A 143,362-nucleotide genomic window follows, 5' to 3' on the forward strand; every position below is an offset into this window, starting at 1 on the left:
TCTGTCATGATACAATTATCTGTGATGGGTAAAGTTACCTGTTAAGATACAGTTACCTGTGATGGGAATAGTTACCTGTGATGATACAGTTACCTGTGATGGGGAGAGTTATCTGTGATGAGACAATTATCTGTGATGATACAGTTACCTGTGATGGGGAGAGTTACCTGTGATGATACAGTTATCTGTCATGATACAATTATCTGTGATGGGGAAAGTTACCTGTTAAGATACAGTTACCTGTGATGGGAAAAGTTACCTGTGATGATACAGTTACCTGTGATGGGGAGAGTTATCTGTGATGAGACAATTATCTGTGATGATACAGTTATCTGTGATGGGGAAAGTTACCTGTGATGATACATTTATCTGTGATGATACAGTTATCTGTGATGATACAGATATCTGTGATGAGGAAAGTTACCTGAGATGATACGGTTATCTGTGATGGGGAATGTTACCTGTGGTGATAGAGTTATCTGTGATGATACAGTTCCCTGTGATGTGGACAGTTACTTGTTATGAGACAGTTAACTGTGATGATACCGTTATCTGTGATGGGTAAAGTTATCTTTGATGATACACTTACCTGTGATGATACAGTTATCTGTGATGATGCAGTTACCTTTAATTGTACAGTTACCTGTGAAGATACAGTTATCTGTGATGAGACAATTAACTGTGATGATAGTTATCTGTTATGATACAGTTAACTGTGATGATACAGTTAACACTGATGGGGAGAGTTATCTGTGATGATGCAGTTATGTCTTGATATAGTTATCTGTGATGGGGAAAGTTACCTGTGAAGATACAGTTACCTGTGATGGGGAAAGTTACCTGTGAAGATATAGTTAGCTGTGATGGGGAAAGTTACATATGATGACACAGTTATCTGTGATGGGGAAAGTTACCTGTGATGATGCAGTTATTTGTGATGATACAGATATCTGTGGTGGGGAAAGTTACCTGTGATGATACAGTTACCTGTGATGGGGAGAGTTATCTGTGATGATTCAGTTATCTATCATGATACAGTTATCTGTGATGTGGAAAGTTACTTGTGAAGATACAGTTACTTGTGATGGGGAAAGTTACCTGTGAAGATATAGTTAGCTGTGATGGGGAAAGTTACAAATGATGATACATTTATCTGTGATGGGGAAAGTTACCTGTGATGATGCAGTTATTTGTTATGATACAGTTATCTGTGATGGGGAAAGTTACTTGTGAAGATACAGTTACCTGTGATGGGGAAAGTTACCTGTGAAGATATAGATATCAGTGATGGGGAAAGTTACCTGTGATGATACAGTTATCTGTGATGGTGAGTTACCTGTGCAGATACTGTTATCTGTGATGGGCAAAGTTAACTGTGATGATACAATCAACTACGATGATATTTATCTGTTATTATACAGTTATCTGTGATCATACTGTTATCTGTGATGATACAGTTACCTGTGATGGGGAGAGTTATCTGTGATGATACAATTATCTGTGATGATAGTTATCTGTTATGATACAGTTATCTGTGATGATACAGTTATCTGTGATCATACTGTTATCTGTGATGATACAATTAACTCTGATGATACAATTCCTGTGATTGGATCAGTTATCTGTGATGATACAATTACTTGTGATGACACAGTTATCTGTGATGATACAGATACCTGTGACAGGGAGAGTTATCTGTGATGATACAGTTATCTATCATGATAAAGTTATCTGTGATGGGGAAAGTTACCTGTGAAGATACAGTTACCTGTGATGGAGAAAGTTATCTGTGAAGATATATTTATCATTGATGGGGAAAGTTACCTGTGATGATCGAGTTACCTGTGATGAGGAAAGTTACCTGTGGTGATACAGTTATCTGTGATGATACAGTTACATTTAATTATACAGTTACCTGTGATGAAACAGTTATCTGTGATGGGTAAAGTTACCTGTGATGATACAGTTACCTGTGATGGGGACCGTTACCTGAGATGGGGACAGTTACCTGTGATGATACATTTATCTGTGATGGGGAAAGTTACCTGAGATGATACAGTTATCTGTGATGGGGAAAGTTACTTGAGATGATACAGTTACGTGTGATAGGGAAAGTTACCTCTGATTATACAGTTGCCTGTGATTGGTAATGTTACATGTGATGATAGAGATAATTGTGATGAGGAAAGTTACCTGCGATGATACAGTTACCTGTGATGGGGAGAGTTATCTGTGATGAGACAATGATCTGTGATGATACAGTTATCTGTGATGGGGAAAGTTACCTGTGAAGATACAGTTACCTGTGATGGGGAAAGTTACCTGTGAAGATACAGTTATCTGTGATGGGCAAAGTAACCTGCGATGATATGCTTATCTGTGATGGGGAAAGTAACCTGTGAAGATATAGTTAACTGTGATGGGGACAGATACCTGTGATGATACACTTATCTTTGATGATACAGTTATCTGTGATGATACAGTTATCTGTGATGATACAGATATCTGTGGTGCGGAAAGTTACCTGTGATGATACGGTTATCTGTGATGGGGAACGTTACCTGTGGTGATCGAGTTACCTGTGATGATACAGTTACCTGTGATGGGGACAGTTACTTGTTAAGATACAGTTAACAGTGATGATACAGTTATCTGTGATGGGGAAAGTTACCTGAGATTATACAGTTATCTGTGATGGGGTAAATTACCTGTGATGATACAATTACATGTGATGGGGAGAGTTACCTATGATGATACAATTACCTGTGATGATACAATTATCTGTGATGATACAGTTACCTGTGATGGGGAGAGTTACCTGTGATGATACAGTTATCTGTCATGATACAATTATCTGTGATGGGGAAAGTTACCTGTGAAGATACAGTTACCTGTGATGGGGAAAGTTACCTGTGATGATACAGTTACCTGTGATGGGGAGAGTTATCTGTGATGAGACAATTATCTGTGATGATACAGTTATCTGTGATGGGGAAAGTTACCTGTGATGATACATTTATCTGTGATGATACAGTTATCTGTGATGATACAGATATCTATGATGAGGAAAGTTACCTGAGAGATACGGTTATCTATGATGGGGAATGTTACCTGTGGTGATAGAGTTATCTGTGATGATACAGTCCCTGTGATGTGGACAGTTACTTGTTATGATACAGTTAACTGTGATGATACCGTTATCTGTGATGGGTAAAGTTATCTTTGTTGATACACTTACCTGTGATGATACAGTTATCTGTGATGATGCAGTTACCTTTAATTGTACAGTTACCTGTGAATATACAGTTATCTGTGATGAGACAATTAACTGTGATGATAGTTATCTGTTATGATACAGTTAACTGTGATGATACAGTTAACAGTGATGGGGAGAGTTATCTGTGATGATGCAGTTATGTCGTGATATAGTTATCTGTGATGGGGAAAGTTACCTGTGAAGATACAGTTACCTGTGATGGGGAAAGTTACCTGTGAAGATATAGTTAGCTGTGATGGGGAAAGTTACCTGTGATGATGCAGTTATTTGTGATGATACAGATATCTGTGATGGGAAAAGTTACATGTGATGATACAGTTATCTGTGATGGGGAAAGTTACTTGTGATGATACAGCTACCTTTGATGGGGAAAGTTACCTGTGAAGATATAGTTAGCTGTAATGGGGAAACTTACCTGTGAAGATATAGTTAGCTATGATGGGGAAAGTTACCTGTGATGATGCAGTTATTTGTGATGATACAGTTATCTGTGATCGGGAAAGTCACCTGTGATGATACAGTTATCTAATGGTGAAAGTTACCTGTGATGACACAATTACCTGTGATGATACAGTTACCTGTGAAGGAGACAGCTACCTGTGATGATACAGTTACCTGTGATGATACAGTTATCTGTGATACAGTTACCTGTCATGGGGAGTGTTTTTTGTGATGATACAATTATCTGTGATGATAGTTTTCTGTTATGATGCAGTTATCTGTGATCATACTGTTAACTGTGATGATACAGTTACCTGTGTTTTGGAGAGTTATCTGTGATGATTCAGTTATCTGTCTTGATACAGTTACCTGTGATGGGGAAAGTTACCTGTGAAGATACAGTTACTTGTGATGGGGAAAGTTACCTGTGAAGATATAGTTAGCTGTGATGAGGAAAGTTACCTGTGATGGTAGAAATACCTGTGATGAGAAATGTTACCTGTGATGATACGATTATCTGTGATGATACAGTTACCTTTCATTATACAGTTACCTGTGACGATACAGTTACCTGTGATGGGGAGAGTTATCTGTGATGAGACAGTTGTCTGTGCTGATAGTTATCTGTGATGATACCGTTATCTGTGATGACACAGTTACCTGTGATGGGGAGAGTTATCTGTGATGATACAGTTATCTGTCATGATACAGTTATCTGTGATGGGAAAGTTACCTGTGATGATGCAGTTATCTGTGATGGGGAAAGTAACCTGTGAAGATACAGTTTCCAGTGATGGGGAAAGTTACCTGTGAAAATATAGTTAGCTGTTATGGGGAAGGTTACCAGTGGTGATAGAGTTATCTGTGATGATACAGTTACCTGTGCTGTGGACAGTTACTTGTTATGATACAGTTAACTGTGATGATACAGTTATCTGTGATGAGAAAAGTTACCTGTGATGATACGGTTATCTGTGATGATACAGTTACCTTTAATTATACAGTTACCTGTGATGATACAGTTACCTGTGATGGGGAAAGATACCTGTGATGATACAGTTATCTGTGAAGATACAGTTATCTGTGATGGGGAAAGTTACCTGTGATGATACAGTTATCTGTAATGATACATTTATCAGTGATAGGGAAAGCTATCTCTGATGGAGAGAGTTATCTGTGATGGGGATAGTTACCCTGTGATGAGGACAGTTGTGTGTGATGATGCAGTTCTCTGTGATGGGGACAATTACCTGAGATGATGCAGTTATCTGTGATGGGTAAAGTTACCTGTGATGATACAGTTAGCTGCGATGATACAGTTCCCTGTAATGATACAGTTTGCTTTGATGAAACTTTTATCTGTGAAGATACAGTTGTCTGTGATGGGGAGTTACCTGTGCAGATACAGTTATCTCTGATGGAGAAAGTTATTTGTGATGATACAGTTAATGTGATGATACAGTTCCCTGTGATGATACAGTAACTGTCCTCATCACAGATAATTGTCCCCATCACAGATAACTGTATCGTCACAGATAACCGTACCATCGCAGATACCTGTATCATCACAGGTAACTTTCCCCGTCAAAGGTAACTGAATCATCACAGAAAACTGTATCATTATAGGTAACTGTATCATGACAGGTAACTGTATCATAACAGATCACTGTCATCATCACGATAAATGTATCTTCACAAATAACTGTATCATCACACGTAAATATCCCCATCACAGTTAACTATGTCATCACAGATAACTGTCCGTGATGATACTGTTGTCTGTGATGGGGACAGTTATCTGTGATGACATAGTTAACTGTGATGGGGATATTTACGTGTGATGATACAGTTATCTGTGAAGATACATTTATCGGTGATGATGACAGTGATACAGTTACCTGTAATGATACAGTTTTCTGTGATGATTCAGTTACCTTTGATGGGGAAAGTTACCTGTGATGATACAGGTATCTGCGATGGTACGGTTATCTGTGATGATACAGTTATCTGTGACGATACAGTTATCTGTGATGGGGACAATTATCTGTGATGAGGACAGTTATCTGTGATTTATTGTTATCTTTGATGATATTGTTATCTGTGATGAGGAAAGCTATCTGTAATGATACAGTTATCTCTGATGATACAGATATCTGTGATGAGGAAAGTTACCTGTGATGATACAGTTATCTGTGATGGGGAGAGTTGTCTGAGATGGGGTCAATTATATGTGATGATACAGTTATCTGTGATGTCCAGTTATCTGTGATGAGGACAGTTATCTGTGATGATATTGTTATCTGTGATGAGGAATGTTATCTGTAATGATACAGTTATCTCTGATGATACAGGTAACTGTGATGGGGAAAGTTACCTGTGATGATTCAGTTATCTGTTATGATACAGTTACCTGTGATGATACAATTACCTGTGATGATACAGTTATCTGTGACGGGAAAGTTACCTGTGATGATACAGTTATCTGTGATGATACAGTTTATCTGTGATGATGCAGTTGTCTGTTATGATACAGTTACCTGTGATGATTCGGTTATCTGTGATGGTACACTTAACTGTGATGGGGACAGTTATCTGTGATGATACAGTTATCTGTGATGGGGCAAGTTACCTGTGATGATATAGCTATCTGTGATAGTACAGTTACCTCTAATGGGGTGAGTTATCTTTGAAGATCTAGTTATCTGTGATGGGAAAAGTTAACTGTGAGGATACGGTTTTTTGTGATGATACAGTTTTCTGTGATGTGCAAAGTTACCTGCGATTATACCGTTATCTGTGATGATACAGATATCTGTGGTGGGGAAAGTTACCTGTGATGATATGATTATCTGTGGTGGGGACAGTTACCAAAGATGATACATTTACCTGTGATGATACAGTTATCTGTGATGATACAGTTACCTGTGATGATACGGTTATCTGTGATGTGGAGAGTTATCTGTGATGATATAGTTATCTGTGATGGGGAAAGTTACTTGAGATGATACAGTTATCTGTGACGGGGAACGTTACCTGTGATGATACAGTGATCTGTGATGGGGAAAATTACCAGTGATGGTACAGTTATCTGTGTTGATACAGTTATCTGTGATGGGGACAGTTACCTGTGATGATACAGTTACCTGTGATGATAGTTATCTGTTTTGATACATTTATCTGTGATCATACTGTTATGTGTGATGAAACAGTTACCTGTGAAGATACAGTTACCTGTGATATGATTATCTGTGGTGGGGACAGTTACCAAAGGTGATACATTTACCTGTAATGATACAGTTATCTGTGATGATAGTTACCGTGATGATACGATTATATGTGATGGGGAGAGTTATCTGTAATGATACAGTTACCAGTGATGATACAGTTATCATTGATGTGGAAAGTTACCTGAGATGATACGGTTATTTGTGACGATACAGTTATCTGTGCTGCGGAAAGTTACTTGTGATGATACAGTTATCTGTGATGATACAGTTATCTGTGATGGGGACTGTTACCTGTGATGATACAGTTATCTGTGATGGGGATAGTTACCTGTGATGATACAGTTAACTGTGATGGGTAGTTATCTGTGATGATACAGTTACCTGTGATGATACAGATATCTGTGATGGGGAAAGTTACCTGTGATGATACAGTTGTCTGTGATGATACAGTTATCTGTGATGGGGAAAGTTACCTGTAATGATACAGTTACCAGTGATGATACAGTTATCACTGATGGCGAAAGTTACCTGAGATGATATGGTTATTTGTGATGATAGTTATCTGTGCAGGAGAAAGTTACCTGTGATGATACAGTTATCTGTGATGATACAGTTTATCTTTGATGATGCAGTTGTCTGTTATGTTACAGTTACCTGTGATGGTACAGTAAATTGTGATGGGGACAGTTATCTGTGATGATGCAGTTATCTGTGATGGGGAAATTACCTGTGATGATACAGTTATCTGTGATAGTGCAGTTACCTCTAATGGGGTGAGTTATCTGTGAAGATCTAGTTATCTGTGATGGGGAAAGTTACCTGTGAGGATACGGTTTTTTGTGATGATACAGTTATCTGTGATGTGCAAAGTTACCTGCGATGATACCGTTATCTCTGATGATACAGATATCTGTGGTGGGGAAAGTTACCTGTGATGATATGTTTATCTGTGGTGGGGACAGTTACTTGTAATGATACAGGTACCAGTGATGATACAGTTATCACTGATGGGGAAAGTTATCTGAGATGATATGGTTATTTGTGATGATGCAGTTATCTGTGCCGGGGAAAGTTACTTGTGATGATACAGTTATCTGTGATGATACAGTTATCTGTGATGGGGACTGTTATCTGTGATTGTTCAGGTACCTGTGATGGGGACCGTTACCTGTTATGGGGACAGTTACCTGTGATGATACAGTTATCTGTGATGATACAGTTACCTGTGGTGATACAGTTAGCTGTGAAGGGGAAAGTTCTCTGTGACGATACTGTTATCTGTGATGGGGAAAGTTACCTGTGATGATACAGTTATCTGTGATGAGGACAGTTGCCTGTGATGATACGTTTAACTGTGATGACAGTTATCTGTGATGACACAGTTACCTGTGATGATACAGTTATCTGTGATGGGGAAAGTTACCTGTAATGATGCAGTTACCTGTGATGGGGAGAGTTATCTGTGATGACACTGTTATCTGTGATGGGGAAAGTTACCTGTGATGATACAGTTATCTGTGATGATACAGTTACCTGTGATGGGGAGAGTCAGCTGTGATGATACAGTTATCTGTCATGATACAGTTACCTGTGATGGGGAAAGTTACCTGTGATGATTCAGTTACCTGTGATGGGGAGAGTTATCTGTGATGACACTGTTATCTGTGATGGGGAAAGTTACCTGTGATGATACAGTTATCTGTGATGATACAGTTATCTGTGATGATACAGTTACCTGTGATGCGGAAAGTTACCTGTGATGATGCAGTTATCTGTGATGATACAGTTACCTGTGATGGGGAAAGTTACTTGAGATGATACGGGTATCTGTGACGCGGAACGTTACCTGTGATGATACAGTTATCTGTGATGGGGAATATTACCTGTGATGATACAGTTATCTGTGTTGATACAGTTATCTGTGATGGGGACAGTTACCTGTGATGATACAGTTACCTGTGATCATACAGTTATCTTTGTTGATACAGTTATCTGTGATGGGGAGAGTTATCTGTGATGATACAGTTATCTGTGATGGGGAAAGTTACTTGTGATGATACAGCTACCTTTGATGGGGAAAGTTACCTGTGAAGATATAGTTAGCTGTAATGGGGAAACTTACCTGTGAAGATATAGTTAGCTATGATGGGGAAAGTTACCTGTGATGATGCAGTTATTTGTGATGATACAGTTATCTGTGATCGGGAAAGTCACCTGTGATGATACAGTTATCTAATGGTGAAAGTTACCTGTGATGACACAATTACCTGTGATGATACAGTTACCTGTGAAGGAGACAGCTACCTGTGATGATACAGTTACCTGTGATGATACAGTTATCTGTGATACAGTTACCTGTCATGGGGAGTGTTTTTTGTGATGATACAATTATCTGTGATGATAGTTTTCTGTTATGATGCAGTTATCTGTGATCATACTGTTAACTGTGATGATACAGTTACCTGTGTTTTGGAGAGTTATCTGTGATGATTCAGTTATCTGTCTTGATAAAGTTACCTGTGATGGGGAAAGTTACCTGTGAAGATACAGTTACTTGTGATGGGGAAAGTTACCTGTGAAGATATAGTTAGCTGTGATGAGGAAAGTTACCTGTGATGGTAGAAATACCTGTGATGAGAAATGTTACCTGTGATGATACGATTATCTGTGATGATACAGTTACCTTTCATTATACAGTTACCTGTGACGATACAGTTACCTGTGATGGGGAGAGTTATCTGTGATGAGACAGTTGTCTGTGCTGATAGTTATCTGTGATGATACCGTTATCTGTGATGACACAGTTACCTGTGATGGGGAGAGTTATCTGTGATGATACAGTTATCTGTCATGATACAGTTATCTGTGATGGGAAAGTTACCTGTGATGATGCAGTTATCTGTGATGGGGAAAGTAACCTGTGAAGATACAGTTTCCAGTGATGGGGAAAGTTACCTGTGAAAATATAGTTAGCTGTTATGGGGAAGGTTACCAGTGGTGATAGAGTTATCTGTGATGATACAGTTACCTGTGCTGTGGACAGTTACTTGTTATGATACAGTTAACTGTGATGATACAGTTATCTGTGATGAGAAAAGTTACCTGTGATGATACGGTTATCTGTGATGATACAGTTACCTTTAATTATACAGTTACCTGTGATGATACAGTTACCTGTGATGGGGAAAGATACCTGTGATGATACAGTTATCTGTGAAGATACAGTTATCTGTGATGGGGAAAGTTACCTGTGATGATACAGTTATCTGTAATGATACATTTATCAGTGATAGGGAAAGCTATCTCTGATGGAGAGAGTTATCTGTGATGGGGATAGTTACCCTGTGATGAGGACAGTTGTGTGTGATGATGCAGTTCTCTGTGATGGGGACAATTACCTGAGATGATGCAGTTATCTGTGATGGGTAAAGTTACCTGTGATGATACAGTTAGCTGCGATGATACAGTTCCCTGTAATGATACAGTTTGCTTTGATGAAACTTTTATCTGTGAAGATACAGTTGTCTGTGATGGGGAGTTACCTGTGCAGATACAGTTATCTCTGATGGAGAAAGTTATTTGTGATGATACAGTTAATGTGATGATACAGTTCCCTGTGATGATACAGTAACTGTCCTCATCACAGATAATTGTCCCCATCACAGATAACTGTATCGTCACAGATAACCGTACCATCGCAGATACCTGTATCATCACAGGTAACTTTCCCCGTCAAAGGTAACTGAATCATCACAGAAAACTGTATCATTATAGGTAACTGTATCATGACAGGTAACTGTATCATAACAGATCACTGTCATCATCACGATAAATGTATCTTCACAAATAACTGTATCATCACACGTAAATATCCCCATCACAGTTAACTATGTCATCACAGATAACTGTCCGTGATGATACTGTTGTCTGTGATGGGGACAGTTATCTGTGATGACATAGTTAACTGTGATGGGGATATTTACGTGTGATGATACAGTTATCTGTGAAGATACATTTATCGGTGATGATGACAGTGATACAGTTACCTGTAATGATACAGTTTTCTGTGATGATTCAGTTACCTTTGATGGGGAAAGTTACCTGTGATGATACAGGTATCTGCGATGGTACGGTTATCTGTGATGATACAGTTATCTGTGACGATACAGTTATCTGTGATGGGGACAATTATCTGTGATGAGGACAGTTATCTGTGATTTATTGTTATCTTTGATGATATTGTTATCTGTGATGAGGAAAGCTATCTGTAATGATACAGTTATCTCTGATGATACAGATATCTGTGATGAGGAAAGTTACCTGTGATGATACAGTTATCTGTGATGGGGAGAGTTGTCTGAGATGGGGTCAATTATATGTGATGATACAGTTATCTGTGATGTCCAGTTATCTGTGATGAGGACAGTTATCTGTGATGATATTGTTATCTGTGATGAGGAATGTTATCTGTAATGATACAGTTATCTCTGATGATACAGGTAACTGTGATGGGGAAAGTTACCTGTGATGATTCAGTTATCTGTTATGATACAGTTACCTGTGATGATACAATTACCTGTGATGATACAGTTATCTGTGACGGGAAAGTTACCTGTGATGATACAGTTATCTGTGATGATACAGTTTATCTGTGATGATGCAGTTGTCTGTTATGATACAGTTACCTGTGATGATTCGGTTATCTGTGATGGTACAGTTAACTGTGATGGGGACAGTTATCTGTGATGATACAGTTATCTGTGATGGGGCAAGTTACCTGTGATGATATAGCTATCTGTGATAGTACAGTTACCTCTAATGGGGTGAGTTATCTTTGAAGATCTAGTTATCTGTGATGGGAAAAGTTAACTGTGAGGATACGGTTTTTTGTGATGATACAGTTTTCTGTGATGTGCAAAGTTACCTGCGATTATACCGTTATCTGTGATGATACAGATATCTGTGGTGGGGAAAGTTACCTGTGATGATATGATTATCTGTGGTGGGGACAGTTACCAAAGATGATACATTTACCTGTGATGATACAGTTATCTGTGATGATACAGTTACCTGTGATGATACGGTTATCTGTGATGGGGAGAGTTATCTGTGATGATATAGTTATCTGTGATGGGGAAAGTTACTTGAGATGATACAGTTATCTGTGACGGGGAACGTTACCTGTGATGATACAGTGATCTGTGATGGGGAAAATTACCAGTGATGGTACAGTTATCTGTGTTGATACAGTTATCTGTGATGGGGACAGTTACCTGTGATGATACAGTTACCTGTGATGATAGTTATCTGTTTTGATACATTTATCTGTGATCATACTGTTATGTGTGATGAAACAGTTACCTGTGAAGATACAGTTACCTGTGATATGATTATCTGTGGTGGGGACAGTTACCAAAGGTGATACATTTACCTGTGATGATACAGTTATCTGTGATGATACAGTTACCGTGATGATACGATTATATGTGATGGGGAGAGTTATCTGTAATGATACAGTTACCAGTGATGATACAGTTATCATTGATGTGGAAAGTTACCTGAGATGATACGGTTATTTGTGACGATACAGTTATCTGTGCTGCGGAAAGTTACTTGTGATGATACAGTTATCTGTGATGATACAGTTATCTGTGATGGGGACTGTTACCTGTGATGATACAGTTATCTGTGATGGGGATAGTTACCTGTGATGATACAGTTAACTGTGATGGGTAGTTATCTGTGATGATACAGTTACCTGTGATGATACAGATATCTGTGATGGGGAAAGTTACCTGTGATGATACAGTTGTCTGTGATGATACAGTTATCTGTGATGGGGAAAGTTACCTGTAATGATACAGTTACCAGTGATGATACAGTTATCACTGATGGCGAAAGTTACCTGAGATGATATGGTTATTTGTGATGATAGTTATCTGTGCAGGAGAAAGTTACCTGTGATGATACAGTTATCTGTGATGATACAGTTTATCTTTGATGATGCAGTTGTCTGTTATGTTACAGTTACCTGTGATGGTACAGTAAATTGTGATGGGGACAGTTATCTGTGATGATGCAGTTATCTGTGATGGGGAAATTACCTGTGATGATACAGTTATCTGTGATAGTGCAGTTACCTCTAATGGGGTGAGTTATCTGTGAAGATCTAGTTATCTGTGATGGGGAAAGTTACCTGTGAGGATACGGTTTTTTGTGATGATACAGTTATCTGTGATGTGCAAAGTTACCTGCGATGATACCGTTATCTCTGATGATACAGATATCTGTGGTGGGGAAAGTTACCTGTGATGATATGTTTATCTGTGGTGGGGACAGTTACTTGTAATGATACAGGTACCAGTGATGATACAGTTATCACTGATGGGGAAAGTTATCTGAGATGATATGGTTATTTGTGATGATGCAGTTATCTGTGCCGGGGAAAGTTACTTGTGATGATACAGTTATCACTGATGGGGAAAGTTATCTGAGATGATATGGTTATTTGTGATGATGCAGTTATCTGTGCCGGGGAAAGTTACTTGTGATGATACAGTTACCTGTGATGATACAGTTATCTGTGATGATACAGTTACCTGTGGTGATACAGTTAGCTGTGAAGGGGAAAGTAACCTGTGATGATGCAGTTATCTGTGAAGATACAGGTACTTGTGATGATACAGTTATCTGTGATGATACGATTATCTGTGATGGGGAGAGTTATCTGTGATGATATAGTTATCTGTGATGGGGAAAGTTACCTGTAATGATACAGTTACCAGTGATGATACAGTTATCACTGATGCGGAAGGTTATCTGACATGATACAGTTATTTGTGAGGATACAGTTATCTGTGCTGGGGAAAGTTACTTGTGATGATACAGTTATCTGTGATGATACATTTATCTGTGATGGGGACTGTTACCTGTGATGATACAGTTATCTGTGATGGGGATAGTTACCTGTGATGATACAGTTAACTGTGATGGGGAGTTATCTGTGATGATACAGTTATCTGTGATGGGGAGAGTTCTCTGTGATGATACAGTTATCTGTGATGGGGAAAGTTGCCTGTGATGATACGTTTAACTGTGATGACAGTTATCTGTGATGACACAGTTACCTGTGATGATACAGTTATCTGTGATGGGGAAAGTTACCTGTAATGATGCAGTTACCTGTGATGGGGAGAGTTATCTGTGATGACACTGTTATCTGTGATGGGGAAAGTTACCTGTGATGATACAGTTATCTATGATGATACAGTTACCTGTGATGGGGAGAGTCAGCTGTGATGATACAGTTATCTGTCATGATACAGTTACCTGTGATGGGGAAAGTTACCTGTGATGATTCAGTTACCTGTGATGAGGAGAGCTATCTGTGATGCGGAAAGTTACCTGTGATGATGCAGTTATCTGTGATGATACAGTTACCTGTGATGGGGAAAGTTACTTGGGATGATACGGGTATCTGTGACGCGGAACGTTACCTGTGATGATACAGTTATCTGTGATGGGGAATATTACCTGTGATGATACAGTTATCTGTGTTGATACAGTTATCTGTGATGGGGACAGTTACCTGTGATGATACAGTTACCTGTGATCATACAGTTATCTTTGTTGATACAGTTATCTGTGATGGGGAGAGTTATCTGTGATGATACAGTTATATGTGATGATAGTTATCTGTTTTGATACATTTATCTGTGATCATACTGTTATCTGTGATGAAACAGTTCCCTGTGAAGATACAGTTACCTGTGATGATATGATTATCTGTAGTGGGGACAGTTACCAAAGATGATACATTTACCTGTGATGATACAGTTATCTGTGATGATACAGTTACCTGTGATGATACGATTATCTGTGATAGGGAGAGTTATCTGTGATGATATAGTTTTCTTGTGATGGGGAAAGTTACCTGTAATGATACAGTTACCAGTGATGATACAGTTATCACTGATGCGGAAGGTTATCTGACATGATACAGTTATTTGTGAGGATACAGTTATCTGTGCTGGGGAAAGTTACTTGTGATGATACAGTTATCTGTGATGATACAGTTATCTGTAATGGGGACTGTTACCTGTGATGATACAGTTATCTGTGATGGGGATAGTTACCTGTGATGATACAGTTAACTGTGATGGGGAGTTATCTGTGATGATACAGTTATCTGTGATGGGGAGAGTTATCTGTGACGATACAGTTATCTGTGATGGGGAAAGTTACCTGTGATGATACAGTTATCTGTGATGAGGACAGTTGCCTGTGATGATACATTTAACTGTGATGACAGTTATCTGTGATGACACAGTTACCTGTGATGATGCAGATATCTGTGATGGGGAATATTACCTGAGATGATACAGTTGTCTGTGATGGGGAAAGTTACCTTTGATGATACAGTTACCTGTGATGACATGGTTGCCTGTGATGATACAGTTACCTGTGATGGGGAGTGTTATCTGTTACGATACAGTTATCCGTGATGGTACAGTTACCTGTGATGGGGAAAGTTACCTGTGATGATACAGTTACCTGTGATGATGCAGATATCTGTGATGGGGAATATTACCTGAGATGATACAGTTGTCTGTGATGGGGAAAGTTACCTGTGATGATACAGTTATCTGTGATGTCACGGTTGCCTGTGGTGATCCAGTTACCTGTGATGGGGAAAGTTACCTTTGATGATACAGTTACCTGTGATGACATGGTTGCCTGTGATGATACAGTTCCCTGAGATGGGGAGTGTTATCTGTTACGATCCAGTTATCCGTGATGGTACAGTTACCTGTGATGGGGAAAGTTACCTGTGATGATACAGTTACCTGTGATGGGGAGAGTTATCTCTGATGATACAGTTATCTGTGAGGGTATAGTTACCTGTGATGGGGAAAGTTACCTGTGATGATACTGTTACCTGTGATGGGGAGAGTTATCTGTGATGATACAGTTATCTGTCATGGGGAGAGTTGCCTGTGATGATACAGTTACCTGTGATGGGGAATCTTACCTGTGATGATGCGATTACCTGTGATGGGGAATGTTACCTGTGATGATACGGTTGCCTGTGTTGATGCGGTTATCTGTGATGGTACGGTTATTTGTGATGGGGAATGTTATGTGATGGGGAATGTTATCTGTGATAGGGAACATTAATTTCACATGGTACAGTTATGTAATGACTGCAGTTATCTCTGAGGACTGGAAATGCAGTATCGGAGTTTTGTGAACTTTTATTCAATGAAGTTTATTGGACCGCCTCAGAAAGCGACAGACGACTTTCGGCTTTTGGGTCCGCGGCAACTTACAGTTGTTGTGGCCGCCGACCCCAGGATTGAACTCTGCCTCTGCATGCTGTTGAACTGAGATCATTTTCTCAGAGGCTGACTATTTCCTGTCAACATTTTCACCAGCAGACTATTTACAGAATAATACAGATATCAGTTTAAATACATTCTAATAAAAACATACTAAAGTCACTTAAATATACTATTACTTACCGCTGTTTTTTGTGATGTTGTCCTATAGCTGACAGTTTAAGATTCGTTTTAAAAGCACCTTATTTATTATTCGAGCCCCTCTTTGCATATCACTCGGAACGTCTGCTGGGCCAGTGTGAAATTTTACACAGTGAAAATTAATATCAAGACACTTGCAATAAAAATATAGCCCTGGGCGCACATCCCGCTATTATACATACGCTTCAATTATCTCCAACAAAACCTCTTTACTGGGCTTTTGTTTGCTGTGTTATTTCGGTGCTCCGATGGCAGGAGCCGGAGCCTGGGGCTGGGTTAGGGGACTCTCTGATGGCTGGGACACCGGCTGCTTGCGGCAGGTTGCTGGTATGCTGACTATCGAATTAGCTGCGGCCCCAGTAACTGAACACTAATGATCCGGCACTTCACACGCCCCAGGCAAGCGTGGCGGGGAGGGAATGGAACTCGCCCGGGGTACAATACCCCACCGCCCCTCCACTCCGGGCCACGTCTGACACAGGGCGAGGGTTCACACACACTGACTATCCGCCTCTCCCCCAATGTCGCCTTTGGCCCATCCGCCCTGAGTGCTCTCAGCAACATTCTCCAGCTATTAACAAACATATTTTTAAATATATAATCTGATAGTTTTACGCTCACAAAACAAATAATTGTTTCCGTCCGGTTATAATGTTACAGGAATCTCGCGGAAAGTGCATTTCAATAAGTGGAAGCAGAGAGGTACAAAGCCAGATTAATAGTGAGGAAGGGCCTGTGTCCGGGAACAGCTCAGATTCTCATGAATCGCTACTCGGGGAGTGAAAGCGAGGGGTGGGAAGGGGGAATCACTCACTCACTCATCTGCACTCCCTCACACTTAGTCTGACTCTCACCACTTCACTTAGAAACACCTTCATTCATGTTTTCACTCTCAACCTTCATCTCCTCGTTCTTTTACACCAGCACAAACTCAATCACACTGTCCCTCACTCGCTCACTGCTTTACTCACTCAGTCACGGTCTCCCTCACCCTCACTCACTCTCTCGCTCACTCTCTCTCTTTCACTCAGTAATTCGCCACCTTTCCACTTCCTCTCACACTTCCGTCATTCTCATGCATTTCACTCACTCATTCTCTCTCGTTCTTTCTCATCCATTCACTCACCCACACTCTCTCTCACTCACTCAGTGACTCAAGGGGAGAGGAAACTGTGCCCCACTCCAGGGTGAAGGAGCTGTGCCCCACCCCAAGGGGAGAGGGAGCTGTACCCCACCCCAAGGTGACGGAACTGTGACCCACCCCAAGGTCACGGAATCGTGCCTCACCCCAGGGGGAGGGAACCGTGCCCACCCTGGGGGAGAGGGAGTGTGATTGACCCCAGGGTGAGAGGGCAGTGACCGACCCAAGGGTGAGATGGTAGTGTGACTGACCCCAGGGTGAGAGGGCAGTGACTGAGCCCAGGGTGAGAGGGCAGTGTGACGGTCGCCAGGGTGAGGGAGAATGTGACTGACCCCAGGGTGAGAGGGCAGTGTGACTGACCCCAGGATAAGAGGGCAGTGTGACTGACCCCAGAGTGAGAGAGAATGTGACTGACCCCAGGGTGAGAGGGCAGTGTGACTGACCCCAGGGTGAGAGGGCAGTGTCACTGACCCCAGGGTGAGAGGGCAGTGTGACTGACCCCAGGGTGAGTGAGAATGTGACTGATCTCAGGGTGAGAGGACAGTGTGACTGACCCCAGGGTGATAGAGAGTGTGACTGACCCCAGAGTGAGAGGACAGTGACCGATCCCAGGGTGAGAGGGCACTATGACTGACCCCAGGGTGAGAGGGAATGTGACTGACCCCACCGTGAGAGGACAGTGACTGACCCCAGGGTGAGAGGGCCGTGTGACTGACCCCAGGTTGAGGGCAGTGACTGACCCAATGGAGAGAGGGCAGTGTGACTGACCCCAGGGTGAGAGGGCAGTGACGGACCCAAGGGTAAGAGGGCAGTGACGAACCCCAGGTTGAGAGGGCAGTGACTGATCCCGGAGTGAGAGGGCAGTGACTGACCCCAGGTTGAGAGGGCAGTGACTGACCCCAGGATGAGAGGGCAGTGACTGACCCAAGGGTGAGAGGGCAGTGTCTGCGCCCAGGGTGAGAGGGCAGTGACTGCCCAGGGTGAGAGGGCAGTGACTGACCCAGGGCGAGAGAGAATGTGACTGACCCCAGGGTGAGGGAGTAGTGACTGACCCCAGGGTGAGAGGGCAGTGACTGACCCCAGGGTGAGAGGGCAGTAACTGACCCCAGGGTGAGAGGGCAGTGACTGACCCCAGAGTGAGAGGGCAGTGACTGAACCCACAGTGTGGGGACAGTGTGACAGACCCCAGGGTGAGAGGGCAGTGTGACTGACTCCAGGGTGAGAGGGCAGTGACTGACCCCAGGTTGAGAGGGCAGTGATTGACCCCAGAGTGAGAGGGCATTGTGAGTGACCCCAGGGTGAGAGGGTAGTGACTGACCCCAGGTTGAGAGGGCAGTGACTGACTTAAGGGTGAGAGGGCAGTGACTGAGCCCAGGATGAGTGGGCAGTGTGACTGACCCAAGGGTGAGAGGGCAGTGATTGACCCCAGGGTGCGAGGGCAGTGTGACTGACCCCAGGGTGAGAGGGCAGTGTGACTGACCTCAGGGTGAGAGGACAGTGATTGACCCCAGGTTGAGAGGGCAGTGTCTGCGCCCAGGGTGAGAGTGCAGTGACTGACCCCAGGGTGAAAGGATAGTGTGACTGACCCCAGGATGAAAGGTCAGTGTGACTGATCCCAGGGTGAGAGGGAATGATACTGACCCAAGGGTGAGAGGGCAGTGATTGACCCCAGGGTGGGAGGGCAGTGACTGACACCAGAGTGAGAGGGCAGTGTGACTGACTCCAGTGTGAGAGGGCAGTGATTGACCCCAGGGTGAGAGGGCAGTGACTGACCCCAGTGTGCGAGGGCAGTGTGACTGACCCAAGGGTGAGAGGGCAGTGATTGACCCCAGGGTGCGAGGGCAGTGTGACTGACCCCAGGGTGAGAGGGCAGTGATTGACCCCAGGGTGCGAGGGCAGTGTGACTGACCCCAGGGTGAGAGGGCAGTGTGACTGACCCCAGGGTGAGAGGGCAGTGATGGACCCAAGGGTGAGAGAGCAGTGATTGACCCCAGATTGAGAGGGCAGTGTCTGCGCCCAGGGTGAGATTGCAGTAACTGACCCCAGGGTGAAAGGGATGTGTGACTGACCCCAGGATAAAAGGTCAGTGTGACTGATCACAGGGTGAGAGGGCAGTGACTGACCCCAGGGTGAAACCATAGTGTGACTGACCCCAGGGTGAAAGGTCAGTGTGACTGACCCCAGGGTGAGAATGCAGTGACTGACCCCAGGGTGAGAGGGCAGTGTGATTGACCCCAGGGTGAGAGTGCAGTGTGACAGACCGCAGGGTGAGAGAGCAGTGACTGACCCCGGAGTGAGAGGGCAGTGACTGACCCCAGGTTGAGAGGGCAGTGACTGACCCAAGGGTGAGAGGGCAGTGTCTGCGCCCAGGGTGAGAGGGCAGTGACTGCCCAGGGTGAGAGGGCAGTGACTGACCCAGGGCAAGAGAGAATGTGACTGACCCCAGGGTGAGGGAGTAGTGACTGACCCCAGGGTGAGAGGGAAGTGACTGACCCCAGGGTGAGAGGGCAGTAACTGACCCCAGGGTGAGAGGGCAGTGACTGACCCCAGAGTGAGATGGCAGTGACTGAACCCACAGTGTGGGGACAGTATGACAGACCCCAGGGTGAGAGGGCAGTGTGACTGACTCCAGGGTGAGAGGGCAGTGACTGACCCCAGGTTGAGAGGCAGTGATTGTCCCCAGAGTGAGAGGGCAGTGTGAGTGACCCCAGGGTGAGAGGGTAGTGACTGACCCCAGGTTGAGAGGGCAGTGACTGACCTAAGGGTGAGAGGGCAGTGACTGAGCCCAGGATGAGTGGGCAGTGTGACTGACCCAAGGGTGAGAGGACAGTGATGGACCCAAGGTTGAGAGGGCAGTGTCTGCGCCCAGGGTGAGAGTGCAGTGACTGACCCCAGGGTGAAAGGATAGTGTGACTGACCCCAGGATGAAAGGTCAGTGTGACTGATCCCAGGGTGAGAGGGAATGATACTGACCCAAGGGTGAGAGGGCAGTGATTGACCCCAGGGTGGGAGGGCAGTGACTGACACCAGAGTGAGAGGACAGTGTGACTGACTCCAGTGTGAGAGGGCAGTGATTGACCCCAGGGTGAGAGGGCAGTGACTGACCCCAGTGTGCGAGGCAGTGTGACTGACCCAAGGGTGAGAGGGCAGTGATTGACACCAGGGTGCGAGGGCAGTGTGACTGACCCCAGGGTGAGAGGGCAGTGATTGACCCCAGGGTGCGAGGGCAGTGTGACTGACCCCAGGGTGAGAGGGCAGTGTGACTGACCCCAGGGTGAGAGGGCAGTGATGGACCCAAGGGTGAGAGAGCAGTGATTGACCCCAGGTTGAGAGGGCAGTGTCTGCGCCCAGGGTGAGATTGCAGTAACTGACCCCAGGGTGAAAGGGTAGTGTGACTGACCCCAGGATAAAAGGTCAGTGTGACTGATCCCAGGGTGAGAGGGCAGTGACTGACCCCAGGGTGAGAGCATAGTGTGACTGACCCCAGGGTGAGAGGATGGTGTGACTGACCCCAGGGTGAAAGGTCAGTGTGACTGACCTCAGGGTGAGAATGCAGTAACTGACCCCAGGGCGAGAGGGTAGTGTTATTGACCCCAGGATCAAAGGTCAGTGTGACTGACCCCAGGGTGAGAGTGCAGTGACTGACCCCAGGGTGAATGGGCAGTTTGACTGACCGAACCGTGAGATGATAGTGACTGACCTCATGGTGAGAGGGCAGTGTGACTGACCCCGGGGTGAGAGGGCAGTGTAACTGACACCAGAGTGAGAGGGCAGTGTGACTGACTCCAGGGTGAGAGGGCAGTGATTTACGCCAGGGTGAGAGGGCAGTGACTGACCCCAGGGTGCGAGGGCAGTGTGACTGACCCCAGGGTGAGAGGGCAGTGTGACTGACCCCAGGGTGAGAGGGCAGTGTGACTGACCCCATGGTGAGAGAGCAGTGACTGACCCCAGGTTGAGAGGGCAGTGATTGACCCCAGAGTGAGAGGGCAGTGTGAGTGACCCCTGGGTGAGAGGGCAGTGACTGACCCCTGGTTGAGAGGTCAGTGACTGACCTAAGGGTGAGAGGGCAGTGACTGAGCCCAGGGTGAGTGGGCAGTGTGACTGACCCAAGGGTGAGAGGGCAGTGATTGACCCCAGGGTGCGAGTGCAGTGTGACTGAGCCCAGGGTGAGTGGTCAGTGTGACTGACCCAAGGGTGAGAGGGCAGTGATTGACCCCAGGGTGTGAGGGCAGTGTGACAGACCCCAGGGTGAGAGGGCAGTGTGACTGACCCCATCGTGAGAGGGCAGTGTGATTGACCCAAGGGTGAGAGAGCAGTGATTAAACCCAGGTTGAGAGGGCAGTGATTGACCTCAGGGTGAGAGGGCAGTGTGACTGACCCCAGGGAGGGGGCAGTGACTGACCCCAGGTTGAGAGGGCAGTGACTGACCTAAGGGTGAGAGGGCAGTGACTGAGCCCAGGGTGACTGGGCAGTGTGACTGACCCAAGGGTGAGAGGGCAGTGACTGCCCAGTGGTGAGAGGGCAGTGACTGACCCAGGGCGAGAGAGAATGTGACTGACCCCAGGGTGAGGGAGTGGTGACTGACCCCTGGGTGAGAGGGCAGTGACTGACCCCAGGGTGAGAGGGCAGTAACTGACCCCAGGGTGAGAGGGCAGTGACTGACCCCAGGGTGAGAGGGCAGTGACTGACCCCACGGTGAGAGGACAGTGTGACTGACCCCAGGGTGAGAGGGCAGTGTGACTGACTCCAAGGTGAGAGGGCAGTGACTGACCCCAGGGTGAAAGGGCAGTTTGACTGACCACACCATGAGAGGACAGTGACTGACCCCAGGATGAGAGGGTAGTGTGACTGACCCCAAGTGAGATGGTAGTGACTAAGCCCATGGTATTTGCGCAGTGTGACTGACCCCCGCATGAGAGGGAAGTGACTGACCCCAGGGTGAGAGGGCCGTGTAACTGACCCCTGCGTGAGAGGGAATGATACTGACCCAAGTGTGAGAGAGCAGTGATTGACCCCAGGGTGTGAGGGCAGAGGAAATGACCCCATGGTGAGAGGGAATGTGATTGACCCCAGGGTGAGAGGGCAGTGTGACTGACCCTAGGTTAAGAGGGCAGTGGGAATGATCCCAGGGTGAGAGTGAATGTGATTGACCCCAGGGTGAGAGTGCAGTGATTGACCCCAGTGTGAGAGGGCAGTGACTGACCCCAGGGTGCGAGGTCAGTGTGACTGACCCAATGGTGAGAGGGCAGTGATTGACCCCAGGGTGATAGGGCAATGTGACTGACCCCAGGTTGAGAGGGCAGTGACTGACCTAAGGGTGAGAGGGCAGTGACTGAGTCCATGGTGAGAGGGCACTGTGACTGACCCAAGGGTGAGAGGGCAGTGATTGACCCCAGGGTGAGAGAGCAGTGTGACTGACCCCAGGGTGACAAGTCAGTGACTGAGCCCATGATGAGTGGGCAGTGTGACTGACACAAGGGTGAGAGGGCAGTGATTGACCCCAGGGTGAGATTGCAGTGTGACTGACCCCAGGGTGAGAGGGCAGTGTGACTGACCCCAGGGTGAGAGGGAATGTGACTGACCCCATGGTGAGAGGGCAGTGTGACCGACCACATGGTGGGAGGGCAGTGACTGACACCAGAGTGAGAGGGCAGTGACTGACCCCAGGGTGCGAGGTCAGTGTGACTGACCCCAGGGTGACAGGTCAGTGACTGAGCCCATGATGAGTGGGCAGTGTGACTGACCCGAGGTTGAGAAGGCAGTGACTGACCCCAAGGTGAGAATGCAGTGTCACTGACCCCAGGGTGAAAGGGAATGTGACTGACCCCATGGTGAGAGGGCAGTGTGACCGACCCCATGGTGGGAGGGCAGTGACTGACACCAGAGTGAGAGGGCAGTGACTGACCCCAGGGTGCGAGGTCAGTGTGACTGACCCAATGGTGAGAGGGCAGTGATTGACCCCAGGGTGAGAGGGCAATGTGACTGACCCCAGGTTGAGAGGGCAGTGACTGACCTAAGGGTCAGAGGGCAGTGACTGAGTCCATGGTGAGAGGGAACTGTGACTGACACAAGGGTGAGAGGGCAGTGATTGACCCCAGGGTGAGAGAGCAGTGTGACTGACCCCAGGGTGACAGGTCAGTGACTGAGCCCATGATGAGTGGGCAGTGTGACTGACACAAGGGTGAGAGGGCAGTGATTGACCCCAGGGTGAGAGTGCAGTGTGACTGACCCCAGGGTGAGAGGGCAGTGTGACTGACCCCAGGGTGAGAGAGCAGTGACGGGCCCAAGGGTGAGAGGGCAGTGTGACTGACGCCAGGGTGAGAGGGAAGTGACTGACCCCATGGTGAGAGTGCAGTATGACTGACCCCATGGTGAGAGGGAATGTGACTGGCACCAGGGTGAGAGGGCAGTGTGACTGACCCTATGGTGAGAGGGCAGCGACTGACCACAGAGTGAGAGGGCAGTGACCGACCCCAGGGTGAAAAGTCAGTGTGACTGACCCCAGGGTGAGAGTGCAGTGACTGACCACAGGGTGAGAGGGTCGTGTTATTGACCCCAGGATGAAAGGTCAGTGTGACTGACCCCAAGGTGAGAGGGCTGCGACTGACCTCAGGGTGAAAGGGCAGTTTGACTGACCGCACCGTGAGAGTATAGTGACTGACCCCATGGTGAGAGGGCAGTGTGACCGACCCCGGGGTGAGAGGGCAGTGTAACTGACACCAGAGTGAGAGGGCAGTGTGACTGACCCCAGGGTGAGAGGGCAGTGTGACTGACCCCAGGGTGAGAGGGCAGTGACTGCCCAGAGTGAGAGGGCAGTGACTGACCCAGGGCAAGAGAGAATGTGACTGACCCCAGGGTGAGGGAGTAGTGACTGACCCCTGGGTGATACTGCAGTGACTGACCCCAGGGTGAGAGGATAGTGTGACTGACCCCAGGGTGAAAGGTCAGTGTGACTGACCCCAGTGTGAGAATGCAGTGACTGACCCCAGGGTGAGAGGGCAGTGTGACTGACCCCAGGGTGAGAGTGCAGTGTGACTGACCCCAGGGTGAGAGAGCAGTGACTGAGCCCAGGTTGAGAGGGCAGTGATTGACCCCAGGGTGAGAGGGCAGTGTGACTGAACACAGGGTGAGAGGCCAGTGACTGACCCCAGGTTGAGAGGGCAGTGACTGACCTAAGGGTGAGAGGGCCGTGACTGAGCCCCAGGTGAGTGGGCAGTGTGACTGACCCAAGTGTGAGAGGGCAGTGATTGACCCCAGGTTGAGAGGGCAGTGACTGACTCCAGGGTGAAAGGGTAGTGTGACTGACCCCAGGATGAAAGGTCAGTGTGACTGACCCCAGGGTGAGATGATAGTGACTGACCCCATGGTGAGAGGGCAGTGTGACCGACCCCGGGGTGAGAGGGCAGTGTAACTGACACCAGAGTGAGAGGGCAGTGTGACTGACTCCAGGGTGAGAGGGCAGTGATTGACGCCAGGGTGAGAGGGCAGTGACTGACCTCTGGGTGCGAGGGCAGTGTGACTGACCCCAGGGTGAGAGGGCAGTGTGACTGACCCCATCGTGAGAGGGCAGTGTGACTGACCCAAGGGTGAGAGAGCAGTGATTAAACCCAGGTTGAGAGGGCAGTGATTGACCCCAGGGTGAGAGGGCAGCGTGACTGACCCCAGGGAGGGGGCAGTGACTGACCCCAGGTTGAGAGGGCAGTGACTGACCTAAGGGTGAGAGGGCAGTGACTGAGCCCAGGGTGAGTGGGCAGTGTGACTGACCCAAGGGTGAGAGGGCAGTGACTGCCCAGTGGTGAGAGGGCAGTGACTGACCCAGGGCGAGAGAGAATGTGACTGACCCCAGGGTGAGGGAGTAGTGACTGACCCCTGGGTGAGAGGGCAGTGACTGACCCCAGGGTGAGAGGGCAGTAACTGACCCCAGGGTGAGAGGGCAGTGACTGACCCCAGGGTGAGAGGGCAGTGACTGACCCCACGGTGAGAGGACAGTGTGACTGACCCCAGGTTGAGAGGGCAGTGTGACTGACTCCAAGATGAGAGGTCAGTAACTGACCCCAGGGTGAAAGGGCAGTTTGACTGACCACACCATGAGAGGACAGTGACTGACCCCAGGGTGAGAGGGCAGTGTGACTGACCCCAAGTGAGATGGTAGTGACTAAGCCCATGGTGTTTGCGCAGGTGACTGACACCCGCATGAGAGGGAAGTGACTGACCCCAGGGTGAGAGGGCAGTGTGACTGACCCCTGCGTGAGAGGGAATGATACTGACCCAAGGGTGAGAGAGCAGTGATTGACCCCAGGTTGTGAGGGGAGAGGAAATGACCCCATGGTGAGAGGGAATGTGATTGACCCCAGGATGAGAGGGCAGTGTGACTGACCCTAGGTTAAGAGGGCAGTGGGAATGATCCCAGGGTGAGAGTGAATGTGATTGACCCCAGGGTGAGAGGGCAGTGATTGACCCCAGCGTGAGAGGGCAGTGTGACTGACCCGAGGTTGAGAAGGCAGTGACTGACCCCAGGGTGAGAATGCAGTGTCACTGACCCCAGGGTGAGAGGGAATGTGACCGACCCCATGGTGGGAGGGCAGTGAGTGAGTCCAGGGTGAGAGGGCACTGTGACTGACCCAAGGGTGAGAGGGCAGTGATTGACCCCAGGGTGAGAGAGCAGTGTGACTGACCCCAGGGTGAGAGGTCAGTGACTGAGCCCATGATGAGTGGGCAGTGTGACTGACACAAGGGTGAGAGAGCAGTGATTGACCCCAGGGTAAGAGTGCATGTGACTGACCCCAGGGTGAGAGGGCAGTGTGACTGACCCCAGGGTGAGAGAGCAGTGATGGGCCCAAGGGTGAGAGGGCAGTGTGACTGACGCCAGGGTGAGAGGGAAGTGACTGACCCCATGGTGAGAGTGCAGTATGACTGACCCCACGGTGAGAGGGAATGTGACTGGCACCAGGGTGAGAGGGCAGTGTGACTGACTCTATGGTGAGAGGGCAGCGACTGACCACAGAGTGAGAGCGCAGTGTGACTGACCCCATGGTGAGAGGGCAGTGACCGACCACAGGGTGAAAAGTCAGTGTGACTGACCCCAGGGTGAGAGTGCAGTGACCGACCCCAGGGTGAGAGGGTGGTGTTATTGACCCCAGGATGAAAGGTCAGTGTGACTGACCCCAAGGTGAGAGGTCAGCGACTGACCTCTGGGTGAAAGGGCAGTTTGACTGACCGCACCGTGAGAGGATAGTGACTGACCCCATGGTGAGAGGGCAGTGTGACCGACCCCGGGGTGAGAGGGCAATGTAACTGACACCAGAGTGAGAGGGCAGTGTGACTGACCCCAGGGTGAGAGGGCAGTGTGACTGACCCCAGGGTGAGAGGGCAGTGTGACTGACCCCAGAGTGAGAGAGCAGTGACTGACCCCAGGTTAAGCGGGCAGTGATTGACCCCAGGGTGAGAGGGCAGTGTGACTGACCCCAGGGTGAGAGGGCAGTGACTGACCCCAGGTTGAGAGGGCAGTGACTGACCTAAGGGTGAGAGGGCAGTGACTGAGCCAAGGGTGAATGGGCAGTGTGACTGACCCAAGGGTGAGAGGGCAGTGATTGACCCCAGAGTGCGAGGGCAGTGTGACTGACCCCAGGGTGAGAGGGCAGTGTGACTGACCCCAGGATGAGAGGGCAGTGTGACTGACCCCAGGGTGAGAGAGCAGTGACGGGCCCAAGGGTGAGAGGGCAGTGTGACTGACCCCAGGGTGAGAGGGCAGTGACTGACCCCAGGGTGAAAGGTCAGTGTGACTGACCCCAGGGTGAGAGTGCAGTGACTGACCCCAGGGTGAGAGTGTAGTGTTATTGACCCCAGGATGAAAGGTCAGTGTGACTGACCCCAGGGTGAGAGGGCAGTGACTGACCCCAGGGTGAAAGGGCAGTTTGACTGACCGCACCGTGAGATGATAGTGACTGACCCCATGGTGAGAGGGCAGTGTGACCGACCCCGGGGTGAGACGACAGTGTAACTGACACCAGAGTGAGAGGGCAGTGTGACTGACCCGAGGGTGAGATCGCAGTGTGACTGACCCCAGGGTGAGATCGCAGTGTGACTGACCCCAGGGTGAGAGGGCAGTGTGACTGACCCCAGGGTGAGAGAGCAGTGACTGACCCCAGGTTGAGAGGGCAGTGACTGACCTAAGGATGAGAGGGCAGTGACTGAGCCCAGGGTGAGTGGTCAGTGTGACTGACCCAAGGGTGAGAGGGCAGTGATTGACCCTAGGGTGCGAGGGCAGTGTGACTGACCCCAGGGTGAGAGGGCAGTGTGACTGATCCCAGGGTGAGAGGGCAGTGTCTGCGCCCAGGGTGAGAGGACAATGACTGCCCAGGGTGAGAGGGCAGTGACTGACCCAGTGCGAGAGAGAACGTGACTGACCCCAGCGTGAGGGAATATTGACTGACCCCAGGTTGAGAGGGCAGTGACTGACCCCAGGGTGAGTGGGCAGTCACTGACCCCAGGGTGAGAGGCAGTGACTGACCCCAGGGTGAGAGGGCAGTGACTGACCCAGTGCGAGAGAGAATGTGACTGACCCCAGTGTGAGGGAGTAGTGACTGACCCCAGGGTGGGAGGGCAGTGACTGACCCCAGGGTGAGTGGGCAGTAACTGACCCCAGGGTGAGAGGGCAGTGACTGACCCCAGGGTGAGAGGGCAGTGCGACTGACCCCAGGGTGAGAGAGCAGTGTGACTGACCCCAAGTTAAGAGGGCAATGTCACTCACCCCAGGTTGAGAGGGCAGTGTGATTGACCCCAAGTTAAGAGAGCAGTGTGACCGACACGAGGTTGAGAGGGCAGTGACTGACCCCAGGGTGAGAGGAAATGTGACCCAACCAGAGTCGGAGGAAATGTGACTGACCCCAGGGTGAGAGGGCAGTATGACTGACCCAAGGGTGAGAGGGCAGTGACTGAGCCCAGGGTGAGAGGGCAGTGTGACTGACGCCAGGGTGAGAGAGAATGTAACTGAACCCAGGGTGAGAGGGCAGTGTGACTGACCCCAGGATGAGAGGCAGTGTCACTGACCCCAGGGTGAGAGAGAATGTGACTGACCCCAAGGTGAGAGGGCAGTGACTAACCTCAGCGTGAGAGTGCAGTGTGACTGACCCCAGGGTGAGAGGGCAGTGTCGCTGACCCCAGGGTGAGAGGGCAGTGTGACTGACCCCAGGTTGAAGGGTCAGTGTGAATGACCCCAGGGTGCGAGGGCAGTGTGACTGACCCCAGGGTGATAGGGCAATGTGACTGACCCCAGAGTGAGAGGGGCAGTGTGACTGACCCCAGGGTGAAAGGTCAGTGTGACTGACTCCAGGGTGAGAGGGCAGTGACTGACCCCAGGGTGAGAGGGTAGTGTGACTGACTCCAGGGTGAAAGGTCAGTGTGACTGACTCCAGGGTGAGAGGGCAGTGACTGACCCCAGGGTGAGAGGGCAGTGTGAATGTCTCCAGGGTGAGAGGGCAGTGACTGACCCCAGGGTGAAAGGGGAGTTTGACTGACCGCACCGTGAGAGGATAGTGACTGACGCCAGGGTGAGAGGGCAGTGTGACTGACCCCGGGGTGAGAGGGCAGTGTAACTGACACCAGGGTGAGAGCGCAGTGTGACTGACCCCGGCGTGAGAGGTCAGTGACTGACCCCAGGGTGAGAGAGCAGTGTGACTGACCCCAAGTTAAGAGGGCAATGTCACTCACCCCAGGTTGAGAGGGCAGTGTGATTGACCCCAAGTTAAGAGAGCAGTGTGACCGACACGAGGTTGAGAAGGCAGTGACTGACCCCAGGGTGAGAGGAAATGTGACCTACCCAGTGTCGGAGGAAATGTGACTGAACCCAGGGTGAGAGGGCAGTATGACTGACCCAAGGGTGAGAGGGCAGTGACTGAGCCCAGGGTGAGAGGGCAGTGTGACTGACGCCAGGGTGAGAGAGAATGTAACTGAACCCAGGGTGAGAGGGCAGTGTGACTGACCCCAGGATGAGAGGCAGTGTCACTGACCCCAGGGTGAGAGAGAATGTGACTGACCCCAAGGTGAGAGGGCAGTGACTAACCTCAGCGTGAGAGTGCAGTGTCGCTGACCCCGGGGTGAGAGGGCAGTGTGACTGACCCCAGGGTGAGAGAGAATGTGACTGACCCCAGGGTGAGAGAGAATGTGACTGACCCCTGGGTGAGAGTGCAGTGTGACTGACCCCAGGGTGATAGGGCAATGTGACTGACCCCAGAGTGAGAGGGGCAGTGTGACTGACCCCAGGGTGAAAGGTCAGTGTGACTGACTCCAGGGTGAGAGGGCAGTGACTGACCCCAGGGTGAGAGGGTAGTGTGACTGACTCCAGGGTGAAAGGTCAGTGTGACTGACTCCAGGGTGAGAGGGCAGTGACTGACCCCAGGGTGAGAGGGCAGTGTGAATGTCTCCAGGGTGAGAGGGCAGTGACTGACCCCAGGGTGAAAGGGGAGTTTGACTGACCGCACCGTGAGAGGATAGTGACTGACGCCAGGGTGAGAGGGCAGTGTGACTGACCCCGGGGTGAGAGGGCAGTGTAACTGACACCAGGGTGAGAGCGCAGTGTGACTGACCCCCGCGTGAGAGGTCAGTGACTGACCCCAGGGTGAGAGAGCAGTGTGACTGACCCCAAGTTAAGAGGGCAATGTCACTCACCCCAGGTTGAGAGGGCAGTGTGATTGACCCCAAGTTAAGAGAGCAGTGTGACCGACACGAGGTTGAGAGGGCAGTGACTGACCCCAGGGTGAGAGGAAATGTGACCTACCCAGAGTCGGAGGAAATGTGACTGAACCCAGGGTGAGAGGGCAGTATGACTGACCCAAGGGTGAGAGGGCAGTGACTGAGCCCAGGGTGAGAGGGCAGTGTGACTGACGCCAGGGTGAGAGAGAATGTAACTGAACCCAGGGTGAGAGGGCAGTGTGACTGACCCCAGGATGAGAGGCAGTGTCACTGACCCCAGGGTGAGAGAGAATGTGACTGACCCCAAGGTGAGAGGGCAGTGACTAACCTCAGCGTGAGAGTGCAGTGTCGCTGACCCCGGGGTGAGAGGGCAGTGTGACTGACCCCAGGGTGAGAGAGAATGTGACTGACCCCAGGGTGAGAGAGAATGTGACTGACCCCTGGGTGAGAGTGCAGTGTGACTGACCCCAGGGTGATAGGGCAATGTGACTGACCCCAGAGTGAGAGGGGCAGTGTGACTGACCCCAGGGTGAAAGGTCAGTGTGACTGACTCCAGGGTGAGAGGGCAGTGACTGACCCCAGGGTGAGAGGGTAGTGTGACTGACTCCAGGGTGAAAGGTCAGTGTGACTGACTCCAGGGTGAGAGGGCAGTGACTGACCCCAGGGTGAGAGGGCAGTGTGAATGTCTCCAGGGTGAGAGGGCAGTGACTGACCCCAGGGTGAAAGGGGAGTTTGACTGACCGCACCGTGAGAGGATAGTGACTGACGCCAGGGTGAGAGGGCAGTGTGACTGACCCCGGGGTGAGAGGGCAGTGTAACTGACACCAGGGTGAGAGCGCAGTGTGACTGACCCCGGCGTGAGAGGTCAGTGACTGACCCCAGGGTGAGAGAGCAGTGTGACTGACCCCAAGTTAAGAGGGCAATGTCACTCACCCCAGGTTGAGAGGGCAGTGTGATTGACCCCAAGTTAAGAGAGCAGTGTGACCGACACGAGGTTGAGAGGGCAGTGACTGACCCCAGGGTGAGAGGAAATGTGACCTACCCAGTGTCGGAGGAAATGTGACTGAACCCAGGGTGAGAGGGCAGTATGACTGACCCAAGGGTGAGAGGGCAGTGACTGAGCCCAGGGTGAGAGGGCAGTGTGACTGACGCCAGGGTGAGAGAGAATGTAACTGAACCCAGGGTGAGAGGGCAGTGTGACTGACCCCAGGGTGAGAGGCAGTGTCACTGACCCCAGGGTGCGAGGGCAGTATGACTGACCCAAGGGTGAGAGGGCAGTGACTGAGCCCAGGGTGAGAGGGCAGTGTGACTGACGCCAGGGTGAGAGAGAATGTAACTGAACCCAGGGTGAGAGGGCAGTGTGACTGACCCCAGGATGAGAGGCAGTGTCACTGACCCCAGGGTGAGAGAGAATGTGACTGACCCCAAGGTGAGAGGGCAGTGACTAACCTCAGCGTGAGAGTGCAGGGTGACTGACCCCAGGGTGAGTGGGCAGTGTCGCTGACCCCAGGGTGAGAGGGCAGTGTGACTGACCCCAGGTTGAAGGGTCAGTGTGAATGACCCCAGGGTGCGAGGGCAGTGTGACTGTCCCAAGGGTGAAAGTGCAGTGTCGCTGACCCCGGGGTGAGAGGGCAGTGTGACTGACCCCAGGGTGAGAGAGAATGTGACTGACCCCAGGGTGAGAGAGAATGTGACTGACCCCTGGGTGAGAGTGCAGTGTGACTGACCCCAGGGTGATAGGGCAATGTGACTGACCCCAGAGTGAGAGGGGCAGTGTGACTGACCCCAGGGTGAAAGGTCAGTGTGACTGACTCCAGGGTGAGAGGGCAGTGACTGACCCCAGGGTGAGAGGGTAGTGTGACTGACTCCAGGGTGAAAGGTCAGTGTGACTGACTCCAGGGTGAGAGGGCAGTGACTGACCCCAGGGTGAGAGGGTAGTGTGACTGACTCCAGGGTGAAAGGTCAGTGTGACTGATCCCAGGGTGAGACGGCAGTGACTGATCCCAGGGTGAGAGGGAACAATGACTGACCCCAGTGTGAGAGGAAATGTGACTGACCCCAGAGTAGGAGGAAATGTGACTAACCCAAGAGTGAGAGGGCAGTGATTGACCCCAGGTTGAGAAGGCAGTGACTGATCCCAGGGTGAGAGGGCAGTGACTGACTCCAGGGTGAGAGGGCAGTGTGAATGACCCCAGGGTGAGAGGGCAGTGACTGACCCCAGGATGAGAGGGCATTGACTGACCCCAGGGTGAGAGGCAGTGTGACTGACCCCAGGGTGAGAGGGCAGTGTGACTGACCCCGGGGTGAGAGGGCAGTGTAACTGACACCAGGGTGAGAGCGCAGTGTGACTGACCCCGGCGTGAGAGGTCAGTGACTGACCCCAGGGTGAGAGAGCAGTGTGACTGACCCCAAGTTAAGAGGGCAATGTCACTCACCCCAGGTTGAGAGGGCAGTGTGATTGACCCCAAGTTAAGAGAGCAGTGTGACCGACACGAGGTTGAGAGGGCAGTGACTGACCCCAGGGTGAGAGGAAATGTGACCTACCCAGTGTCGGAGGAAATGTGACTGAACCCAGGGTGAGAGGGCAGTATGACTGACCCAAGGGTGAGAGGGCAGTGACTGAGCCCAGGGTGAGAGGGCAGTGTGACTGACGCCAGGGTGAGAGAGAATGTAACTGAACCCAGGGTGCGAGGGCAGTGTGACTGACCCCAGGGGGAGAGAGAATGTCACTGACCCCAGGTTGAGAGGGCAGTGACTGATCCAAGGGTGAGAGGGCACTGACTGAGCCCAGGCTGAGAGGGCAGTGTGACTGACCCCAGGGTGAGAGGCAGTGTGACTGACCCCAGGGTGCGAGGGCAGTGTGACTGACCCCAGGGTGAGAGAGAATGTGACTGACCCCAAGGTGAGAGGGCAGTGTCGCTGACCCCAGGGTGAGAGGGCAGTGTGACTGACCCCAGGGTGAGAGAGAATGTGACTGACCCCAGGGTGAGAGAGAATGTGACTGACCCCAGGGTGAAACGGCAGAGTGACCGACCCCAGGTTGAAGGGTCAGTGTGAATGACCCCAGGGTGCGAGGGCAGTGTGACTGTCCCAAGGGTGAGAGGGCAGTGTCGCTGACCCCAGGGTGAGAGAGAATGTGACTGACCCCAGGGTGAGAGAGAATGTGACTGACCCCTGGGTGAGAGTGCAGTGTGACTGACCCCAGGGTGATAGGGCAGTGTGACTGACCCCGGGGTGAGAGGGCAGTGTAACTGACACCAGGGTGAGAGCGCAGTGTGACTGACCCCCGCGTGAGAGGTCAGTGACTGACCCCAGGGTGAGAGAGCAGTGTGACTGACCCCAAGTTAAGAGGACAATGTCACTCACCCCAGGTTGAGAGGGCAGTGTGATTGACCCCAAGTTAAGAGAGCAGTGTGACCGACACGAGGTTGAGAGGGCAGTGACTGACCCCAGGGTGACAGGAAATGTGACCTACCCAGAGTCGGAGGAAATGTGACTGACCCCAGGGTGAGAGGGCAGTATGACTGACCCAAGGGTGAGAGGGCAGTGACTGAGCCCAGGGTGAGAGGGCAGTGTGACTGACGCCAGGGTGAGAGAGAATGTAACTGAACCCAGGGTGAGAGGGCAGTGTGACTGACTCCAGGATGAGAGGCAGTGTCACTGACCCCAGGGTGCGAGGGCAGTGAGACTGACCCCAGGGGGAGAGAGAATGTGACTGACCCCAGGTTGAGAGGGCAGTGACTGACCCAAGGGTGAGAGGGCACTGACTGAGCCCAGGGTGAGAGGGCAGTGTGACTGACGCCAGGGTGAGAGAGAATATAACTGAACCCAGGGTGAGAGGGCAGTGTGACTGACCCCAGGGTGAGAGGCAGTGTCACTGACCCCAGGGTGCGAGGGCAGTGTGACTGACCCCTGGGTGAGAGTGCAGTGTGACTGACCCCAGGGTGATAGGGCAGTGTGACTGACCCCAGAGTGAGAGGGGCAGTGTGACTGACCCCAGGGTGATAGGGCAGTGTGACTGACCCCAGAGTGAGAGGACAGTGACCGACCCCAGGGTGAGAAGGCAGTGTGACTGACCCCAGGGTGAGAGGGCAGTGACGGATCCAAGTGTAAGAGGGCAGTGACTGACCCCAAGTTGAGAGGGCAGTGACTGACAACAGGGTGAGAGGGCAATGACTGACCCCAGGGTGAGAGGGCAGTGACTGACCCCAGGGTGAGAGGGGAGTGACTGAGCCCAGGTTGAGAGGGCAGTGACTAACCCCAGGGCAAGAGAGAATGTGACTGACCCCAGGTTGAGATTAAATGTGTCTGACCCCAGGGTGAGACGGCAGAGTGACTGACCCCAGGGTGAAGGGTCAGTGTGAATGACCCCAGGGTGCGAGGGCAGTGTGACTGGCCCCAGGGTGAGAGGGCAGAGGAATGACCCACGGTGAGAGGGAATGTGATGGACGACAGGGTTAGAGGGAATGTGTCTGGCCCCAGAGTGAGAGTGCAGTATGTCTGACCCCAGTGTGAGAGGGCAGTGTGACTGGCCCCAGGGTGAGAGGACAGTATGTCTGACCCAAGGCTGAGAGGGCATTGTGACTGACCCTAGGGTGAGAGGGCATTGTGAATGACCCCAGGGTGAGAGTATATGTGATTGACCCCAGGGTGAGAGGCAGTGACTGACCCCAGGGTGAGAGTGCAGTGACTGACCCCAGGGTGAGAGGCAGTGTGACTGACCCCAGGGTGAGAGAGAATGTGATTGACCCCAGGGTGAGAGGGCATTGTGAATGACCCCATGGTGAGAGTATATGTGAATGACCCCAGGGTGAGAGCATATGTGATTCACCCCAGGGTGAGAGGCAGTGACTGACCCTAGGTGAGAGTGCAGTGACTGACCCCAGAGTGAGAGGGCAGTGTGACTGACCCCAGGGTGAGAAGGCAGTGACTGACCCCAGGGTGAAAGGTCAGTGTGACTGACTCCAGGGTGAGAGGGCATTGACTGACCCCAGGGTGAGAGGGTAGTGTGACTGACTCCAGGGTGAAAGGTCAGTGTGACTGATCCCAGGGTGAGAGGGCAGTGACTGACCCCAGGGTGAGAGGGAACAATGACTGACCCCAGTGTGAGAGGAAATATGACTGACCCCAGAGTAGGAGGAAATGTGACTAACCCAAGAGTGAGAGGGCAGTGATTGACCCCAGGTTGAGAAGGCAGTGACTGACCCCAGGGTGAGAGGGCAGTGACTGACTCCAGGGTGAGAGGGCAGTGTGAATGACCCCAGATTGAGAGGGCAGTGACTGACCCCAGGATGAGAGGGCATTGACTGACCCCAGGGTGAGAGGCAGTGTGACTGACCCCAGGGTGAGAGGGCAGTGTGAATGTCTCCAGGGTGAGAGGGCAGTGACTGACCCCAGGGTGAAAGGGGAGTTTGACTGACCGCACCGTGAGAGGATAGTGACTGACCCCAGGGTGAGAGGGCAGTGTGACTGACCCCGGGGTGAGAGGGCAGTGTAACTGACACCAGGGTGAGAGCGCAGTGTGACTGACCCCCGCGTGAGAGGTCAGTGACTGACCCCAGGGTGAGAGGCTAGTGTGACTGACCCCAGGTTGAGAACGCAGTGTGACTAACCCCAGGGGAAGAGAGAATGTGACTGACCCCAGGGTGAGAGGGCAGTGTGACTGACCCCAGGGTGCGAGGACAGTGACTGACACCAGGGTGAGAAGGCAGTGTGACTGACCTCAGGGTGAGAGGGCAGTGACTGACCCCAGGATGAGAGGGCAGTGTGACTGACCCCAGACTGAGGGGACAGTGTGACTGACCTCAAGGGTGAGAGGGCAGTGACTGACCCCAGGTTGAGAGGGCTGTGACTGACCCAAGGGTGAGAGGGCAGTGTGACTGACCCCAGGGTGAGAGAGCAGTGACTGACCCCAGGTTAAGCGGGCAGTGATTGACCCCAGGTTGAGAGGGCAGTGTGACTGACCCCAGGGTGAGAGGGCAGTGACTGACCCCAGGTTGAGAGGGCAGTGACTGACCTAAGGGTGAGAGGGCAGTGACTGAGCCCAGGGTGAATGGGCAGTGTGACTGACCCAAGGGTGAGAGGGCAGTGATTGACCCCAGAGTGCGAGGGCAGTGTGACTGACCCCAGGGTGAGAGGGCATTGACTGACCCCAGGGTGAGAGGCAGTGTGACTGACCCCAGGGTGAGAGGGCAGTGTGAATGTCTCCAGGGTGAGAGGGCAGTGACTGACCCCAGGGTGAAAGGGGAGTTTGACTGACCGCACCGTGAGAGGATAGTGACTGACCCCAGGGTGAGAGGGCAGTGTGACTGACCCCGGGGTGAGAGGGCAATGTAACTGACACCAGGGTGAGAGCGCAGTGTGACTGACCCCCGCGTGAGAGGTCAGTGACTGACCCCAGAGTGAGAAGACAGTGTGACTGACCTCAGGGTGAGAGGGCAGTGACTGACCCCAAGATGAGAGGGCAGTGTGACTGACCCCAGACTGAGGGGACAGTGTGACTGACCTCAGGGTGAGGGGGCAGTGACTGACCCCAGGTTGAGAGGGCTGTGACTGACCCAAGGGTGAGAGGGCAGTGTGACTGACCCCAGGGTGAGAGAGCAGTGACTGACCCCAGGTTAAGCGGGCAGTGATTGACCCCAGGGTGAGAGGGCAGTGTGACTGACCCCAGGGTGAGAGGGCAGTGACTGACCCCAGGTTGAGAGGGCAGTGACTGACCTAAGGGTGAGAGGGCAGTGTGACTGACCCAAGGGTGAGAGGGCAGTGATTGACCCCAGAGTGCGAGGGCAGTGTGACTGACCCCCACGTGAGAGGTCAGTGACTGACCCCAGGGTGAGAAGACAGTGTGACTGACCTCAGGGTGAGAGGGCAGTGACTGACCCCAAGATGAGAGGGCAGTGTGACTGACCCCAGACTGAGGGGACAGTGTGACTGACCTCAGGGTGAGGGGGCAGTGACTGACCCCAGGTTGAGAGGGCTGTGACTGACCCAAGGGTGAGAGGGCAGTGTGACTGACCCCAGGGTGAGAGAGCAGTGACTGACCCCAGGTTAAGCGGGCAGTGATTGACCCCAGGGTGAGAGGGCAGTGTGACTGACCCCAGGGTGAGAGGGCAGTGACTGACCCCAGGTTGAGAGGGCAGTGACTGACCTAAGGGTGAGAGGGCAGTGTGACTGACCCAAGGGTGAGAGGGCAGTGATTGACCCCAGAGTGCGAGGGCAGTGTGACTGACCCCAGGGTGAGAGGGCAGTGTGACTGACCCCAGGGTGAGAGGGCAGTGTGACTGACCCCAGGGTGAGAGAGCAGTGAGGTCCCAAGGGTGAGAGGGCAGTGTGACTGACCCCAGGGTGAGAGGGCAGTGACTGACCCCAGGGTGAGAGGGCAGTGTGACTGACCCCAGGGTGAGAGAGCAGTGAGGTCCCAAGGGTGAGAGGGCAGTGTGACTGACCCCAGGGTGAGAGGGCAGTGACTGACCCCAGTGTGAGAGGATAGTGTGACTGACCCCAGGGTGAAACGTCAGTGTGACTGACCCCAGGGTGAGAGTGCAATGACTGACCCCAGGGTGAGAGTGTAGTGTTATTGACCCCAGGATGAAAGGTCAGTGTGACTGACCCCAGGGTGAGAGGGCAGTGACTGACCCCAGGGTGAAAGGGCAGTTTGACTGACCGCACCGTGAGATGATAGTGACTGACCCCATGGTGAGAGGGCAGTGTGACCGACCCCGGGGTGAGAGGACAGTGTAACTGACACCAGAGTGAGAGGCAGTGTGACTGACCCCAGGGTGAGATCACAGTGTGACAGACTCCAGGGAGAGATCGCAGTGTGACTGACCCCAGGATGAGAGGGCAGTGTGACTGACCCCAGGGTGAGAGAGCAGTGACTGACCCCAGGTTGAGAGGGCAGTGACTGACCCCAGGTTGAGAGGGCAGTGACTGACCTAAGTGTGAGAGTGCAGTGACTGAGCCCAGGGTGAGTGGTCAGTGTGACTGACCCAATGGTGAGAGGGCAGTGATTGACCCCAGGGTGCGAGGGCAGTGTGACTGACCCCAGGGTGAGATTAAATGTGTCTGACCCCAGGATGAGACGGCAGAGTGACTGACCCCAGGCTGAAGGGTCAGTGTGAATGACCCCAGGGTTCGAGGGCAGTGTTACTGGCCCCAGGGTGAGAGGGTAGAGGAATGACCCCACGGTGAGAGAGAATGTGACTGACCCCAGGGTGAGAGAGAATGTGACTGACCCCAGGGTGGGACGGCAGAGTGACTGACCCCAGGTTGAATGGTCAGTGTGAATGACCCCAGGGTGCGAGGGCAGTGTGACTGTCCCAAGGGTGAGAGGGCAGTGTCGCTGACCCCAGGGTGAGAGGGCAGTGTGACTGACCCCAGGGTGAGAGGGAATGTGATTGACCCCAGAGTGAGAGGGCAGTGTGACTGACCCCAGGGTGAGAGGGCAGTGACTGACCCCAGGGTGAAAGGTCAGTGTGACTGACTCCAGGGTGAGAGGGCAGTGACTGACCCCAGTGTGAGAGGAAATGTGACTGACCCCAGAGAAGGAGGAAATGTGACTAACCCAAGAGTGAGAGGGCAGTGATTGACCCCAGGTTGAGAGGGCAGTGACTGATCCCAGGGTGAGAGGGCAGTGACTGACTCCAGGGTGAGAGGGCAGTGTGAATGACCCCAGAGTGAGAGGGCAGTGACTGACCCCAGGATGAGAGGGCATTGACTGACCCCAGGGTGAGAGGCAGTGTGACTGACCCCAGGGTGAGAGGGCAGTGTGACTGATCCCAGGGTGAGAGGGCAGTGTCTGCGCCCAGGGTGAGAGGACAGTGACTGCCCAGGGTGAGAGGGCAGTGACTGACCCAGTGCGAGAGAGAATGTGACTGACCCCAGCGTGAGGGAGTAGTGACTGACCCCAGGTTGAGAGGGCAGTGACTGACCCCAGGGTGAGTGGGCAGTAACTGACCCCAGGGTGAGAGGGCATTGACTGACCCCAGGGTGAGAGGGCAGTGCGACTGACCCCAGGGTGAGAGAGCAGTGTGACTGACCCCAAGTTAAGAGGGCAATGTCACTCAGTCCAGGTTGAGAGGGCAGTGTGATTGACCCCAAGTTAAGAGAGCAGTGTGACCGACCCGAGGTTGAGAGGGCAGTGACTGACCCCAGGGTGAGAGGAAATGTGACCTACCCAGAGTCGGAGGAAATGTGACTGACCCCAGGGTGAGAGGGCAGTATGACTGACCCAAGGGTGAGAGAAAATGGAACTGAACCCAGGGTGAGAGGGCAGTGTGACTGACCTCAGGATGAGAGGCAGTGTAACTGACCCCAGGGTGCGAGGGCAGTGTGACTGACCCCAGGGTGAGAGAGAATGTGACTGACCCCAGGTTGAGAGGGCAGTGACTGACCCAAGGGTGAGAGGGCACTGACTGAGCCCAGGGTGAGAGGGCAGTGTGACTGATGCCAGGGTGAGAGAGAATGTAACTGAACCCAGGGTGAGAGGGCAGTGTGAATGACCCCAGGGTTCGAGGGCAGTGTTACTGGCCCCAGGGTGAGAGGGCAGAGGAATGACCCCACGGTGAGAGAGAATGTGACTGACCCCAGGTAGAGAGAGAATGTGACTGACCCCAGGGTGGGACGGCAGAGTGACTGACCCCAGGTTGAATGATCAGTGTGAATGACCCCAGGGTGCGAGGGCAGTGTGACTGTCCCAAGGGTGAGAGGGCAGTGTCGCTGACCCCAGGGTGAGAGGGCAGTGTGACTGACCCCAGGGTGAGAGAGAATGTGACTGACCCCAGGGTGAGAGAGAATGTGACTGACCCCTGGGTGAGAGTGCAGTGTGACTGACCCCAGGGTGATAGGGCAGTGTGACTGACCCCAGAGTGAGAGGGGCAGTGTGACTGACCCCAGGGTGATAGGGCAGTGTGACTGACCCCAGAGTGAGAGGACAGTGACCGACCCCAGGGTGAGAGGGCAGTGTGACTGACCCCAGGGTGAGAGGGCAGTGACTGACAACAGGGTGAGAGGGCAATGACTGACCGCACCGTGAGATGATCGTGTGACTGACCCCAGAGTGAGAGGGGCAGTGTGACTGACCCCAGGGTGATAGGGCAGTGTGACTGACCCCAGAGTGAGAGGACAGTGACCGACCACAGGGTGAGAGGGCAGTGTGACTGACCCCAGGGTGAGAGGGCAGTGACGGATCCAAGTGTAAGAGGGCAGTGACTGACCCCAGGTTCAGAGGGCAGTGACTGACAACAGGGTGAGAGGGCAATGACTGACCCCAGGTTGAGAGGGCAGTGACTGACCCCAGGGTGAGAGGGCAGTGACTGACCCCAGGGTGAGAGGGCAGTGACTGAGCCCAGGTTGAGAGGGCAATGTGAATGACCCCAGGGTGCGAGGGCAGTGTGACTGGCCCCAGGGTGAGAGGGCAGAGGAATGACCCACGGTGAGAGGGAATGTGATGGACGACAGGGTTAGAGGGAATGTGTCTGGCCCCAGAGTGAGAGGGCAGTGACTGACCCCAGGTTGAGAGGGCAGTGACTGACCTAAGGGTGAGAGGGCAGTGACTGAGCCCAGGGTGAATGGGCAGTGTGACTGACCCAAGGGTGAGAGGGCAGTGATTGACCCCAGAGTGCGAGGGCAATGTGACTGACCCCAGGGTGAGAGGGCAGTATGACTGACCCCAGGGTGAGAGGGCAGTGTGACTGACCCCAGGGTGAGAGAGCAGTGAGGTCCCAAGGGTGAGAGGGTAGTGTGACTGACCCCAGGGTGAGAGGGCAGTGACTGACCCCAGGGTGAGAGGATAGTGTGACTGACCCCAGGGTGAAAGGTCAGTGTGACTGACCCCAGGGTGAGAGTGCAGTGACTGACCCCAGGGTGAGAGTGTAGTGTTATTGACCCCAGGATGAAAGGTCAGTGTGACTGACCCCAGGGCGAGAAGGCAGTGACTGACCCCAGGGTGAAAGGGCAGTTTGACTGACACCAGAGTGAGAGGGCAGTGTGACTGACCCCAGGGTGAGATCGCAGTGTGACTGACCCCAGGGTGAGATCGCAGTGTGACTGACCCCAGGGTGAGAGGGCATGTGACTGACCCCAGGGTGAGAGAGCAGTGACTGACCCCAGGTTGAGAGGGCAGTGACTGACCTAAGGGTGAGAGTGCAGTGACTGAGCCCAGGGTGAGTGGTCAATGTGACTGACCCAATGGTGAGAGGGCAGTGATTGACCCCAGGGTGCGAGGGCAGTGTGACTGACCCCAGGGTGAGATTAAATGTGTCTGACCCCAGGGTGAGACGGCAGAGTGACTGACCCCAGGCTGAAGGGTCGGTGTGAATGACCCCAGGGTGCGAGGGCAGTTTGAATGGCCCCAGGGTGAGAGGGCAGAGGAATGACCCCACGGTGAGAGGGAATGTGATGGATGACAGGGTTAGAGGGAATGTGTCTGGCCCCAGAGTGAGAGGGCAATATGTCTGACCCCAGTGTGAGAGGGCATTGTGACTGACCCCAGGGTGAGAGGGCATTGTGAATGACCCCAGGGTGAGAGTATATGTGATTGACCCCAGGGTGAGAGGCAGTGACTGACCCCAGGGTGAGAGTGCAGTGACTGACCCCAGGGTGAGAGGGCAGTGTGACTGACCCCAGGGTGAGAGGGAATGTGATTGACCCCAGAGTGAGAGGGCATTGTGAATGACCCCAGGGTGAGAGTATATGTGAATGACCCCAGGGTGAGAGTATATGTGATTGACCCCAGGGTGAGAAGCAGTGACTGACCTCGGGGTGAGAGTGCAGTGACTGACCCCAGAGTGAGAGGGCAGTGTGACTGACCCCAGGGTGAGAGGGCAGTGACTGACCCCAGTGTGAGAGGAAATGTGACTGACCCCAGAGTAGGAGGAAATGTGACTAACCCAAGAGTGAGAGGGCAGTGATTGACCCCAGGTTGAGAGGGCAGTGACTGACCTCAGGGTGAGAGGGCAGTGTGAATGACCCCAGGATGAGAGGGCAGTGACTGACCCCAGGATGAGAGGGCATTGACTGACCCCAGGGTGAGAGGCAGTGTGACTGACCCCAGGGTGAGAGGGCAGTGTGACTGATCCCAGGGTGAGAGGGCAGTGTCTGCGCCCAGGGTGAGAGGACAGTGACTGCCCAGGGTGAGAGGGCAGTGACTGACCCAGTGCGAGAGAGAATGTGACTGACCCCAGCGTGAGGGAGTAGTGACTGACCCCAGGTTGAGAGGGCAGTGACTGACCCCAGGGTGAGTGGGCAGTAACTGACCCCAGGGTGAGAGGGCAGTGACTGACCCCAGGGTGAGAGGGCAGTGACTGACCCCAGGGTGAGAGGGCAGTGTGATTGACCCCAAGTTAAGAGAGCAGTGTGACCGACCCGAGGTTGAGAGGGCAGTGACTGACCCCAGGCTGAGAGGAAATGTGACCTACCCAGAGTCGGAGGAAATGTGACTGATCCCAGGGTGAGAGGGGCAGTGTGACTGACCCCAGGGTGATAGGGCAGTGTGACTGACCCCAGAGTGAGAGGACAGTGACCGACCCCAGGGTGAGAGGGCAGTGTGACTGACCCCAGGGTGAGAGGGCAGTGACGGATCCAAGTGTAAGAGGGCAGTGACTGACCCCAGGTTGAGAGGGCAGTGACTGACAACAGGGTGAGAGGGCAGTGACTGACCCCAGGTTGAGAGGGCAGTGACTGACCCCAGGGTGAGAGGGCAGTGACTGACCCCAGGGTGAGAGGGCAGTGACTGACCCCAGGTTGAGAGGGCAGTGACTAACCCCAGGGCAAGAGAGAATGTGACTGACCCCAGGTTGAGAGAGCAGTGACTGACCCAAGGGTGAGAAGGCAGTGACTGACCCCAGGGTGAGAGGACAGTGACTGACCCCAAGCTGAGAGGGCAGTGACTGACCTCAGCGTGAGAGGGCAGTGTGACTGACCCCAGGGTGAGATTTAATGTGTCTGACCCCAGGGTGAGACGGCAGAGTGACTGACCCCAGGGTGAAGGGTCAGTGTGAATGACCCCAGGGTGCGAGGGCAGTGTGACTGGCCCCAGGGTGAGAGGGCAGAGGAATGACCCACGGTGAGAGGGAATGTGATGGACGACAGGGTTAGAGGTAATGTGTCCGGCCCCAGAGTGAGAGGGCAGTATGTCTGACCCCAGTGTGAGAGGGCAATGTGACTGGCCCCAGGGTGAGAGGACAGTATGTCTGACCCAAGGCTGAGAGGGCATTGTGACTGACCCCAGGGTGAGAGGGCATTGTGAATGACCCCAGGGTGAGAGTATATGTGATTGACCCCAGGGTGAGAGGCAGTGACTGACCCCAGGGTGAGAGTGCAGTGACTGACCCCAGGGTGAGAGGCAGTGTGACTGACCGCAGGGTGAGAGAGAATGTGATTGACCCCAGGGTGAAAGGTCAGTGTGACTGACTCCAGGTTGAGAAGGCAGTGACTGACCCCAGGGTGAGAGGGCAGTGACTGACTCCAGGGTGAGAGGGCAGTGTGAATGACCCCAGGGTGAGAGGGCAGTGACTGACCCCAGGATGAGAGGGCATTGACTGACCCCAGGGTGAGAGGCAGTGTGACTGACCCCAGGGTGAGAGGGCAGTGTGAATGTCTCCAGGGTGAGAGGGCAGTGACTGACCCCAGGGTGAAAGGGGAGTTTGACTGACTGCACCGTGAGAGGATAGTGACTGACCCCAGGGTGAGAGGCAGTGTGACTGACCCCGGGGTGAGAGGGCAATGTAACTGACACCAGGGTGAGAGCGCAGTGTGACTGACCCCCGCGTGAGAGATCAGTGACTGACCCCAGGGTGAGAAGGCAGTGTGACTGACCTCAGGGTGAGAGGGCAGTGACTGACCCCAAGATGAGAGGGCAGTGTGACTGACCCCTGACTGAGGGGACAGTGTGACTGACCTCAGGGTGAGAGGGCAGTGACTGACCCCAGGTTGAGAGGGCTGTGACTGAGCCAAGGGTGAGAGGGCAGTGTGACTGACCCCAGGGTGAGAGAGCAGTGACTGACCCCAGGTTAAGCGGGCAGTGATTGACCCCAGGGTGAGAGGGCAGTGTGACTGACCCCAGGGTGAGAGGGCAGTGACTGACCCCAGGTTGAGAGGGCAGTGACTGACCTAAGGGTGAGAGGGCAGTGACTGAGCCCAGGGTGAATGGGCAGTGTGATTGACCCAAGGGTGAGAGGGCAGTGATTGACCCCAGAGTGCGAGGGCAGTGTGACTGACCCCAGGGTGAGAGGGCAGTGTGACTGACCCCAGGGTGAGAGGGCAGTGAGGTCCCAAGTGTGAGAGGGCAGTGTGACTGACCCCAGGGTGAGAGGGCAGTGACTGACCCCAGGGTGAGAGGATAGTGTGACTGACCCCAGGGTGAAAAGGTCAGTGTGACTGACCCCAGGGTGAGAGTGCAGTGACTGACCCCAATGTGAGAGTGTGGTGTTATTGACCCCAGGATGAAAGGTCAGTGTGACTGACCCCTGGGTGAGAGGGCAGTGACTGACCCCAGGGTGAAAGGGCAGTTTGACTGACCGCACCGTGAGATGATAGTGACTGACCCCATGGTGAGAGGGCAGTGTGACCGACCCCGGGTGAGAGGACAGTGTAACTGACACCAGAGTGAGAGGGCAGTGTGACTGACCCCAGGGTGAGATCACAGTGTGACTGACTCCAGGGTGAGATCGCAGTGTGACTGACCCCAGGGTGAGAGGGCAGTGTGACTGACCCCAGGGTGAGAGAGCAGTGACTGACCCCAGGTTGAGAGGGCAGTGACTGACCCCAGGTTGAGAGGGCAGTGACTGACCTAAGTGTGAGAGTGCAGTGACTGTGCCCAGGGTGAGTGGTCAGTGTGACTGACCCAATGGTGAGAGGGCAGTGATTGACCCCAGGGTGCGACGGCAGTGTGACTGACCCCAGGGTGAGATTAAATGTGTCTGACCCCAGGGTGAGACGGCAGAGTGACTGACCCCAGGCTGAAGGGTCAGTGTGAATGACCCCAGGGTTCGAGGGCAGTGTTACTGGCCCCAGGGTGAGAGGGCAGAGGAATGACCCCACGGTGAGAGAGAATGTGACTGACCCCAGGGTGAGAGAGAATGTGACTGACCCCAGGGTGGGACGGCAGAGTGACTGACTCCAGGTTGAATGGTCAGTGTGAATGACCCCAGGGTGAGAGGGCAGTGTGACTGTCCCAAGGGTGAGAGGGCAGTATCGCTGACCCCAGGGTGAGAGGGCAGTGTGACTGACCCCAGGGTGAGAGAGAATGTGACTGACCCCAGGGTGAGAGAGAATGTGACTGACCCCTGGGTGAGAGTGCAGTGTGACTGACCCCAGGGTGATAGGGCAGTGTGACTGACCCCAGAGTGAGAGGGGCAGTGTGACCGACCCCAGGGTGAGAGGGCAGTGTGACTGACCCCAGGGTGAGAGGGCAGTGACTGACAACAGGGTGAGAGGGCAGTGACTGACCCCAGGGTGAGAGGGCAGTGACTGAGCCCAGGTTGAGAGGGCAGTGACTAACCCCAGGGCAAGAGAGAATGTGACTGACCCCAGGTTGAGAGAGCAGTGACTGACCCAAGGGTGAGAAGGCAGTGACTGACCCCAGGGTGAGAGGACAGTGACTGACCCCAAGGTGAGAGGGCAGTGACTGACCTCAGCCTGAGAGGGCAGTGTGACTGACCCCAGGGTGAGATTAAATGTGTCTGACCCCAGGGTGAGACGGCAGAGTGACTGACCCCAGGGTGAAGGGTCAGTGTGAATGAACCCAGGGTGCGAGGGCAGTGTGACTGGCCCCAGGGTGAGAGGGCAGAGGAATGACCCACGGTGAGAGGGAATGTGATGGACGACAGGGTTAGAGGGCAGTGTGACTGGCCCCAGGGTGAGAGGACAGTATGTCTGACCCAAGGCTGAGAGGACAGTATGTCTGACCCAAGGCTGAGAGGGCATTGTGACTGACCCCAGGGTGAGAGGGCATTGTGAATGACCCCAGGGTGAGAGTATATGTGATTGACCCCAGGGTGAGAGGCAGTGACTGACCCCAGGGTGAGAGTGCAGTGACTGACCCCAGGGTGAGAGGCAGTGTGACTGACCCCAGGGTGAGAGAGAATGTGATTGACCCCAGGGTGAGAGGGCATTGTGAATGACCCCAGGGTGAGAGTATATGTGAATGACCCCAGGGTGAGAGCATATGTGATTCACCCCAGGGTGAGAGGCAGTGACTGACCCCAGGGTGAGAGTGCAGTGACTGACCCCAGAGTGAGAGGGCAGTGTGACTGACCCCAGGGTGAGAGGGCAGTGTGACTGACTCCAGGGTGAGAGGGCAGTGTGACTGATCCCAGGGTGAGAGGGCAGTGACTGACCCCAGGGTGAGAGGGAACAATGACTGACCTCAGTGTGAGAGGAAATGTGACTGACCCCAGAGTAGGAGGAAATGTGACCAACCCAATAGTGAGAGGGCAGTGATTGACCCCAGGTTGAGAAGGCAGTGACTGACCCCAGGGTGAGAGGGCAGTGACTGACTCCAGGGTGAGAGGGCAGTGTGAATGACCCCAGGGTGAGAGGGCAGTGACTGACCCCAGGATGAGAGGGCATTGACTGACCCCAGGGTGAGAGGCAGTGTGACTGACCCCAGGGTGAGAGGGCAGTGTGAATGTCTCCAGGGTGAGAGGGCAGTGACTGACCCCAGGGTGAAAGGGGAGTTTGACTGACCGCACCGTGAGAGGATAGTGACTGACCCCAGGGTGAGAGGCTAGTGTGACTGACCCCAGGTTGAGAACGCAGTGTGACTAACCCCAGGGGAAGAGAGAATGTGACTGACCCCAGGCTGAGAGGGCAGTGTGACTGACCCCAGGGTGCGAGGACAGTGACTGACACCAGGGTGAGAAGGCAGTGTGACTGACCTCAGGGTGAGAGGGCAGTGACTGACCCCAGGTTGAGAGGGCTGTGACTGACCCAAGGGTGAGAGGGCAGTGTGACTGACCCCAGGGTGAGAGAGCAGTGACTGACCCCAGGGTGAGATCGCAGTGTGACTCACCCCAGGGTGAGAGAGCAGTGACTGACCCCAGGTTGAGAGAGCAGTGACTGACCCCAGGTTGAGAGGGCAGTGACTGACCCCAGGGTGATAGGGCAGTGTGACTGACCCCAGAGTGAGAGGGGCAGTGTGACTGACCCCAGGGTGAAAGGTCAGTGTGACTGACTCCAGGGTGAGAGGGCAGTGACTGACCCCAGGGTGAGAGGGTAGTGTGACTGACTCCAGGGTGAAAGGTCAGTGTGACTGACTCCAGGGTGAGAGGGCAGTGACTGACCCCAGGGTGAGAGGGTCGTGTGACTGACTCCAGGGTGAAAGGTCAGTGTGACTGATCCCAGGGTGAGAGGGCAGTGACTGACCCCAGGGTGAGAGGGAACAATGACTGACCCCAGTGTGAGAGGAAATGTGACTGACCCCAGAGTAGGAGGAAATGTGACTAACCCAAGAGTGAGAGGGCAGTGATTGACCCCAGGTTGAGAAGGCAGTGACTGACCCCAGGGTGAGAGGGCAGTGACTGACTCCAGGGTGAGAGGGCAGTGTGAATGACCCCAGGGTGAGAGGGCAGTGACTGACCCCAGGATGAGAGGGCATTGACTGACCCCAGGGTGAGAGGCAGTGTGACTGACCCCAGGGTGAGAGGGCAGTGTGACTGACCACAGGGTGAGAGAGCAGTGACTGACCCCAGGTTGAGAGGGCAGTGACTGACCCCAGGTTGAGAGGGCAGTGACTGACCTAAGTGTGAGAGGGCAGTGACTGACCCCAGGATGAGAGGGCATTGACTGACCCCAGGGTGAGAGGCAGTGTGACTGACCCCAGGGTGAGAGGGCAGTGTGACTGACCCCAGAGTGAGAGGGGCAGTGTGACTGACCCCAGGGTGAGAGGGCAGTGCCTGCGCCCAGGGTGAGAGGACAGTGACTGCCCAGGGTGAGAGGGCAGTGACTGACCCAGTGCGAGAGAGAATGTGACTGACCCCAGCGTGAGGGAGTAGTGACTGACCCCAGGTTGAGAGGGCAGTGACTGACCCCAGGGTGAGTGGGCAGTAACTGACCCCAGGGTGAGAGGGCAGTGACTGACCTCAGGGTGAGAGGACAGTGTGATTGACCTCAAGTTAAGAGAGCAGTGTGACCGACCCGAGGTTGAGAGGGCAGTGACTGACCCCAGGCTGAGAGGAAATGTGACCTACCCAGAGTCGGAGGAAATGTGACTGACCCCAGGGTGAGAGTGGCAGTGTGACTGACCCCAGGGTGATAGGGCAGTGTGACTGACCCCAGAGTGAGAGGACAGTGACCGACCCCAGGGTGAGAGGGCAGTGTGACTGACCCCAGGGTGAGAGGGCAGTGACGGATCCAAGTGTAAGAGGGCAGTGACTGACCCCAGGTTGAGAGGGCAGTGACTGACAACAGGGTGAGAGGGCAGTGACTGACCCCAGGTTGAGAGGGCAGTGACTGACCCCAGGGTGAGAGGGCAGTGACTGACCCCAGGGTGAGAGGGCAGTGACTGAGCCCAGGTTGAGAGGGCAGTGACTAACCCCAGGGCAAGAGAGAATGTGACTGACCCCAGGTTGAGAGAGCAGTGACTGACCCAAGGGTGAGAAGGCAGTGACTGACCCCAGGGTGAGAGGACAGTGACTGACCCCAAGGTGAGAGGGCAGTGACTGACCTCAGCGTGAGAGGGCAGTGTGACTGACCCCAGGGTGAGATTTAATGTGTCTGACCCCAGGGTGAGACGGCAGAGTGACTGACCCCAGGGTGAAGGGTCAGTGTGACTGGCCCCAGGTTGAGAGGGCAGAGGAATGACCCACGGTGAGAGGGAATGTGATGAACGACAGGGTTAGAGGTAATGTGTCCGGCCCCAGAGTGAGAGGGCAGTATGTCTGACCCCAGTGTGAGAGGGCAGTGTGACTGGCCCCAGGGTGAGAGGACAGTATGTCTGACCCAAGGCTGAGAGGGCATTGTGACTGACCCCAGGGTGAGAGGGCATTGTGAATGACCCCAGGGTGAGAGTGTATGTGATTGACCCCAGGGTGAGAGGCAGTGACTGACCCCAGGGTGAGAGTGCAGTGACTGACCCCAGGGTGAGAGGCAGTGTGACTGACCCCAGGGTGAGAGAGAATGTGATTGACCCCAGGGTGAGAGGGCAATGTGAATGACCCCAGGGTGAGAGTATATGTGAATGACCCCAGGGTGAGAGCATATGTGATTCACCCCAGGGTGAGAGGCAGTGACTGACCCCAGGGTGAGAGTGCAGTGACTGACCCCAGAGTGAGAGGGCAGTGTGACTGACCCCAGGGTGAGAAGGCAGTGACTGACCCCAGGGTGAAAGGTCAGTGTGACTGACTCCAGGGTGAGAGGGCAGTGACTGACCCCAGGGTGAGAGGGTAGTGTGACTGACTCCAGGGTGAAAGGTCAGTGTGACTGATCCCAGGGTGAGAGGGCAGTGACTGACCCCAGGGTGAGAGGGAACAATGACTGACCCCAGTGTGAGAGGAAATGTGACTGACCCCAGAGTAGGAGGAAATGTGACTAACCCAAGAGTGAGAGGGCAGTGATTGACCCCAGGTTGAGAAGGCAGTGACTGACCCCAGGGTGAGAGGGCAGTGACTGACTCCAGGGTGAGAGGGCAGTGTGAATGACCCCAGGGTGAGAGGGCAGTGACTGACCCCAGGATGAGAGGGCATTGACTGACCCCAGGGTGAGAGGCAGTGTGACTGACCCCAGGGTGAGAGGGCAGTGTGAATGTCTCCAGGGTGAGAGGGCAGTGACTGACCCCAGGGTGAAAGGGGAGTTTGACTGACCGCACCGTGAGAGGATAGTGACTGACCCCAGGGTGAGAGGGCAGTGTGACTGACCCCGGGGTGAGAGGGCAGTGTAACTGACACCAGGGTGAGAGCGCAGTGTGACTGACCCCCGCGTGAGAGGTCAGTGACTGACCCCAGGTTGAGAAGGCAGTGTGACTGACCTCAGGGTGAGAGGGCAGTGAATGACCCCAAGATGAGAGGGCAGTGTGACTGACCCCAGACTGAGGGGACAGTGTGACTGACCTCAGGCTGAGAGGGCTGTGACTGATCCTAGGTTGAGAGGGCTGTGACTGACCCAAGGGTGAGAGGGCAGTGTGACTGACCCCAGGGTGAGAGAGCAGTGACTGACCCCAGGTTAAGCGGGCAGTGATTGACCCCAGGGTGAGAGGGCAGTGTGACTGACCCCAGGGTGAGAGGGCAGTGACTGACCCCAGGTTGAGAGGGCAGTGACTGACCTAAGGGTGAGAGGGCAGTGACTGAGCCCAGGGTGAATGGGCAGTGTGACTGACCCAAGGGTGAGAGGGCAGTGATTGACCCCAGAGTGCGAGGGCAGTGTGACTGACTCCAGGGTGAGAGGGCAGTGACTGACCCCAGGGTGAGAGGGTAGTGTGACTGACTCCAGGGTGAAAGGTCAGTGTGACTGATCCCAGGGTGAGAGGGCAGTGACTGACCCCAGGGTGAGAGGGAACAATGACTGACCCCAGTGTGAGAGGAAATGTGACTGACCCCAGAGTAGGAGGAAATGTGACTAACCCAAGAGTGAGAGGGCAGTGATTGACCCCAGGTTGAGAAGGCAGTGACTGACCCCAGGGTGAGAGGGCAGTGACTGACTCCAGGGTGAGAGGGCAGTGTGAATGACCCCAGGGTGAGAGGGCAGTGACTGACCCCAGGATGAGAGGGCATTGACTGACCCCAGGGTGAGAGGCAGTGTGACTGACCCCAGGGTGAGAGGGCAGTGTGAATGTCTCCAGGGTGAGAGAGCAGTGACTGACCCCAGGTTGAGAGGGCAGTGACTGACCCCAGGTTGAGAGGGCAGTGACTGACCTAAGTGTGAGAGGGCAGTGACTGACCCCAGGATGAGAGGGCATTGACTGACCCCAGGGTGAGAGGCAGTGTGACTGACCCCAGGGTGAGAGGGCAGTGTGACTGATCCCAGGGTGAGAGGGCAGTGTCTGCGCCCAGGGTGAGAGGACAGTGACTGCCCAGGGTGAGAGGGCAGTGACTGACCCAGTGCGAGAGAGAATGTGACTGACCCCAGCGTGAGGGAGTAGTGACTGACCCCAGGTTGAGAGGGCAGTGACTGACCCCAGGGTGAGTGGGCAGTAACTGACCCCAGGGTGAGAGGGCAGTGACTGACCCCAGGGTGAGAGGGCAGTGACTGACCCCAGGGTGAGAGGGCAGTGTGATTGACCCCAAGTTAAGAGAGCAGTGTGACCGACCCGAGGTTGAGAGGGCAGTGACTGACCCCAGGGTGAGAGGGCAGTGACGGATCCAAGTGTAAGAGGGCAGTGACTGACCCCAGGTTGAGAGGGCAGTGACTGACAACAGGGTGAGAGGGCAGTGACTGACCCCAGGTTGAGAGGGCAGTGACTGACCCCAGGGTGAGAGGGCAGTGACTGTCCCCAGGGTGAGAGGGCAGTGACTGAGCCCAGGTTGAGAGGGCAGTGACTAACCCCAGGGCAAGAGAGAATGTGACTGACCCCAGGTTGAGAGAGCAGTGACTGACCCAAGGGTGAGAAGGCAGTGACTGACCCCAGGGTGAGAGGACAGTGACTGACCCCAAGGTGAGAGGGCAGTGACTGACCTCAGCGTGAGAGGGCAGTGTGACTGAACCCAGGGTGAGATTTAATGTGTCTGACCCCAGGGTGAGACGGCAGAGTGACTGACCCCAGGGTGAAGGGTCAGTGTGACTGGCCCCAGGGTGAGAGGGCAGAGGAATGACCCACGGTGAGAGGGAACGTGATGGACGACAGGGTTAGAGGTAATGTGTCCGGCCCCAGAGTGAGAGGGCAGTATGTCTGACCCCAGTGTGAGAGGGCAGTGTGACTGGCGCCAGGGTGAGAGGACAGTATGTCTGACCCAAGGCTGAGAGGGCATTGTGACTGACCCCAGGGTGAGAGGGCATTGTGAATGACCCCAGGGTGAGAGTATATGTGATTGACCCCAGGGTGAGAGGCAGTGACTGACCCCAGGGTGAGAGTGCAGTGACTGACCCCAGGGTGAGAGGCAGTGTGACTGACCGCAGGGTGAGAGAGAATGTGATTGACCCCAGGGTGAGAGGGCAATGTGAATGACCCCAGGGTGAGAGTATATGTGAATGACCCCAGGGTGAGAGCATATGTGATTCACCCCAGGGTGAGAGGCAGTGACTGACACCAGGGTGAGAGTGCAGTGACTGACCCCAGAGTGAGAGGGCAGTGTGACTGACCCCAGGGTGAGAAGGCAGTGACTGACCCCAGGGTGAAAGGTCAGTGTGACTGACTCCAGGGTGAGAGGGCAGTGACTGACCCCAGGGTGAGAGGGTAGTGTGACTGACTCCTGGGTGAAAGGTCAGTGTGACTGATCCCAGGGTGAGAGGGCAGTGACTGACCCCAGGGTGAGAGGGAACAATGACTGACCCCAGTGTGAGAGGAAATGTGACTGACCCCAGAGTAGGAGGAAATGTGACTAACCCAAGAGTGAGAGGGCAGTGATTGACCCCAGGTTGAGAAGGCAGTGACTGACCCCAGGGTGAGAGGGCAGTGACTGACTCCAGGGTGAGAGGGCAGTGTGAATGACCCCAGGGTGAGAGGGCAGTGACTGACCCCAGGATGAGAGGGCATTGACTGACCCCAGGGTGAGAGGCAGTGTGACTGACCCCAGGGTGAGAGGACAGTGTGAATGTCTCCAGGGTGAGAGGGCAGTGACTGACCCCAGGGTGAAAGGGGAGTTTGACTGACCGCACCGTGAGAGGATAGTGACTGACCCCAGGGTGAGAGGGCAGTGTGACTGACCCCGGGGTGAGAGGGCAGTGTAACTGACACCATGGTGAGAGCGCAGTGTGACTGACCCCCGCGTGAGAGGTCAGTGACTGACCCCAGGATGAGAAGGCAGTGTGACTGACCTCAGGGTGAGAGGGCAGTGAATGACCCCAAGATAAGAGGGCAGTGTGACTGACCCCAGACTGAGGGGACAGTGTGACTGACCTCAGGGTGAGAGGGCAGTGACTGACCCCAGGTTGAGAGGGCTGTGACTGACCCAAGGGTGAGAGGGCAGTGTGACTGACCCCAGGGTGAGAGAGCAGTGACTGACCCCAGGTTAAGCGGGCAGTGATTGACCCCAGGGTGAGAGGGCAGTGTGACTGACCCCAGGGTGAGAGGGCAGTGACTGACCCCAGGTTGAGAGGGCAGTGACTGACCTAAGGGTGAGAGGGCAGTGACTGAGCCCAGGGTGAATGGGCAGTGTGACTGACCCAAGGGTGAGAGGGCAGTGATTGACCCCAGAGTGCGAGGGCAGTGTGACTGACCCCAGGGTGAGAGGGCAGTGTGACTGACCCCAGGGTGAGAGGGCAGTGAGGTCCCAAGTGTGAGAGGGCAGTGTGACTGACCCCAGGGTGAGAGGGCAGTGACTGACCCCAGGATGAGAGTGTGGTGTTATTGACCCCAGGATGAAAGGTCAGTGTGACTGACCCCTGGGTGAGAGGGCAGTGACTGACCCCAGGGTGAAAGGGCAGTTTGACTGACCGCACCGTGAGATGATAGTGACTGACCCCATGGTGAGAGGGCAGTGTGACCGACCCCGGGGTGAGAGGACAGTGTAACTGACACCAGAGTGAGAGGGCAGTGTGACTGACCCCAGGGTGAGATCACAGTGTGACTGACTCCAGGGTGAGATCGCAGTGTGACTGACCCCAGGGTGAGAGGGCAGTGTGACTGACCCCAGGGTGAGAGAGCAGTGAGTGACCCCAGGTTGAGAGGGCAGTGACTGACCCCAGGTTGAGAGGGCAGTGACTGACCTAAGTCTGAGAGTGCAGTGACTGAGCCCAGGGTGAGTGGTCAGTGTGACTGACCCAATGGTGAGAGGGCAGTGATTGACCCCAGGGTGCGAGGGCAGTGTGACTGACCCCAGGGTGAGATTAAATGTGTCTGACCCCAGGGTTCGAGGGCAGTGTTACTGGCCGCAGGGTGAGAGGGCAGAGGAATGACCCCACGGTGAGAGAGAATGTGACTGACCCCAGGGTGAGAGAGAATGTGACTGACCCCAGGGTGGGACGGCAGAGTGACTGACCCCAGGTTGAATGGTCAGTGTGAATGACCCCAGGGTGCGAGGGCAGTGTGACTGTCCCAAGGGTGAGAGGGCAGTGTCGCTGACCCCAGGGTGAGAGGGCAGTGTGACTGACCCCAGGGTGAGAGAGAATGTGACTGACCCCAGGGTGAGAGAGAATGTGACTGACCCCTGGGTGAGAGTGCAGTGTGACTGACCCCAGGGTGATAGGGCAGTGTGACTGACCCCAGAGTGAGAGGGGCAGTGTGACTGACCCCAGGGTGATAGGGCAGTGTGACTGACCCCAGAGTGAGAGGACAGTGACCGACCCCAGGGTGAGAGGGCAGTGTGACTGACCCCAGGGTGAGAGGGCAGTGACTGACAACAGGGTGAGAGGGCAATGACTGACACCAGGGTGAGATTAAATGTGTCTGACCCCAGGGTGAGACGGCAGAGTGACTGACCCCAGGGTGAAGGGTCAGTGTGAATGACCCCAGGGTGCGAGGGCAGTGTGACTGGCCCCAGGGTGAGAGGGCAGAGGAATGACCCACGGTGAGAGGGAATGTGATGGACGACAGGGTTAGAGGGAATGTGTCTGACCCCAGTGTGAGAGGGCAGTGTGACTGGCCCCAGGGTGAGAGGACAGTATGTCTGACCCAAGGCTGAGAGGGCATTGTGACTGACCCCAGGGTGAGAGGGCATTGTGAATGACCTCAGGGTGAGAGTATATGTGACTGACCCCAGGGTGAGAGGCAGTGTGACTGACCCCAGGGTGAGAGAGAATGTGATTGACCCCAGGGTGAGAGGGCATTGTGAATGACCCCAGGGTGAGAGTATATGTGAATGACCCCAGGGTGAGAGCATATGTGATTCACCCCAGGGTGTGAGGCAGTGACTGACCCCAGGGTGAGAGTGCAGTGACTGACCCCAGAGTGAGAGGGCAGTGTGACTGACCCCAGGGTGAGAAAGCAGTGACTGACCCCAGGGTGAAAGGTCAGTGTGACTGACTCCAGGGTGAGAGGGCAGTGACTGACCCCAGGTTGAGAGGGCAGTGACTGACCTAAGGGTGAGAGGGCAGTGACTGAGCCCAGGGTGAATGGGCAGTGTGACTGACCCAAGGGTGAGAGGGCAGTGATTGACCCCAGAGTGCGAGGGCAGTGTGACTGACCCCAGGGTGAGAGGGCAGTGTGACTGACCCCAGGTTGAGAGGGCAGTGTGACTGACCCCAGGGTGAGAGAGCAGTGAGGTCCCAAGGGTGAGAGGGCAGTGTGACTGACCCCAGGGTGAGAGGGCAGTGACTGACCCCAGTGTGAGAGGATAGTGTGACTGACCCCAGGGTGAAAGGTCAGTGTGACTGACCCCAGGGTGAGAGTGCAGTGACTGACCCCAGGGTGAGAGTGTAGTGTTATTGACCCCAGGATGAAAGGTCAGTGTGACTGACCCCAGGGTGAAAGGGCAGTTTGACTGACCGCACCGTGAGATGATAGTGACTGACCCCATGGTGAGAGGGCAGTGTGACCGACCCTGGGGTGAGAGGACAGTGTAACTGACACGAGTGAGAGGGCAGTGTGACTGACCCCAGGGTGAGATCGCAGTGTGACTGACCCCAGGGTGAGATCGCAGTGTGACTCACCCCAGGGTGAGAGGGCAGTGTGACTGACCCCAGGGTGAGAGAGCAGTGACTCACCCCAGGTTGAGAGAGCAGTGACTGACCCCAGGTTGAGAGGGCAGTGACTGACCCCAGGGTGATAGGGCAGTGTGACTGACCCCAGAGTGAGAGGGGCAGTGTGACTGACCCCAGGGTGAAAGGTCAGTTGACTGACTCCAGGGTGAGAGGACAGTGACTGACCCCAGGGTGAGAGGGTAGTGTGACTGACTCCAGGGTGAAAGATCAGTGTGACTGACTCCAGGGTGAGAGGGCAGTGACTAACCCCAGGGTGAGAGGGTAGTGTGACTGACTCCAGGGTGAAAGGTCAGTGTGACTGATCCCAGGGTGAGAGGGCAGTGACTGACCCCAGGGTGAGAGGGAACAATGACTGACCCCAGTGTGAGAGGAAATGTGACTGACCCCAGAGTAGGAGGAAATGTGACTAACCCAAGAGTGAGAGGGCAGTGATTGACCCCAGGTTGAGAAGGCAGTGACTGACCCCAGGGTGAGAGGGCAGTGACTGACTCCAGGGTGAGAGGGCAGTGTGAATGACCCCAGGGTGAGAGGGCAGTGACTGACCCCAGGATGAGAGGGCATTGACTGACCCCAGGGTGAGAGGCAGTGTGACTGACCCCAGGGTGAGAGGGCAGTGTGAATGTCTCCAGGGTGAGAGGGCAGTGACTGACCCCAGGGTGAAAGGGGAGTTTGACTGACCGCACCGTGAGAGGATAGTGACTGACCCCAGGGTGAGAGGGCAGTGTGACTGACCCCAGGGTGAGAGGGCAGTGTAACTGACACCAGGGTGAGAGCGCAGTGTGACTGACCCCCGCGTGAGAGGTCAGTGACTGACCCCAGGGTGAGAGAGCAGTGTGACTGACCCCAAGTTAAGAGGGCAATGTCACTCACCCCAGATTGAGAGGGCAGTGTGATTGACCCCAAGTTAAGAGAGCAGTGTGACCGACACGAGGTTGAGAGGGTAGTGACTGACCCCAGGGTGAGAGGAAATGTGACCTACCCAGAGTCGGAGGAAATGTGACTGACCCCAGGGTGAGAGGGCAGTATGACTGACCCAAGGGTGAGAGGGCAGTGACTGAGCCCAGGGTGAGAGGGCAGTGTGACTGACGCCAGGGTGAGAGAGAATGTAACTGAACCCAGGGTGAGAGGGCAGTGTGACTGACCCCAGGATGAGAGGCAGTGTCACTGACCCCAGGGTGCGAGGGCAGTGTGACTGACCCCAGGATGAGAGGCAGTGTCACTCACCCCCGGGTGCGAGGGCAGTGTGACTGACCCCAGGGGGAGAGAGAATGTGACTGACCCCAGGTTGAGAGGGCAGTGACTGACCCAAGGGTGAGAGGGCACTGACTGAGCCCAGGGTGAGAGGGCAGTGACTGACCCCAGGATGAGAGGGCATTGACTGACCACAGGGTGAGAGGCAGTGTGACTGACCCCAGGGTGATTGGGCAGTGTGAATGTCTCCAAGGTGAGAGGGCAGTGACTGACCCCAGGGTGAAAGGGGAGTTTGAATGACCGCACCGTGAGAGGATAATGACTGACCCCAGGGTGAGAGGGCAGTGTGACTGACCCCAGGGTGAGAGGGCAGTGTAACTGACACCAGGGTGAGAGCGCAGTGTGACTGACCCCCGCGTGAGAGGTCAGTGACTGACCCCAGGGTGAGAGAGCAGTGTGACTGACCCCAAGTTAAGAGGGCAATGTCACTCACCCCAGGTTGAGAGGGCAGTGTGATTGACCCCAAGTTAAGAGAGCAGTGTGACCAGCACGAGGTTGAGAGGGCAGTGACTGACCCCAGGGTGAGAGGAAATGTGACCTACCCAGAGTCGGAGGAAATGTGACTGACCCCAGGGTGAGAGGGCAGTATGACTGACCCAAGGGTGAGAGGGCAGTGACTGAGCCCAGGGTGAGAGTGCAGTGTGACTGACGCCAGGGTGAGAGAGAATGTAACTGAACCCAGGGTGAGAGGGCAGTGTGACTGACCCCAGGATGAGAGGCAGTGTCACTGACCCCAGGGTGCGAGGGCAGTGTGACTGACCCCAGGATGAGAGGCAGTGTCACTGACCCCAGGGTGCGAGGGCAGTGTGACTGACCCCAGGGGGAGAGAGAATGTGACTGACCCCAGGTTGAGAGGGCAGTGACTGACCCAAGGGTGAGAGGGCACTGACTGAGCCCAGGGTGAGAGGGCAGTGTGACTGACCCCAGGGTGAGAGGCAGTGTGACTGACCCCAGGGTGCGAGGGCAGTGTGACTGACCCCAGGGTTAGAGAGAATGTGACTGACCCCAAGGTGAGAGGGCAGTGACTAACCTCAGCGTGAGAGTGCAGTGTGACTGACCCCAGGGTGAGAGGGCAGTGTCGCTGACCCCAGGGTGAGAGGGCAGTGTGACTGACCCCAGGGTGAGAAAGAATGTGACTGACCCCAGGGTGAGAGAGAATGTGACTGACCCCAGGGTGAGACGGCAGAGTGACTGACCCCAGGTTGAAGGGTCAGTGTGAATGACCCCAGGGTGCGAGGGCAGTGTGACTGACCCCAGGGTGATAGGGCAGTGTGACTGACCCCAGAGTGAGAGGACAGTGACCGACCCCAGGGCGAGAGGGCAGTGTGACTGACCCCAGGGTGAGAGGGCAGTGACGGATCCAAGTGTAAGAGGGCAGTGACTGACCCCAGGTTGAGAGGGCAGTGACTGACAACAGGGTGAGAGGGCAATGACTGACCCCAGGTTGAGAGGGCAGTGACTGACCCCAGGGTGAGAGGGCAGTGACTGACCCCAGGGTGAGAGGGCAGTGACTGAGCCCAGGTTGAGAGGGCAATGTGAATGACCCCAGGGTGCGAGGGCAGTGTGACTGGCCCCAGGGTGAGAGGGCAGAGGAATGACCCACGGTGAGAGGGAATGTGATGGACGACAGGGTTAGAGGGAATGTGTCTGGCCCCAGAGTGAGAGGGCAGTATGTCTGACCCCAGTGTGAGAGGGCAGTGTGACTGGCACCAGGGTGAGAGGACAGTATGTCTGACCCAAGGCTGAGAGGGCAGTGTGACTGACCCCAGACTGAGGGGACAGTGTGACTGACCTCAGGGTGAGAGGGCAGTGACTGACCCCAGGTTGAGAGGGCTGTGACTGACCCAAGGGTGAGAGGGCAGTGTGACTGACCCCAGGGTGAGAGAGCAGTGACTGACCCCAGGTTAAGCGGGCAGTGATTGACCCCAGGGTGAGAGGGCAGTATGACTGACCCCAGGGTGAGAGGGCAGTGACTGACCCCAGGTTGAGAGGGCAGTGACTGACCTAAGGGTGAGAGGGCAGTGACTGAGCCCAGGGTGAATGGGCAGTGTGACTGACCCAAGGGTGAGAGGGCAGTGATTGACCCCAGAGTGCGAGGGCAGTGTGACTGACCCCAGGGTGAGAGGGCAGTGTGACGGACCCCAGGGTGAGAGGGCAGTGTGACTGACCCCAGGGTGAGAGAGCAGTGAGGTCCCAAGAGTGAGAGGGCAGTGTGACTGACCCCAGGGTGAGAGGGCAGTGACTGACCCCAGGGTGAGAGGATAGTGTGACTGACCCCAGGGTGAAAGGTCAGTGTGACTGACCCCAGGGTGAGAGTGCAGTGACTGACCCCAGAGTGAGAGTGTAGTGTTATTGACCCCAGGATGAAAGGTCAGTGTGACTGACCCCAGGGTGAGAGGGCAGTGACTGACCCCAGTGTGAAAGGGCAGTTTGACTGACACCAGAGTGAGAGGGCAGTGTGACTGACCCCAGGGTGAGATCGCAGTGTGACTGACCCCAGGGTGAGATCGCAGTGTGACTGACCCCAGGGTGAGAGGGCAGTGTGACTGACCCCAGGGTGAGAGAGCAGTTATTGACACCAGGTTGAGAGGGCAGTGACTGACCCCAGGTTGAGAGGGCAGTGACTGACCTAAGGGTGAGAGTGCAGTGACTGAGCCCAGGGTGAGTGGTCAGTGTGACTGACCCAATGGTGAGAGGGCAGTGATTGACCCCAGAGTGCGAGGGCAGTGTGACTGACCCCAGGGTGAGATTAAATGTGTCTGACCCCAGGGTGAGACGGCAGAGTGACTGACCCCAGGCTGAAGGGTCAGTGTGAATGACCCCCGGGTGCGAGGGCAGTTTGAATGGCCCCAGGGTGAGAGGGCAGAGGAATGACCCCACGGTGAGAGGGAATGTGATGCATGACAGGGTTAGAGGGAATGTGTCTGGCCCCAGAGTGAGAGGGCAATATGTCTGACCCTAGTGTGAGAGGGCATTGTGACTGACCCCAGGGTGAGAGGGCATTGTGAATGACCCCAGGGTGAGAGTATATGTGATTGACCCCAGGGTGAGAGGCAGTGACTGACCCCAGGGTGAGAGTGCAGTGACTGACCCGAGGGTGAGAGGGCAGTGTGACTGACCCCAGGGTGAGAGGGAATGTGATTGACCCCAGAGTGAGAGGGCTTTGTGAATGACCCCAGGGTGAGAGTATATGTGAATGACCCCAGGGTGAGAGTATATGTGATTGACCCCAGGGTGAGAAGTAGTGACTGACCCCAGGGTGAGAGTGCAGTGACTGACCCCAGAGTGAGAGGGCAGTGTGACTGACTCCAAGGTGAGAGGGCAGTGACTGACCCCAGTGTGAGAGGAAATGTGACTGACCCCAGAGTAGGAGGAAATGTGACTAACCCAAGAGTGAGAGGGCAGTGATTGACCCCAGGTTGAGAGGGCAGTGACTGACCCCAGGGTGAGAGGGCAGTGTGAATGACCCCAGGGTGAGAGGGCAGTGACTGACCCCAGGATGAGAGGGCATTGACTGACCCCAGGGTGAGAGGCAGTGTGACTGACCCCAGGGTGAGAGGGCAGTGTGACTGATCCCAGGGTGAGAGGGCAGTGTCTGCGCCCAGGGTGAGAGGACAGTGACTGCCCAGGGTGAGAGGGCAGTGACTGACCCAGTGCGAGAGAGAATGTGACTGACCCCAGCGTGAGGGAGTAGTGACTGACCCCAGGTTGAGAGGGCAGTGACTGACCCCAGGGTGAGTGGGCAGTAACTGACCCCAGGGTGAGAGGGCAGTGACTGACCCCAGGGTGAGAGGGCAGTGCGACTGACCCCAGGGTGAGAGAGCAGTGTGACTGACCCCAAGTTAAGAGGGCAATGTCACTCACCCCAGGTTGAGAGGGCAGTGTGATTGACCCCAAGTTAAGAGAGCAGTGTGACCGACCCGAGGTTGAGAGGGCAGTGACTGACCCCAGGCTGAGAGGAAATGTGACCTACCCAGATTCGGAGGAAATGTGACTGACCCCAGGGTGAGAGGGGCAGTGTGACTGATCCAAGGGTGATAGGGCAGTGTGACTGACCCCAGAGTGAGAGGACAGTGACCGACCCCAGGGTGAGAGGGCAGTGTGACTGACCCCAGGGTGAGAGGGCAGTGACGGATCCAAGTGTAAGAGGGCAGTGACTGACCCCAGGTTGAGAGGTCAGTGACTGACAACAGGGTGAGAGGGCAGTGACTGACCCCAGGTTGAGAAGGCAGTGACTGACCCCAGGGTGAGAGGGCAGTGACTGACCCCAGGGTGAGAGGGCAGTGACTGAGCCCAGGTTGAGAGGGCAGTGACTAACCCCAGGGCAAGAGAGAATGTGACTGACCCCAGGTTGAGAGAGCAGTGACTGACCCAAGGGTGAGAGGGCATTGTGAATGACCCCAGGGTGCGAGTATATGTGAATGACCCCAGGGGGAGAGCATATGTGATTCACCCCAGGGTGAGAGGCAGTGACTGACCCCAGGGTGAGAGTGCAGTGACTGACCCCAGAGTGAGAGGGCAGTGTGACTGACCCCAGGGTGAGAAGGCAGTGACTGACCCCAGGGTGAAAGGTCAGTGTGACTGACTCCAGGGTGAGAGGGCAGTGACTGACCCCAGGGTGAGAGGGTAGTGTGACTGACTCCAGGGTGAACGGTCAGTGTGACTGATCCCAGGGTGAGAGGGCAGTGACTGACCCCAGGGTGAGAGGGAACAATGACTGACCCCAGTGTGAGAGGAAATGTGACTGACCCCAGAGTAGGAGGAAATGTGACTGACTCCAGGGTGAGAGGGCAGTGTGAATGACCCCAGGGTGAGAGGGCAGTGTGAATGTCTCCAGGGTGAGAGGGCAGTGACTGACCCCAGGGTGAAAGGGGAGTTTGACTGACCGCACCGTGAGAGGATAGTGACTTACCCCAGGGTGAGAGGGCAGTGTGACTGACCCCGGGGTGAGAGGGCAGTGTAACTGACACCAGGGTGAGAGCGCAGTGTGACTGACCCCCGCGTGAGAGGTCAGTGACTGACCCCAGGTTGAGAAGGCAGTGTGACTGACCTCAGGGTGAGAGGGCAGTGACTGACCCCAAGATGAGAGGGCAGTGTGACTGACCCCAGGGTGAGAGAGCAGTGACTGACCCCAGGTTAAGCGGGCAGTGATTGACCCCAGGGTGAGAGGGCAGTGTGACTGACCCCAGGGTGAGAGGGCAGTGACTGACCTAAGGGTGAGAGGGCAGTGACTGAGCCCAGGGTGAATGGGCAGTGTGACTGACCCAAGGGTGAGAGGGCAGTGATTGACCCCAGAGTGTGAGGGCAGTGTGACTGACCCCAGGGTGAGAGGGCAGTGTGACTGACCCCAGGGTGAGAGGGCAGTGAGGTCCCAAGTGTGAGAGGGCAGTGTGACTGACCCCAGGGTGAGAGGGCAGTGACTGACCCCAGGGTGAGAGGATAGTGTGACTGGCCCCAGGGTGAAAAGGTCAGTGTGACTGACCCCAGGGTGAGAGTGCAGTGACTGACCCCAGGGTGAGAGTGTGGTGTTATTGACCCCAGGATGAAAGGTCAGTGTGACTGACCCCTGGGTGAGAGGGCAGTGACTGACCCCAGGGTGAAAGGGCAGTTTGACTGACCGCACCGTGAGATGATAGTGACTGACCCCATGGTGAGAGGGCAGTGTGACCGACCCCGGGTGAGAGGGCAGTGAGGTCCCAAGTGTGAGAGGGCAGTGTGACTGACCCCAGGGTGAGAGGGCAGTGACTGACCCCAGGGTGAGAGGGCAGTGAGGTCCCAAGTGTGAGAGGGCAGTGTGACTGACCCCAGGGTGAGAGGGCAGTGACTGACCCCAGGGTGAGAGGATAGTGTGACTGGCCCCAGGGTGAAAAGGTCAGTGTGACTGACCCCAGGGTGAGAGTGCAGTGACTGACCCCAGGGTGAGAGTGTGGTGTTATTGACCCCAGGATGAAAGGTCAGTGTGACTGACCCCTGGGTGAGAGGGCAGTGACTGACCCCAGGGTGAAAGGGCAGTTTGACTGACCGCACCGTGAGATGATAGTGACTGACCCCATGGTGAGAGGGCAGTGTGACCGACCCCGGGGTGAGAGGACAGTGTAACTGACACCAGAGTGAGAGGGCAGTGTGACTGACCCCAGGGTGAGATCGCAGTGTGACTGACTCCAGGGTGAGATCGCAGTGTGACTGACCCCAGGGTGAGAGGGCAGTGTGACTGACCCCAGGGTGAGAGAGCAGTGACTGACCCCAGGTTGAGAGGGCAGTGACTGAGCCCAGGGTGAGTGGTCAGTGTGACTGACCCAATGGTGAGAGGGCAGTGATGGATCCCAGGGTTCGAGGGCAGTGTTACTGGCCCCAGGGTGAGAGGGCAGAGTAATGACCCCACGGTGAGAGGGAATGTGATGGACGACAGGGTTAGAGGGAATGTGTCTGGCCCCAGAGTGAGAGGGCAATATGTCTGACCCCAGTGTGAGAGGGCAGTGTGACTGGCCCTAGGGTGAGAGGGCAGTATGTCTGACCCAAGGCTGAGAGGGCATTGTGACTGACCCCAGGGTGAGAGGGCATTGTGAATGACCCCAGGGTGAGAGTATATGTGATTGACCCCAGGGTGAGAGGCAGTGACTGACCCCAGGGTGAGAGTGCAGTGACTGACCCCAGGGTGAGAGGGCAGTGTGACTGACCCCAGGGTGAGAGGGAATGTGATTGACCCCAGAGTGAGAGGGCATTGTGAATGACCACAGGGTGAGAGTATATGTGAATGACCCCAGGGTGAGAGTATATGTGATTGACCCCAGGGTGAGAGTGCAGTGACTGAGCCCAGGGTGAGTGGTCAGTGTGACTGGCCCAAGGGTGAGTGGGCAGTGATTGACCCCAGGGTGCGAGGGCAGTGTGACTGACCCCAGGGTGAGATTAAATGTGTCTGACCCCAGGGTGAGACGGCAGAGTGACTGACCCCAGGCTGAAGGTTCAGTGTGAATAACCCCAGGGTGCGAGGGCAGTGTGACTGGCCCCAGGGTGAGAGGGCAGAGTAATGACCCCACGGTGAGAGGGAATGTGATGGACGACAGGGTTAGAGGGAATGTGTCTGGCCCCAGAGTGAGAGGGCAATATGTCTGACCCCAGTGTGAGAGGGCAGTGTGACTGGCCCCAGGGTGAGAAGGCAGTATGTCTGACCCAAGGCTGAGAGGGCATTGTGACTGACCCCAGGGTGAGAGGGAATGTGATTGACCCCAGAGTGAGAGGGCAGTGTGACTGACCCCAGGGTGAGAGGGCAGTGACTGACCCCAGGGTGAAAGGTCAGTGTGACTGACTCCATGGTGAGAGGGCAGTGACTGACCCCAGTGTGAGAGGAAATGTGACTGACCCCAGAGAAGGAGGAAATGTGACTAACCCAAGAGTGAGAGGGCAGTGATTGACCCCAGGTTGAGAGGGCAGTGACTGATCCCAGGGTGAGAGGGCAGTGACTGACTCCAGGGTGAGAGGGCAGTGTGAATGACCCCAGAGTGAGAGGGCAGTGACTGACCCCAGGATGAGAGGGCATTGACTGACCCCAGGGTGAGAGGCAGTGTGACTGACCCCAGGGTGAGAGGGCAGTGTGACTGATCCCAGGGTGAGAGGGCAGTGTCTGCGCCCAGGGTGAGAGGACAGTGACTGCCCAGGGTGAGAGGGCAGTGACTGACCCAGTGCGAGAGAGAATGTGACTGACCCCAGCGTGAGGGAGTAGTGACTGACCCCAGGTTGAGAGGGCAGTGACTGACCCCAGGGTGAGTGGGCAGTAACTGACCCCAGGGTGAGAGGGCATTGACTGACCCCAGGGTGAGAGGGCAGTGCGACTGACCCCAGGGTGAGAGAGCAGTGTGACTGACCCCAAGTTAAGAGGGCAATGTCACTCAGTCCAGGTTGAGAGGGCAGTGTGATTGACCCCAAGTTAAGAGAGCAGTGTGACCGACCCGAGGTTGAGAGGGCAGTGACTGACCCCAGGGTGAGAGGAAATGTAACCTACCCAGAGTCGGAGGAAATGTGACTGACCCCAGGGTGAGAGGGCAGTATGACTGACCCAAGGGTGAGAGAAAATGTAACTGAACCCAGGGTGAGAGGGCAGTGTGACTGACCTCAGGATGAGAGGCAGTGTCACTGACCCCAGGGTGCGAGGGCAGTGTGACTGACCCCAGGGTGAGAGAGAATGTGACTGACCCCAGGTTGAGAGGGCAGTGACTGACCCAAGGGTGAGAGGGCACTGACTGAGCCCAGGGTGAGAGGGCAGTGTGACTGATGCCAGGGTGAGAGAGAATGTAACTGAACCCAGGGTGAGAGGGCAGTGTGACTGACCCCAGGGTGAGAGGCAGTGTCACTGACCCCAGGGTGAGAGGGCAGTGTGACTGACCCCAGGGTGAGAGAGTGTGACGGACCCCAGGGTGAGAGAGAATGTGACTGACCCCAGGGTGAGACGGCAGAGTGACTGACCCCAGGTTGAAGGGTCAGTGTGAATGACCCCAGGGTGCGAGGGCAGTGTGACTGGCCCAAGGGTGAGAGGGCAGTGTCGCTGACCCCAGGATGAGAGGGCAGTGTGACTGACCCCAGGGTGAGAGAGAATGTGACTGACCCCAGGGTGAGAGAGAATGTGACTGACCCCTGGGTGAGAGTGCAGTGTGACTGACCCCAGGGTGATAGGGCAGTGTGACTGACCCCAGAGTGAAAGGGGCAGTGTGACTGACCCCAGGGTGATAGGGCAGTGTGACTGACCCCAGAGTGAGAGGACAGTGACCGACCCCAGGGTGAGAGGGCAGTGTGACTGACCTCAGGGTGAGAGGGCAGTGACGGATCCTAGTGTAAGAGGGCAGTGACTGACCCCAGGTTGAGAGGGCAGTGACTGACAACAGGGTGAGAGGGCAGTGACTGACCCCAGGTTGAGAGGGCAGTGACTGACCTCAGGGTGAGAGGGCAGTGACTGACCCCAGGGTGAGAGGGCAGTGACTGAGCCCAGGTTGAGAGGGCAGTGACTAACCCCAGGGCAAGAGAGAATGTGACTGACCCCAGGTTGAGAGAGCAGTGACTGACCCAAGGGTGAGAAGGCAGTGACTGACCCCAGGGTGAGAGGACAGTGACTGACCCCAAGGTGAGAGGGCAGTGACTGACTTACATAGAAACATAGAAACATAGAAAATAGGTGCAGGAGTAGGCCATTCGGCCCTTCTAGCCTGCACCGCCATTCAATGAGTTCATGGCTGAACATTCAACTTCAGTACCCCATTCCTGCTTTCTCGCCATACCCCTTGATCCCCCTAGCAGTAAGGACCTCATCTAACTCCTTTTTGAATATATTTAGTGAATTGGCCTCAACAACTTTCTGTGGTAGAGAATTCCACAGGTTCACCACTCTCTGGGTGAAGAAGTTCCTCCGCATCTCGGTCCTAAATGGCTTACCCCTTATCCTTAGACTGTGACCCCTGGTTCTGGACTTCCCCAACATTGGGAACATTCTTCCTGCATCTAACCTGTCTAACCCCGTCAGAATTTTATATGTTTCTATGAGGTCCCCTCTCATTCTTCTGAACTCCAGTGAATACAAGCCCAGTTGATCCAGTCTTTCTTGATAGGTCAGTCCCGCCATCCCGGGAATCAGTCTGGTGAACCTTCGCTGCACTCCCTCAATAGCAAGAATGTCCTTCCTCAGGTTAGGAGACCAAAACTGTACACAATACTCCAGGTGTGGCCTCACCAATGCCCTTCAATGACTTCAGCGTGAGAGGGCAGTGTGACTGACCCCAGGGTGAGATTAAATGTGTCTGACCCCAGGGTGAGACGGCAGAGTGACTGACCTCAGGGTGAAGGGTCAGTGTGAATGACCCCAGGGTGCGAGGGCAGTGTGACTGGCCCCAGGGTGAGAGGGCAGAGGAATGACCCACGGTGAGAGGGAATGTGATGGACGACAGGGTTAGAGGGAATGTGTCTGGCCCCAGAGTGAGAGGGCAGTGTGACTGGCCCCAGGGTGAGAGGACAGTATGTCTGACCCAAGGCTGAGAGGGCATTGTGACTGACCCCAGGGTGAGAGGTCATTGTGAATGACCCCAGGGTGAGAGTATATGTGATTGACCCCAGGGTGAGAGGCAGTGACTGACCCCAGGGTGAGAGTGCAGTGACTGACCCCAGGGTGAGAGGCAGTGTGACTGACCCCAGGGTGAGAGAGAATGTGATTGACCCCAGGGTGAGAGGGCATTGTGAATGACCCCAGGGTGAGAGTATATGTGAATGACCCCAGGGTGAGAGCATATGTGATTCACCCCAGGGTGAGAGGCAGTGACTGACCCCAGGGTGAGAGTGCAGTGACTGACCCCAGAGTGAGAGGGCAGTGTGACTGACCCCAGGGTGAGAAGGCAGTGACTGACCCCAGGGTGCGAGGGCAGTGTGACTGGCCCCAGGGTGAGAGGGCAGAGGAATGACCCACGGTGAGAGGGAATGTGATGGACGACAGGGTTAGAGGGAATGTGTCTGGCCCCAGAGTGAGAGGGCAGTGTGACTGGCCCCAGGGTGAGAGGACAGTATGTCTGACCAAAGGCTGAGAGGGCATTGTGACTGACCCCAGGGTGAGAGGGCATTGTGAATGACCCCAGGGTGAGAGTATATGTGATTGACCCCAGGGTGAGAGGCAGTGACTGACCCCAGGGTGAGAGTGCAGTGACTGACCCGAGGGTGAGAGGCAGTGTGACTGACCCCAGGGTGAGAGAGAATGTGATTGACCCCAGGGTGAGAGGGCATTGTGAATGACCCCAGGGTGAGAGTCTTTGTGAATGACCCCAGGGTGAGAGCATATGTGATTCACCCCAGGGTGAGAGGCAGTGACTGACCCCAGGGTGAGAGTGCAGTGACTGACCCCAGAGTGAGAGGGCAGTGTGACTGACCCCAGGGTGAGAAGGCAGTGACTGACCCCAGGGTGAAAGGTCAGTGTGACTGACTCCAGGGTGAGAGGGCAGTGTGGCTGATCCCAGGGTGAGAGGGCATGACTGACCCCAGGGTGAGAGGGAACAATGACTGACCCCAGTGTGAGAGGAAATGTGACTGACCACAGAGTAGGAGGAAATGTGACTAACCCAAGAGTGAGAGGGCAGTGATTGACCCCAAGTTGAGAAGGCAGTGACTGACCCCAGGGTGAGAGGGCAGTGACTGACTCCAGGGTGAGATGGCAGTGTGAATGACCCCAGGGTGAGAGGGCAGTGACTGACCCCAGGATGAGTGGGCATTGACTGACCCCAGGGTGAGAGGCAGTGTGACTGACCCCAGGGTGAGAGGGCAGTGTGAATGTCTCCAGGGTGAGAGGGCAGTGACTGACACCAGGGTGAAAGGGGAGTTTGACTGATCGCACCGTGAGAGGATAGTGACTGACCCCAGGGTGAGAGGGCAGTGTGACTAACCCCAGGGGAAGAGAGAATGTGACTGACCCCAGGATGAGAGCGCAGTGTGACTGACCCTCGCGTGAGAGGTCAGTGACTGACCCCAGGGTGAGAAGGCAGTGTGACTGACCTCAGGGTGAGAGGGCAGTGACTGACCCCAGGATGAGAGGGCAGTGTGACTGACCCCAGACTGAGGGGGCAGTGTGACTGACCCCAGGGTGAGAGAGCAGTGACTGACCCCAGGTTAAGCGGGCAGTGATTGACCCCAGGGTGAGAGGGCAGTGTGACTGACCCCAGGGTGAGAGGGCAGTGACTGACCCCAGGTTGAGAGTGCAGTGACTGACCTTAGGGTGAGAGGGCATTGACTGAGCCCAGGGTGAATGGGCAGTGTGACTGACCCAAGGGTGAGAGGGCACTGATTGACCCCAGAGTGCGAGGGCAGTGTGACTGACCCCAGGGTGAGAGGGCAGTGTGACTGACCCCAGGGTGAGAGAGCAGTGATGGGCCCAAGGGTGAGAGGGCAGTGTGACTGACCCCAGGGTGAGAGGGCAGTGACTGACCCCAGGGTGACAGGATAGTGTGACTGACCCCAGGGTGAAAGGTCAGTGTGACTGACCCCAGGGTGAGAGTGTAGTGTTATTGACCCCAGGATGAAAGGTCAGTGTGACTGACCCCAGGGTGAGAGGGCAGTGACTGACCCCAGGGTGAAAGGGCAGTTTGACTGACCGCACCGTGAGATGATAGTGACTGACCCCATGGTGAGAGGGCAGTGTGACCGACCCCAGGGTGAGAGAACAGTGTAACTGACACCAGAGTGAGAGGGCAGTGTAACTGACCCCAGGGTGAGATCGCAGTGTGACTGACCCCAGGGTGAGATCGCAGTGTGACTGACCCCAGGGTGAGAGGGCAGTGTGACTGACCCCAGGGTGAGAGAGCAGTGACTGACCCCAGGTTGAGAGTGAAGTGACTGACCCCAGGTTGAGAGGGCAGTGACTGACCTAAGGGTGAGAGGGCAGTGACTGACCCCAGGTTGAGAGGGCAGTGACTGACCTAAGGGTGAGTGGGCAGTGACTGAGCCCAGGGTGAGTGGTCAGTGTGACTGACCCAAGGGTGAGAGGGCAGTGATTGATCCCAGGGTGCGAGGGCAGTGTGACTGACACCAGGGTGAGAGGGCAGTGTTACTGACCCCAGGGTGAGATCGCAGTGTGACTGACCCCAGGGTGAGAGGGCAGTGTGACTGACCCCAGGGTGAGAGAGCAGTGACTGACCCCAGGTTGAGAGTGAAGTGACTGACCCCAGGTTGAGAGGGCAGTGACTGACCTAAGGGTTAGTGGGCAGTGACTGAGCCCAGGGTGAGTGGTCAGTGTGACTGACCCAAGGGTGAGAGGGCAGTGATTGATCCCAGGGTGCGAGGGCAGTGTTACTGACACCAGGGTGAGAGGGCAGTGACTGTGCTCAGGGTGAGAGAACAGTGTAACTGACACCAGAGTGAGAGGGCAGTGTAACTGACCCCAGGGTGAGATCGCAGTGTGACTGACCCCAGGGTGAGATCGCAGTGTGACTGACCCCAGGGTGAGAGGGCAGTGTGACTGACCCCAGGGTGAGAGAGCAGTGACTGACCCCAGGTTGAGAGTGAAGTGACTGACCCCAGGTTGAGAGGGCAGTGACTGAGCCCAGGGTGAGAGGGCAGTGTGACTGACGCCAGGGTGAGAGAGAATGTAACTGAACCCAGGGTGAGAGGGCAGTGTGACTGACCCCAGGGTGAGAGGCAGTGTCACTGACCCCAGGGTGCGAGGGCAGTGTGACTGACGCCAGGGTGAGAGAGAATGTGACTGACCCCAAGGTGAGAGGGCAGTGACTGACCTCAGCGTGAGAGGGCAGTGTGACTGACCCCAGGGTGAGATTAAATTTGTCTGACCCCAGGGTGAGACGGCAGAGTGACTGACCCCTGGGTGAAGGGTCAGTGTGAATGACCCCAGGGTGCGAGGGTAGTGTGACTGGCCCAAGGGTGAGAGGGCAGTGTCGCTGACCCCAGGGTGAGAGGGCAGTGTGACTGACCCCAGGGTGAGAGAGAATGTGACTGACCCCAGGGTGAGAGAGAATGTGACTGACCCCTGGGTGAGAGTGCAGTGTGACTGATCCCAGGGTGATAGGGTAGTGTGACTGACCCCAGAGTGAGAGGGGGCAGTGTGACTGACCCCAGGGTGATAGGGCAGTGTGACTGACCCCAGAGTGAGAGGACAGTGACCGACCCCAGGGTGAGAGTGCAGTGTGACTGATCCCAGGGTGATAGGGTAGTGTGACTGACCCCAGAGTGAGAGGGGCAGTGTGACTGACCCCAGGGTGATAGGGCAGTGTGACTGACCCCAGAGTGAGAGGACAGTGATCGACCCCAGGGTGAGAGGGCAGTGTGACTGACTCCAGGGTGAGAGGGCAGTGACGGATCCAAGTGTGAGAGGGCAGTGACTGACCCCAGGTTGAGAGGGCAGTGACTGATATCAGGGTGAGAGGGCAGTGACTGAGCCCAGGGTGAGTGGTCAGTGTGACTGACCCAAGGGTGAGAGGGCAGTGACTGACCCCAGGGTTAGAGGGCAGTGACTGAGCCCAGGTTGAGAGGGCAGTGACTAACCCCAGGGTAAGAGAGAATGTGACTGACCCCAGTTTGAGAGAGCAGTGACTGACCCAAGGGTGAGAAGGCAGTGACTGACCCCAGGGTGAGAGGACAGTGACTGACCCCAAGGTGAGAGGGCAGTGACTGACCTCAGCGTCAGAGGGTAGTGTGACTGACCCCAGGGTGAGATTAAATGTGTCTGACCCCAGGATGAGATGGCAGAGTGACTGACCCCAGGGTGAAGGGTCAGTGTGAATGACCCCAGGGTGCGAGGGCAGTGTGACTGGCCCCAGGGTTAGAGGGCAGAGGAATGACCCACGGTGAGGAGGAATGTGATGGACGACAGGGTTAGAGGGAATGTATCTGGCCCCAGAGTGAGAGGGCAGTATGTCTGACCCCAGTGTGAGAGGGCAGTGTGACTGGCCCCAAGGTGAGAGGGAATGTGACTGACCCCAGGGTGAGAGGGCAGTGTGACTGACCCCATGGTGAGAGGGAATGTGACTGACGCCAGGGTGAGAAGGCAGTGTGACTGACGCCAGGGTGAGAGTGCAGTGTGACTGACGCCAGGGTGAGAGGGCAGTGTGATTGACTCCAGGTTGAGAGGGCAGTGTGACTGACCTCAGGATGAGAGGGCACTTTGACTGACCGGAGGGTGAGAGGGCAGTGTGATTGACCCCAAGGTGAGAGGGCAGTGTGACTGACCCCAAATTGAGAGGGCAGTGTGACTGACCCCAGGTTGAGAGGGCAGTGTGACTGACCTCAAGTTAAGAGGGCAGTGTGACTGACCCCAGGTTGAGAGGGCAGTGTGACTGACCCCAGGTTGAGAGGGCATGTGATTGACCCCAGGGTGAGAGGGCAGTGTGACTGACCCCAGGGTGAGAGGGCAGTGTGACTGACTCCAGGGTGAGAAGGCAGTCACTGACCCCAGGGTGAGAGGGCAGTGACTCACCCCAGGGTGAGAGGGCAGTGTGACTGATCCCATGGTGAGAGGGAATGTGACTGACCCGAGGGTGAGAAGGCAGTGTGACTGACCCCAAGTTAAGAGGGCAGTGTGACTGACCCCAAGTTAAGAGGGCAGTGTGACTGACCCCAGGTTCAGAGGGAATGTGATTGACCACAGGGTGAGAGGGCAGTGTGACTGACCCGAGGGTGAGAGGTCAGTGTGACTGACTCAAGGGTGAGAGGGAAGTGACTGACCCCAGGGTGAGAAGGCAGTGTGACTGACCTCAGGGGTATAGGGCAGTGACTGACCCCAGGGTGAGAGGGCAGTGTGACTGACCCCAGGTTGAGAGGGCAGTGTGACTGACCCCAAATTAAGAGGGCAGTGTGACTGACCCCAGGTTGAGAGGGAATGTGATTGACCACAGGGTGAGAGGGCAGTGTGACTGACCTCAGGATGAGAGGGCACTTTGACTGACCGGAGGGTGAGAGGGCAGTGTGATTGACCCCAAGGTGAGAGGGCAGTGTGACTGACCCCAAATTGAGAGGGCAGTGTGACTGACCCCAGGTTGAGAGGGCAGTGTGACTGACCCCAAGTTAAGAGGGCAGTGTGACTGACCCCAGGTTGAGAGGGCAGTGTGACTGACCCCAGGTTGAGAGGGCATGTGATTGACCCCAGGGTGAGAGGGCAGTGTGACTGACCCCAGGGTGAGAGGGCAGTGTGACTGACTCCAGGGTGAGAAGGCAGTCACTGACCCCAGGGTGAGAGGGCAGTGACTCACCCCAGGGTGAGAGGGCAGTGTGACTGATCCCATGGTGAGAGGGAATGTGACTGACCCGAGGGTGAGAAGGCAGTGTGACTGACCCCAAGTTAAGAGGGCAGTGTGACTGACCCCAAGTTAAGAGGGCAGTGTGACTGACCCCAGGTTCAGAGGGAATGTGATTGACCACAGGGTGAGAGGGCAGTGTGACTGACCCGAGGGTGAGAGGTCAGTGTGACTGACTCAAGGGTGAGAGGGAAGTGACTGACCCCAGGGTGAGAAGGCAGTGTGACTGATCTCAGGGGTATAGGGCAGTGACTGACCCCAGGGTGAGAGGGCAGTGTGACTGACCCCAGGTTGAGAAAGCAGTGTGACTGACCCCAAATTAAGAGGGCAGTGTGACTGACCCCAGGTTGAGAGGGAATGTGATTGACCACAGGGTGAGAGGGCAGTGTGACTAACCCGAGGGTGAGAGGGCAGTCTGATTGACCCCAGGGTGAGAGGGCAGTGTGACTGACCCCAAGGTGTGAGGGCAGTGTGACTGACCCCAAGTTGAGAGGGCAGTGTGACTGAGCCCAGGTTGAGAGGGCAGTGTGACTGACCCCAAGTTAAGAGGGAAGTGTGACTGACCCCAAGTTAAGAGGGCAGTGTGACTCACCCCAGGTTGAGAGGGCAGTGTGGCTGACCCCAGGTTGAGAGGGTAGTGTGACTGACCCCAAGTTAAGAGGGCAGTGTGACTGACCCCAAGTTAAGAGGGCAGTGTGACTGACCCCAGGCTGAGAGGGCAGTGTGACTGACCCCAGGGTGAGAGGGAATGTGACTGACGCCAGGGTGAGAGGGTAGTGACTCACCCCAGGGTGAGAGGGCAGTGTGACTGACCCCATGGTGAGAGGGAATGTGACTGACCCCAGGGTGAGAGTGCAGTGTGACTGACGCCAGGGTGAGAGGGCAGTGTGATTGACTCCAGGTTGAGAGGGCAGTGTGACTGACCTCAGGATGAGAGGGCACTTTGACTGACCCGAGGGTGAGAGGGCAGTGTGATTGACCCCAGGGTGAGAGGGCAGTGTGACTGACCCCAAGTTGAGAGGGCAGTGTGACTGACCCCAGGTTGAGAGGGCAGTGTTACTGACCCCAAGTTAAGAAGGCAGTGTGACTGACCCCAAGTTAAGAGGGCAGTGTGACTGACCCCAGGTTGAGAGGGCAGTGTGACTGACCCCAGGTTGAGAAGGAATGTGATTGACCCCAGGTTGAGAGGGCTGTGTGACTGACCCCAAGTTAAGAGGGCAGTGTGACTGACCCCAAGTTAAGAGGGCAGTGTGACTGACCCCAGGTTGAGAGGGCAGTGGGACTGACCCCAGGTTGAGAGGGCATTGGGAATTACCCCAGGGTGAGAGGGCAGTATGACTGACCCCAGGTTGAGAGGGCAGTGTGACTGACCCCAGGTTGAGAGGGAATGTGATTGACCCCAGGGTGAGAGGGCAGTGTGACTGACCCTAGGGTGAGAGGGCAGTGTGACTGACCCCAGGGTGAGAGGGCAGTGACTCACCCCAGGGTGAGAGTGCAGTGTGGCTGACCCCAGGTTGAGAGGGTAGTGTGACTGACACCAGGGTGAGAGGGCAGTGTGACTGACCCCAGGGTGAGAGGGAATGTGACTGACGCCAGGGTGAGAGGGCAGTGACTCACCCCAGGGTGAGAGGGCAGTGTGACTGACCCCATGGTGAGAGGGAATGTGACTGACCCCAGGGTGAGAAGGCAGTGTGACTGACGCCAGGGTGAGAGTGCAGTGTGACTGACGCCAGGGTGAGAGGGCAGTGTGATTGACTCCAGGTTGAGAGGGCAGTGTGACTGACCTCAGGATGAGAGGGCACTTTGACTGACCCGAGGGTGAGAGAGCAGTGTGATTGACCCCAGGGTGAGAGGGCAGTGTGACTGACCCCAGGTTGAGAGGGCAGTGTGACTGACCCCAAGTTAAGAGGGCAGTGTGACTGACCCCAAGTTAAGAGGGCAGTGTGACTGACCCCAGGTTGAGAGGGCAGTGTGACTGACCCGAGGTTGAGAGGGAATGAGATTGACCCCAGGGTGAGAGGGCAGTGTGATTGACCACAGAGTGAGAGGGCAGTGTGACTGACCCGAGGGTGAGAGGGCAGTGTGACTGACTCAAGGGTGAGAGGGCAGTGACTGATCCCAGGGTGAGAGGGCAGTGTGACTGACCCCAGGGTCAATGGGCATTGTGACTGACCCCAGGGTGAGAGGGCAGTATCACTGACTCCAGGGTGAGAGGGCAGTGACTGACCCCAGGATGAGAGGGCAGTGTGGCTGACCCCAGGTTGAGAGGGCAGTGTGACTGACCCCAAGTTAAGAGGGCAGTGTGACTGACCCCAAGTTAAGAGGGCAGTGTGACTGACCCCAGGTTCAGAGGGAATGTGATTGACCACAGGGTGAGAGGGCAGTGTGACTGACCCGAGGGTGAGAGGTCAGTGTGACTGACTCAAGGGTGAGAGGGAAGTGACTGACCCCAGGGTGAGAAGGCAGTGTGACTGATCTCAGGGGTATAGGGCAGTGACTGACCCCAGGGTGAGAGGGCAGTGTGACTGACCCCAAATTAAGAGGGCAGTGTGACTGAACCCAGGTTGAGAGGGAATGTGATTGACCACAGGGTGAGAGGGCAGTGTGACTAACCCGAGGGTGAGAGGGCAGTCTGATTGACCCCAGGGTGAGAGGGCAGTGTGACTGACCCCAAGGTGTGAGGGCAGTGTGACTGACCCCAAGTTGAGAGGGCAGTGTGACTGAGCCCAGGTTGAGAGGGCAGTGTGACTGACCCCAAGTTAAGAGGGAAGTGTGACTGACCCCAAGTTAAGAGGGCAGTGTGACTCACCCCAGGTTGAGAGGGCAGTGTGGCTTACCCCAGGTTGAGAGGGTAGTGTGACTGACCCCAAGTTAAGAGGGCAGTGTGACTGACCCCAGGCTGAGAGGGCAGTGTGACTGACCCCAGGGTGAGAGGGAATGTGACTGACGCCAGGGTGAGAGGGTAGTGACTCACCCCAGGGTGAGAGGGCAGTGTGACTGACCCCATGGTGAGAGGGAATGTGACTGACCCCAGGGTGAGAAGGCAGTGTGACTGACGCCAGGGTGAGAGTGCAGTGTGACTGACGCCAGGGTGAGAGGGCAGTGTGATTGACTCCAGGTTGAGAGGGCAGTGTGACTGACCTCAGGATGAGAGGGCACTTTGACTGACCCGAGGGTGAGAGGGCAGTGTGATTGACCCCAGGGTGAGAGGGCAGTGTGACTGACCCCAAGTTGAGAGGGCAGTGTGACTGACCCCAGTTTGAGAGGGCAGTGTGACTGACCCCAAGTTAAGAGGGCAGTGTGACTGACCCCAAGTTAAGAGGGCAGTGTGACTGACCCCAGGTTGAGAGGGCAGTGTGACTGACCCCAGGTTGAGAGGGAATGTGATTGACCCCAGGGTGAGAGGACAGTGACTGATCCCAGGGTGAGAGGGCAGTGTGACTGACCCGAGGGTGAGAGGGCAGTGTGACTGACTCAAGGGTGAGAGGGCAGTGACTGATCCCAGGGTGAGAGGGCAGTATGACTGACCCCAGGGTCAATGGGCATTGTGACTGACCCCAGGGTGAGAGGGCAGTATCACTGACCCCAGGGTGAGAGGGCAGTGACTGATGCCAGGGTGAGAGGGCAGTGTGGCTGACCCCAGGTTGAGAGGGCAGTGTGACTGACCCCAAGTTAAGAGGGCAGTGTGACTGACCCCAAGTTAAGAGGGCAGTGTGACTGACCTCAGGATGAGAGGGCACTTTGACTGACCGGAGGGTGAGAGGGCAGTGTGATTGACCCCAAGGTGAGAGGGCAGTGTGACTGACCCCAAATTGAGAGGGCAGTGTGACTGACCCCAGGTTGAGAGGGCAGTGTGACTGACCCCAAGTTAAGAGGGCAGTGTGACTGACCCCAGGTTGAGAGGGCAGTGTGACTGACCCCAGGTTGAGAGGGCATGTGATTGACCCCAGGGTGAGAGGGCAGTGTGACTGACCCCAGGGTGAGAGGGCAGTGTGACTGACTCCAGGGTGAGAAGGCAGTCACTGACCCCAGGGTGAGAGGGCAGTGACTCACCCCAGGGTGAGAGGGCAGTGTGACTGATCCCATGGTGAGAGGGAATGTGACTGACCCGAGGGTGAGAAGGCAGTGTGACTGACCCCAAGTTAAGAGGGCAGTGTGACTGACCCCAAGTTAAGAGGGCAGTGTGACTGACCCCAGGTTCAGAGGGAATGTGATTGACCACAGGGTGAGAGGGCAGTGTGACTGACCCGAGGGTGAGAGGTCAGTGTGACTGACTCAAGGGTGAGAGGGAAGTGACTGACCCCAGGGTGAGAAGGCAGTGTGACTGACCTCAGGGGTATAGGGCAGTGACTGACCCCAGGGTGAGAGGGCAGTGTGACTGACCCCAGGTTGAGAGGGCAGTGTGACTGACCCCAAATTAAGAGGGCAGTGTGACTGACCCCAGGTTGAGAGGGAATGTGATTGACCACAGGGTGAGAGGGCAGTGTGACTGACCTCAGGATGAGAGGGCACTTTGACTGACCGGAGGGTGAGAGGGCAGTGTGATTGACCCCAAGGTGAGAGGGCAGTGTGACTGACCCCAAATTGAGAGGGCAGTGTGACTGACCCCAGGTTGAGAGGGCAGTGTGACTGACCCCAAGTTAAGAGGGCAGTGTGACTGACGCCAGGTTGAGAGGGCAGTGTGACTGACCCCAGGTTGAGAGGGCATGTGATTGACCCCAGGGTGAGAGGGCAGTGTGACTGACCCCAGGGTGAGAGGGCAGTGTGACTGACTCCAGGGTGAGAAGGCAGTCACTGACCCCAGGGTGAGAGGGCAGTGACTCACCCCAGGGTGAGAGGGCAGTGTGACTGATCCCATGGTGAGAGGGAATGTGACTGACCCGAGGGTGAGAAGGCAGTGTGACTGACCCCAAGTTAAGAGGGCAGTGTGACTGACCCCAAGTTAAGAGGGCAGTGTGACTGACCCCAGGTTCAGAGGGAATGTGATTGACCACAGGGTGAGAGGGGAGTGTGACTGACCCGAGGGTGAGAGGTCAGTGTGACTGACTCAAGGGTGAGAGGGAAGTGACTGACCCCAGGGTGAGAAGGCAGTGTGACTGACCTCAGGGGTATAGGGCAGTGACTGACCCCAGGGTGAGAGGGCAGTGTGACTGACCCCAGGTTGAGAAAGCAGTGTGACTGACCCCAAATTAAGAGGGCAGTGTGACTGACCCCAGGTTGAGAGGGAATGTGATTGACCACAGGGTGAGAGGGCAGTGTGACTAACCCGAGGGTGAGAGGGCAGTCTGATTGACCCCAGGGTGAGAGGGCAGTGTGACTGACCCCAAGGTGTGAGGGCAGTGTGACTGACCCCAAGTTGAGAGGGCAGTGTGACTGAGCCCAGGTTGAGAGGGCAGTGTGACTGACCCCAAGTTAAGAGGGAAGTGTGACTGACCCCAAGTTAAGAGGGCAGTGTGACTCACCCCAGGTTGAGAGGGCAGTGTGGCTGACCCCAGGTTGAGAGGGTAGTGTGACTGACCCCAAGTTAAGAGGGCAGTGTGACTGACCCCAAGATAAGAGGGCAGTGTGACTGACCCCAGGCTGAGAGGGCAGTGTGACTGACCCCAGGGTGAGAGGGAATGTGACTGACGCCAGGGTGAGAGGGTAGTGACTCACCCCAGGGTGAGAGGGCAGTGTGACTGACCCCATGGTGAGAGGGAATGTGACTGACCCCAGGGTGAGAGTGCAGTGTGACTGACGCCAGGGTGAGAGGGCAGTGTGATTGACTCCAGGTTGAGAGGGCAGTGTGACTGACCTCAGGATGAGAGGGCACTTTGACTGACCCGAGGGTGAGAGGGCAGTGTGATTGACCCCAGGGTGAGAGGGCAGTGTGACTGACCCCAAGTTGAGAGGGCAGTGTGACTGACCCCAGGTTGAGAGGGCAGTGTTACTGACCCCAAGTTAAGAAGGCAGTGTGACTGACCCCAAGTTAAGAGGGCAGTGTGACTGACCCCAGGTTGAGAGGGCAGTGTGACTGACCCCAGGTTGAGAAGGAATGTGATTGACCCCAGGTTGAGAGGGCTGTGTGACTGACCCCAAGTTAAGAGGGCAGTGTGACTGACCCCAAGTTAAGAGGGCAGTGTGACTGACCCCAGGTTGAGAGGGCAGTGGGACTGACCCCAGGTTGAGAGGGCATTGGGAATTACCCCAGGGTGAGAGGGCAGTATGACTGACCCCAGGTTGAGAGGGCAGTGTGACTGACCCCAGGTTGAGAGGGAATGTGATTGACCCCAGGGTGAGAGGGCAGTGTGACTGACCCTAGGGTGAGAGGGCAGTGTGACTGACCCCAGGGTGAGAGGGCAGTGACTCACCCCAGGGTGAGAGTGCAGTGTGGCTGACCCCAGGTTGAGAGGGTAGTGTGACTGACACCAGGGTGAGAGGGCAGTGTGACTGACCCCAGGGTGAGAGGGAATGTGACTGACGCCAGGGTGAGAGGGCAGTGACTCACCCCAGGGTGAGAGGGCAGTGTGACTGACCCCATGGTGAGAGGGAATGTGACTGACCCCAGGGTGAGAAGGCAGTGTGACTGACGCCAGGGTGAGAGTGCAGTGTGACTGACGCCAGGGTGAGAGGGCAGTGTGATTGACTCCAGGTTGAGAGGGCAGTGTGACTGACCTCAGGATGAGAGGGCACTTTGACTGACCCGAGGGTGAGAGAGCAGTGTGATTGACCCCAGGGTGAGAGGGCAGTGTGACTGACCCCAGGTTGAGAGGGCAGTGTGACTGACCCCAAGTTAAGAGGGCAGTGTGACTGACCCCAAGTTAAGAGGGCAGTGTGACTGACCCCAGGTTGAGAGGGCAGTGTGACTGACCCGAGGTTGAGAGGGAATGAGATTGACCCCAGGGTGAGAGGGCAGTGTGATTGACCACAGAGTGAGAGGGCAGTGTGACTGACCCGAGGGTGAGAGGGCAGTGTGACTGACTCAAGGGTGAGAGGGCAGTGACTGATCCCAGGGTGAGAGGGCAGTGTGACTGACCCCAGGGTCAATGGGCATTGTGACTGACCCCAGGGTGAGAGGGCAGTATCACTGACTCCAGGGTGAGAGGGCAGTGACTGACCCCAAGTTAAGAGGGCAGTGTGACTGACCCCAGGTTGAGAGGGCAGTGGGACTGACCCCAGGGTGAGAGGGCAGTGACTGACCCCAGGGTGAGAGGGCAGTGTGGCTGACTTCAGGGTGAGAGAGAATGTGTTTGACCCCAAGGTGAAAGGGCAGTGTGACTGACCCCAGTGTGAGAGGGCAGCGACTGACCCCAGGGTGATAGGGCAGTGACTGATCCCAGGTTGAGAGGGCAGTGTGACTGACCCCAAATTAAGAGGGCAGTGTGACTGAACCCAGGTTGAGAGGGAATGTGATTGACCACAGGGTGAGAGGGCAGTGTGACTAACCCGAGGGTGAGAGGGCAGTCTGATTGACCCCAGGGTGAGAGGGCAGTGTGACTGACCCCAAGGTGTGAGGGCAGTGTGACTGACCCCAAGTTGAGAGGGCAGTGTGACTGAGCCCAGGTTGAGAGGGCAGTGTGACTGACCCCAAGTTAAGAGGGAAGTGTGACTGACCCCAAGTTAAGAGGGCAGTGTTACTCACCCCAGGTTGAGAGGGCAGTGTGGCTTACCCCAGGTTGAGAGGGTAGTGTGACTGACCCCAAGTTAAGAGGGCAGTGTGACTGACCCCAAGTTAAGAGGGCAGTGTGACTGACCCCAGGCTGAGAGGGCAGTGTGACTGACCCCAGGGTGAGAGGGAATGTGACTGACGCCAGGGTGAGAGGGTAGTGACTCACCCCAGGGTGAGAGGGCAGTGTGACTGACCCCATGGTGAGAGGGAATGTGACTGACCCCAGGGTGAGAAGGCAGTGTGACTGACGCCAGGGTGAGAGTGCAGTGTGACTGACGCCAGGGTGAGAGGGCAGTGTGATTGACTCCAGGTTGAGAGGGCAGTGTGACTGACCTCAGGATGAGAGGGCACTTTGACTGACCCGAGGGTGAGAGGGCAGTGTGATTGACCCCAGGGTGAGAGGGCAGTGTGACTGACCCCAAGTTGAGAGGGCAGTGTGACTGACCCCAGTTTGAGAGGGCAGTGTGACTGACCCCAAGTTAAGAGGGCAGTGTGACTGACCCCAAGTTAAGAGGGCAGTGTGACTGACCCCAGGTTGAGAGGGCAGTGTGACTGACCCCAGGTTGAGAGGGAATGTGATTGACCCCAGGGTGAGAGGACAGTGACTGATCCCAGGGTGAGAGGGCAGTGTGACTGACCCGAGGGTGAGAGGGCAGTGTGACTGACTCAAGGGTGAGAGGGCAGTGACTGATCCCAGGGTGAGAGGGCAGTATGACTGACCCCAGGGTCAATGGGCATTGTGACTGACCCCAGGGTGAGAGGGCAGTATCACTGACCCCAGGGTGAGAGGGCAGTGACTGACGCCAGGGTGAGAGGGCAGTGTGGCTGACCCCAGGTTGAGAGGGCAGTGTGACTGACCCCAAGTTAAGAGGGCAGTGTGACTGACCCCAAGTTAAGAGGGCAGTGTGACTGACCCCAGGTTGAGAGGGCAGTGGGACTGACCCCAGGTTGAGAGGGCATTGGGAATTACCCCAGGGTGAGAGGGCAGTATGACTGACCCCAGGTTGAGAGGGCAGTGTGACTGACCCCAGGTTGAGAGGGAATGTGATTGACCCCAGGGTGAGAGGGCAGTGTGACTGACCCTAGGGTGAGAGGGCAGTGTGACTGACCCCAGGGTGAGAGGCCAGTGACTCACCCCAGGGTGAGAGTGCAGTGTTCTGACCCCAGGTTGAGAGGGTAGTGTGACTGACCCCAAGTTAAGAGGGCAGTGTGACTGACCCCAAGTTAAGAGGGCAGTGTGACTGACACCAGGGTGAGAGGGCAGTGTGACTGACCCCAGGGTGAGAGGGAATGTGACTGACGCCAGGGTGAGAGGGCAGTGACTCACCCCAGGGTGAGAGGGCAGTGTGACTAACCCCATGGTGAGAGGGAATGTGACTGACCCCAGGGTGAGAAGGCAGTGTGACTGACGCCAGGGTGAGAGTGCAGTGTGACTGACGCCAGGGTGAGAGGGCAGTGTGATTGACTCCAGGTTGAGAGGGCAGTGTGACTGACCTCAGGATGAGAGGGCACTTTGACTGACCTGAGGGTGAGAGAGCAGTGTGATTGACCCCAGGGTGAGAGGGCAGTGTGACTGACCCCAGGTTGAGAGTGCAGTGTGACTGACCCCAAGTTAAGAGGGCAGTGTGACTGACCCCAAGTTAAGAGGGCAGTGTGACTGACCCCAGGTTGAGAGGGCAGTGTGACTGACCCCAGGTTGAGAAGGAATGTGATTGACCCCAGGGTGAGAGGGCAGTGTGATTGACCACAGAGTGAGAGGACAGTGTGACTGACCCGAGGGTGAGAGGGCAGTATGACTGACTCAAGGGTGAGAGGGCAGTGACTGATCCCAGGGTGAGAGGGCAGTGTGACTGACCCCAGGGTCAATGGGCATTGTGACTGACCCCAGGGTGAGAGGGCAGTATCACTGACTCCAGGGTGAGAGGGCAGTGACTGACCCCAGGATGAGAGGGCAGTGTGGCTGACCCCAGGTTGAGAGGGCAGTGTGACTGACCCCAAGTTAAGAGGGCAGTGTGACTGACCCCAAGTTAAGAGGGCAGTGTGACTGACCCCAGGTTGAGAGGGCAGTGGGACTGACCCCAGGGTGAGAGGGCAGTGACTGACCCCAGGTTGAGAGGGCAGTGTGACTGACGCCAGGGTGAGAGGGCAGTGGGACTGACCCCAGGGTGAGCCGGCATTGGGAATTACACCAGGGTGAGAGGGAATGTGATTGACCACAGGGTGAGAGGGCAGTGTGACTGACCTGAGGGTGAGAGGGCAGTGTGACTGACTCCAGGGTGAGAAGGCAGTGACTGATCCCAGGGTGAGAGGGCAGTGTGACTGACCCCAGGGTGAGAGTGCAGTGTGACTGACCCGAGGGTGAGAGGGCAGTGTGACTGACCCCAGGGTGAGAGGGCAGTGACTGACTCCAGGGTGAGAGGACAGTGACTGACCCCAGGGTGAGAGGGCAGTGTGACTGTCCCCAGGCTGAGGGGGCAGTGAGTGACCTCAGGGTGAGAGGGTGGTTTGAATGACCCCAGCGTGAGAGGGCATTGTAACTGACGCCAGGGTGAGAGTGCAGTGGGACTGACCCGAGGGTGAGAGGGCATTGGGAATAAACCCAGGGTGAGAGGGAATGTGATTGACCACAGAGTGAGAGGGCAGTGTGCCTGATCCGAGGGTGAGAGGGCAGTGTGACTGACTCAAGGGTGAGAGGGCAGTGACTGATCCCAGGGTGAGAGGGCAGTGTAACTGACCCCAGGGTGAGAGGGCATTGCGACTGACCCCAGGGTGAGAGGGCAGTATGACTGGCCCCAGGGTGAAAGGGTAGTGTGACTGACCCCAGTGTGAGAGGGCAGTGACTGACCCCAGGGTGAGAGGGCAGTGTGGCTGACCCCAGGTTGAGAGGGTAGTGTGACTGACCCCAAGTTAAGAGGGCAGTGTGACTGACCCCAAGTTAAGAGGGCAGTGTGACTGACCTCAGGTTGAGAGGGAAGTGTGACTGACCCCAGGTTGATAGGGAATGTGATTGACCCCAGGGTGAGAGGGCAGTGTGACTGACCCCAGGGTGAGAGGGCAGTGTGACTGATTCCAGGGTGAGAGGGAAGTGACTGACCCCAGGGTGAGAAGGCAGTGTGACTGACCCCAGGGTGAGAGGGCAGTATGACTGACCCCAGGGTGAGAGGGAATGTGACTGACCCCAGGGTGAGAAGGCAGTGTGACTGACGCCAGGGTGAGAGTGCAGTGTGACTGACGCCAGGGTGAGAGGGCAGTGTGATTGACTCCAGGTTGAGAGGGCAGTGTGACTGGCCTCAGGATGAGAGGGCACTTTGACTGACCCGAGGGTGAGAGGGCAGTGTGACTGACCCCATGTTGAGAGGGCAGTGTGACTGACCCCAGGTTGAGAGGGCAGTGTGACTGACCCCAAGTTAAGAGGGCAGTGTGACTGACCCCAAGTTAAGAGGGCAGTGTGACTGACCCCAGGTTGAGAGGGAATGTGATTGACCCCAGGGTGAGAGGGCAGTGTGACTGACCCGAGGGTGAGAGGGCAGTGTGACTGACTCAAGGGTGAGAGGGCAGTGACTGATCCCAGGGTGAGAGGTGTGGAAAGTATTTTTATCTAAGCTGATACCATACGGTATTTGTGTGCCTTTTGATTAAAATGGAGTCCTGGCCCTTCCAGAACTTTCTGCATTTTAGCAGTCAGCTTGCATAAACAGCTAAACCTGCTGTTCGATGGCTGATGGCCATCAGGCAGCTCGGAGACAAGTCATGCTGAGACAAGTAACCCCCCATGGTGCTCTCCTATTGTCTACACTACAGGAGTTCCATGTCACCCCACCCTTATCTTCTAGCCATTATCTCTTTCCGAGACCTCATCCATTTGATGCAAACAGATAAACTGACCAGGAAATTGAAACAATCCTGACACAATACAAGACAGGTGATAGCCCATTACCTATGACTCATGAAGTAATGGCCGTTTGGCTTTCTGATAACCCTGACAAAAGGAAATATCTGGATACCATGTCAGGACCAGGATATAGTAATTAACTCTTTATCTGTATTCACTGACTGTGAGACAGAGCAATACACAGGGAGAGGCCAGAACTTTGGTTTTACTGTATAAATATCTTGTTAAACTGAACCATTTCGGAGGTGTTCACTTAGCCCTTGACTGAGTGTGACCTACCCCTTGCGAGCAAGTAAATTAAAGAAACTTCTACCGGAGCTGTAAGTGTCGGAGTCATTCTTTTCGGAGGTCGAGATTTCGACAGAGGGCAGTGTGACTGACCCCAGGGTGAGAGGGCATTGTGACTGACCCCAGGGTGAGAGGGCAGTATGACTGGCCCCAGGGTGAAAGGGTAGTGTGACTGACCCCAGTGTGAGAGGGCAGTGACTGACCCCAGGGTGAGAGGGCAGTGTGGCTGACCCCAGGTTGAGAGGGCTGTGTGACTGACCCCAAGTTAAGAGGGCAGTGTGACTGACCCCAAGTTAAGAGGGCAGTGTGACTGACCCCAGGTTGAGAGGGCAGTGTGACTGACCCCAGGTTGAGAGGGAATGTGATTGACCACAGGGTGAGAGGGCAGTGTGACTGACCTGAGGGTGAGAGGGCAGTGTGACTGACTCCAGGGTGAGAAGGCAGTGACTGATCCCAGGGTGAGAGGGCAGTGTGACTGACCCCAGGGTGAGAGTGCAGTGTGACTGACCCGAGGGTGAGAGGGCAGTGTGACTGACCCCAGGGTGAGAGGGCAGTGACTGACTCCAGGGTGAGAGGACAGTGACTGACCCCAGGGTGAGAGGGCAGTGTGACTGTCCCCAGGCTGAGGGGGCAGTGAGTGACCTCAGGGTGAGAGGGTGGTTTGAATGACCCCAGGGTGAGAGGGCATTGTAACTGACGCCAGGGTGAGAGTGCAGTGGGACTGACCCGAGGGTGAGAGGGCATTGGGAATAAACCCAGGGTGAGAGGGAATGTGATTGACCACAGAGTGAGAGGGCAGTGTGCCTGATCCGAGGGTGAGAGGGCAGTGTGACTGATTCAAGGGTGAGAGGGCAGTGACTGATCCCAGGGTGAGAGGGCAGTGTAACTGACCCCAGGGTGAGAGGGCATTGCGACTGACCCCAGGGTGAGAGGGCAGTATGACTGGCCCCAGGGTGAAAGGGTAGTGTGACTGACCCCAGTGTGAGAGGGCAGTGACTGACCCCAGGGTGAGAGGGCAGTGTGGCTGACCCCAGGTTGAGAGGGTAGTGTGACTGACCCCAAGTTAAGAGGGCAGTGTGACTGACCCCAAGTTAAGAGGGCAGTGTGACTGACCTCAGGTTGAGAGGGAAGTGTGACTGACCCCAGGTTGATAGGGAATGTGATTGACCCCAGGGTGAGAGGGCAGTGTGACTGACCCCAGGGTGAGAGGGCAGTGTGACTGATTCCAGGGTGAGAGGGAAGTGACTGACCCCAGGGTGAGAAGGCAGTGTGACTGACCCCAGGGTGAGAGGGCAGTATGACTGACCCCAGGGTGAGAGGGAATGTGACTGACCCCAGGGTGAGAAGGCAGTGTGACTGACGCCAGGGTGAGAGTGCAGTGTGACTGACGCCAGGGTGAGAGGGCAGTGTGATTGACTCCAGGTTGAGAGGGCAGTGTGACTGACCTCAGGATGAGAGGGCACTTTGACTGACCCGAGGGTGAGAGGGCAGTGTGACTGACCCCATGTTGAGAGGGCAGTGTGACTGACCCCAGGTTGAGAGGGCAGTGTGACTGACCCCAAGTTAAGAGGGCAGTGTGACTGACCCCAAGTTAAGAGGGCAGTGTGACTGACCCCAGGTTGAGAGGGAATGTGATTGACCCCAGGGTGAGAGGGCAGTGTGACTGACCCGAGGGTGAGAGGGCAGTGTGACTGACCCGAGGGTGAGAGGGCAGTGACTGATCCCAGGGTGAGAGGTGTGGAAAGTATTTTTATCTAAGCTGATACCATACGGTATTTGTGTGCCTTTTGATTAAAATGGAGTCCTGGCCCTTCCAGAACTTTCTGCATTTTAGCAGTCAGCTTGCATAAACAGCTAAACCTGCTGTTCGATGGCTGATGGCCATCAGGCAGCTAGGAGACAAGTCATGCTGAGACAAGTAACCCCCCATGGTGCTCTCCTATTGTCTACACTACAGGAGTTCCATGTCACCCCACCCTTATCTTCTAGCCATTATCTCTTTCCGAGACCTCATCCATTTGATGCAAACAGATAAACTGACCAGGAAATTGAAACAATCCTGACACAATACAAGACAGGTGATAGCCCATTACCTATGACTCATGAAGTAATGGCCGTTTGGCTTTCTGATAACCCTGACAAAAGGAAATATCTGGATACCATGTCAGGACCAGGATATAGTAATTAACTCTTTATCTGTATTCACTGACTGTGAGACAGAGCAATACACAGGGAGAGGCCAGAACTTTGGTTTTACTGTATAAATATCTTGTTAAACTGAACCATTTCGGAGGTGTTCACTTAGCCCTTGACTGAGTGTGACCTACCCCTTGCGAGCAAGTAAATTAAAGAAACTTCTACCGGAGCTGTAAGTGTCGGAGTCATTCTTTTCGGAGGTCGAGATTTCGACAGAGGGCAGTGTGACTGACCCCAGGGTGAGAGGGCATTGTGACTGACCCCAGGGTGAGAGGGCAGTATGACTGGCCCCAGGGTGAAAGGGTAGTGTGACTGACCCCAGTGTGAGAGGGCAGTGACTGACCCCAGGGTGAGAGGGCAGTGTGGCTGACCCCAGGTTGAGAGGGCTGTGTGACTGACCCCAAGTTAAGAGGGCAGTGTGACTGACCCCAAGTTAAGAGGGCAGTGTGACTGACCCCAGGTTGAGAGGGCAGTGTGACTGACCCCAGGTTGAGAGGGAATGTGATTGACCCCAGGGTGAGAGGGCAGTGTGACTGACCCCAGGGTGAGAGGGCAGTGTGACTGATTCCAGGGTGAGAGGGAAGTGACTGACCCCAGGGTGAGAAGGCAGTGTGACTAACCTCAGGGGTAGAGGGCAGTGACTGACCCCAGGGTGAGAGGGCAGTGTGACTGACCCCAGGCTGAGGGGGCAGTGAGTGACCTCAGGGTGAGAGGTTGGTTTGAATGACCCCAGCGTGTGAGGGCAGTGTGACTGACGCCAGGGTGAGAGTGCAGTGGGACTGACCCCAGGGTGAGAGGGCATTGGGAATTACCCCAGGGTGAGAGGGAATGTGATTGACCACAGGGTGAGAGGGCAGTGTGACTGACCCGAGGGTGAGAGGGCAGTGTGACTGACTCAAGGGTGAGAGGGCAGTGACTGATCCCAGGGTGAGAGGGCAGTGTGACTGACCCCAGGGTGAGGGGGCATTGTGACTGCCCCAGGGTCAGAGGGCAGTATGACTGACCCCAGGGTGAAAGGGTAGTGTGACTGACCCCAGTGTGAGAGTGCAGTGACTGACCCCAGGGTCAGAGGGCAGTGTGGCTGACTCCAGGGTGAGAGAGAATGTGTTTGACGCCAAGGTGAAAGGGCAGTGTGACTGACCCCAGTGTGAGAGGGCAGCGACTGACCCCAGGGTGATAGGGCAGTGACTGATCCCAGGTTGAGAGGGCAGTGTGACTGACGCCAGGGTGAGAGGGCAGTGGGACTGACCCCAGGGTGAGCCGGCATTGGGAATTACCCCAGGGTGAGAGGGAATGTGATTGACCACAGGGTGAGAGGGCAGTGTGACTGACCCGAGGGTGAGAGGACAGTGTGACTGACTCCAGGGTGAGAAGGCAGTGACTGATCCCAGGGTGAGTGGGCAGTGTGACTGACCCCGGGTTGAGAGTGCAGTGTGACTGACCCCAGGCTGAGGGGGCAGTGAGTGACCTCAGGGTGAGAGGGTGGTTTGAATGACCCCAACGTGAGAGGGCAGTGTAACTGACGCCAGGGTGAGAGTGCAGTGGGACTGACCCGAGGGTGAGAGGGCATTGGGAATTACCTCAGGGTGAGAGGGAATGTGATTGACCACAGAGTGAGAGGGCAGTGTGACTGACCCGAGGGTGAGAGGGCAGTGTGACTGATTCCAGGGTGAGAGGGCAGTGTAACTGACCACAGGGTGAGAGGGCATTGTGACTGACCCCAGGGTGAGAGGGCAGTGTGACTGACCCCAGGTTGAGAGGGAATGTGATTGACCCCAGGGTGAGAGGGCAGTGTGACTGACCCCAGGGTGAGAGGGCAGTGTGACTGATTCCAGGGTGAGAGGGAAGTGACTGACCCCAGGGTGAGAAGGCAGTGTGACTGACCTCAGGGGTAGAGGGCAGTGACTGACCCCAGGGTGAGAGGGCAGTGTGACTGACCCCAGGCTGAGGGGGCAGTGAGTGACCTCAGGGTGAGAGGGCGGTTTGAATGACCCCAGCGTGTGAGGGCAGTGTGACTGACGCCAGGGTGAGAGTGCAGTGGGACTGACCCGAGGGTGAGAGGGCATTGGGAATTACCCCAGGGTGAGAGGGAATGTGATTGACCACAGGGTGGGAGGGCAGTGTGACTGACCCGAGGGTGAGAGGGCAGTGTGACTGACTCAAGGGTGAGAGGGCAGTGACTGATCCCGGGGTGAGAGGGCAGTGTGACTGACCCCAGGGTGAGAGGGCATTGTGACTGACCCCAGTGTGAGAGGGCAGTGGGACTGACCCGAGGGTGAGCCGGCATTGGGAATTACCCCAGGGTGAGAGGGAATGTGATTGACCACAGGGTGAGAGGGCAGTGTGGCTGACTCCAGGGTGAGAGAGAATGTGTTTGACCCGAAGGTGAAAGGGCAGTGTGACTGACGCCAGTGTGAGAGGGTAGCGACTGACCCCAGGGTGATAGGGCAGTGACTGATCCCAGGTTGAGAGGGCAGTGTGACTGACGCCAGGGTGAGAGGGCAGTGGGACTGACCCCAGGGTGAGCCGGCATTGGGAATTACCCCAGGGTGAGAGGGAATGTGATTGACCACAGGGTGAGAGGGCAGTGTGACTGACCCGAGGGTGAGAGGGCAGTGTGACTGACTCAAGGGTGAGAGGGCAGTGACTGATCCCGGGGTGAGAGGGCAGTGTGACTGACCCCAGGGTGAGAGGGCATTGTGACTGGCCCCAGAGTGAGAGGGCAGTATGACTGACCCCAGGGTGAAAGGGTAGTGTGACTGACCCCAGTGTGAGAGTGCAGTGACTGACCCCAGGGTCAGAGGGCAGTGTAGCTGACTCCAGGGTGATAGAGAATGTGTTTGACCCGAAGTTGAAAGGGCAGTGTGACTGACGCCAGTGTGAGAGGGTAGCGACTGACCCCAGGGTGATAGGGCAGTGACTGATCCCAGGTTGAGAGGGCAGTGTGACTGACGCCAGGGTGAGAGGGCAGTGGGACTGACCCCAGGGTGAGCCGGCATTGGGAATTACCCCAGGGTGAGAGGGAATGTGATTGACCACAGGGTGAGAGGGCAGTGAGACTGACCCGAGGGTGAGAGGGCAGTGTGACTGACTCAAGGGTGAGAGGGCAGTGACTGATCCCGGGGTGAGAGGGCAGTGTGACTGACCCCAGGGTGAGAGGGCATTGTGACTGGCCCCAGAGTGAGAGGGCAGTATGACTGACCCCAGGGTGAAAGGGTAGTGTGACTGACCCCAGTGTGAGAGTGCAGTGACTGACCCCAGGGTCAGAGGGCAGTGTGGCTGACTCCAGGGTGAGAGAGAATGTGTTTGACCCCAAGGTGAAAGGGCAGTGTGACTGACCCCAGTGTGAGAGGGCAGCGACTGACCCCAGGGTGATAGGGCAGTGACTGATCCCAGGTTGAGAGGGAATGTGATTGACCCCAGGGTGAGAGGGCAGTGTGACTGACCCGAGGGTGAGAGGGCAGTGTGACTGATTCCAGGGTGAGAGGGAAGTGACTGACCCCAGGGTGAGAAGGCAGTGTGACTGACCTCAGGGGTAGAGGGCAGTGACTGACCCCAGGGTGAGAGGGCAGTGTGACTGACCCCAGGCTGAGGGGGCAGTGAGTGACCTCAGGGTGAGAGGGCGGTTTGAATGACCCAAGCGTGTGAGGGCAGTGTGACTGACGCCAGGGTGAGAGTGCAGTGGGACTGACCCGAGTTTGAGAGGGCATTGGGAATTACCCCAGGGTGAGAGGGAATGTGATTGACCACAGGGTGAGAGGGCAGTGTGACTGACTCAAGGGTTAAGAGGGCAGTGTGACTGACCCCAGGGTGAGAGGGCATTGTGACTGACCCCAGAGTGAGAGGGCAGTGGGACTGACCCGAGGGTGAGCCGGCATTGGGAATTACCCCAGTGTGAGAGGGAATGTGATTGACCACAGGGTGAGAGGGCAGTGTGACTGACGCCAGTGTGAGAGGGTAGCGACTGACCCCAGGGTGATAGGGCAGTGACTGATCCCAGGTTGAGAGGGCAGTGTGACTGACGCCAGGGTGAGAGGGCAGTGGGACTGACCCCAGGGTGAGCCGGCATTGGGAATTACCCCAGGGTGAGAGGGAATGTGATTGACCACAGGGTGAGAGGGCAGTGTGACTGACCCGAGGGTGAGAGGGCAGTGTGACTGACTCCAGGGTGAGAAGGCAGTGACTGATCCCAGGGTGAGAGGGCAGTGTGACTGACCCCGGGTTGAGAGTGCAGTGTGACTGACCCGAGGGTGAGATGGCAGTGTGACTGACCCCAGGATGAGAGGGCAGTGACTGACTCCAGGGTGAGAGGGAATGTGATTGACCCCAGGGTGAGAGGGCAGTGTGACTGACCCCAGGTTGAGAGGGCAGTGTGACTGACCCCAGGTTGAGAGGGAATGTGATTGACCCCAGGGTGAGAGGGCTGTGTGACTGACCCCAGGTGAGAGTGCAGTGTGACTGATCCCAGGCTGAGGGGGCAGTGAGTGACCTCAGGGTGAGAGGTTGGTTTGAATGACCCCAGCGTGTGAGGGCAGTGTGACTGACGCCAGGGTGAGAGTGCAGTGGGACTGACCCCAGGGTGAGAGGGCATTGGGAATTACCCCAGGGTGAGAGGGAATGTGATTGACCACAGGGTGAGAGGGCAGTGTGACTGTCTCGAGGGTGAGAGGGCAGTGTGACTGACTCAAGGGTGAGAGGGCAGTGACTGATCCCGGGGTGAGAGGGCAGTGTGACTAACCACAGGGTGAGAGGGAATTGTGACTGACCCCAGGGTGAGAGGGCAGTATGACTGACCACAGGGTGAAAGGTTAGTGTGACTGACCCCAGTGTGAGAGGGCAGTGACTGACCCCAGGGTGAGAGGGCAGTGTGGCTGAATCCAGGGTGAGAGAGAATGTGTTTGACCCCAAGGTGAAAGGGCAGTGTGACTGACCCCAGTGTGAGAGGGCAGCGACTGACTCCAGGGTGAGAAGGCAGTGACTGATCCTAGGGTGAGAGGGCAGTGTGATGGACCCCGGGGTGAGAGTGCAGTGTGACTGACCCGAGGGTGCGAGGACAGTGTGACTGACCCCAGGGTGAGAGGTCAGTGACTGACTCCAGGGTGAGAGGACAGTAACTGACCCCAGGCTGAGGGGGCAGTGAGTGACCTCAGGGTGAGAGGGTGGTTTGAATGACCCCAGCGTGAGAGGGCAGTGTAACTGACGCCAGGGTGAGAGTGCAGTGGGACTGACCCGAGGGTGAGAGGGCATTGGGAATTACCCCAGGGTGAGAGGGAATGTGATTGACCACAGAGTGAGAGGGCAGTGTGACTGACCCGAGGGTGAGAGGGCAGTGTGACTGACGCCAGGGTGAGAGGGCAGCGACTGACCCCAGGGTGATAGGGCAGTGACTGATCCCAGGTTGAGAGGGCAGTGTGACTGATGCCAGGGTGAGAGGGCAGTGGGACTGACCCCAGGGTGAGCCGGCATTGGGAATTACCCCAGGGTGAGAGGGAATGTGATTGACCACAGGGTGAGAGGGCAGTGTGACTGACCCGAGGGTGAGAGGACAGTGTGACTGACTCCAGGGTGAGAAGGCAGTGACTGATCCCAGGGTGAGAGGGCAGTGTGACTGACCCCGGGTTGAGAGTGCAGTGTGACTGACCCCAGGCTGAGGGGGCAGTGAGTGACCTCAGGGTGAGAGGGTGGTTTGAATGACCCCAACGTGAGAGGGCAGTGTAACTGACGCCAGGGTGAGAGTGCAGTGGGACTGACCCGAGGGTGAGAGGGCATTGGGAATTCCCTCAGGGTGAGAGGGAATGTGATTGACCACAGAGTGAGAGGGCAGTGTGACTGACCCGAGGGTGAGAGGGCAGTGTGACTGATTCCAGGGTGAGAAGGCAGTGACTGATCCCAGGGTGAGAGGGCAGTGTAACTGACCACAGGGTGAGAGGGCATTGTGACTGACCCCAGGGTGAGAGGGCAGTGTGACTGACCCCAGTTTGAGAGGGAATGTGATTGACCCCAGGGTGAGAGGGCAGTGTGACTGACCCCAGGGTGAGAGGGCAGTGTGACTGATTCCAGGGTGAGAGGGAAGTGACTGACCCCAGGGTGAGAAGGCAGTGTGACTGACCTCAGGGGTAGAGGGCAGTGACTGACCCCAGGGTGAGAGGGCAGTGTGACTGACCCCAGGCTGAGGGGGCAGTGAGTGACCTCAGGGAGAGAGGGCGGTTTGAATGACCCCAGCGTGTGAGGGCAGTGTGACTGACGCCAGGGTGTGAGTGCAGTGGGACTGACCCGAGGGTGAGAGGGCATTGGGAATTACCCCAGGGTGAGAGGGAATGTGATTGACCACAGGGTGAGAGGGCAGTGTGACTGACCCGAGGGTGAGAGGGCAGTGTGACTGACTCAAGGGTGAGAGGGCAGTGACTGATCCCGGGGTGAGAGGGCAGTGTGACTGACCCCAGGGTGAGAGGGCATTGTGACTGACCCCAGTGTGAGAGGGCAGTGGGACTGACCCGAGGGTGAGCCGGCATTGGGAATTACCCCAGGGTGAGAGGGAATGTGATTGACCACAGGGTGAGAGGGCAGTGTGGCTGACTCCAGGGTGAGAGAGAATGTGTTTGACCCGAAGGTGAAAGGGCAGTGTGACTGACGCCAGTGTGAGAGGGTAGCGACTGACCCCAGGGTGATAGGGCAGTGACTGATCCCAGGTTGAGAGGGCAGTGTGACTGACGCCAGGGTGAGAGGGCAGTGGGACTGACCCCAGGGTGAGCCGGCATTGGGAATTACCCCAGGGTGAGAGGGAATGTGATTGACCACAGGGTGAGAGGGCAGTGTGACTGACCCGAGGGTGAGAGGGCAGTGTGACTGACTCAAGGGTGAGAGGGCAGTGACTGATCCCGGGGTGAGAGGGCAGTGTGACTGACCCCAGGGTGAGAGGGCATTGTGACTGGCCCCAGGGTGAGAGGGCAGTATGACTGACCCCAGGGTGAAAGGGTAGTGTGACTGACCCCAGTGTGAGAGTGCAGTGACTGACCCCAGGGTCAGAGAGCAGTGTGGCTGACTCCAGGGTGAGAGAGAATGTGTTTGACCCCAAGGTGAAAGGGCAGTGTGACTGACCCCAGTGTGAGAGGGCAGCGACTGACCCCAGGGTGATAGGGCAGTGACTGATCCCAGGTTGAGAGGGCAGTGTGACTGACGCCAGGGTGAGAGGGCAGTGGGACTGACCCCAGGGTGAGCCGGCATTGGGAATTACCCCAGGGTGAGAGGGAATGTGATTGACCACAGGGTGAGAGGGCAGTGTGACTGACCCGAGGGTGAGAGGACAGTGTGACTGACTCCAGGGTGAGAAGGCAGTGATTGATCCCAGGGTGAGAGGGCAGTGTGACTGACCCCGGGTTGAGAGTGCAGTGTGACTGACCCCAGGCTGAGGGGGCAGTGAGTGACCTCAGGGTGAGAGGGTGGTTTGAATGACCCCAGCGTGAGAGGGCAGTGTAACTGACGCCAGGGTGAGAGTGCAGTGGGACTGACCCGAGGGTGAGAGGGCAGTGTGACTGACCCCAGGTTGAGAGGGAATGTGATTGACCCCAGGGTGAGAGGGCAGTGTGACTGACCCGAGGGTGAGCCGGCATTGGGAATTACCCCAGGGTGAGAGGGAATGTGATTGACCACAGGGTGAGAGGGCAGTGTGGCTGACTCCAGGGTGAGAGAGAATGTGTTTGACCCGAAGGTGAAAGGGCAGTGTGACTGACGCCAGTGTGAGAGGGTAGCGACTGACCCCAGGGTGATAGGGCAGTGACTGATCCCAGGTTGAGAGGGCAGTGTGACTGACGCCAGGGTGAGAGGGCAGTGGGACTGACCCCAGGGTGAGCCGGCATTGGGAATTACCCCAGGGTGAGAGGGAATGTGATTGACCACAGGGTGAGAGGGCAGTGTGACTGACCCGAGGGTGAGAGGGCAGTGTGACTGACTCCAGGGTGAGAGGGAATTTGATTGACCCCAGGGTGAGAGGGCAGTGTGACTTACCCGAGGGTGAGAGGGCAGTGACTGACCCGAGGGTGAAAGGTCAGTGTGACTGACCCCAGGGTGAAAGGTCAGTGTGACTGACTCCAGGGTGAGAGGGCAGTGACTGACCCCAGGGTGAGAGAGTAGTGTGACTGACTCCAGGGTGAAAGATTAGTGTGACTGACACCAGGGTGAGAGTGCAGTAACTGACCCCAGGGTGAGAGGGCAGTGACTGAGCCCAGGGTGAGAGGGCAGTGTGACTGACTCCAGGGTGAGAAGGCAGTGACTGATCCCAGGGTGAGAGGGCAGTGTAACTGACCACAGGGTGAGAGGGCATTGTGACTGACCCCAGGGTGAGAGGGCAGTGTGACTGACCCCAGTTTGAGAGGGAATGTGATTGACCCCAGGGTGAGAGGGCAGTGTGACTGACCCCAGGGTGAGAGGGCAGTGTGACTGATTCCAGGGTGAGAGGGAAGTGACTGACCCCAGGGTGAGAAGGCAGTGTGACTGACCTCAGGGGTAGAGGGCAGTGACTGACCCCAGGGTGAGAGGGCAGTGTGACTGACCCCAGGCTGAGGGGGCAGTGAGTGACCTCAGGGAGAGAGGGCGGTTTGAATGACCCCAGCGTGTGAGGGCAGTGTGACTGACGCCAGGGTGTGAGTGCAGTGGGACTGACCCGAGGGTGAGAGGGCATTGGGAATTACCCCAGGGTGAGAGGGAATGTGATTGACCACAGGGTGAGAGGGCAGTGTGACTGACCCGAGGGTGAGAGGGCAGTGTGACTGACTCAAGGGTGAGAGGGCAGTGACTGATCCCGGGGTGAGAGGGCAGTGTGACTGACCCCAGGGTGAGAGGGCATTGTGACTGACCCCAGTGTGAGAGGGCAGTGGGACTGACCCGAGGGTGAGCCGGCATTGGGAATTACCCCAGGGTGAGAGGGAATGTGATTGACCACAGGGTGAGAGGGCAGTGTGGCTGACTCCAGGGTGAGAGAGAATGTGTTTGACCCGAAGGTGAAAGGGCAGTGTGACTGACGCCAGTGTGAGAGGGTAGCGACTGACCCCAGGGTGATAGGGCAGTGACTGATCCCAGGTTGAGAGGGCAGTGTGACTGACGCCAGGGTGAGAGGGCAGTGGGACTGACCCCAGGGTGAGCCGGCATTGGGAATTACCCCAGGGTGAGAGGGAATGTGATTGACCACAGGGTGAGAGGGCAGTGTGACTGACCCGAGGGTGAGAGAGCAGTGTGACTGACTCAAGGGTGAGAGGGCAGTGACTGATCCCGGGGTGAGAGGGCAGTGTGACTGACCCCAGGGTGAGAGGGCATTGTGACTGGCCCCAGGGTGAGAGGGCAGTATGACTGACCCCAGGGTGAAAGGGTAGTGTGACTGACCCCAGTGTGAGAGTGCAGTGACTGACCCCAGGGTCAGAGAGCAGTGTGGCTGACTCCAGGGTGAGAGAGAATGTGTTTGACCCCAAGGTGAAAGGGCAGTGTGACTGACCCCAGTGTGAGAGGGCAGCGACTGACCCCAGGGTGATAGGGCAGTGACTGATCCCAGGTTGAGAGGGCAGTGTGACTGACGCCAGGGTGAGAGGGCAGTGGGACTGACCCCAGGGTGAGCCGGCATTGGGAATTACCCCAGGGTGAGAGGGAATGTGATTGACCACAGGGTGAGAGGGCAGTGTGACTGACCCGAGGGTGAGAGGACAGTGTGACTGACTCCAGGGTGAGAAGGCAGTGATTGATCCCAGGGTGAGAGGGCAGTGTGACTGACCCCGGGTTGAGAGTGCAGTGTGACTGACCCCAGGCTGAGGGGGCAGTGAGTGACCTCAGGGTGAGAGGGTGGTTTGAATGACCCCAGCGTGAGAGGGCAGTGTAACTGACGCCAGGGTGAGAGTGCAGTGGGACTGACCCGAGGGTGAGAGGGCAGTGTGACTGACCCCAGGTTGAGAGGGAATGTGATTGACCCCAGGGTGAGAGGGCAGTGTGACTGACCCGAGGGTGAGCCGGCATTGGGAATTACCCCAGGGTGAGAGGGAATGTGATTGACCACAGGGTGAGAGGGCAGTGTGGCTGACTCCAGGGTGAGAGAGAATGTGTTTGACCCGAAGGTGAAAGGGCAGTGTGACTGACGCCAGTGTGAGAGGGTAGCGACTGACCCCAGGGTGATAGGGCAGTGACTGATCCCAGGTTGAGAGGGCAGTGTGACTGACGCCAGGGTGAGAGGGCAGTGGGACTGACCCCAGGGTGAGCCGGCATTGGGAATTACCCCAGGGTGAGAGGGAATGTGATTGACCACAGGGTGAGAGGGCAGTGTGACTGACCCGAGGGTGAGAGGGCAGTGTGACTGACTCCAGGGTGAGAGGGAATTTGATTGACCCCAGGGTGAGAGGGCAGTGTGACTTACCCGAGGGTGAGAGGGCAGTGACTGACCCGAGGGTGAAAGGTCAGTGTGACTGACCCCAGGGTGAAAGGTCAGTGTGACTGACTCCAGGGTGAGAGGGCAGTGACTGACCCCAGGGTGAGAGAGTAGTGTGACTGACTCCAGGGTGAAAGATTAGTGTGACTGACACCAGGGTGAGAGTGCAGTAACTGACCCCAGGGTGAGAGGGCAGTGACTGAGCCCAGGGTGAGAGGGCAGTGTGACTGACTCCAGGGTGAGAGGGAACAATGACTGACCCAACTGTGAGAGGAAATGTGACTGACCCCAGAGTCGGAGGAAATGTGACTAACACAAGGGTGAGAGGGCAGTGATTGACCCCAGGGTGAGAGGGCAGTGACTGAGCCCAGGGTGAGAGGGCAGTTTGACTGACCCCAGGGTGAGAGGGCAGTGTGACTGACCCCAGGGTGAGAGGTCAGAGCCTGACCCCAGGGTGAGAGGGCAGTGTGACTGACCCCCGCATCAGAGGGAATGTTACTGACCCCAGGGTGAGAGGGCAGTGTGACTGACCCCAGGGTGAGAGGGCAGTGACTGACCCCAGGTTGAGAGGGCAGTGACTGACCCCAGGGTGAGAGGGCAGTGTGACTGACCCCAGGGTGAGAGGGCAGTGACTGACCCCAGGTTGAGAGGGCAGTGACTGACCCCAGGTTCAGAGGGCAGTGTGACTGACCACAGGGTGTGAGGGCAGTGTTACTGACCCCAGGAGAATGGGCAGTGACTGACCCCAGGGCGAGAGAGAATGTGACTGACCCCGGGGTGAGAGGGCAGTGTGACTGACCCCAGGGTGAGAGGGCAGTAGGAATGACCCCAGGGTGAGAGGGCAGTGTGACTGACCCCAGGGTGAGAGGGCAGTGACTGACCCCAGGGTGAGAGGGCAGTGTGACTGACCCCCGCATGAGAGCGAATGTTACTGACCCCAGGGTGAGAGGGCAGTGTGACCGACCTCAGGGTGAAAGGTCAGTGATTGACCCCAGGTTGAGAGGTGAGTGGGAATGACCCCAGGGTGAGAGGGCAGTGACTGACCCCAGGTTGAGAGGGCAGTGACTGACCCCAGGGTGAGAGGGCAGTGTGACTGACCCCAGGTTGTGAGAGCAGTGTGATTGACCCCAGGGTGAGAGGGCAGTGTGATTGACCCCAAGTTAACAGGACAGTGTGACTGACCCGAGGTTGAGAGGGCAGTGACTGACCCCAGGGTGAGAGTGCAGTGTCACTGACCCCAGGGTGAGAGGGAATGTGATTGACCCCAGGGTGAGCGGGCAGAACGTCTGATCCCACAGTGAGAGGGAATGTGACTGACCCCATGGTGAGAGGGCAGTGTGACTGACCCCAGGGTGAGAGGGCAGTGACAGACCCCAGGGTGAAAGGTCAGTGTGATTGACTCCAGGGTGAGAGGGCAGTGACTGACCCCAGGGTGAGAGAGTAGTGTGAATGACTCCAGGGTGAAAGATTAGTGTGACTGACTCCAGGGTGAGAGTGCAGTAACTGACCCCAGGGTGAGAGGGCAGTGTGACCGACTGCAGAGTGGGAGGGCAGTGACTGATACCAGAGTGAGAGGGCAGTGTGACTGACCCCAGGGTGAGAGGGCAGTGACTGACTCCAGGGTGAAAGGTCAGTTTGACTGACTCCAGGTGAGAGGGCAGTGACTGACCCCAGGTTGAGTGAGTAGTGTGACTGACTCCAGGGTGAAAGATTAGTGTGACTGACACCAGGGTGAGAGGGCAGTGTGACTGACTCCAGGGTGAGAGTGAACAATGACTGACCCCAGTGTGAGAGGAAATGTGACTGACCCCAGAGTCGGAGGAAATGTGACTAACACAAGGGTGAGAGGGCAGTGATTGACCCCAGGGTGAGAGGGCAGTGACTGAGCCCAGGGTGAGAGGGCAGTTTGACTGACCCCAGCGTGAGAGGACAGTGTGACTGATCCCAGGGTGAGAGGGCAGTGACTGACTCCAGGGTGAGAGGGCAGTGACTGAGCCCAGGGTGAGTGGGCATTGTGAATGACCCAAAGGTGAAAGGGCAGTGATTGACCCCAGGGTGAGAACGCAGTGTGACTGACCGCAGGGTGAGAGGTCAGTGACTGAGCCCAGGGTGAGAGAGCAGTGTGACTGACCCCAGGGTGAGAGGGCAGTGTGACTGACTCCAGGGTGAGAGAGCAGTGACCGACTCCAGGGTGAAAGGTCATTTTGACTGACCGCACCGTGAGAGGACAGTGACTGACCCCAGGGTGAGAGCGCAGAGTGACTGACCTCCGCGTGAGAGGGAAGTGACTGACCCCAGGGTGAGAGGGCAGTGTGACTGACCACAGGGTGTGAGGGCATTGTTACTGATCCCAGGAGAGTGGGCAGTGACTGACCACAGGTTGAGACGGCAGTGACTGACCCCAGGTTGAGAGGGCAGTGTGACTGACCCCAGGGTGAGAGGGCAGTGACTGACCCCAGAGTGAGAACGCAGTATGACTGACCCCAGCATGAGAGGGAATGTTACTGACCCCTGGGTGAGAGGACAATGACTGACCCCAGGGTGACAGGGCAGTGACTGACCCAAGGGTGAGAGGACAGTGACTGACCACAGGGTGAGAGGGCAGTGTGACTGACCCCAGGGTGAGAGGGCAGTGTGACTGACCCCAGGGTGAGAGGGCAGTGACTGACCCCAGGGTGAGAGGGCAGTGTGACCGACCTGAGGGTGAAAGGTCAGTGATTGACCCCAGGGTGAGAGGGCAGTGGGAATGACCCCATGGTGAGAGTATATGTGATTGACCCCAGGGTGAGAGGCAGTGACTGACCCGAGGGTGAGTGTACAGTGATTGACCCCAGGGTGAGAGGGCAGTGTGACTGACCCCAGGTTGTGAGGGCAGTGTGATTGACCCCAGGGTGAGAGGGCAGTGTGATTGACCCTTGGTTAACAGGGCAGTGTGACTGACCCGAGGTTGAGAGGGCAGTGACTGACCCCAGGGTGAGAGTGCAGTGTCACTGACCCCAGTGTGAGGGGGAATGTGATTGACCCCAGGGTGAGCGGGCTGTACGTCTGACCCCACAGTGAGAGGGAATGTGACTGACCCCATGGTGAGAGGGCAGTGTGACCGACTGCAGAGTGGGAGGGCAGTGACTGACACCAGGGTGAGAGGCCAGTGACTGACCCCAGGGTGAAAGGTCAGTGTGACTGACCCCAGGGTGAAAGGTCAGTGTGACTGACTCCAGGGTGAGAGGGCAGTGACTGACCCCAGGGTGAGAGGGTAGTGTGACTGACTCCAGGGTGAAAGATTAGTGTGACTGACATCAGGGTGAGAGGGCAGTAACTGACCCCAGGATGAGAGAGCAGTGACTGAGCCCAGGGTGAGATGGCAGTGTGACTGACTCCAGGGTGAGAGGGAACAATGACTGACCCCAGAGTCGGAGGAAATGTAACTAACCCAAGAGTGAGAGGGCAGTGATTGACCCCAGGGTGAGAGGGCAGTGACTGAGCCCAGGGTGAGGGGGCAGTTTGACTGACCCCAGCGTGAGAGGTCAGTGTGACTGATCTCAGGGTGAGAGGGCAATGTGACTGCCCCAGGGGGAGAGGGCAGTGTGACTGACGCAAGGGTGAGAGGACAGTGACAGATCCCAGGGTGAGAGGGCTATGACTGACCCCAGGGTGAGAGGGAATGTGACTGACCCCAGGGTGAGAGGGCAGTGTGACTGACCCCAGGTTGAAAGGGCAGTGTGACTGACCCTTGGGTGAGAGGGCCGTGTGACTGACCCCAGGGTAAGAGGGCAGCGTGACTGACCCCACGGTGAGAGGGAATGTGATTGCCTCAGGGTGATTGGGTAGTGTAACTGACCCCAGGGTGAGATGGCAGTGTGATTCACCCCAGGGTGAGAGAGCAGTGATTGACCCCAGGGTGAGAGGGCAGTGATTGACCCCAGGGTGACAGGGAATGTGATTGGCCCCAGGGTGAGAGGGCAGTGATTGACCCCAGGGTGAGAGAGAATGTGACTGACCCCAGGGTGAGATGGCAGTGACTGACCCCAGGGTGCGAGTGCACCGATACTGACCCCAGGGTGAGAGGGCAGTGACCGACCCCAGTATGAGAGGGCAGTGTGACAGACCCCAGGGTGAGATGGCAGTGACTGACCCCAGGGTGAGAGGGCAGTGTGACTGACCCCAGAGTGCGAGTCAGCGTGACCGACCCCAGGAGAGTGGGCAGTGACTGACCCCAGGGCGAGAGAGAATGTGACTGACCCCGGGGTGAGAGGGCAGTGTGACTGACCCAGGAGTGAGAGTGCAGTATGACTGACCCCAGCATGAGAGGGAATGTTACTGACCCCTGGGTGAGAGGACAATGACTGACCCCAGGGTGACAGGGCAGTGACTGACCCAAGGGTGAAAGGACGGTGATTGACCACAGGGTGAGAGGGCAGTTTGACTGACCCCAGGGTGAGAGGGCAGTGTGACTGACCCCAGGCTGAGAAGGCAGTGACTGACCCCAGGTTGAGAGGGCAGTGACTGACCCCAGGGTGAGAGGGCAGTGTGACTGACACCAGGGTGAGAGCGCAGTGTGACTGACCCCCGCGTGAGAGGGAAGTGACTGACCCCAGGGTGAGAGGGCAGTGTGACCGACCCCAGGGTGAGAGCGCAGTGTGACTGACCCCAGGGTGAGAGGGCAGTGTGACTGACCCCCGCGTGAGAGGAAATGTTACTGACCCCAGGGTGAGAGGGCAGTGTGACTGACCTCAGGGTGAGAATACAGTGACTGACCCCAGGGTGAGAGGGCAGTGTGATTGACCCCAGGTTGTGAGGGCAGTGTGATTGACCCCAGGGTGAGAGGGCAGTGTGATTGACCTCAAGTTAACAGGGCAGTGTGACTGACCCGAGGTTGAGAGGGCAGTGACTGACCCCAGGGTGAGAGTGCAGTGTCACTGACCCCTGGGTGAGAGGGAATGTGATTGACCCCAGGGTGAGCGGGCAGTACGTCTGACCCCACAATGAGAGGGAATGTGACTGACCCCATGGTGAGAGGGCAGTGTGACCGACTGCAGAGTGGGAGGGCAGTGACTGACACCAGAGTGAGAGGGCAGTGTGACTGACCCCAGGGTGAGAGGGCAGTGACTGACTCCAGGGTGAAAGGTCAGTGTGACTGACCCCAGGATGAAAGGTCAGTGTGACTGACTCCAGGGTGAGAGGGCAGTGACTGACCCCAGGGTGAGAGGGTAGTGTGACTGACTCCAGGGTGAAAGATTAGTGTGACTGACACCAGGGTGAGAGGGCAGTAACTGACCCCAGGGTGAGAGGGCAGTGACTGAGCCCAGGGTGAGAGGGCAGTGTGACTGACTCCAGGGTAAGAGGGAACAATGACTGACCCCAGTGTGAGAGGAAATGTGACTGAGCCCAGAGTCGGAGGAAATGTGACTAACACAAGGGTGAGAGGGCAGTGATTGACCCCAGGGTGAGAGTGCATTGACTGAGCCCAGGGTGAGAGGGCAGTTTGACTGACCCCAGCATGAGAGGGCAGTGTGACTGATCCCATGGTGAGAGGGCAGTGACTGACTCCAGGGTGAGAGGGCAGTGACTGAGCCCAGGGTGAGTGTGCAGTGTGACTGACCCAAAGGTGAGAGGGCAGTGATTGAGGCCAGGGTGAGAGAGCAGTGTGACTGACCCCAGGGTGAGAGAGCAGTGTGACTGACTCCAGGGTGAGAGGGCAATATGACTGCCCCAGGGTGAGAGGGCAGTGTGACTGACCCCAGGATGAGAGGGCAGTGACTGATCCCAGGGTGAGAGGGCAGTGACTGACCCCAGGTTGAGAGGGAATGTGACTGACCCCAGGGTGAGAGGGCAGTGTGACTGACCCCAGGGTGAAAGGGCAGTGTGACTGACCCGAGGGTGAGAGGGCCGTGTGACTGACCCCAGGGTAAGAGGGCAGCGTGACTGACCCCACGGTGAGAGGGCAGTAACCGACCCCAGGGTGAGAAGGCAATGTGACTGACCCCAGGGTGAGAGGGCAGTGATTGACCCCAGGGTGAGAGGGCAGTGACTGACCCCAGGGTTTGAGGGCAGTGACTCACCCCAGGGTGAGAGGGCACCGATACTGACCCCAGGGTGAGAGGGCAGTGACCGACCCCAGGGTGAGAGGGCAGTGATTGACCCCAGGGTGAGAGGGCAGTGACTGAGCCCAGGGTGAGGGGGCAGTTTGACTGACCCCAGCGTGAGAGGTCAGTGTGACTGATCTCAGGGTGAGAGGGCAATGTGACTGCCCCAGGGGGAGAGGGCAGTGTGACTGACGCAAGGGTGAGAGGACAGTGACAGATCCCAGGGTGAGAGGGCTATGACTGACCCCAGGGTGAGAGGGAATGTGACTGACCCCAGGGTGAGAGGGCAGTGTGACTGACCCCAGGGTGAAAGGGCAGTGTGACTGACCCTCGGGTGAGAGGGCCGTGTGACTGACCCCAGGGTAAGAGGGCAGCGTGACTGACCCCACGGTGAGAGGGAATGTGATTGCCTCAGGGTGATTGAGTAGTGTAACTGACCCCAGGGTGAGATCGCAGTGTGATTGACCCCAGGGTGAGAGAGCAGTGATTGACCCCAGGGTGAGAGGGCAGTGACTGACCCCAGGGTGAGAGGGCAGTGTGACCGACCCCAGGGTGAGAGCGCAGTGTGACTGACCCCAGGGTGAGAGGGCAGTGTGACTGACCCCCGCGTGAGAGGAAATGTTACTGACCCCAGGGTGAGAGGGCAGTGTGACTGACCTCAGGGTGAGAATACAGTGACTGACCCCAGGGTGAGAGGGCAGTGTGATTGACCCCAGGTTGTGAGGGCAGTGTGATTGACCCCAGGGTGAGAGGGCAGTGTGATTGACCTCAAGTTAACAGGGCAGTGTAACTGACCCGAGGTTGAGAGGGCAGTGACTGACCCCAGGGTGAGAGTGCAGTGTCACTGACCCCTGGGTGAGAGGGAATGTGATTGACCCCAGGGTGAGCGGGCAGTACGTCTGACCCCACAATGAGAGGGAATGTGACTGACCCCATGGTGAGAGGGCAGTGTGACCGACTGCAGAGTGGGAGGGCAGTGACTGACACCAGAGTGAGAGGGCAGTGTGACTGACCCCAGGGTGAGAGAGCAGTGACTGACCCCAGGGTGAAAGGTCAGTGTGACTGACCCCAGGATGAAAGGTCAGTGTGACTGACTCCAGGGTGAGAGGGCAGTGACTGACCCCAGGGTGAGAGGGTAGTGTGACTGACTCCAGGGTGAAAGATTAGTGTGACTGACACCAGGGTGAGAGGGCAGTAACTGACCCCAGGGTGAGAGGGCAGTGACTGAGCCCAGGGTGAGAGGGCAGTGTGACTGACTCCAGGGTAAGAGGGAACAATGACTGACCCCAGTGTGAGAGGAAATGTGACTGAGCCCAGAGTCGGAGGAAATGTGACTAACACAAGGGTGAGAGGGCAGTGATTGACCCCAGGGTGAGAGTGCATTGACTGAGCCCAGGGTGAGAGGGCAGTTTGACTGACCCCAGCATGAGAGGGCAGTGTGACTGATCCCATGGTGAGAGGGCAGTGACTGACTCCAGGGTGAGAGGGCAGTGACTGAGCCCAGGGTGAGTGGGCATTGTGAATGACCCAAAGGTGAAAGGGCAGTGATTGACCCCAGGGTGAGAACGCAGTGTGACTGACCGCAGGGTGAGAGGTCAGTGACTGAGCCCAGGGTGAGAGAGCAGTGTGACTGACCCCAGGGTGAGAGGGCAGTGTGACTGACTCCAGGGTGAGAGAGCAGTGACCGACTCCAGGGTGAAAGGTCATTTTGACTGACCGCACCGTGAGAGGACAGTGACTGACCCCAGGGTGAGAGCGCAGAGTGACTGACCTCCGCGTGAGAGGGAAGTGACTGACCCCAGGGTGAGAGGGCAGTGTGACTGACCACAGGGTGTGAGGGCATTGTTACTGATCCCAGGAGAGTGGGCAGTGACTGACCACAGGTTGAGACGGCAGTGACTGACCCCAGGTTGAGAGGGCAGTGTGACTGACCCCAGGGTGAGAGGGCAGTGACTGACCCCAGAGTGAGAACGCAGTATGACTGACCCCAGCATGAGAGGGAATGTTACTGACCCCTGGGTGAGAGGACAATGACTGACCCCAGGGTGACAGGGCAGTGACTGACCCAAGGGTGAGAGGACAGTGACTGACCACAGGGTGAGAGGGCAGTGTGACTGACCCCAGGGTGAGAGGGCAGTGTGACTGACCCCAGGGTGAGAGGGCAGTGACTGACCCCAGGGTGAGAGGGCAGTGTGACCGACCTGAGGGTGAAAGGTCAGTGATTGACCCCAGGGTGAGAGGGCAGTGGGAATGACCCCATGGTGAGAGTATATGTGATTGACCCCAGGGTGAGAGGCAGTGACTGACCCGAGGGTGAGTGTACAGTGATTGACCCCAGGGTGAGAGGGCAGTGTGACTGACCCCAGGTTGTGAGGGCAGTGTGATTGACCCCAGGGTGAGAGGGCAGTGTGATTGACCCTTGGTTAACAGGGCAGTGTGACTGACCCGAGGTTGAGAGGGCAGTGACTGACCCCAGGGTGAGAGTGCAGTGTCACTGACCCCAGTGTGAGGGGGAATGTGATTGACCCCAGGGTGAGCGGGCTGTACGTCTGACCCCACAGTGAGAGGGAATGTGACTGACCCCATGGTGAGAGGGCAGTGTGACCGACTGCAGAGTGGGAGGGCAGTGACTGACACCAGGGTGAGAGGCCAGTGACTGACCCCAGGGTGAAAGGTCAGTGTGACTGACCCCAGGGTGAAAGGTCAGTGTGACTGACTCCAGGGTGAGAGGGCAGTGACTGACCCCAGGGTGAGAGGGTAGTGTGACTGACTCCAGGGTGAAAGATTAGTGTGACTGACATCAGGGTGAGAGGGCAGTAACTGACCCCAGGATGAGAGAGCAGTGACTGAGCCCAGGGTGAGATGGCAGTGTGACTGACTCCAGGGTGAGAGGGAACAATGACTGACCCCAGAGTCGGAGGAAATGTAACTAACCCAAGAGTGAGAGGGCAGTGATTGACCCCAGGGTGAGAGGGCAGTGACTGAGCCCAGGGTGAGGGGGCAGTTTGACTGACCCCAGCGTGAGAGGTCAGTGTGACTGATCTCAGGGTGAGAGGGCAATGTGACTGCCCCAGGGGGAGAGGGCAGTGTGACTGACGCAAGGGTGAGAGGACAGTGACAGATCCCAGGGTGAGAGGGCTATGACTGACCCCAGGGTGAGAGGGAATGTGACTGACCCCAGGGTGAGAGGGCAGTGTGACTGACCCCAGGTTGAAAGGGCAGTGTGACTGACCCTTGGGTGAGAGGGCCGTGTGACTGACCCCAGGGTAAGAGGGCAGCGTGACTGACCCCACGGTGAGAGGGAATGTGATTGCCTCAGGGTGATTGGGTAGTGTAACTGACCCCAGGGTGAGATGGCAGTGTGATTCACCCCAGGGTGAGAGAGCAGTGATTGACCCCAGGGTGAGAGGGCAGTGATTGACCCCAGGGTGACAGGGAATGTGATTGGCCCCAGGGTGAGAGGGCAGTGATTGACCCCAGGGTGAGAGAGAATGTGACTGACCCCAGGGTGAGATGGCAGTGACTGACCCCAGGGTGCGAGTGCACCGATACTGACCCCAGGGTGAGAGGGCAGTGACCGACCCCAGTATGAGAGGGCAGTGTGACAGACCCCAGGGTGAGATGGCAGTGACTGACCCCAGGGTGAGAGGGCAGTGTGACTGACCCCAGAGTGCGAGTCAGCGTGACCGACCCCAGGAGAGTGGGCAGTGACTGACCCCAGGGCGAGAGAGAATGTGACTGACCCCGGGGTGAGAGGGCAGTGTGACTGACCCAGGAGTGAGAGTGCAGTATGACTGACCCCAGCATGAGAGGGAATGTTACTGACCCCTGGGTGAGAGGACAATGACTGACCCCAGGGTGACAGGGCAGTGACTGACCCAAGGGTGAAAGGACGGTGATTGACCACAGGGTGAGAGGGCAGTTTGACTGACCCCAGGGTGAGAGGGCAGTGTGACTGACCCCAGGCTGAGAAGGCAGTGACTGACCCCAGGTTGAGAGGGCAGTGACTGACCCCAGGGTGAGAGGGCAGTGTGACTGACACCAGGGTGAGAGCGCAGTGTGACTGACCCCCGCGTGAGAGGGAAGTGACTGACCCCAGGGTGAGAGGGCAGTGTGACCGACCCCAGGGTGAGAGCGCAGTGTGACTGACCCCAGGGTGAGAGGGCAGTGTGACTGACCCCCGCGTGAGAGGAAATGTTACTGACCCCAGGGTGAGAGGGCAGTGTGACTGACCTCAGGGTGAGAATACAGTGACTGACCCCAGGGTGAGAGGGCAGTGTGATTGACCCCAGGTTGTGAGGGCAGTGTGATTGACCCCAGGGTGAGAGGGCAGTGTGATTGACCTCAAGTTAACAGGGCAGTGTGACTGACCCGAGGTTGAGAGGGCAGTGACTGACCCCAGGGTGAGAGTGCAGTGTCACTGACCCCTGGGTGAGAGGGAATGTGATTGACCCCAGGGTGAGCGGGCAGTACGTCTGACCCCACAATGAGAGGGAATGTGACTGACCCCATGGTGAGAGGGCAGTGTGACCGACTGCAGAGTGGGAGGGCAGTGACTGACACCAGAGTGAGAGGGCAGTGTGACTGACCCCAGGGTGAGAGGGCAGTGACTGACTCCAGGGTGAAAGGTCAGTGTGACTGACCCCAGGATGAAAGGTCAGTGTGACTGACTCCAGGGTGAGAGGGCAGTGACTGACCCCAGGGTGAGAGGGTAGTGTGACTGACTCCAGGGTGAAAGATTAGTGTGACTGACACCAGGGTGAGAGGGCAGTAACTGACCCCAGGGTGAGAGGGCAGTGACTGAGCCCAGGGTGAGAGGGCAGTGTGACTGACTCCAGGGTAAGAGGGAACAATGACTGACCCCAGTGTGAGAGGAAATGTGACTGAGCCCAGAGTCGGAGGAAATGTGACTAACACAAGGGTGAGAGGGCAGTGATTGACCCCAGGGTGAGAGTGCATTGACTGAGCCCAGGGTGAGAGGGCAGTTTGACTGACCCCAGCATGAGAGGGCAGTGTGACTGATCCCATGGTGAGAGGGCAGTGACTGACTCCAGGGTGAGAGGGCAGTGACTGAGCCCAGGGTGAGTGTGCAGTGTGACTGACCCAAAGGTGAGAGGGCAGTGATTGAGGCCAGGGTGAGAGAGCAGTGTGACTGACCCCAGGGTGAGAGAGCAGTGTGACTGACTCCAGGGTGAGAGGGCAATATGACTGCCCCAGGGTGAGAGGGCAGTGTGACTGACCCCAGGATGAGAGGGCAGTGACTGATCCCAGGGTGAGAGGGCAGTGACTGACCCCAGGTTGAGAGGGAATGTGACTGACCCCAGGGTGAGAGGGCAGTGTGACTGACCCCAGGGTGAAAGGGCAGTGTGACTGACCCGAGGGTGAGAGGGCCGTGTGACTGACCCCAGGGTAAGAGGGCAGCGTGACTGACCCCACGGTGAGAGGGCAGTAACCGACCCCAGGGTGAGAAGGCAATGTGACTGACCCCAGGGTGAGAGGGCAGTGATTGACCCCAGGGTGAGAGGGCAGTGACTGACCCCAGGGTTTGAGGGCAGTGACTCACCCCAGGGTGAGAGGGCACCGATACTGACCCCAGGGTGAGAGGGCAGTGACCGACCCCAGGGTGAGAGGGCAGTGATTGACCCCAGGGTGAGAGGGCAGTGACTGAGCCCAGGGTGAGGGGGCAGTTTGACTGACCCCAGCGTGAGAGGTCAGTGTGACTGATCTCAGGGTGAGAGGGCAATGTGACTGCCCCAGGGGGAGAGGGCAGTGTGACTGACGCAAGGGTGAGAGGACAGTGACAGATCCCAGGGTGAGAGGGCTATGACTGACCCCAGGGTGAGAGGGAATGTGACTGACCCCAGGGTGAGAGGGCAGTGTGACTGACCCCAGGGTGAAAGGGCAGTGTGACTGACCCTCGGGTGAGAGGGCCGTGTGACTGACCCCAGGGTAAGAGGGCAGCGTGACTGACCCCACGGTGAGAGGGAATGTGATTGCCTCAGGGTGATTGAGTAGTGTAACTGACCCCAGGGTGAGATCGCAGTGTGATTGACCCCAGGGTGAGAGAGCAGTGATTGACCCCAGGGTGAGAGGGCAGTGACTGACCCCAGGGTGAGAGGGCAGTGTGACCGACCCCAGGGTGAGAGCGCAGTGTGACTGACCCCAGGGTGAGAGGGCAGTGTGACTGACCCCCGCGTGAGAGGAAATGTTACTGACCCCAGGGTGAGAGGGCAGTGTGACTGACCTCAGGGTGAGAATACAGTGACTGACCCCAGGGTGAGAGGGCAGTGTGATTGACCCCAGGTTGTGAGGGCAGTGTGATTGACCCCAGGGTGAGAGGGCAGTGTGATTGACCTCAAGTTAACAGGGCAGTGTAACTGACCCGAGGTTGAGAGGGCAGTGACTGACCCCAGGGTGAGAGTGCAGTGTCACTGACCCCTGGGTGAGAGGGAATGTGATTGACCCCAGGGTGAGCGGGCAGTACGTCTGACCCCACAATGAGAGGGAATGTGACTGACCCCATGGTGAGAGGGCAGTGTGACCGACTGCAGAGTGGGAGGGCAGTGACTGACACCAGAGTGAGAGGGCAGTGTGACTGACCCCAGGGTGAGAGAGCAGTGACTGACCCCAGGGTGAAAGGTCAGTGTGACTGACCCCAGGATGAAAGGTCAGTGTGACTGACTCCAGGGTGAGAGGGCAGTGACTGACCCCAGGGTGAGAGGGTAGTGTGACTGACTCCAGGGTGAAAGATTAGTGTGACTGACACCAGGGTGAGAGGGCAGTAACTGACCCCAGGGTGAGAGGGCAGTGACTGAGCCCAGGGTGAGAGGGCAGTGTGACTGACTCCAGGGTAAGAGGGAACAATGACTGACCCCAGTGTGAGAGGAAATGTGACTGAGCCCAGAGTCGGAGGAAATGTGACTAACACAAGGGTGAGAGGGCAGTGATTGACCCCAGGGTGAGAGTGCATTGACTGAGCCCAGGGTGAGAGGGCAGTTTGACTGACCCCAGCATGAGAGGGCAGTGTGACTGATCCCATGGTGAGAGGGCAGTGACTGACTCCAGGGTGAGAGGGCAGTGTGACTGACCCCAGGGTGAAAGGGCAGTGTGACTGACCCAAAGGTGAGAGGGCAGTGTGACTGACCCCAGGGTGAAAGGGCAGCGTGACTGACCCCACGGTGAGAGGGCAGTAACCGACCCCAGGGTGAGAAGGCAATGTGACTGACCCCAGGGTGAGAGGGCAGTGATTGACCCCAGGGTGAGAGGGCAGTGACTGACCCCAGGGTTTGAGGGCAGTGACTCACCCCAGGGTGAGAGGGCACCGATACTGACCCCAGGGTGAGAGGGCAGTGACCGACCCCAGGGTGAGAGGGCAGTGTGACTGACCCCAGGGTGAGAGGGCAGTGACTGACCCCAGGGTGAGAGGGCAGTGTGACTGACCCCAGAGTGAGAGTCAGTGTGACCGACCCCAGGAGAGTGGGCAGTGACTGACCCCAGGGCGAGAGAGAATGTGACTGACCCCGGAGTGAGAGGGCAGTGTGACTGACCCCAGAGTGAGAGCGCAGTATGACTGATCCCAGCATGAGAGGGAATGTTACTGACCCCTGGGTGAGAGGACAATGACTGACCCTAGGGTGACAGGGCAGTGACTGACCCAAGTGTGAGAGGACGGTGACTGACCACAGGGTGAGAGGGCAGTGACTGACCCCAGGTTGAGAGGGCAGTGACTGACCCCAGGGTGAGAGGGCAGTGTGACTGACCCCAGGGTGAGGGCAGTGACTGACCCCAGGGTGAGAGCGCAGTGTGACTGACCCCCGCCTGAGAGGGAAGTGACTGACCCCAGGGTGAGAGGGCAGTGTGACCGACCCCAGTGTGAGACCGCAGTGTGACTGACCCCAGGGTGAGAGGGCAGTGACTGAGCCCAGGGTGAGATGGCAGTGTGACTGACTCCAGGGTGAGAGGGAACAATGACTGACCCCAGTGTGAGAGGAAATGTGACTGACCCCAGAGTCGGAGGAAATGTGACTAACCCAAGGGTGAGAGGGCAGTGATTGACCCCAGGGTGAGTGGGCAGTGACTGAGCCCAGGGTGAGAGGGCAGTTTGACTGACCCCAGCGTGAGAGGGCAGTGTGACTAATCCCAGGGTGAGAGGGCAGTGCGACTGACCCCAGGGTAAGAGGACAGCGTGACTGACCCCAGGGTGAGAGGGCAGTGACCGACCCCAGGGTGAGAGGACAATGTGACTGACCCCAGGGTGAGAGGGAATGTGATTGACCCCAGGTTAATTGGGCAGTGTAACTAACCCCAGGGTGAGATGGCAGTGTGATTGACCCCAGGGTGAGAGGGCAGTGATTGACCCCAGGGTGAGAGGGCAGTGATTGACCCCAGGGTGAGATGGAATGTGATTGACCCCAGGGTGAGAGGGCAGTGATTGACCCCAGGTTGAGAGGGAATGTGACTGATCCCAGGGTAAGAGGGCAGTGGCTGACCCCAGGGTGAGTGGGCCGCGTGACTGACCCCAGGGTCAGAGGGCAGTGACAGACCCCAGGGTGAAAAGGCATTGATACTGACCCCAGGGTGAGAGGGCAGTGACTGACCCCAGGGTGAGAGGGCAGTGTGACTGACCCCCGCGTGAGACGAAAGTGACTGATCCCAGATGAGAAGGCAGTGACTGACCCCAGGGTGAGAGGGAATGTGACTGACCCCAGAGTGAGAGGGCAGTGTGACTGACCCCAGGGTGAAAGGGCAGTGTGACTGACCCTAGGGTGAGAGGGCTGTGTGACTGACCCCAGGGTAAGAGGGCCGCGTGACTGACCACACGGTGAGAGGGCAGTGACCGACCCCAGGGTGAGAGTTCAATGTGACTGACCCCAGGGTGAGAGGGAATGTGATTGCCCCAGGGTGAATGGGCAGTGTAACTGACCCCAGGGTGAGATGGCAGTGTGATTGACCCCAGGGTGAGAGGGCACCGATACTGACCGCAGGTTGAGAGGGCAGTGACTGACCCCAGGGTGAGAGGGCAGTGTGACTGACCCCAGGGTGAGAGGGCAGTGACTGACCCCAGGGAGAGAGGGCAGTGTGACTGACCCCAGAGTGCGAGTCAGTGTGACCGACCCCAGGAGAGTGGGCAGTGACTGACCCCAGGGCGAGAGAGAATGTGACTGACCCCGGGGTGAGAGGGCAGTGTGACTGACCCCAGAGTGAGAGCGCAGTATGACTGACCCCAAGGGTGAGAGGGCAGTGACTGACCCCAGGGTGAGAGCGCAGTGTGACTGACCCCCGCGTGAGAGGGAAGTGACTGACCCCAGGGTGAGAGGGCAGTGTGACCGACCCCAGGGTGAGAGCGCAGTGTGACTGACCCCAGGGTGAGAGGGCAGTGTGACTGACCCCCACGTGAGAGGAAATGTTACTGACCCCAGGGTGAGAGGGCAGTGTGACCGACCTCAGGGTGAAAGGTCAGTGATTGACCCCAGGGTGAGAGGGCAGTGGGAATGACCCCAGGGTAAGAGGGCAGCGTGACTGACCCCACGATGAGAGGGCAGTGACCGACCCCAGGGTGAGAGGGCAATGTGACTGACCCCAGGGTGAGAGGGAATGTGATTGCCCAAGGGTAATTGGGCAGTGTAACTAACCCCAGGGTGAGATGGCAGTGTGATTGACCCCAGGGTGAGAGGGCAGTGATTGACCCCAGGGTGAGAGTGCATTGACTGAGCCCAGGGTGAGAGGGCAGTGTGACTGATCCCATGGTGAGAGGGCAGTGACTGACTCCAGGGTGAGAGGGCAGTGACTGAGCCCAGCGTGAGTGTGCAGTGTGACTGACCCAAAGGTGAGAGGGCAGTGATTGAGCCCAGGGTGAGAACGCAGTGTGACTGACCCCAGGGTGAGAGGTCAGTGACTGAGCCCAGGGTGAGAGAGCAGTGTGACTGACCCCAGGGTGAGAGGGCAGTGTGACTGACTCCAGGGTGAGAGGGCAATATGACTGCCCCAGGGTGAGAGGGCAGTGTGACTGACCCCAGGGTGAGAGGGCAGTGACTGATCCCAGGGTGAGAGGGCAGTGACTGACCCCAGGTTGAGAGGGAATGTGACTGACCCCAGGGTGAGAGGGCAGTGTGACTGACCCCAGAGTGCGAGTCAGTGTGACCGACCCCAGGAGAGTGGGCAGTGACTGACCCCAGGGCGAGAGAGAATGTGACTGACCCCGGGGTGAGAGGGCAGTGTGACTGACCCTAGAGTGAGAGTGCAGTATGACTGACCCCAGCATGAGAGGGAATGTTACTGACCCCTGGGTGAGAGGACAATGACTGACCCCAGGGTGACAGGGCAGTGACTGACCCAAGGGTGAAAGGACGGTGACTGACCACAGGGTGAGAGGGCAGTTTGACTGACCCCAGGGTGAGAGGGCAGTGTGACTGACCCCAGGCTGAGAAGGCAGTGACTGACCCCAGGTTGAGAGGGCAGTGACTGACCCCAGGGTGAGAGGGCAGTGTGACTGACCCCAGGGTGAGAGGGCAGTGTGACTGACCCCCGCGTGAGAGGGAAGTGACTGACCCCAGGGTGAGAGGGCAGTGTGACCGACCCCAGGGTGAGAGCGCAGTGTGACTGACCCCAGGGTGAGAGGGCAGTGTGACTGACCCCCGCGTGAGAGGAAATGTTACTGACCCCAGGGTGAGAGGGCAGTGGGAATGACCCCAGGGTGAGAGTATATGTGATAGACCCCAGGTTGAGAGGCAGTGACTGACCCCAGGGTGAGAATACAGTGACTGACCCCAGGGTGAGAGGGCAGTGTGATTGACCCCAGGTTGTGAGGGCAGTGTGATTGACCCCAGGGTGAGAGGGCAGTGTGATTGACCTCAAGTTAACAGGGCAGTGTGACTGACCCGAGGTTGAGAGGGCAGTGACTGACCCCAGATGAGAGTGCAGTGTCACTGACCCCTGGGTGAGAGGGAATGTGATTGACCCCAGGGTGAGCGGGCAGTACGTCTGACCCCACAATGAGAGGGAATGTGACTGACCCCATGATGAGAGGGCAGTGTGACCGACTGCAGAGTGGGAGGGCAGTGACTGACACCAGAGTGAGAGGGCAGTGTGACTGACCCCAGGGTGAGAGGGCAGTGACTGACCCCAGGGTGAAAGGTCAGTGGGACTGACCCCAGGATGAAAGGTCAGTGTGACTGACTCCAGGGTGAGAGGGCAGTGATTGACCCCAAGGTGAGAGGGTAGTGTGACTGACTCCAGGGTGAAAGATTAGTGTGACTGACACCAGGGTGAGAGGGCAGTGACTGACCCCAGGGTGAGAGGGCAGTGACTGAGCCCAGGGTGAGAGGGCAGTGTGACTGACTCCAGGGTAAGAGGGAACAATGACTGACCCCAGTGTGAGAGGAAATGTGACTGAGCCCAGAGTCGGAGGAAATGTGACTAACACAAGGGTGAGAGGGCAGTGATTGACCCCAGGGTGAGAGTGCATTGACTGAGCCCAGGGTGAGAGGGCAGTTTGACTGACCCCAGCATGAGAGGGCAGTGTGACTGATCCCATGGTGAGAGGGCAGTGACTGACTCCAGGGTGAGAGGGCAGTGACTGAGCCCAGGGTGAGTGTGCAGTGTGACTGACCCAAAGGTGAGAGGGCAGTGATTGAGCCCAGGGTGAGAGAGCAGTGTGACTGACCCCAGGGTGAGAGGGCAGTGTGACTGACTCCAGGGTGAGAGGGCAATATGACTGCCCCAGGGTGAGAGGGCAGTGTGACTGACCCCAGGATGAGAGGGCAGTGACTGATCCCAGGGTGAGAGGGCAGTGACTGACCCCAGGTTGAGAGGGAATGTGACTGACCCCAGGGTGAGAGGGCAGTGTGACTGACCCCAGGGTGAAAGGGCAGTGTGACTGACCCGAGGGTGAGAGGGCCGTGTGACTGACCCCAGGGTAAGAGGGCAGCGTGACTGACCCCACGGTGAGAGGGCAGTAACCGACCCCAGGGTGAGAAGGCAATGTGACTGACCCCAGGGTGAGAGGGCAGTGATTGACCCCAGGGTGAGAGGGCAGTGACTGATCCCAGGGTGAGAGGGCAGTGACTGACCCCAGGTTGAGAGGGAATGTGACTGACCCCAGGGTGAGAGGGCAGTGTGACTGACCCCAGGGTGAAAGGGCAGTGTGACTGACCCGAGGGTGAGAGGGCCGTGTGACTGACCCCAGGGTAAGAGGGCAGCGTGACTGACCCCAGGGTGAGAGGGCAGTAACCGACCCCAGGGTGAGAAGGCAATGTGACTGACCCCAGGGTGAGAGGGCAGTGATTGACCCCAGGGTGAGAGGGCAGTGACTGACCCCAGGGTTTGAGGGCAGTGACTCACCCCAGGGTGAGAGGGCACCGATACTGACCCCAGGGTGAGAGGGCAGTGACCGACCCCAGGGTGAGAGGGCAGTGTGACTGACCCCAGGGTGAGAGGGCAGTGACTGACCCCAGGGTGAGAGGGCAGTGTGACTGACCCCAGAGTGAGAGTCAGTGTGACCGACCCCAGGAGAGTGGGCAGTGACTGACCCCAGGGCGAGAGAGAATGTGACTGACCCCGGAGTGAGAGGGCAGTGTGACTAACCCCAGAGTGAGAGTGCAGTATGACTGATCCCAGCATGAGAGGGAATGTTACTGACCCCTGGGTGAGAGGACAATGACTGACCCTAGGGTGACAGGGCAGTGACTGACCCAAGTGTGAGAGGACGGTGACTGACCACAGGGTGAGAGGGCAGTGTGACTGACCCCAGGGTGAGAGGGCAGTGACTGACCCCAGGTTGAGAGGGCAGTGACTGACCCCAGGGTGAGAGGGCAGTGTGACTGACCCCAGGGTGAGAGGGCAGTGACTGACCCCAGGGTGAGAGCGCAGTGTGACTGACCCCCGCCTGAGAGGGAAGTGACTGACCCCCGGGTGAGAGGGCAGTGTGACCGACCCCAGTGTGAGATGGCAGTGTGACTGACCCCAGGGTGAGAGGGCAGTGTGACTGACCCCCGCGTGAGAGGGAAGTGACTGACCCCAGGGTGAGAGGGCAGTGTGACCGACCCCAGTGTGAGACCGCAGTGTGACTGACCCCAGGGTGAGAGGGCAGTGTGACTGACCCCCGCGTGAGAGGGAATGTTACTGACCCCAGGGTGAGAGGGCAGTGTGACCGACCTCAGGGTGAAAGGTCAGTGATCGACCCCAGTGTGAGAGGGCAGTGGGAATGACCCCAGGGTGAGAGTATATGTGATTGACCCCAGGGTGAGAGGCAGTGACTGACCCCAGGGTGAGAGTACAGTTACTGACCCCAGGGTGAGATGGCAGTGTGACTGACCCCAGGTTGTGAGGGCAGTGTGACTGTCCCCAGGTTGTGAGGGCAGTGTGATTGACCCCAAGTTAACAGGGCAGTGTTGACTGACCTGAGATTGAGAGGGCAGTGACTGACCCCAGGGTGAGAGTGCAGTGTCACTGACCCCAGGGTGAGAGGGAATGTGATTGACCCCAGGGTGAGAGGGCAGTACGTCTGACCCCACAGTGAGAGGGAATGTGACTGAGCCCAGGGTGAGATGGCAGTGTGACCGACTGCAGAGTGGGAGGGCAGTGACCGACACCAGAGTGAGAGGGCAGTGTGACTGACCCCAGGGTGAGAGGGCAGTGACTGACCCCAGGGTGAAAGGTCAGTGTGACTGACCCCAGGGTGAAAGGTCAGTGTGACTGACTCCAGGGTGAGAGGGCAGTTTGACTGACCCCAGGGTGAGAGGGTAATGTGACTGACTCCAGGGTGAAAGATTAGTGTGACTGACACCAGGGTGAAAGGGCAGTAACTGACCCCAGGGTAAGAGGACAGCGTGACTGACCCCAGGGTGAGAGGGTAGTGTGACTGACTCCAGGGTGAAAGATTAGTGTGACTGACACCAGGGTGAGAGGGCAGTGACTGACCCCAGGGTGAGAGGGCAGTGACTGAGCCCAGGGTGAGAGGGCAGTGTGACTGACTCCAGGGTGAGAGGGCAGTGACTGACCCCAGGGTGAGAGGGTAGTGTGACTGACTCCAGGGTGAAAGATTAGTGTGACTGACACCAGGGTGAGAGGGCAGTGACTGACCCCAGGGTGAGAGGGCAGTGACTGAGCCCAGGGTGAGAGGGCAGTGTGACTGACTCCAGGGTAAGAGGGAACAATGACTGACCCCAGTGTGAGAGGAAATGTGACTGAGCCCAGAGTCGGAGGAAATGTGACTAACACAAGGGTGAGAGGGCAGTGATTGACCCCAGGGTGAGAGTGCATTGACTGAGCCCAGGGTGAGAGGGCAGTTTGACTGACCCCAGCATGAGAGGGCAGTGTGACTGATCCCATGGTGAGAGGGCAGTGACTGACTCCAGGGTGAGAGGGCAGTGACTGAGCCCAGGGTGAGTGTGCAGTGTGACTGACCCAAAGGTGAGAGGGCAGTGATTGAGCCCAGGGTGAGAGAGCAGTGTGACTGACCCCAGGGTGAGAGGGCAGTGTGACTGACTCCAGGGTGAGAGGGCAATATGACTGCCCCAGGGTGAGAGGGCAGTGTGACTGACCCCAGGATGAGAGGGCAGTGACTGATCCCAGGGTGAGAGGGCAGTGACTGACCCCAGGTTGAGAGGGAATGTGACTGACCCCAGGGTGAGAGGGCAGTGTGACTGACCCCAGGGTGAAAGGGCAGTGTGACTGACCCGAGGGTGAGAGGGCCGTGTGACTGACCCCAGGGTAAGAGGGCAGCGTGACTGACCCCACGGTGAGAGGGCAGTAACCGACCCCAGGGTGAGAAGGCAATGTGACTGACCCCAGGGTGAGAGGGCAGTGATTGACCCCAGGGTGAGAGGGCAGTGACTGATCCCAGGGTGAGAGGGCAGTGACTGACCCCAGGTTGAGAGGGAATGTGACTGACCCCAGGGTGAGAGGGCAGTGTGACTGACCCCAGGGTGAAAGGGCAGTGTGACTGACCCGAGGGTGAGAGGGCCGTGTGACTGACCCCAGGGTAAGAGGGCAGCGTGACTGACCCCAGGGTGAGAGGGCAGTAACCGACCCCAGGGTGAGAAGGCAATGTGACTGACCCCACGGTGAGAGGGCAGTGATTGACCCCAGGGTGAGAGGGCAGTGACTGACCCCAGGGTTGAGGGCAGTGACTCACCCCAGGGTGAGAGGGCACCGATACTGACCCCAGGGTGAGAGGGCAGTGACCGACCCCAGGGTGAGAGGGCAGTGTGACTGACCCCAGGGTGAGAGGGCAGTGACTGACCCCAGGGTGAGAGGGCAGTGTGACTGACCCCAGAGTGAGAGTCAGTGTGACCGACCCCAGGAGAGTGGGCAGTGACTGACCCCAGGGCGAGAGAGAATGTGACTGACCCCGGAGTGAGAGGGCAGTGTGACTGACCCCAGAGTGAGAGCGCAGTATGACTGATCCCAGCATGAGAGGGAATGTTACTGACCCCTGGGTGAGAGGACAATGACTGACCCTAGGGTGACAGGGCAGTGACTGACCCAAGTGTGAGAGGACGGTGACTGACCACAGGGTGAGAGGGCAGTGACTGACCCCAGGTTGAGAGGGCAGTGACTGACCCCAGGGTGAGAGGGCAGTGTGACTGACCCCAGGGTGAGGGCAGTGACTGACCCCAGGGTGAGAGCGCAGTGTGACTGACCCCCGCCTGAGAGGGAAGTGACTGACCCCAGGGTGAGAGGGCAGTGTGACCGACCCCAGTGTGAGACCGCAGTGTGACTGACCCCAGGGTGAGAGGGCAGTGACTGAGCCCAGGGTGAGATGGCAGTGTGACTGACTCCAGGGTGAGAGGGAACAATGACTGACCCCAGTGTGAGAGGAAATGTGACTGACCCCAGAGTCGGAGGAAATGTGACTAACCCAAGGGTGAGAGGGCAGTGATTGACCCCAGGGTGAGTGGGCAGTGACTGAGCCCAGGGTGAGAGGGCAGTTTGACTGACCCCAGCGTGAGAGGGCAGTGTGACTAATCCCAGGGTGAGAGGGCAGTGCGACTGACCCCAGGGTAAGAGGACAGCGTGACTGACCCCAGGGTGAGAGGGCAGTGACCGACCCCAGGGTGAGAGGACAATGTGACTGACCCCAGGGTGAGAGGGAATGTGATTGACCCCAGGTTAATTGGGCAGTGTAACTAACCCCAGGGTGAGATGGCAGTGTGATTGACCCCAGGGTGAGAGGGCAGTGATTGACCCCAGGGTGAGAGGGCAGTGATTGACCCCAGGGTGAGATGGAATGTGATTGACCCCAGGGTGAGAGGGCAGTGATTGACCCCAGGTTGAGAGGGAATGTGACTGATCCCAGGGTAAGAGGGCAGTGGCTGACCCCAGGGTGAGTGGGCCGCGTGACTGACCCCAGGGTCAGAGGGCAGTGACAGACCCCAGGGTGAAAAGGCATTGATACTGACCCCAGGGTGAGAGGGCAGTGACTGACCCCAGGGTGAGAGGGCAGTGTGACTGACCCCCGCGTGAGACGAAAGTGACTGATCCCAGATGAGAAGGCAGTGACTGACCCCAGGGTGAGAGGGAATGTGACTGACCCCAGAGTGAGAGGGCAGTGTGACTGACCCCAGGGTGAAAGGGCAGTGTGACTGACCCTAGGGTGAGAGGGCTGTGTGACTGACCCCAGGGTAAGAGGGCCGCGTGACTGACCACACGGTGAGAGGGCAGTGACCGACCCCAGGGTGAGAGTTCAATGTGACTGACCCCAGGGTGAGAGGGAATGTGATTGCCCCAGGGTGAATGGGCAGTGTAACTGACCCCAGGGTGAGATGGCAGTGTGATTGACCCCAGGGTGAGAGGGCACCGATACTGACCGCAGGTTGAGAGGGCAGTGACTGACCCCAGGGTGAGAGGGCAGTGTGACTGACCCCAGGGTGAGAGGGCAGTGACTGACCCCAGGGAGAGAGGGCAGTGTGACTGACCCCAGAGTGCGAGTCAGTGTGACCGACCCCAGGAGAGTGGGCAGTGACTGACCCCAGGGCGAGAGAGAATGTGACTGACCCCGGGGTGAGAGGGCAGTGTGACTGACCCCAGAGTGAGAGCGCAGTATGACTGACCCCAAGGGTGAGAGGGCAGTGACTGACCCCAGGGTGAGAGCGCAGTGTGACTGACCCCCGCGTGAGAGGGAAGTGACTGACCCCAGGGTGAGAGGGCAGTGTGACCGACCCCAGGGTGAGAGCGCAGTGTGACTGACCCCAGGGTGAGAGGGCAGTGTGACTGACCCCCACGTGAGAGGAAATGTTACTGACCCCAGGGTGAGAGGGCAGTGTGACCGACCTCAGGGTGAAAGGTCAGTGATTGACCCCAGGGTGAGAGGGCAGTGGGAATGACCCCAGGGTAAGAGGGCAGCGTGACTGACCCCACGATGAGAGGGCAGTGACCGACCCCAGGGTGAGAGGGCAATGTGACTGACCCCAGGGTGAGAGGGAATGTGATTGCCCAAGGGTAATTGGGCAGTGTAACTAACCCCAGGGTGAGATGGCAGTGTGATTGACCCCAGGGTGAGAGGGCAGTGATTGACCCCAGGGTGAGAGTGCATTGACTGAGCCCAGGGTGAGAGGGCAGTGTGACTGATCCCATGGTGAGAGGGCAGTGACTGACTCCAGGGTGAGAGGGCAGTGACTGAGCCCAGCGTGAGTGTGCAGTGTGACTGACCCAAAGGTGAGAGGGCAGTGATTGAGCCCAGGGTGAGAACGCAGTGTGACTGACCCCAGGGTGAGAGGTCAGTGACTGAGCCCAGGGTGAGAGAGCAGTGTGACTGACCCCAGGGTGAGAGGGCAGTGTGACTGACTCCAGGGTGAGAGGGCAATATGACTGCCCCAGGGTGAGAGGGCAGTGTGACTGACCCCAGGGTGAGAGGGCAGTGACTGATCCCAGGGTGAGAGGGCAGTGACTGACCCCAGGTTGAGAGGGAATGTGACTGACCCCAGGGTGAGAGGGCAGTGTGACTGACCCCAGAGTGCGAGTCAGTGTGACCGACCCCAGGAGAGTGGGCAGTGACTGACCCCAGGGCGAGAGAGAATGTGACTGACCCCGGGGTGAGAGGGCAGTGTGACTGACCCTAGAGTGAGAGTGCAGTATGACTGACCCCAGCATGAGAGGGAATGTTACTGACCCCTGGGTGAGAGGACAATGACTGACCCCAGGGTGACAGGGCAGTGACTGACCCAAGGGTGAAAGGACGGTGACTGACCACAGGGTGAGAGGGCAGTTTGACTGACCCCAGGGTGAGAGGGCAGTGTGACTGACCCCAGGCTGAGAAGGCAGTGACTGACCCCAGGTTGAGAGGGCAGTGACTGACCCCAGGGTGAGAGGGCAGTGTGACTGACCCCAGGGTGAGAGGGCAGTGTGACTGACCCCCGCGTGAGAGGGAAGTGACTGACCCCAGGGTGAGAGGGCAGTGTGACCGACCCCAGGGTGAGAGCGCAGTGTGACTGACCCCAGGGTGAGAGGGCAGTGTGACTGACCCCCGCGTGAGAGGAAATGTTACTGACCCCAGGGTGAGAGGGCAGTGGGAATGACCCCAGGGTGAGAGTATATGTGATAGACCCCAGGTTGAGAGGCAGTGACTGACCCCAGGGTGAGAATACAGTGACTGACCCCAGGGTGAGAGGGCAGTGTGATTGACCCCAGGTTGTGAGGGCAGTGTGATTGACCCCAGGGTGAGAGGGCAGTGTGATTGACCTCAAGTTAACAGGGCAGTGTGACTGACCCGAGGTTGAGAGGGCAGTGACTGACCCCAGGGTGAGAGTGCAGTGTCACTGACCCCTGGGTGAGAGGGAATGTGATTGACCCCAGGGTGAGCGGGCAGTACGTCTGACCCCACAATGAGAGGGAATGTGACTGACCCCATGATGAGAGGGCAGTGTGACCGACTGCAGAGTGGGAGGGCAGTGACTGACACCAGAGTGAGAGGGCAGTGTGACTGACCCCAGGGTGAGAGGGCAGTGACTGACCCCAGGGTGAAAGGTCAGTGGGACTGACCCCAGGATGAAAGGTCAGTGTGACTGACTCCAGGGTGAGAGGGCAGTGATTGACCCCAAGGTGAGAGGGTAGTGTGACTGACTCCAGGGTGAAAGATTAGTGTGACTGACACCAGGGTGAGAGGGCAGTGACTGACCCCAGGGTGAGAGGGCAGTGACTGAGCCCAGGGTGAGAGGGCAGTGTGACTGACTCCAGGGTAAGAGGGAACAATGACTGACCCCAGTGTGAGAGGAAATGTGACTGAGCCCAGAGTCGGAGGAAATGTGACTAACACAAGGGTGAGAGGGCAGTGATTGACCCCAGGGTGAGAGTGCATTGACTGAGCCCAGGGTGAGAGGGCAGTTTGACTGACCCCAGCATGAGAGGGCAGTGTGACTGATCCCATGGTGAGAGGGCAGTGACTGACTCCAGGGTGAGAGGGCAGTGACTGAGCCCAGGGTGAGTGTGCAGTGTGACTGACCCAAAGGTGAGAGGGCAGTGATTGAGCCCAGGGTGAGAGAGCAGTGTGACTGACCCCAGGGTGAGAGGGCAGTGTGACTGACTCCAGGGTGAGAGGGCAATATGACTGCCCCAGGGTGAGAGGGCAGTGTGACTGACCCCAGGATGAGAGGGCAGTGACTGATCCCAGGGTGAGAGGGCAGTGACTGACCCCAGGTTGAGAGGGAATGTGACTGACCCCAGGGTGAGAGGGCAGTGTGACTGACCCCAGGGTGAAAGGGCAGTGTGACTGACCCGAGGGTGAGAGGGCCGTGTGACTGACCCCAGGGTAAGAGGGCAGCGTGACTGACCCCACGGTGAGAGGGCAGTAACCGACCCCAGGGTGAGAAGGCAATGTGACTGACCCCAGGGTGAGAGGGCAGTGATTGACCCCAGGGTGAGAGGGCAGTGACTGATCCCAGGGTGAGAGGGCAGTGACTGACCCCAGGTTGAGAGGGAATGTGACTGACCCCAGGGTGAGAGGGCAGTGTGACTGACCCCAGGGTGAAAGGGCAGTGTGACTGACCCGAGGGTGAGAGGGCCGTGTGACTGACCCCAGGGTAAGAGGGCAGCGTGACTGACCCCAGGGTGAGAGGGCAGTAACCGACCCCAGGGTGAGAAGGCAATGTGACTGACCCCAGGGTGAGAGGGCAGTGATTGACCCCAGGGTGAGAGGGCAGTGACTGACCCCAGGGTTTGAGGGCAGTGACTCACCCCAGGGTGAGAGGGCACCGATACTGACCCCAGGGTGAGAGGGCAGTGACCGACCCCAGGGTGAGAGGGCAGTGTGACTGACCCCAGGGTGAGAGGGCAGTGACTGACCCCAGGGTGAGAGGGCAGTGTGACTGACCCCAGAGTGAGAGTCAGTGTGACCGACCCCAGGAGAGTGGGCAGTGACTGACCCCAGGGCGAGAGAGAATGTGACTGACCCCGGAGTGAGAGGGCAGTGTGACTGACCCCAGAGTGAGAGCGCAGTATGACTGATCCCAGCATGAGAGGGAATGTTACTGACCCCTGGGTGAGAGGACAATGACTGACCCTAGGGTGACAGGGCAGTGACTGACCCAAGTGTGAGAGGACGGTGACTGACCACAGGGTGAGAGGGCAGTGTGACTGACCCCAGGGTGAGAGGGCAGTGACTGACCCCAGGTTGAGAGGGCAGTGACTGACCCCAGGGTGAGAGGGCAGTGTGACTGACCCCAGGGTGAGAGGGCAGTGACTGACCCCAGGGTGAGAGCGCAGTGTGACTGACCCCCGCCTGAGAGGGAAGTGACTGACCCCCGGGTGAGAGGGCAGTGTGACCGACCCCAGTGTGAGATGGCAGTGTGACTGACCCCAGGGTGAGAGGGCAGTGTGACTGACCCCCGCGTGAGAGGGAAGTGACTGACCCCAGGGTGAGAGGGCAGTGTGACCGACCCCAGTGTGAGACCGCAGTGTGACTGACCCCAGGGTGAGAGGGCAGTGTGACTGACCCCCGCGTGAGAGGGAATGTTACTGACCCCAGGGTGAGAGGGCAGTGTGACCGACCTCAGGGTGAAAGGTCAGTGATCGACCCCAGTGTGAGAGGGCAGTGGGAATGACCCCAGGGTGAGAGTATATGTGATTGACCCCAGGGTGAGAGGCAGTGACTGACCCCAGGGTGAGAGTACAGTTACTGACCCCAGGGTGAGATGGCAGTGTGACTGACCCCAGGTTGTGAGGGCAGTGTGACTGTCCCCAGGTTGTGAGGGCAGTGTGATTGACCCCAAGTTAACAGGGCAGTGTTGACTGACCTGAGATTGAGAGGGCAGTGACTGACCCCAGGGTGAGAGTGCAGTGTCACTGACCCCAGGGTGAGAGGGAATGTGATTGACCCCAGGGTGAGAGGGCAGTACGTCTGACCCCACAGTGAGAGGGAATGTGACTGAGCCCAGGGTGAGATGGCAGTGTGACCGACTGCAGAGTGGGAGGGCAGTGACCGACACCAGAGTGAGAGGGCAGTGTGACTGACCCCAGGGTGAGAGGGCAGTGACTGACCCCAGGGTGAAAGGTCAGTGTGACTGACCCCAGGGTGAAAGGTCAGTGTGACTGACTCCAGGGTGAGAGGGCAGTTTGACTGACCCCAGGGTGAGAGGGTAATGTGACTGACTCCAGGGTGAAAGATTAGTGTGACTGACACCAGGGTGAAAGGGCAGTAACTGACCCCAGGGTAAGAGGACAGCGTGACTGACCCCAGGGTGAGAGGGTAGTGTGACTGACTCCAGGGTGAAAGATTAGTGTGACTGACACCAGGGTGAGAGGGCAGTGACTGACCCCAGGGTGAGAGGGCAGTGACTGAGCCCAGGGTGAGAGGGCAGTGTGACTGACTCCAGGGTGAGAGGGCAGTGACTGACCCCAGGGTGAGAGGGTAGTGTGACTGACTCCAGGGTGAAAGATTAGTGTGACTGACACCAGGGTGAGAGGGCAGTGACTGACCCCAGGGTGAGAGGGCAGTGACTGAGCCCAGGGTGAGAGGGCAGTGTGACTGACTCCAGGGTAAGAGGGAACAATGACTGACCCCAGTGTGAGAGGAAATGTGACTGAGCCCAGAGTCGGAGGAAATGTGACTAACACAAGGGTGAGAGGGCAGTGATTGACCCCAGGGTGAGAGTGCATTGACTGAGCCCAGGGTGAGAGGGCAGTTTGACTGACCCCAGCATGAGAGGGCAGTGTGACTGATCCCATGGTGAGAGGGCAGTGACTGACTCCAGGGTGAGAGGGCAGTGACTGAGCCCAGGGTGAGTGTGCAGTGTGACTGACCCAAAGGTGAGAGGGCAGTGATTGAGCCCAGGGTGAGAGAGCAGTGTGACTGACCCCAGGGTGAGAGGGCAGTGTGACTGACTCCAGGGTGAGAGGGCAATATGACTGCCCCAGGGTGAGAGGGCAGTGTGACTGACCCCAGGATGAGAGGGCAGTGACTGATCCCAGGGTGAGAGGGCAGTGACTGACCCCAGGTTGAGAGGGAATGTGACTGACCCCAGGGTGAGAGGGCAGTGTGACTGACCCCAGGGTGAAAGGGCAGTGTGACTGACCCGAGGGTGAGAGGGCCGTGTGACTGACCCCAGGGTAAGAGGGCAGCGTGACTGACCCCACGGTGAGAGGGCAGTAACCGACCCCAGGGTGAGAAGGCAATGTGACTGACCCCAGGGTGAGAGGGCAGTGATTGACCCCAGGGTGAGAGGGCAGTGACTGATCCCAGGGTGAGAGGGCAGTGACTGACCCCAGGTTGAGAGGGAATGTGACTGACCCCAGGGTGAGAGGGCAGTGTGACTGACCCCAGGGTGAAAGGGCAGTGTGACTGACCCGAGGGTGAGAGGGCCGTGTGACTGACCCCAGGGTAAGAGGGCAGCGTGACTGACCCCAGGGTGAGAGGGCAGTAACCGACCCCAGGGTGAGAAGGCAATGTGACTGACCCCACGGTGAGAGGGCAGTGATTGACCCCAGGGTGAGAGGGCAGTGACTGACCCCAGGGTTGAGGGCAGTGACTCACCCCAGGGTGAGAGGGCACCGATACTGACCCCAGGGTGAGAGGGCAGTGACCGACCCCAGGGTGAGAGGGCAGTGTGACTGACCCCAGGGTGAGAGGGCAGTGACTGACCCCAGGGTGAGAGGGCAGTGTGACTGACCCCAGAGTGAGAGTCAGTGTGACCGACCCCAGGAGAGTGGGCAGTGACTGACCCCAGGGCGAGAGAGAATGTGACTGACCCCGGAGTGAGAGGGCAGTGTGACTGACCCCAGAGTGAGAGCGCAGTATGACTGATCCCAGCATGAGAGGGAATGTTACTGACCCCTGGGTGAGAGGACAATGACTGACCCTAGGGTGACAGGGCAGTGACTGACCCAAGTGTGAGAGGACGGTGATTGACCACAGGGTGAGAGGGCAGTGTGACTGACCCCAGGGTGAGAGGGCAGTGACTGACCCCAGGTTGAGAGGGCAGTGACTGACCCCAGGGTGAGAGGGCAGTGTGACTGACCCCAGGGTGAGAGGGCAGTGACTGACCCCAGGGTGAGAGCGCAGTGTGACTGACCCCCGCCTGAGAGGGAAGTGACTGACCCCCGGGTGAGAGGGCAGTGTGACCGACCCCAGTGTGAGATGGCAGTGTGACTGACCCCAGGGTGAGAGGGCAGTGTGACTGACCCCCGCGTGAGAGGGAAGTGACTGACCCCAGGGTGAGAGGGCAGTGTGACCGACCCCAGTGTGAGACCGCAGTGTGACTGACCCCAGGGTGAGAGGGCAGTGTGACTGACCCCCGCGTGAGAGGGAATGTTACTGACCCCAGGGTGAGAGGGCAGTGTGACCGACCTCAGGGTGAAAGGTCAGTGATCGACCCCAGTGTGAGAGGGCAGTGGGAATGACCCCAGGGTGAGAGTATATGTGATTGACCCCAGGGTGAGAGGCAGTGACTGACCCCAGGGTGAGAGTACAGTTACTGACCCCAGGGTGAGATGGCAGTGTGACTGACCCCAGGTTGTGAGGGCAGTGTGACTGTCCCCAGGTTGTGAGGGCAGTGTGATTGACCCCAAGTTAACAGGGCAGTGTTGACTGACCTGAGATTGAGAGGGCAGTGACTGACCCCAGGGTGAGAGTGCAGTGTCACTGACCCCAGGGTGAGAGGGAATGTGATTGACCCCAGGGTGAGAGGGCAGTACGTCTGACCCCACAGTGAGAGGGAATGTGACTGAGCCCAGGGTGAGATGGCAGTGTGACCGACTGCAGAGTGGGAGGGCAGTGACCGACACCAGAGTGAGAGGTCAGTGTGACTGACCCCAGGGTGAAAGGTCAGTGTGACTGACTCCAGGGTGAGAGGGCAGTTTGACTGACCCCAGGGTGAGAGGGTAATGTGACTGACTCCAGGGTGAAAGATTAGTGTGACTGACACCAGGGTGAAAGGGCAGTAACTGACCCCAGGGTAAGAGGACAGCGTGACTGACCCCAGGGTGAGAGGGTAGTGTGACTGACTCCAGGGTGAAAGATTAGTGTGACTGACACCAGGGTGAGAGGGCAGTGACTGACCCCAGGGTGAGAGGGCAGTGACTGAGCCCAGGGTGAGAGGGCAGTGTGACTGACTCCAGGGTGAGAGGGCAGTGACTGACCCCAGGGTGAGAGGGTAGTGTGACTGACTCCAGGGTGAAAGATTAGTGTGACTGACACCAGGGTGAGAGGGCAGTGACTGACCCCAGGGTGAGAGGGCAGTGACTGAGCCCAGGGTGAGAGGGCAGTGTGACTGACTCCAGGGTAAGAGGGAACAATGACTGACCCCAGTGTGAGAGGAAATGTGACTGAGCCCAGAGTCGGAGGAAATGTGACTAACACAAGGGTGAGAGGGCAGTGATTGACCCCAGGGTGAGAGTGCATTGACTGAGCCCAGGGTGAGAGGGCAGTTTGACTGACCCCAGCATGAGAGGGCAGTGTGACTGATCCCATGGTGAGAGGGCAGTGACTGACTCCAGGGTGAGAGGGCAGTGACTGAGCCCAGGGTGAGTGTGCAGTGTGACTGACCCAAAGGTGAGAGGGCAGTGATTGAGCCCAGGGTGAGAGAGCAGTGTGACTGACCCCAGGGTGAGAGGGCAGTGTGACTGACTCCAGGGTGAGAGGGCAATATGACTGCCCCAGGGTGAGAGGGCAGTGTGACTGACCCCAGGATGAGAGGGCAGTGACTGATCCCAGGGTGAGAGGGCAGTGACTGACCCCAGGTTGAGAGGGAATGTGACTGACCCCAGGGTGAGAGGGCAGTGTGACTGACCCCAGGGTGAAAGGGCAGTGTGACTGACCCGAGGGTGAGAGGGCCGTGTGACTGACCCCAGGGTAAGAGGGCAGCGTGACTGACCCCACGGTGAGAGGGCAGTAACCGACCCCAGGGTGAGAAGGCAATGTGACTGACCCCAGGGTGAGAGGGCAGTGATTGACCCCAGGGTGAGAGGGCAGTGACTGATCCCAGGGTGAGAGGGCAGTGATTGACCCCAGGGTGAGAGGGAATGTGATTGACCCCAGGGTGAGAGGGCAGTACGTCTGACCCCACAGTGAGAGGGAATGTGACTGAGCCCAGGGTGAGATGGCAGTGTGACCGACTGCAGAGTGGGAGGGCAGTGACCGACACCAGAGTGAGAGGGCAGTGTGACTGACCCCAGGGTGAGAGGGCAGTGACTGACCCCAGGGTGAAAGGTCAGTGTGACTGACCCCAGGGTGAAAGGTCAGTGTGACTGACTCCAGGGTGAGAGGGCAGTTTGACTGACCCCAGGGTGAGAGGGTAATGTGACTGACTCCAGGGTGAAAGATTAGTGTGACTGACACCAGGGTGAAAGGGCAGTAACTGACCCCAGGGTAAGAGGACAGCGTGACTGACCCCAGGGTGAGAGGGTAGTGTGACTGACTCCAGGGTGAAAGATTAGTGTGACTGACACCAGGGTGAGAGGGCAGTGACTGACCCCAGGGTGAGAGGGCAGTGACTGAGCCCAGGGTGAGAGGGCAGTGTGACTGACTCCAGGGTGAGAGGGCAGTGACTGACCCCAGGGTGAGAGGGTAGTGTGACTGACTCCAGGGTGAAAGATTAGTGTGACTGACACCAGGGTGAGAGGGCAGTGACTGACCCCAGGGTGAGAGGGCAGTGACTGAGCCCAGGGTGAGAGGGCAGTGTGACTGACTCCAGGGTAAGAGGGAACAATGACTGACCCCAGTGTGAGAGGAAATGTGACTGAGCCCAGAGTCGGAGGAAATGTGACTAACACAAGGGTGAGAGGGCAGTGATTGACCCCAGGGTGAGAGTGCATTGACTGAGCCCAGGGTGAGAGGGCAGTTTGACTGACCCCAGCATGAGAGGGCAGTGTGACTGATCCCATGGTGAGAGGGCAGTGACTGACTCCAGGGTGAGAGGGCAGTGACTGAGCCCAGGGTGAGTGTGCAGTGTGACTGACCCAAAGGTGAGAGGGCAGTGATTGAGCCCAGGGTGAGAGAGCAGTGTGACTGACCCCAGGGTGAGAGGGCAGTGTGACTGACTCCAGGGTGAGAGGGCAATATGACTGCCCCAGGGTGAGAGGGCAGTGTGACTGACCCCAGGATGAGAGGGCAGTGACTGATCCCAGGGTGAGAGGGCAGTGACTGACCCCAGGTTGAGAGGGAATGTGACTGACCCCAGGGTGAGAGGGCAGTGTGACTGACCCCAGGGTGAAAGGGCAGTGTGACTGACCCGAGGGTGAGAGGGCCGTGTGACTGACCCCAGGGTAAGAGGGCAGCGTGACTGACCCCACGGTGAGAGGGCAGTAACCGACCCCAGGGTGAGAAGGCAATGTGACTGACCCCAGGGTGAGAGGGCAGTGATTGACCCCAGGGTGAGAGGGCAGTGACTGATCCCAGGGTGAGAGGGCAGTGACTGACCCCAGGTTGAGAGGGAATGTGACTGACCCCAGGGTGAGAGGGCAGTGTGACTGACCCCAGGGTGAAAGGGCAGTGTGACTGACCCGAGGGTGAGAGGGCCGTGTGACTGACCCCAGGGTAAGAGGGCAGCGTGACTGACCCCAGGGTGAGAGGGCAGTAACCGACCCCAGGGTGAGAAGGCAATGTGACTGACCCCACGGTGAGAGGGCAGTGATTGACCCCAGGGTGAGAGGGCAGTGACTGACCCCAGGGTTGAGGGCAGTGACTCACCCCAGGGTGAGAGGGCACCGATACTGACCCCAGGGTGAGAGGGCAGTGACCGACCCCAGGGTGAGAGGGCAGTGTGACTGACCCCAGGGTGAGAGGGCAGTGACTGACCCCAGGGTGAGAGGGCAGTGTGACTGACCCCAGAGTGAGAGTCAGTGTGACCGACCCCAGGAGAGTGGGCAGTGACTGACCCCAGGGCGAGAGAGAATGTGACTGACCCCGGAGTGAGAGGGCAGTGTGACTGACCCCAGAGTGAGAGCGCAGTATGACTGATCCCAGCATGAGAGGGAATGTTACTGACCCCTGGGTGAGAGGACAATGACTGACCCTAGGGTGACAGGGCAGTGACTGACCCAAGTGTGAGAGGACGGTGACTGACCACAGGGTGAGAGGGCAGTGTGACTGACCCCAGGGTGAGAGGGCAGTGACTGACCCCAGGTTGAGAGGGCAGTGACTGACCCCAGGGTGAGAGGGCAGTGTGACTGACCCCAGGGTGAGAGGGCAGTGACTGACCCCAGGGTGAGAGCGCAGTGTGACTGACCCCCGCCTGAGAGGGAAGTGACTGACCCCCGGGTGAGAGGGCAGTGTGACCGACCCCAGTGTGAGATGGCAGTGTGACTGACCCCAGGGTGAGAGGGCAGTGTGACTGACCCCCGCGTGAGAGGGAAGTGACTGACCCCAGGGTGAGAGGGCAGTGTGACCGACCCCAGTGTGAGACCGCAGTGTGACTGACCCCAGGGTGAGAGGGCAGTGTGACTGACCCCCGCGTGAGAGGGAATGTTACTGACCCCAGGGTGAGAGGGCAGTGTGACCGACCTCAGGGTGAAAGGTCAGTGATCGACCCCAGTGTGAGAGGGCAGTGGGAATGACCCCAGGGTGAGAGTATATGTGATTGACCCCAGGGTGAGAGGCAGTGACTGACCCCAGGGTGAGAGTACAGTTACTGACCCCAGGGTGAGATGGCAGTGTGACTGACCCCAGGTTGTGAGGGCAGTGTGACTGTCCCCAGGTTGTGAGGGCAGTGTGATTGACCCCAAGTTAACAGGGCAGTGTTGACTGACCTGAGATTGAGAGGGCAGTGACTGACCCCAGGGTGAGAGTGCAGTGTCACTGACCCCAGGGTGAGAGGGAATGTGATTGACCCCAGGGTGAGAGGGCAGTACGTCTGACCCCACAGTGAGAGGGAATGTGACTGAGCCCAGGGTGAGATGGCAGTGTGACCGACTGCAGAGTGGGAGGGCAGTGACCGACACCAGAGTGAGAGGTCAGTGTGACTGACCCCAGGGTGAAAGGTCAGTGTGACTGACTCCAGGGTGAGAGGGCAGTTTGACTGACCCCAGGGTGAGAGGGTAATGTGACTGACTCCAGGGTGAAAGATTAGTGTGACTGACACCAGGGTGAAAGGGCAGTAACTGACCCCAGGGTAAGAGGACAGCGTGACTGACCCCAGGGTGAGAGGGTAGTGTGACTGACTCCAGGGTGAAAGATTAGTGTGACTGACACCAGGGTGAGAGGGCAGTGACTGACCCCAGGGTGAGAGGGCAGTGACTGAGCCCAGGGTGAGAGGGCAGTGTGACTGACTCCAGGGTGAGAGGGCAGTGACTGACCCCAGGGTGAGAGGGTAGTGTGACTGACTCCAGGGTGAAAGATTAGTGTGACTGACACCAGGGTGAGAGGGCAGTGACTGACCCCAGGGTGAGAGGGCAGTGACTGAGCCCAGGGTGAGAGGGCAGTGTGACTGACTCCAGGGTAAGAGGGAACAATGACTGACCCCAGTGTGAGAGGAAATGTGACTGAGCCCAGAGTCGGAGGAAATGTGACTAACACAAGGGTGAGAGGGCAGTGATTGACCCCAGGGTGAGAGTGCATTGACTGAGCCCAGGGTGAGAGGGCAGTTTGACTGACCCCAGCATGAGAGGGCAGTGTGACTGATCCCATGGTGAGAGGGCAGTGACTGACTCCAGGGTGAGAGGGCAGTGACTGAGCCCAGGGTGAGTGTGCAGTGTGACTGACCCAAAGGTGAGAGGGCAGTGATTGAGCCCAGGGTGAGAGAGCAGTGTGACTGACCCCAGGGTGAGAGGGCAGTGTGACTGACTCCAGGGTGAGAGGGCAATATGACTGCCCCAGGGTGAGAGGGCAGTGTGACTGACCCCAGGATGAGAGGGCAGTGACTGATCCCAGGGTGAGAGGGCAGTGACTGACCCCAGGTTGAGAGGGAATGTGACTGACCCCAGGGTGAGAGGGCAGTGTGACTGACCCCAGGGTGAAAGGGCAGTGTGACTGACCCGAGGGTGAGAGGGCCGTGTGACTGACCCCAGGGTAAGAGGGCAGCGTGACTGACCCCACGGTGAGAGGGCAGTAACCGACCCCAGGGTGAGAAGGCAATGTGACTGACCCCAGGGTGAGAGGGCAGTGATTGACCCCAGGGTGAGAGGGCAGTGACTGATCCCAGGGTGAGAGGGCAGTGATTGACCCCAGGGTGAGAGGGAATGTGATTGACCCCAGGGTGAGAGGGCAGTACGTCTGACCCCACAGTGAGAGGGAATGTGACTGAGCCCAGGGTGAGATGGCAGTGTGACCGACTGCAGAGTGGGAGGGCAGTGACCGACACCAGAGTGAGAGGGCAGTGTGACTGACCCCAGGGTGAGAGGGCAGTGACTGACCCCAGGGTGAAAGGTCAGTGTGACTGACCCCAGGGTGAAAGGTCAGTGTGACTGACTCCAGGGTGAGAGGGCAGTTTGACTGACCCCAGGGTGAGAGGGTAATGTGACTGACTCCAGGGTGAAAGATTAGTGTGACTGACACCAGGGTGAAAGGGCAGTAACTGACCCCAGGGTAAGAGGACAGCGTGACTGACCCCAGGGTGAGAGGGTAGTGTGACTGACTCCAGGGTGAAAGATTAGTGTGACTGACACCAGGGTGAGAGGGCAGTGACTGACCCCAGGGTGAGAGGGCAGTGACTGAGCCCAGGGTGAGAGGGCAGTGTGACTGACTCCAGGGTGAGAGGGCAGTGACTGACCCCAGGGTGAGAGGGTAGTGTGACTGACTCCAGGGTGAAAGATTAGTGTGACTGACACCAGGGTGAGAGGGCAGTGACTGACCCCAGGGTGAGAGGGCAGTGACTGAGCCCAGGGTGAGAGGGCAGTGTGACTGACTCCAGGGTAAGAGGGAACAATGACTGACCCCAGTGTGAGAGGAAATGTGACTGAGCCCAGAGTCGGAGGAAATGTGACTAACACAAGGGTGAGAGGGCAGTGATTGACCCCAGGGTGAGAGTGCATTGACTGAGCCCAGGGTGAGAGGGCAGTTTGACTGACCCCAGCATGAGAGGGCAGTGTGACTGATCCCATGGTGAGAGGGCAGTGACTGACTCCAGGGTGAGAGGGCAGTGACTGAGCCCAGGGTGAGTGTGCAGTGTGACTGACCCAAAGGTGAGAGGGCAGTGATTGAGCCCAGGGTGAGAGAGCAGTGTGACTGACCCCAGGGTGAGAGGGCAGTGTGACTGACTCCAGGGTGAGAGGGCAATATGACTGCCCCAGGGTGAGAGGGCAGTGTGACTGACCCCAGGATGAGAGGGCAGTGACTGATCCCAGGGTGAGAGGGCAGTGACTGACCCCAGGTTGAGAGGGAATGTGACTGACCCCAGGGTGAGAGGGCAGTGTGACTGACCCCAGGGTGAAAGGGCAGTGTGACTGACCCGAGGGTGAGAGGGCCGTGTGACTGACCCCAGGGTAAGAGGGCAGCGTGACTGACCCCACGGTGAGAGGGCAGTAACCGACCCCAGGGTGAGAAGGCAATGTGACTGACCCCAGGGTGAGAGGGCAGTGATTGACCCCAGGGTGAGAGGGCAGTGACTGATCCCAGGGTGAGAGGGCAGTGACTGACCCCAGGTTGAGAGGGAATGTGACTGACCCCAGGGTGAGAGGGCAGTGTGACTGACCCCAGGGTGAAAGGGCAGTGTGACTGACCCGAGGGTGAGAGGGCCGTGTGACTGACCCCAGGGTAAGAGGGCAGCGTGACTGACCCCAGGGTGAGAGGGCAGTAACCGACCCCAGGGTGAGAAGGCAATGTGACTGACCCCACGGTGAGAGGGCAGTGATTGACCCCAGGGTGAGAGGGCAGTGACTGACCCCAGGGTTGAGGGCAGTGACTCACCCCAGGGTGAGAGGGCACCGATACTGACCCCAGGGTGAGAGGGCAGTGACCGACCCCAGGGTGAGAGGGCAGTGTGACTGACCCCAGGGTGAGAGGGCAGTGACTGACCCCAGGGTGAGAGGGCAGTGTGACTGACCCCAGAGTGAGAGTCAGTGTGACCGACCCCAGGAGAGTGGGCAGTGACTGACCCCAGGGCGAGAGAGAATGTGACTGACCCCGGAGTGAGAGGGCAGTGTGACTGACCCCAGAGTGAGAGCGCAGTATGACTGATCCCAGCATGAGAGGGAATGTTACTGACCCCTGGGTGAGAGGACAATGACTGACCCTAGGGTGACAGGGCAGTGACTGACCCAAGTGTGAGAGGACGGTGACTGACCACAGGGTGAGAGGGCAGTGTGACTGACCCCAGGGTGAGAGGGCAGTGACTGACCCCAGGTTGAGAGGGCAGTGACTGACCCCAGGGTGAGAGGGCAGTGTGACTGACCCCAGGGTGAGAGGGCAGTGACTGACCCCAGGGTGAGAGCGCAGTGTGACTGACCCCCGCCTGAGAGGGAAGTGACTGACCCCCGGGTGAGAGGGCAGTGTGACCGACCCCAGTGTGAGATGGCAGTGTGACTGACCCCAGGGTGAGAGGGCAGTGTGACTGACCCCCGCGTGAGAGGGAAGTGACTGACCCCAGGGTGAGAGGGCAGTGTGACCGACCCCAGTGTGAGACCGCAGTGTGACTGACCCCAGGGTGAGAGGGCAGTGTGACTGACCCCCGCGTGAGAGGGAATGTTACTGACCCCAGGGTGAGAGGGCAGTGTGACCGACCTCAGGGTGAAAGGTCAGTGATCGACCCCAGTGTGAGAGGGCAGTGGGAATGACCCCAGGGTGAGAGTATATGTGATTGACCCCAGGGTGAGAGGCAGTGACTGACCCCAGGGTGAGAGTACAGTTACTGACCCCAGGGTGAGATGGCAGTGTGACTGACCCCAGGTTGTGAGGGCAGTGTGACTGTCCCCAGGTTGTGAGGGCAGTGTGATTGACCCCAAGTTAACAGGGCAGTGTTGACTGACCTGAGATTGAGAGGGCAGTGACTGACCCCAGGGTGAGAGTGCAGTGTCACTGACCCCAGGGTGAGAGGGAATGTGATTGACCCCAGGGTGAGAGGGCAGTACGTCTGACCCCACAGTGAGAGGGAATGTGACTGAGCCCAGGGTGAGATGGCAGTGTGACCGACTGCAGAGTGGGAGGGCAGTGACCGACACCAGAGTGAGAGGTCAGTGTGACTGACCCCAGGGTGAAAGGTCAGTGTGACTGACTCCAGGGTGAGAGGGCAGTTTGACTGACCCCAGGGTGAGAGGGTAATGTGACTGACTCCAGGGTGAAAGATTAGTGTGACTGACACCAGGGTGAAAGGGCAGTAACTGACCCCAGGGTAAGAGGACAGCGTGACTGACCCCAGGGTGAGAGGGTAGTGTGACTGACTCCAGGGTGAAAGATTAGTGTGACTGACACCAGGGTGAGAGGGCAGTGACTGACCCCAGGGTGAGAGGGCAGTGACTGAGCCCAGGGTGAGAGGGCAGTGTGACTGACTCCAGGGTGAGAGGGCAGTGACTGACCCCAGGGTGAGAGGGTAGTGTGACTGACTCCAGGGTGAAAGATTAGTGTGACTGACACCAGGGTGAGAGGGCAGTGACTGACCCCAGGGTGAGAGGGCAGTGACTGAGCCCAGGGTGAGAGGGCAGTGTGACTGACTCCAGGGTAAGAGGGAACAATGACTGACCCCAGTGTGAGAGGAAATGTGACTGAGCCCAGAGTCGGAGGAAATGTGACTAACACAAGGGTGAGAGGGCAGTGATTGACCCCAGGGTGAGAGTGCATTGACTGAGCCCAGGGTGAGAGGGCAGTTTGACTGACCCCAGCATGAGAGGGCAGTGTGACTGATCCCATGGTGAGAGGGCAGTGACTGACTCCAGGGTGAGAGGGCAGTGACTGAGCCCAGGGTGAGTGTGCAGTGTGACTGACCCAAAGGTGAGAGGGCAGTGATTGAGCCCAGGGTGAGAGAGCAGTGTGACTGACCCCAGGGTGAGAGGGCAGTGTGACTGACTCCAGGGTGAGAGGGCAATATGACTGCCCCAGGGTGAGAGGGCAGTGTGACTGACCCCAGGATGAGAGGGCAGTGACTGATCCCAGGGTGAGAGGGCAGTGACTGACCCCAGGTTGAGAGGGAATGTGACTGACCCCAGGGTGAGAGGGCAGTGTGACTGACCCCAGGGTGAAAGGGCAGTGTGACTGACCCGAGGGTGAGAGGGCCGTGTGACTGACCCCAGGGTAAGAGGGCAGCGTGACTGACCCCACGGTGAGAGGGCAGTAACCGACCCCAGGGTGAGAAGGCAATGTGACTGACCCCAGGGTGAGAGGGCAGTGATTGACCCCAGGGTGAGAGGGCAGTGACTGATCCCAGGGTGAGAGGGCAGTGACTGACCCCAGGTTGAGAGGGAATGTGACTGACCCCAGGGTGAGAGGGCAGTGTGACTGACCCCAGGGTGAAAGGGCAGTGTGACTGACCCGAGGGTGAGAGGGCCGTGTGACTGACCCCAGGGTAAGAGGGCAACGTGACTGACCCCAGGGTGAGAGGGCAGTAACCGACCCCAGGGTGAGAAGGCAATGTGACTGACCCCAGGGTGAGAGGGCAGTGATTGACCCCAGGGTGAGAGGGCAGTGACTGACCCCAGGGTTTGAGGGCAGTGACTCACCCCAGGGTGAGAGGGCACCGATACTGACCCCAGGGTGAGAGGGCAGTGACCGACCCCAGGGTGAGAGGGCAGTGTGACTGACCCCAGGGTGAGAGGGCAGTGACTGACCCCAGGGTGAGAGGGCAGTGTGACTGACCCCAGAGTGAGAGTCAGTGTGACCGACCCCAGGAGAGTGGGCAGTGACTGACCCCAGGGCGAGAGAGAATGTGACTGACCCCGGAGTGAGAGGGCAGTGTGACTGACCCCAGAGTGAGAGCGCAGTATGACTGATCCCAGCATGAGAGGGAATGTTACTGACCCCTGGGTGAGAGGACAATGACTGACCCTAGGGTGACAGGGCAGTGACTGACCCAAGTGTGAGAGGACGGTGACTGACCACAGGGTGAGAGGGCAGTGTGACTGACCCCAGGGTGAGAGGGCAGTGACTGACCCCAGGTTGAGAGGGCAGTGACTGACCCCAGGGTGAGAGGGCAGTGTGACTGACCCCAGGGTGAGAGGGCAGTGACTGACCCCAGGGTGAGAGCGCAGTGTGACTGACCCCCGCCTGAGAGGGAAGTGACTGACCCCCGGGTGAGAGGGCAGTGTGACCGACCCCAGTGTGAGATGGCAGTGTGACTGACCCCAGGGTGAGAGGGCAGTGTGACTGACCCCCGCGTGAGAGGGAAGTGACTGACCCCAGGGTGAGAGGGCAGTGTGACCGACCCCAGTGTGAGACCGCAGTGTGACTGACCCCAGGGTGAGAGGGCAGTGTGACTGACCCCCGCGTGAGAGGGAATGTTACTGACCCCAGGGTGAGAGGGCAGTGTGACCGACCTCAGGGTGAAAGGTCAGTGATCGACCCCAGTGTGAGAGGGCAGTGGGAATGACCCCAGGGTGAGAGTATATGTGATTGACCCCAGGGTGAGAGGCAGTGACTGACCCCAGGGTGAGAGTACAGTTACTGACCCCAGGGTGAGATGGCAGTGTGACTGACCCCAGGTTGTGAGGGCAGTGTGACTGTCCCCAGGTTGTGAGGGCAGTGTGATTGACCCCAAGTTAACAGGGCAGTGTTGACTGACCTGAGATTGAGAGGGCAGTGACTGACCCCAGGGTGAGAGTGCAGTGTCACTGACCCCAGGGTGAGAGGGAATGTGATTGACCCCAGGGTGAGAGGGCAGTACGTCTGACCCCACAGTGAGAGGGAATGTGACTGAGCCCAGGGTGAGATGGCAGTGTGACCGACTGCAGAGTGGGAGGGCAGTGACCGACACCAGAGTGAGAGGGCAGTGTGACTGACCCCAGGGTGAGAGGGCAGTGACTGACCCCAGGGTGAAAGGTCAGTGTGACTGACCCCAGGGTGAAAGGTCAGTGTGACTGACTCCAGGGTGAGAGGGCAGTTTGACTGACCCCAGGGTGAGAGGGTAATGTGACTGACTCCAGGGTGAAAGATTAGTGTGACTGACACCAGGGTGAAAGGGCAGTAACTGACCCCAGGGTAAGAGGACAGCGTGACTGACCCCAGGGTGAGAGGGTAGTGTGACTGACTCCAGGGTGAAAGATTAGTGTGACTGACACCAGGGTGAGAGGGCAGTGACTGACCCCAGGGTGAGAGGGCAGTGACTGAGCCCAGGGTGAGAGGGCAGTGTGACTGACTCCAGGGTGAGAGGGCAGTGACTGACCCCAGGGTGAGAGGGTAGTGTGACTGACTCCAGGGTGAAAGATTAGTGTGACTGACACCAGGGTGAGAGGGCAGTGACTGACCCCAGGGTGAGAGGGCAGTGACTGAGCCCAGGGTGAGAGGGCAGTGTGACTGACTCCAGGGTAAGAGGGAACAATGACTGACCCCAGTGTGAGAGGAAATGTGACTGAGCCCAGAGTCGGAGGAAATGTGACTAACACAAGGGTGAGAGGGCAGTGATTGACCCCAGGGTGAGAGTGCATTGACTGAGCCCAGGGTGAGAGGGCAGTTTGACTGACCCCAGCATGAGAGGGCAGTGTGACTGATCCCATGGTGAGAGGGCAGTGACTGACTCCAGGGTGAGAGGGCAGTGACTGAGCCCAGGGTGAGTGTGCAGTGTGACTGACCCAAAGGTGAGAGGGCAGTGATTGAGCCCAGGGTGAGAGAGCAGTGTGACTGACCCCAGGGTGAGAGGGCAGTGTGACTGACTCCAGGGTGAGAGGGCAATATGACTGCCCCAGGGTGAGAGGGCAGTGTGACTGACCCCAGGATGAGAGGGCAGTGACTGATCCCAGGGTGAGAGGGCAGTGACTGACCCCAGGTTGAGAGGGAATGTGACCGACCCCAGGGTGAGAGGGCAGTGTGACTGACCCCAGGGTGAAAGGGCAGTGTGACTGACCCGAGGGTGAGAGGGCCGTGTGACTGACCCCAGGGTAAGAGGGCAGCGTGACTGACCCCACGGTGAGAGGGCAGTAACCGACCCCAGGGTGAGAAGGCAATGTGACTGACCCCAGGGTGAGAGGGCAGTGATTGACCCCAGGGTGAGAGGGCAGTGACTGATCCCAGGGTGAGAGGGCAGTGACTGACCCCAGGTTGAGAGGGAATGTGACTGACCCCAGGGTGAGAGGGCAGTGTGACTGACCCCAGGGTGAAAGGGCAGTGTGACTGACCCGAGGGTGAGAGGGCCGTGTGACTGACCCCAGGGTAAGAGGGCAGCATGACTGACCCCAGGGTGAGAGGGCAGTAACCGACCCCAGGGTGAGAAGGCAATGTGACTGACCCCAGGGTGAGAGGGCAGTGATTGACCCCAGGGTGAGAGGGCAGTGACTGACCCCAGGGTTTGAGGGCAGTGACTCACCCCAGGGTGAGAGGGCACCGATACTGACCCCAGGGTGAGAGGGCAGTGACCGACCCCAGGGTGAGAGGGCAGTGTGACTGACCCCAGGGTGAGAGGGCAGTGACTGACCCCAGGGTGAGAGGGCAGTGTGACTGACCCCAGAGTGAGAGTCAGTGTGACCGACCCCAGGAGAGTGGGCAGTGACTGACCCCAGGGCGAGAGAGAATGTGACTGACCCCGGAGTGAGAGGGCAGTGTGACTGACCCCAGAGTGAGAGCGCAGTATGACTGATCCCAGCATGAGAGGGAATGTTACTGACCCCTGGGTGAGAGGACAATGACTGACCCTAGGGTGACAGGGCAGTGACTGACCCAAGTGTGAGAGGATGGTGACTGACCACAGGGTGAGAGGGCAGTGTGACTGACCCCAGGGTGAGAGGGCAGTGACTGACCCCAGGTTGAGAGGGCAGTGACTGACCCCAGGGTGAGAGGGCAGTGTGACTGACCCCAGGGTGAGAGGGCAGTGACTGACCCCAGGGTGAGAGCGCAGTGTGACTGACCCCCGCCTGAGAGGGAAGTGACTGACCCCCGGGTGAGAGGGCAGTGTGACCGACCCCAGTGTGAGATGGCAGTGTGACTGACCCCAGGGTGAGAGGGCAGTGTGACTGACCCCCGCGTGAGAGGGAAGTGACTGACCCCAGGGTGAGAGGGCAGTGTGACCGACCCCAGTGTGAGACCGCAGTGTGACTGACCCCAGGGTGAGAGGGCAGTGTGACTGACCCCCGCGTGAGAGGGAATGTTACTGACCCCAGGGTGAGAGGGCAGTGTGACCGACCTCAGGGTGAAAGGTCAGTGATCGACCCCAGTGTGAGAGGGCAGTGGGAATGACCCCAGGGTGAGAGTATATGTGATTGACCCCAGGGTGAGAGGCAGTGACTGACCCCAGGGTGAGAGTACAGTTACTGACCCCAGGGTGAGATGGCAGTGTGACTGACCCCAGGTTGTGAGGGCAGTGTGACTGTCCCCAGGTTGTGAGGGCAGTGTGATTGACCCCAAGTTAACAGGGCAGTGTTGACTGACCTGAGATTGAGAGGGCAGTGACTGACCCCAGGGTGAGAGTGCAGTGTCACTGACCCCAGGGTGAGAGGGAATGTGATTGACCCCAGGGTGAGAGGGCAGTACGTCTGACCCCACAGTGAGAGGGAATGTGACTGAGCCCAGGGTGAGATGGCAGTGTGACCGACTGCAGAGTGGGAGGGCAGTGACCGACACCAGAGTGAGAGGGCAGTGTGACTGACCCCAGGGTGAGAGGGCAGTGACTGACCCCAGGGTGAAAGGTCAGTGTGACTGACCCCAGGGTGAAAGGTCAGTGTGACTGACTCCAGGGTGAGAGGGCAGTTTGACTGACCCCAGGGTGAGAGGGTAATGTGACTGACTCCAGGGTGAAAGATTAGTGTGACTGACACCAGGGTGAAAGGGCAGTAACTGACCCCAGGCTAAGAGGACAGCGTGACTGACCCCAGGGTGAGAGGGCAGTGACCGACCCCAGGGTGAGAGGACAATGTGACTGACCCCAGGGTGAGAGGGAATGTGATTGACCCCAGGGTAATTGGGCAGTGTAACTAACCCCAGGGTGAGATGGCAGTGTGATTGACCCCAGGGTGAGAGGGCAGTGATTGACCCCAGGGTGAGAGGGCAGTGATTGACCCCAGGGTGAGATGGAATGTGATTGACCCCAGGGTGAGAGGGCAGTGATTGACCCCAGGGTGAGAGGGAATGTGACTGATCCCAGGGTAAGAGGGCAGTGGCTGACCCCAGGGTGAGAGGGCCGCGTGACTGACCCCAGGGTCAGAGGGCAGTGACAGACCCCAGGGTGAAAGGGCATCGATACTGACCCCAGGGTGAGAGGGCAGTGACTGACCCCAGGGTGAGAGGGCAGTGTGACTGACCCCCGCGTGAGACGAAAGTGACTGATCCCAGATGAGAGGGCAGTGACTGATCAGGGTGAGAGGGAATGTGACTGACCCCAGAGTGAGAGGGCAGTGTGACTGACCCCAGGGTGAAAGGGCAGTGTGACTGACCCTAGGGTCAGAGGGCCGTGTGACTGACCCCAGGGTAAGAGGGCCGCGTGACTGACCACACGGTGAGAGGGCAGTGACCGACCCCAGGGTGAGAGTTCAATGTGACTGACCCCAGGGTGAGAGGGAATGTGATTGCCCCAGGGTGAATGGGCAGTGTAACTGACCCCAGGGTGAGATGGCAGTGTGATTGACCCCAGGGTGAGAGGGCACCGATACTGACCCCAGGTTGAGAGGACAGTGACCGACCCCAGGGTGAGAGGGCAGTGTGACTGACCCCAGGGTGAGAGGGCAGTGACTGACCCCAGGGAGAGAGGGCAGTGTGACTGACCCCAGAGTGCGAGTCAGTGTGACCGACCCCAGGAGAGTGGGCAGTGACTGACCCCAGGGCGAGAGAGAATGTGACTGACCCCGGGGTGAGAGGGCAGTGTGACTGACCCCAGAGTGAGAGCGCAGTATGACTGACCCCAAGGGTGAGAGGGCAGTGACTGACCCCAGGGTGAGAGCGCAGTGTGACTGACCCCCGCGTGAGAGGGAAGTGACTGACCCCAGGGTGAGAGGGCAGTGTGACCGACCCCAGTGTGAGAGCGCAGTGTGACTGACCCCAGGGTGAGAGGGCAGTGTGATTGACCCCCACGTGAGAGGAAATGTTACTGACCCCAGGGTGAGAGGGCAGTGTGACCGACCTCAGGGTGAAAGGTCAGTGATTGACCCCAGGGTGAGAGGGCAGTGGGAATGACCCCAGGGTAAGAGGGCAGCGTGACTGACCCCACGGTGAGAGGGCAGTGACCGACCCCAGGATGAGAGGGCAATGTGACTGACCCCAGGGTGAGAGGGAATGTGATTGCCCCAGGGTAATTGGGCAGTGTAACTAACCCCAGGGTGAGATGGCAGTGTGATTGACCCCAGGGTGAGAGGGCAGTGATTGACCCCAGGGTG

Source organism: Pristiophorus japonicus, chromosome 4 (assembly GCF_044704955.1).
Source record: "Pristiophorus japonicus isolate sPriJap1 chromosome 4, sPriJap1.hap1, whole genome shotgun sequence".
Taxonomy (NCBI): domain Eukaryota; kingdom Metazoa; phylum Chordata; class Chondrichthyes; family Pristiophoridae; genus Pristiophorus; species Pristiophorus japonicus.